The following is a 133904-nucleotide window of genomic DNA, read 5'->3' on the forward strand; positions in this document are numbered from 1 at the left end:
TTTTACTTTATCTGAGTCCCGCTTTGCTCTCAATTACTGTTCAACGTGATTGTGATGACAGTAGTAAATATTTATTTGCTCCCCTCATATTTTCTTTTCTTTTTTGTGACTGAGTGAAGAGCAGTTCACTTGACTGTAAGGCCAAAGTAACCATAGTCAATTCAAGGCCTGATTATGTGAGAGAGTCTTTCTACTACACCATAGAAGTAAAGAGACTGTACCTTTTACAAATAGTTGCCACAATGGAATGGACTAAAGGGAAAGTTAATAGATTTGGACATTTTCTCCATGTCACAATGGAGCATGCATACAAATAGGATTGGAAGCAAAACTACTTCAGTCCTTCGCATCGTCCTTGTTAAAGAGTTTGTTTGTTTTTTTAATTTTATGTCACATTGGAGTTCAGATTTTGAATTCACATGTAACCATGTGGCAGACATGTAACAAATAGCAAAGATTACTTTAATCCACTTTCTGTTTTTAAACAGATGCAGACACAATACGTATCGTAAGTGGATTGAGAACAGAAAACAATTTAGCCCTGCAAAGAATTAATTCCAAAAAGAAAAAACAAAATCCACAAACAGTACACAAACTGGAGAACGGACAACCAAACTGGAACATAGGAAAGCAAAACAAGTGAACACTGGAGATCATGGGGAGGAATAAAATAAAATACAAATTGACCAAGAACAACTCAAGCACATACTGTATGTGTTGAGGTATAGGCTATATGCTGGGTCATAACAAGACAATCAAATGCAGGAGGCAAGAGAATAGGGGACAATAGCTCCATTTACACAGCTTTTTCAAGGAGGGACTGGTATGCCTATATCCCATCATACTGTCCTTCATAAACACAATTTAGGTGTAATGGAGGACAACACTATACCATATCTGTGTCTCCTGTAAGTAGTAACACAAAATGAAACATCGGTGGAAATGAGAGTAAGAAAGGATGGTGTTGAGGTGTTTGATGATCTGTTAGCTAGCAGCGAACTCATGGGAGAAAATCAACCCTAATCGTCTGGAGGGGCAGGACAGGGTCTTGGAGCTCCTTGGTGTACGCTTAATGCCAGAAAGAAGAATATTTTTTGTAAAACCATTTCTTAAAAAGTACTAAGTGCTCATCATACTTAACCCAGACAATGCACTATTGTTTGTTAGGAAAGGATGACTTCAATCAACTTGCACCAGATTGGACCAAATGTAGAGACTAGGAATATAATAAATATAATATAGTGATTAAGGGGAACACATGAAGCAGTTTTATCATTTTCCATTTTGTGGTCTTTGAACTTGGAGATACAATCAGTCAGTCAAATTCAGTCATATTAAAAGCTTAAAGAGGAGGTACGATAGTGAAGAGGCAAGAATTTGTATGAAATTTGTGTTTCTCAACACGAGACTTAAGGTCCTTGGAACATTACTTGCTAGAAATCAGCTCCACTGTGCAAAAAGGAACATTTTACTGAACGGATAATGTGTTGGTGAGAATGAAAGGTTGGTTCTCCATTCACAGCTGGATCAGTTACGGAAAAAGACGCTACATTTGGAGAACATATGCAGTTCCATTGCATCCCTGATTGAAATAAATGAGGCAAATAATTGGAAGTGTGGTCACTTTACTAGCGTGAGGTCTATCTGGAGGCCTTTCACATCTCAAAACAAACGACTGTATTTATACAGTTTGAGTTCAAGAGACATTGCAATCAATGTAGCAGGCTGGACGCAACAAACTTAGTTCTAATGATTAATAATCAACATGTGAGAAGGCAGCATTGTATTGGAATCCATCCTGCCTGTGCGTGACGCTTTCATTTCACCAGTCAGTGTGACGTGCGCGACATCTTCAGGTGTAGAAGAGCACTGCAGTCAAATTAAGCTACGTCAGCACTGTGGACGACGTGGGAGCTGGGGCGGAGGGGGGACTTGACGAAAATGCCACGTTCACAGTATTATCCTTCAAAATAGAATACCAACTCACAGTAAACATCTCCAAACCCAATTTTGTGAAGAATTTAATTATGAGAAGTGTGTAATATAAGATTAAGCAAAAGAGTCTTTCTATTTAAGACCATGGACGAGCTTGGCAGTAGAAATAAAATCACAAAAGCTCTTATTTTGAAATGGCATTACCAATCCCGTCAATTTGGTGGATGCAGGGATTTTGCAGGCTACGTTATGTGAGAACGGGGAAATAACGCGAGCGTTGCGAGAAAATAATCATGGGTGTAGAATTGAATTATAATTAAAACATCGGTGCTTTCCTATTAGAAATATTGTACGTTACAACTCCACTGTCTGTGCAAAAAAAAAAGGCGTGTGTCTTCTCTGATCCTTCGGGCTACTGCAGTGGTGAGGAAGCTAAGCTAGCTGTCAATTAGTGGCTATCTAGCCAGCAACATCAGCACCGCTAATATTAGCATGTTTAGTATCAATGTGAACAACATATTAGTAGGTGTTGACGTGGATTAGAACATTCAGGGATTATTCTTAAATGTAACGTGGCGTAAATTTTTGCATCTCTGTTTTTGTTTTGTTTTTTTGTCTTGCAGTGATTTCACTATGGCAGAAAGTATCATGAGTAAAGCTGCTACCATGGAGATTCCCATTAACAGCAATGGAGACACGGGGACTCCAGAGGATGACAGCCTGGAGCAGGTCAGTCAGTCACCTTCTCTCACTTGTTATATTTTCCGTTTTAAAAGGTAGCAGCTTTTTTGTCTAATTTTTCACATGACAACAAAATCCATTATTTAGCCATTTTCAGGCCTGCAACTATGTATTTAGTAGATAAAAGGCACCACCAGCATCACTTGGAACTCCACCAGGGACTGTTGAGTTAAGACACGGAGAGGAGAAGTTTATTATTATTACTGTATTACTATTATCATTATTGATAGCAACATTATTTAATAGTCTTCTTCAAACCATGTGTTTTCTCAGTATTTTGTTGTGAATTCACTAGGATTTGCAGCAGGTGATGGTGTCTGGACCCAACCTGAATGAAACCAGCATTGTCTCTGGAGGTTATGGAGGACCTGCAGGGGGCATCATTCCTACCAGCACTATCAAAGGTACTGCCAGAAAACCAAAATAATCTCCAGCGAGGAAGGGATGTTTATACAACCATTAGTTTGCCTATAAAGTCACAGGATTACTCAAAAAGTTACAAACACTTTTCGATTATGTAAGCAGGGAATGACCTCAGAAATTTATTCAGTTTAGTCTTTAAATGTAATCATGTGGATGGGGTAGTTACAAGTGATGAAATTGGAGCAGAGACTATGCTTAATCAGTAATATGTCAAACTTGTCAAATTTTCAAATAATATGAGATAAATCCCAAAGAAAGAAGCAGAAGAAGAAAACTACTTCCCCATAGGGAAATTATTTCTGCCTTTATATCTGCCAAATTTCTGAAATTAAAACTGCCATTAGTGAAATATAATTGTAAATGTCAAACTAATTACTGATATGACTCCAAATCCTAGGGATAGGTTTTCATAGTCAAGGCATCATATTAAAATGGTCAAACCCATTGGGCCATTACATTTTTGTACAATGATATAATTGATAAAACTTCCTGGGTGTAGTTTTGCACTTTTTTGACTCACGTTCTACAAGCTTTCATTCATTTTTATTTCTTCATTTTCTCTGAATGGATATCCTCAAATTTATGGTTTTTTAAAAACCTTGCGTTAGCTTGTTAATATATAATAACTTTAACTTGTTGCAGGATAACTGATCAATTTAGTCCTTCAATGGCTTCTCACAGGCAAAGATCCTCTAATTGTAAATTGCCGGCTGCCATGCACTGTCCAAAGACTTGTCGATGTGCTGCAATCTTGAAGTCACTGAAAGAAATCAATACTTAATGTCCCTCAGTGAAACCATAGAGAGCACTTTTCCCTCCTTAAATTTTGATGTCTCACTGAGAGCTGCTGACCTCTAGGCTCCTGCTTCATATTACAAACATCCATATCCCATAGGGCCTGCAATTCGCTACAACCCTGCGTATCTGGACAGAAGACGAGCCCCTGCATCAGGACCAGGTGGCAGTGTATTCTGAGAACCTTTTTTATTTTCTCAGTCACCCTTTATATTTTGGTCTGCTTTGGCCCTTTACAAGAGGTTTTGGTGTTGCTTGAAGAAGTTGTATGCAACCTTGCTTGTGACTCTTCAACTCACAGCTTTAGCAACAAGAACTGTTTCAACAGCTTTCAAGATTAGGGATAGACTAACACTGATATCACAGGGCTGTCTTATGAAATGTTGAAAATATGCCTTTTGTATTTTAATATGCATTTTGGACAACTGTTTCATCATTGCTTCATTCCATGAAGTCATTTTCCAACTTTTTATAAGTGCTTTCATTCTGCATGGGAAACCTGCATGGTGGATTATTTCAAATCCCCTTAAACTCCAACTTTTTGTGCATCCTCCACTACAAACCCTAAATTTCCTGTTTCATTCTACATAATCTGTTTTTCAGCTGTATATATCACTCCAAAGCTTTACTGACATATTTCACTCCATGCCTTCTTCTCATCTTCATATTTTATCATCATCATGCTCATTTCAGACATTCGCATGAAATCCAGGGGTATTAACTTGCCTAACAGCCAATCTGCAACCACTCGACTTGCTCAACACACAAACCAGCATCCAGGTATCACCAGTTTCATGATGCTGTCACTGTACTCACCCATTGTCATGACCCATGCAATTTCAGTCTGTATTGTAAAAATTGATAGGATAATCTGCAGTAAAGTTTACATTATTCTATTTTGGTTGGTAGGATCTTCAAATCATAACTCTAGTAATTCAACTGAAGAAGTTTCTCGTGGTGTGGCTGTGGAGAAACTGGACAGTGTAAAGAAATGGAGCATAAATACATACAAGGTAATGTGTACTTTGTATACTTGTAGATACTTAACTTTCCAAATGCCGCTGAAATTTCCATGATTTTTTCCTCTGCTTGTTCTTATAAAGCAAAGTTCCTGAATACCACAATAGCTATTGATTCATTTTAGTGTTTCTTAAAGCCAGACAATTTCCATTTCAAATGACTTTAGTCTTGTGGCATGTCTATGATCTGCTTTGTTTTTTACAAAATCAAACAACTGAATTTATGAACATCTTTCATGAATGGTGATTCTATCATTTGTGCCAGGTATTGTATATTGTTTGTGCATTACATGAACTCAAGAAATTGTGTTTTGTATTTTAAAATTCATTCAACATATGAGAAAACATGGCGTAATTAATGTAGCCCACTTGTATTTTATGTGTGGTGTAACGTTGGCGCTGTTCTGTTCCACCATGCAGTGTACAAAGCAGATGTTCTCAGAGAGGTTTGGAAGAGGTTCACGAACTGTAGACCTGGAACTAGAAGCTCAGATTGAGCTTTTAAGAGACACCAAAAACAAGTATGAAAACGTCTTAATGCTAGCCACCGCACTCACCAATCATTTCCAGAGCATGGTGCAGACACAGCAAGCCCTAGGAGATACCTTTACTGACCTCAGCCAGAAGTCTCCAGAGTTACAGGTACAGGTTTGCTAAAATTCCCATTTTGATGTGACCTGAAAATGAGGTCAGCAAGTAAAATTCCTGTGTTTGTCTGCAGGATGAGTTTGGGTATAATGCAGAAACTCAAAAGCTGCTGTGTAAGAATGGAGAGTCTCTGCTTGGTGCCATTAACTTCTTTGTGTCCAGTGTCAACACTTTGGTCAACAAAACAATGGAGGACACGCTGATGACCATAAAACAGTATGAAAATGCAAGGTAATAAAAACTGACCTACAGTGTGTAGAATTCTTATTGGACGATCACCTGGAAAATGAACTTCTGTGACAGCCTCAACTGTTTATATGCACAGGCTTGAGTTTGATGCCTATCGTACTGATCTGGAAGAGCTGAGTTTGGGCCCAAGAGATGCAGCTGCCATGGTACGGATTGAGATGGCTCAGCATGAGTACCAGATCCACAGAGACAAATATGAACGGCTGCGTAGTGACGTCACTATCAAGCTCAAATTTCTGGAGGAAAACAAGGTTTGTAGTTTATTTCTTTGAGGTGTTTTTTTTTTTCTCGCCAATCTCACTTTGTTGCAGTGATGAATAGGGATACTCCTGTGACATCACTGAATAGGGTTACATGTCAAAATAGTGCATAAGTTTGACCACACACATTTAGGCAAACTGGGGATCAGAGGAAAATCACGCTTAAAGCCAAAATACAGCCAAGTGTTCAAAAGGACAAATTACTAAATGTGTAAGAAATTAAAACAAGTCCATCTACTATGTTTTTCAGAATCTACTAAGAACAACAAAGTCAGACTAAAGAAATCAGTAAATATTTACAAAACGAGAGAGTATCTTTTTGTGAAATTAAACACAGACCTCACTGACTCTGATATAGTTTGCCTGCTTTTTTTAAATAAATGAAAAATAACAAAGATCAAGGTCAGAATTAGTTCCAACATTGGCAGCTTGACTTTTGGGAAAATATCTGAGAGGAATGTAATTTACAAGTTAATTTTAAGTTTAGTGGTTATGAACAACTATTGTATTTACAGTGTTGTCATATAAGTAAACGTCAGTCGGCTGTGCTTTACCCTAAACATTGAAAACTGTGTTTGAAATAGGTGAAGGTTCTTTTCTCTCTTGGTCTTCTAGGTGAAGGTGATGCACAAGCAGCTGCTCCTCTTCCATAATGCTATCTCAGCCTACTTTGCTGGAAACCAGCAGCAGTTGGAACAAACTCTAATACAGTTCAACGTCAAGTTAAAGCCACCAGGGTCGGAAAAACCATCGTGGCTGGAGGAACAGTAGAGAGTGCTCAGGGTTCAACTGTTTGGCACGATGTGCTGGTCAGTGAGGAACTTGGCATTGTGGTTCGAAAAGAATTTAATACATAAAGGAATCCTTGTTAGGAGCAATGACTAAGAAAAAACATGAGAAATCAATTTTGTCATGTCTTTCCTTATAATGTGGTACATAGATGTTACTTTTTTGTTAAGACACAAAGTTGACTTTTAGATATTTTCTTAATCTTTTGGTAGCACAATCATTTACATGGTTATCACTTCTTATTTATGTAAAATTTAGTCTTCTATTGTGGAGAGACCCCTTTGCAGTTTTGCACATACATTTGTTAGTTATGTTTGTCTATGTTATCTTAAGTGTTTATTATTTTTTTAATAGCTCAGTGTCTGTCACAGTACCAGAATTCCACAAATCAGAATGGTAAAATTAGTGGGATAATGTCCAAAACATTCTAAAATACCCTTTTAAATTATATTTGTTCTTTGAGGATGCATTTCAAAAATAATTCTACAGAACTAAATTAAGACATTGGGATATAGCATTGTTACCAAAGGTAATCCTCTAAGTTTCTAATATTGCTTTGTGGAATATCTATTTGTGTGGTCAGTTTATTTTAGCAAAAAAACCCACACATACACAGTAGTACATTGCGAAATGAGCAGCTCAACACCTGAGTTATTTGAGATACAAGCGGTCACACTGTCCATATTGTTGTTCGACATACAAGCAAAATCCAAGATACAATCCTTGCTCGGGACACCACCGCTTGCTGGCAGATGGATACAACCTCAACTGAGATGCATCCTATTCTTTCTCTCGTGTTTGCGGATGGATATAACATCAGCTGAGACTGGATCTCGTTCTCTTTTGCGGAATGAAGACATAGCAGGCGTGTGCTCATGACTTTTGCGTTTCTTTTCATAAGTTATTATTGCTTACGTAACATATATATATAGTTAATTATGCACAGGCAAAATATGCATGTCTATTGGTTATCTTTTCAGAATTTAGGGGGTTGGGTGCCTTTTTAAAGAGGCTAGAATAGATTACATTGATTTTGGTTATTTTAAATGGGAAAATGTGTTTACCGGTAACTTACAAGTTAATTAATTTACAAGGAGCGGACTAAACTTGTACGTCAAGGTACTGTTGAGTATATGTATGTGTCTGTGTGTGTGTATCACGAGTAAACATCGTGATACTGTATTCTTTTCCAAGTACATAATCCATAGTTTAATGCCCTTTATCGTTTGGAATTCCTTCAGATATGTCCCTATGATTCCATCGCAGATACAGTAATGTGTCAAATTTAATTCAGACCTAAAATATAGAAAGAGGCTTCACAAACTAATGAGTCCATATAATATTGGCTGGATACTAATACAAATATCTTAATTATTGTAAAGAAGTCACAATCAGAATGATCAGTGGTGAACTGATCAAGTTTCAGATACACCTGTCTAAATAAAACTAAGACATTAGGATGCGCTGTTGGAAGATTAAATTCAGACATCTAATGGTAATAATGGAGTCATGTGATTCCATATGTATTGTAGGTTATTATACAAGTTTCAGTGTCTTCAGGGAGCTATGACTACATTTTTCCTATTTTGTGCTATTTATTTTCCAGTACATAACTTTGTATGTAATTTACTTTTATTTTTAGTTAGATGGTGTTTTTTCTTCTTCATTTCCAATTTCTTTATCTTTACATTGATACAGGGCTGTCAGTGTGACAAGGGATGTTCTCACAGTTTATGAGATTCACAATATATGTAATATGTATGGTACTGTAATTATGTACATGGTAATACAGTCTGATATATATATAAAATGATTCCATGACTTGCTATCTCTTCATTATCATTTAACTATACTTTTATTATTGCATGCTGTAGTTCTGGTTAGAATAGGTCCAATCAACATGGCAATACAACTTTAAAATCACAAGTGATGGGTCCCTTTTTTACATCCTTCCCAATGAACCTAATCCCATTTGGGTAGTTTCTGAATGCTTCCAGATCAAAAGGACTGACACACTTTTATTTTAATTTCCTTGAATACATCCCTAATCCCTCTTATAAATACAATACAACAGTTGGAACATTTAACATTCTGTTGTTCATTCAGATTAGTTTGATATATGTCTATAAATTGTCTGTGGCACAGCATTAGTGCGACATTGTTTGGCACTTTTGTTTTGGCAGATAATCCCATCTGGTCTCTGGAAGTGAAAAATTAGACTGGGTTAAATTTTCGTTTTCTATTAATTTAATTAGTTATTAAAGGTAGAATGGGCGGCACAGTGGCGTAGTGGATAGCACTGTCGCCGCACAGCAAGGAGGTTCCCGGTTTGCGTTCCACTCTGTGCGGAGTTTGCATGTTCTCCTTGTGTCTGCGTGGGTTCTCTCCAGGTTCTCCGGCTTCCTCCCACCTCCAAAAACATGCGCTTCAGGTTAATTGGCCATTCCAGATTGCCTATAGGTATGAGTGCTCCATGTTCCACTGGCATTGCGACCAGAGTTTCCCCCGCCTCACGCCTTCAGTCAGCTGGAATAGGCTCCGGCCCCTTGCGACCCGCCACAGCAGATGAAGTGACAGAAAATGAATGATTAAAGGTAGAAAAAGAAAATGAAACCAATTCCTGAATTTTCCTCCATTCTTGGCTATTTAAAGAAAAACATGCATCTCAATTTTTAAGGAAAATGCAAACAACCACTCTTTTTCTTTTTTGGCATCCATTTCTGAAACAAAAATTTTATTGGCCCAAAATACACAGACCCATCAGGATAATGTGCCATATCTCAAATCTAGTGGTTTCTTGAACTTGTCACCTTCTGCCATATCTTCGTACTATAGTGATTGTTTATTGTGGGCTGTAGCTGATTTCACAAGATATCTCATTTGAAGCTGACGTCATCAAGCAGAGTTTTGGCGTAGGGCCTGTGCTGTAGGCCCTTCCACAGATGAGCAGCAGAACTGCTCAGTTTTTCGATCCTGGAAAACCAACTGATTTGCGTATCCTTTAGGGACAAAGTTGAAGCTTTTGTTGCTGATCAACTGTCTTTCACACAGTGTGACCAGCTCCCACTCAGAAAAGTGTGTGAGTCAATCAATGTTTAACCAAAGTAAGACACAATTTGTTGTTTAGCTCATTATTCATTAATTTACTTGGCTGTTTATTTTATTTTTTTTCTAAAAAGAAAAGTACGGTGACCTAGTATATATATGAAATACAAAATATAGTGCAACCTATTTAAATCCTAGTATTTTTCCTTATTTAGTTTTGGGATAAAAGTCAAACTTTCAAAAATCAATAACTTTCTCTATCAGTAAGGACCTTAATCACTGGAGGAGTCTGTAAATGCAGAGTAATGCTAGGGATGGCTGGACAGAAGGCACAGGACTGTCACTGATTCCAGCCAAAATTCAAAATGAAAAACACTTCTGGTGCCATGGAGGCGTCGGCTGTCCGAGGCGTGCTTGTGCATGAATTTCCTGGGCGTGTCATTTAACGCAAAGCAGTTTCACCACTATCCAGTTTGCTGTCAGTACATCTGATAACGTTTTTACACGGCGACAGTGGATTAAGACAGAGAACAAGGATATCGGAGCAGCTTCTGAATAAAAAACAGATGTAAGTTGTTTTTTTTGTGTTTTCTGTTTTTCTGCTTGCTGAGTAATAACAGTAATGGACATTGTCAGAAGTGCTTGTTGTTTTTAAGCTCCAGGTTGATAAGATAAATGAATACAACATGAAGCTACAAATTACCATTAATTATTAAAATTAGTATGTGCTTATTACTATGAATTATTTTCCCAAACACCACTCAGTTCTGTGTTCCCAAACTGCACTTGTTTATTTAACATTTTCTGTGCCAGAGGTTTGTATTTTAATAGCTAGTGAATACATTATGATAAATTAAGGCTATGTCTTAAATTGTGATGTCAAAGTGTGGCCTATTGTGTTTTATTATACAGTAAAATTTGTAATAACTTTTGTCAACTTTTCACAGCTTTACATTGTATTTCAGGAAAAAGTGAACGCTTTATCCATTTATCCAATCTGGACAGCCTGTGATCATGGTGTGTCATAAGTTAGAGACCAAGTGATGTTGAGGAAGCTCAACATTAAGGAGAACTAGTTTATTAGAAGTTGAATCACATGAAGGTTATGGTTGCCTATAAATTACTGGTAATTATATCCTCTCCTGATCAAGCATCAGTCATGCTGGGTCCTTTCTTCTCACATGCAACATCGTACGTAGTTCTTTTTAAAATGGAACCAGCTTCATTAGTCTCTTTAGTTATAGCCGAGTACAACATATTACCTACCTCGGTTTCCTCAGAGACAGGCTGGCCTTATCAGAGTAAATACACAAAATTGCTGGGCAGTATCATATTACAGTCTGAATGAGAGAATCAACCTAATGGATAAGCATTTCCCCACGTAGTAACATTTTTATTAACTCCCCACCTGTTTCTTTTCTTTCAGTTTGAACATACCACCCTACGGGACAGTACTGTATTTTGAATCCCTTAATCCAGTGGTTACGTTTCAAACAACTGTTTATTCTTTACTGGCTTCAGTTCAATCTGTGTGCATGTGTGAGAGAGACCATGACAGCAACCCAAACCTGCTGACAGCTCCCCAAGAAATGATGCAGCCAGGATGTCCTTCTGTTCCACCCCCACCTACCCCACCACTCCCGCCACCTCCACCACCACCTGCACCCCCACCTCCACCACCACCTCCACCATTCGGACATGGCGTTGGTCTCACATCAAAAACAAGCAGGAGCTTCAAGATGCGCAATTTCAACTGGGAAACCCTTCCGAAAAAAAGTGTAATAGGAAAGCACAACATCTGGACTGTAGACAAGACTGATGAGGAATATGAGCTGGATACTCATCATATAGAGGAGCTGTTCAGTCACAAGCAGGACCAGCAAAAAGTCAAGACCCTGACCCGCCAGAGTCTGAGGGGCTTACCAGTCAGTGCCTCTGGGGAGGACATGGTGAGTACATACAGTCACAGCTTACAGGCGTAGCGGTGTATTGTATGAGTGTCACATGAGCAGGTTGAAAATGATAGTTTTTTCTTTCATCGTGTAATATGGCGATATCAAGATCTAGATATGGATATGATTTATTTTTGATACACAACTGATATAAACAGAAAATATCACTATCTACTCCTTCTAAATGTGCTACAGATCACAATATATGTCAAATGTGAGAACAGAAATTTACTGCTAATTTTGAAGCTATTTTTAAGAAAAATAATCCATCTATTTGTACTTTTCATACCCACAGTAGTAAAAACAAGTAGTATAATGGTGTAATGACTGTTTGTTCTGATACATAATCACTAGACACATGGGTGGAGACTAATTGTTCTTCAGTTGTTTGCTAAAGGAGGGTTTTAATAATTTCCTCATACAGTATTATTCAATAAAGTAACTGACGCCAACTCTACTAATTTGCCTCGGGATTAATAAAGTATTTGTCTATGCACAACCCTTCAAAAAATAAAGTTAATTTATTTGGATTAATTCAAAGAAACCTCTTTTTCTATTTAAAACAATGCTGGCATTATTTTACAGCTCAGTCACGGTCATTTTCCTTCAGAATTGGGTTAAAGTAAATTACGTTGTCCTCTGACCTACATCTCATTTTCCAAGAGAAGTAGAAACAAAGTGTAACACAACTGCAAAATGATATCTTTTCCCTGATGGTTCAATAAAATCAATTCAAAGAATCCCTAACCTTTGGAATCAACTATCTGTTTGGAAAACAAAGGTATCTGTGATGCAGTAGACAATGTTTAATCCAATAGTGATATTATCTAAATGACATACAAGCTAAATGTGTCCATATTTTCTAAACCCAGGTTTCCATCCTGAGTGCGAAGAGGAGTATGAATGTTGGAATTTTCCTGAAACAATTCAAACGGTGAGTCAGTCATAGTATTCTTAAGGTGTGATTGTTATTACACAACACTCTTCATATTTTTCTTGGGTAAAATACTGGATGATGTAGACGGATACGTCTGCCTCTTGGCCAACTCATGCTTACACACCTCTGAGTGCCAACAAGTCCTGACAGATCTGTGCTGTGCAGGTTATCTCACTGTAAAAACATGTGCATGGAAGACTGAAAACTCAGTCTGTAAGTTACTAGACATACATGAAGATCTAATAGAAAATAATTATACACCATACAGCTGCACTCACAGAATTTACGAACACACATTGTGTTTTTGCCTTATTGCCATATATTATTGATAATTTGTATGTGTAAAAATTAAAATTATTTGACAGAGTGGAGCATTGGGTATGGTTCCAGGTTTGAGGTTTTTGTTTGGAATTTGTTTGTTGTCTGCGTTTTCTCTGGCTTCATGCCTCCTCCAAAAAAATGATATTTATGTGAATTGTATTAACAATGCCCGTAGGTGAATGTGTGCGTGACTAGTTGTTTGTCTTTTGTGTGACTCCGCAATGCGCCTGTAGTCAGGTGGGATAGGCTCCAGTAACCTCCGTGACCCACAGAAAAGCAGCTCAGGATGAAACAATTACGATCATCAAGATGAAAATGAAGAAAGTTCAAGGAAGGAAAGAAAATCGATGGATGGATTTAAGACATGAGTTGCAGTCATTCTTGACTGATTTCTCTTAGTAGCCTGAAAGCAAAATATATTAGAGAAACAGTCATGATGACTCCTGACTAAGTAACTCGTAAACAATATATTGTGTGCAAAAAACACTCGCAAAGCAACATGATCATGCTGGAGAAGGTACAGTCTGTTGTATATGCATCCAGGGCCATGCTACAGTATGATGTAGTCATGGGAACACCTTACTCTGGTGTACCATGTGAAACAACCCAGAATCGTCATCAATATATCGAGCTGCTGCACCTCATGAACAGGCTCCGACCTGCCCCTGCAGCCATAAGGATAATTATTGATGTAATCAATGCCAAAGGGGGCAACCATAACTACTGATTAGTACGCACTACAGTTGCTTCACCTGAGAACATGTATGGTCCTCACATTTTTGGTGCTGTTCTTCTCCTGTAACTCTTTTTTGGTTAGTGATTAAGTAAGGATAATCAGGAACATAAGGGTGGTCTTTACTTTTATATGGTGCTAACTATCTAATAAATTTTGTGACTAAACTTGACTGTTGTGTTTCTGAATCCTTTGATCATCCAATACATCATTGTAAAATATGTGCATCCTAACAGTATATATGCTTAGGTATTTCTTTGCACAATGATTTTTCATTTTCAAATGTCATTTTGTTGCTTTTTTCTTCAACTAACATTTGAAATTGTTTCCCAAAGCTATTTGTGCAGGTTAAGGCTTGTTAGTACAAACACAAACTTTTCCAAGGAGACAAATGCACTGAATTATGAATTCTGTCTGTCTCCTCCATGTACAGGCCTGTGAAAGATGTGATTGAAGAAATTAAATCAGGAAATTGTCCAAGTTTTCCTTCTGGAAAACTTAAAGAACTGTGCAAGTTGCTGCCAGACAAAGAGGAGGTACTTGTTACGACTTCTTACGTTTCAGAATTGTCTGCTTGGTTTTTCTTTTTTTCCCCGATTCACTGATTTGGGATGCTGTTTAAAATATAATCCTACCATACTCAATTCAAGACAGAAAGTTGTGGAATGCTAAAAATATAAATTACGCAGGTTGAATGGTAACAGTTTATACAATCATGATTGGTTATACAAAAGTCATCATCCAGAAGCACTGCCGTGATCATGGGTTCATGTTCAACAATTTGCAAAACAAGTGTGTATACATGGTTACAATATGGGCTACGGGAATCCTCATAAAACCTCTGTTGGTAACCAGGAAATACAAATGATTGCAATTTGTTTTTATTTTATCTAAAGCAGGGACAACTGTTTTGTGAACCAGGTTGGTTATTTTATCCCTGAGTTTATTATGTGCTTATATGTTTATTACATGCTTTGTTCTTTTTCATTGAATGCAGGAGAAGCAGCTCGTCAGGTTTAAAGGCAGTCTGTCTGCTCTGCCTGAAGCAGATCTGTTTATCCTAATGCTGATCAGGACTCCCAGGTAACAACCGTAATGTAATTCTCTGTATTACAGATTAAACGTGATATTATACTAATCATGGCATCCTTGTGTTAGTTATAAAGAACGCCTCACCAGCATGATGTTAAAAGAAGAATTTTCCCCCCTCATGCGAGAAATGAAAGAATTCATCGGCACGTTAACAGCTGCTGGAAAGGGTATTGTTTTACATGGACTTTAAATGGATAACACTCAAGTCTTATTTTGAGCAAAATTATAGTTTGTACCAAATTTAGACTTAAAATGTTGTTCATCTTGTTGTAGAGCTGTTGGAGTCTGACAGCCTCCATTCTGTCATTCGTCTGGTACTGAAAACTGGAAATTACATGAATGCGGTGAGTGCATGATGTGTCATAGAAGGATGACTTCCTTTTTCGTTTATGGCTCTTGGAATCTGACACAAGGAATCTTCCCACAGGGGGGATATGCAGGTTGTGCAGTTGGGTTCAAAATGGCATCTTTGTTGAAGTTAGCGGAAACCAAAGCAAACAAACCTGGAATGAACCTCATGCATTATGTTGTGATGGCAAGTACCTTCTCTTATAGCAATCCATTTGCAAACTGATTGAAATCATCAAACATCATAAGGTGTGTTTGTTAACTTTTTATAATGCAAACTTTTATATTCACTTCAGCAATGTCAGAAAGTAGACACAGCCCTGCTTAACTTTCCAGAGCAGCTAAAACACATTGAAAGTGCAGCAAGGTAAACAATCCTCTTTTAAAGACATTCAGCTTACTTTAAGATTTTTTTTTTTTGCTGCAACATCAAAATTTATTTATTTATTTTTCCTTTTAGAATAAGTAAAGGTGAAATTGAGGCAGAGTTTAAAAGGCAAGTAAGGAAACTACAAGTTGCAAAAGCCAACTCCCAGCAGCAAGAAGACCTAAAGGCTCAGATGGAGGGCTTTTTCACGGTGACGACATCTACTGTTGGTGAATACAGGTAGTGTGAATTTCAGTAGTAGTTAACTTTCCTAATATTTTTAAATTGGCCTCTATTTAGGAGACACAGGTCTGTGTGGCAGAAATAGAGAGACACCTACAGAAACTGCAATCGGTCAGTGACTCTGTGGCGGAGTACTTCTGTGAAGACCCAGGCACATTCAAACTGGATGAGTGTTGCTCCATTTTCAACTGCTTCTGTGAGAAATTTAAGCGGGCTAAACAGGTATGTATGGATAACGCTTGTTCTCTGGTATACTTTAGGTTCTGACGTAACCCCCCCCCCCCATCATTCCTTAATCTTTAACTGTGATTGTCTTTAGGAAAACCTGGCTCGAGAGGTAGCAGAGGTGCAGCGAAGACATAGAGACAGATTGCAGTGTGCTGCCAAGCGCAGGTCCACGGCTACCTGCTCTAGTAGAGACAAGGAAATGGACGGCGTTGCATTGGAGTCCATACTACAGAACGTCCTGAGTAATCGTATCTCCCGGAGAAGATCTGGAAGATCTTATGGAAACTCTGTTAAACACAGCCCAAATAGTGGAAGTCTAACAGAAATTACTTCTCAGATAAACCTTTCCACTGAAAATCATAAGATAGGTGGCTCTCTTAAAGTTGAAGAGATTGGTAGAAAGCAATGGAATTCAGCAGCAGAACTCACAGTTAGAGAGAGCTCTCCACAACAGAACCACCAGTTGAAAAGAGAGGAAGGTGGGATTACTCTTGAAGAAGACATGAAGTTCTCTGAAAAGGAGAGCTCCAGTCATTTGCCACTTCCAGACAAAGGAACCACCAATATTAACTCTTCAGGCAGATCTTTCTCAGCCAACACTGGTGATGGTAAAGAAGATCTAAAGGATAATAATGAGGAAGAGGCCCAAAAGTTGCGTGAAGCGTCTAAAAAAGTTTTGCGCTTTCAGAGCAGCCGTGGCAGTGTCTCGGTGGACTATGCTTTAGAAAATCAAAAATCTCCTGGTTCAAGTAGTCGCCCTCCTCGTCCACGCACCTTCAATGAGGACACCGAGAGGTATCCTGATGACCCAACTAATGAGGATTTAATAAGACTACTTAATACTCCACCCCCAAAACGGATCCTTGGGCGCCGCCATACTTTACCAACCAAAGTCCTTAGAACTGAGGAAAAGAAAGATAATCCATCTGATAATCCACTCCAAACAAGAGACAAAGCGACCCTGTCAGCACAATGGGCTGAACAAAATCAGTCAAAGCAAGTGTTTGACTATACGAACGTACCTCCCAATCTTCTAAATTCTGCTGCTCAAGTTGACAATTCATCATCGGCAGAAAGGAAAAGTCAACCATTCTTATCTGAAATTCTTGTTCCAGAGAAACAGCTACAAGAGGAAAACCAAGATGGTAAATCAGCTCAGCACAGAGACAATCAATCACGGAGGATTAGTGACAACATTTCCCCCAAGAGTCCATGGAGTAAGACTGAAAGCTCTGGAATGTTCTTTAACTTTTTAAAACGTCTTGGAGATAAAACTAAACTGCCAAGCAGCAAGGAAACCACCCACAAGGGCGCTGGTTCTGATGTATGAGATTTGGAAGACAGAAAATCATATTTACTCTAAAAAGAAATACAGTGTTTATGATGATGATTGCCTGGTTCTGGTCAACTGTAAAAACATAGTGGTGCAGCTTGATCATCAGAGAGGGACTGAGTCCTTGTGTGGATACAAAACGTTCATTCTATTGTGGCACAGTGGTTGTTATTTTCAGGTGATATTTAGAATTTTATATGTTAAAGATGTTATACATACTCCTGCTGTGTAATCATGATATCTTCAAAGTCAGGGAAGCATGTATAACTTCAGTAAACAACCCATCATGGTGGTGAGGAAATGTGATTACTATTACATTCAGTTGACAGTTGAAAGAGGCTGTAAAGAGATGGAGAGAAGGTCCAAGAAAAGTGATTGGAAAATGTTTTCGATGAGGATATCCTATTTGTGTTTCAAACACTAGATGGCAGAATGTAGCAGGAACATGGTATACTGTACTGTTATCAGAAAATAAGGGTGTTGTTGACCTCTAGGTAATGTGCACTGAAATAAGAGCATGATGAACGATGAGTGTGCAATGTTTTTACTAGTTTATCTAATGTGAATTTCTTTAACTACACGGCATTGGCCTCACTGGATGATAACTGGGTTAAACGGTCATGGCTGCAGAATGTATTGAGGAAGGAAATGAATGTTGAGTGAATGTAAGAGGATAGATCAATGAAATATACAGCGTGGATTGTTATTTATGGTGCTCTGATGAATGACCACTTGCTTTACTCCAACTTGCACCCCCTCCTTCACGCACGCACGCACGCACGCACGCACACACACACACACACACACACACACACACACACAATTTATTGGTAATATTGTTATTGCAAATAGATTTTGTTTGTTGTCTTTGTTTTTCTACTCTAGTGTTTTTCTACATAAAAAAGCTGATGAGTATGCTATCAAGGTCAAACTCTTTTCATTCTTTGTTTTGACCATAAATGGGTCAGTGTTACAATGAAGGCCACAGACTGTCAAATGCAAAGTGACTGTGGTTGCAGGATCCTCACCATGGGCCCATTATAATGAACAGAGAAAGCACCCATGCTTTTACTGCTTTGTGCAACTCCAAACAATGCAAAGCATCAGCCTCAATAACCTCCTGGCTCAGTGACGCCATGGGTTGTCAAGGTGATAAAGATGTAAAGTCAACCACCAGTATGAATTAACACTGAATGAATTTCCTTCTGTTTAATATTATTCTACAATAAATTCCTGCTGGAGTTACCGTGATGCTTTTTTCTCTTTCTTTGTGATATAAGACAGGAACAGCAGTCTGCTGAATTTTTGGAAAACACCACTGACACTAATTCCTTTTGTTTTACTTATTTTCTTATGACTGTAACTTCTTTAAAATTTCTAGTGTTGTAATATGGAGTGTCAGTCTCAAGTAAAATTTAATATCATAAAAGCAAGATCCTTTTTCTCAATTATGTAGAATATGCTTTGACCTCGTCTGAAGATAACATTTCTTTGTAATAGTTCAGTTGAGATAAAACAGAGTACTACATGTATAACCAGACGTTACAAGTTGCATTTCATTATAAAGTGGTCATTATATAATAAACAGCTTTAGCAGCTTTGCATCTTTTTTGCTTATTTTCTTATGACTATAACCTCTTTAAAATTCTAATGCCATAATACAGAGTAAAATTTTATGTCATAAATAATAAGTAGGCCCATTGAATAATCAAAGGGTAATTTAATCATAGCAAATGTAACATTTGAATATATGTTATTTTTGTTATAATTTGCTGTGAGTGTGATGTGGTTGGAACTCAAAATGTTGACTATCAGCCTGCAGACAGACTTACAATGCAGTATGCTGTGTGACCTGCTGCTGCTGTTGTCAGCCTGCAGCAACCATCTTGACTGAACTACGGTGGAGGCAGTCACCATGGCAACTCCACGTTGCAGGATAAAACCCAGAGATGTTTGCCTCTCACACCAAGCCCCACCCCCAACAATCTCACACTGTGTATTCTACCACAGTACCTCATAGATTGCATAGAATACAGTACTATAATTTTTTCATTCGCGCTCCATCTCCTGAGACTTCACCTACAGTGTCCTCCTTCCCCAATCCATCCTCCCCTGATCAAAATCAAGCTTTTTCTGCTTGTTTTGGCAATTCTAAGTGCAACCTCTTCCTTCTACACACAATGTTTTATTACATGTAACAGTACACTTATTAAGTGTCCAGTGTCCACCTTACTCCACCCAAATAACAGTCTCATCTATACCAGAACAAGCTAGACTCTTTATCATAGTTCCATTTTACCAGTTTACTGTTTAAAAATGCAGAAAATGGATAGCAGCACCAGATTTAATATGATGTGAAACCATGAAGACATATACAACTTTACTTCCTTACTTTTTATTTTATTTTATAAGACTTTGTGGTCTTTGTTATTTATGTCCATAATTCTTTAAATCATTATGGAACCATGGCTTAAACGTAATGATCTGCATCCTTTGTCCTTTTATGGGAAATGGGCGGTACGTAAGGAAACCAAACCCTTTTGCACCAGACAGACTGTGCTGTAGCCCATAATCAGTTCCTGTGATTTTTGAGTTGTTTGCATATGCCCCGCCCACCCGTGTGTTATTGGACCATTAAGCTCCTCCCATCCAGCATGTGACCAATGCTGACACGTAGGCCCTCCCCTCATCTCCTCCTCTCCCTTCCCCTCCTCCTAACTGTCCCCTTCTTCACCAGACAGACCCTGCCCTTTCCTTTCTGTCGCCCGATCTGTGGATTTGTGGTGGGGGATTGGGACACTGACAATGGGAAGCTTTCTCTACCATCTGCAATGCTGTTGGAAATTCATGTGAGTACATTCTAGCCACTCTCTTTCTCTGGGATCAAATGCCTTCTTTCTCATCTTGTCTGTGCCGTTAGCTTGGAGTCCTCAGTGATACAATAACTGGGATGAGAGCAGAAGAATATTAGATTACAGTATTCCATCCCATCCAGCTCAGTGCATTGATGATTGTTTTTATTAGCTATGGTTGGATGTATTTTTTTTTTTATCCATTAGTTTTCAGTAAAATAAATCAAAATCTTTTTTCTTCCAGCTGTAAAAGAAGAGTAAGTGCTGTATTGAAACACTCTTCCTCTCTGATTTCTGTTGCTTCCTCAACCAGCCTACACACTTCTCCATTTTAGCTCCCTGGCTCCTCTGAAGCAGGTGGGCATCTCTGCTGCAGTCCGAGGGCTGGGCTTTCTAATTAAGCCTATACTGTACTGTACTCTTTTGTTTAGAGGATTAGTGCTGAGCTGCCGTTGGTTTTTCTAATCTGAATTTGCATGGGATTCAATGCTGGGAAGCTTTGTGTGTGTGTGGTGTGAATCAGCACGCTGTTTGCTGATGTCATTCTCAGTCCTTGTGTTGTACTAACGCCAGTGCAGCATTTTCTTTCCGCTATCCTAGACTGTTAGCAGATGGTGTCTTATTGATCGGTATTTCTTTTTTTTTTTTTGTGTGTGAAAAACTATCTCAAGCATCCTATATTTCTTATATGTGCAGTTGGTGGCTGGATTGTCTCTGCCTGCCGCCTGCATTGGGTCACAGTGAGGTTGCAGACAGCAGTGGATGCTGCACCTGAGGGCAGATACAGAGCAGGGGTTACATTCTGTTCTTAAGCCGTGTGTGTTTGGTGTCCCAGACCAGTTTTGTTATTCTTTTAGGCAGAAGGGGCAATATAAAAAAAAGAGTATTTTTTTTTGTATTAGTACGCTCAATTACATGGGAATTTAAGTAGGTAGTGTAGGCTGTAAGCAAGATGTAGCTCTATAACCTTATAAGAGAGAGGATGGATATGTTGAAAATTACACATATATTGATTAACGAGGATACATCTCAAGCTACATCACTTTCACGTGTGAAACAAATCTGTATGTAAAATTATGAAGTTTTAACTGTTCCATATGATTTAATCATACTGCGGTGTAACTTTGATATTTGTATGTGAGTTCTCCTGCTTGCCTCCCAGTGAGCTGGTGCAGACACACTCCTCTTTGCTATATAAATGTGAGAAGAAGTGAGGAATATTAGTCATTGCTCATTTCTAAATTGCGTTACTTTGTACTATAAAATGATGACATATTATTATATCCCGCTTCAAAGTGGTGAGGAATTGTAATTGTTCGTGTGTTAGTCCTTCATCCGTCCATTCGTCTGTCCGTTTGTTAGTCCACCAAATATCTTCGCAAACCGTTGCAGATAGAAAGATAAAACAAAAAGCACATTTATCGGGCGGCAAAGGGGATGAAAATGAGATGATGACCTTGACCTTGAGAAAACTAGGTCAAGGTCAAATTTTAACTTTTGCACACTCAGGAACCGGATAAGATAGAAAGACAAGGGAAAAGGCCAGTGTAAGACCGTAGTTCAAAGCAGCTGCTGTGATCTATGAAACTAGGTCAGAGCACTAGCTTTGATCTTTGACCTATGCAAGTAGGTTAGGGTAAAATTTTGATGTTGCAGTCTGTGACTGCCTTGGTTCTAGTTATAGTATTGTAGTCGTATTGTATTGGGAGTAGTTGTAGTATTTCTCTTGGCATTAGTGGTATTGTTGCTGTTGCTGTTGTAGTAATTGCTGTAGTGACATTGCTGTAGTGAATTCCACTTTTAGATGGTAACTCTGTCTTGTTCTTTTGCCAATAACACACCACATCCCATACCCTACAACATGAACACACTGGGTTCAAATCTACCTGGGACTATGCAATGTGGAGTTTGACTGTTCTCCCTCTATATGAGAGGGGTTCTCTCTGGTGTTGCCCCACCACCAAAAATATGCTATATACTGTATGTGATTCTGACTGAAGCACAGGCTGTAAGTTTTTCTCTTCTGGGATCAATAAAGTAATCTGATTGTGATTCTGATTATCATATGCCACTACAATAAACAGGTGACGTATCGAGAGCGTACCCCGCCTCCTGCCCAATACCCCCTGGGATTAATACTGCTACCCCATGACCCCAAGTAAGACAAACAGTTAACAAAATGAGTGAATGAATGAATGAATGAATGAATGACATGAAGGACAGCAGTGCATTTTGAGGCTGCAGAGGCACTACCCACATCCCTCATTGTCTTCTGCCATTTTGATAATGTGCTCACACGGGAAGACATAAATGTCTCCTGACTTTGATTTAAAAACTCCTGACTACTGGACTTGACTTCTGATGGGCACTTTAATGTTAGTTTCACTCATTATCTGTCAGATCCAATAAATCTAATGTTAGCTGTCAAACACAGGAGAAACAATTAAATATGGTCACTAATTACACTTTATAATTGCTGATTACCAATGTTATTGATGCACAGACCTGATACATTTTTGTCAGCCCTTTAGTAAACAAGAAAATGTGTTTTCTGTAGTCAAATTCATACAGGTTTTGTAGACATTAAACATGAAAACAAACACTGAGACCATTTAGCGATCAGCGGCTTCATTTTGTGAGAATCAACCACCAGTGGAATGACGGGTCTGACGGAGACTGATGCTCTGTGTTAGATTTCTTCATCTAATGCAGTGAGGTGTGAGAGGAGGCTATTCTCTTTTAGACTAGGGGTATTTGTGTTTTGTGAATTATAATTGATTAGGTATTGTAGAGCAATGTTGTGCTAAAAACAATGTTAACACTCTCAAACACAAATGTCTACTTTAAGTACTTTAAGAAAAGTTTTGTAAGTTTACTTCATCTCTTCTTCTTAACAGTACACATCCTCTTTTGGTTGTTACTGTTCATCTAGATGTGTGTTTGTTAGCATCTGTTTAAATTTTCAAACAAATAAAATGGTCTGTTACATTCCATTGGAGATAAAATATTCACATCAATGCAGGAAACATTTTAATTCACAATAACATGGAGACAAGTTGAGAAGTTTTTCTGTGCTTTGATTTATAGATGTGTTGGTTTTTCCACTCATGTCCTTTCTTAGTTTCTCTCTCAGAGAATTTCTTCAGATATTGCCTCATTGCTTGCTGAGCACATAAAAATGATGAGTAATGGTACCATCATTCAAAGTTAGGGTTTTCAGGTCGAATGTGTGGAGGATGAAAACATAAACTATAGTCATAAACAAACATTACATCAAGGGCCAACACTTTGTACTTCACGTCACTTAGACTTAGACTGCTCACTCCAAGCAGAGTAGACAGCTAAAATAATGTTCTAGAAAACTCTTAAATCTCATAGTCTGAGGTTTAACAATTACAAACATCCAACATTTGATGCATTTTTTTGACCACAGATTTAGTTTAATACTGAAACACAGATTGTTAAGAAGATGCTGGAAGAAAAGGAGCTTTTTTTATCAAACAGGGCAAGAAGAAGGGAAGGGAAATAATATTTTTGTCACCCTTGAAGTGTGAACATAGTGGAACCGTGATTAGTTACAGCCACGGAAAGATTCTAGCAATCAGAGGATCAAAGCTTAAAGGCTGTTCAATAATTAACATTTTATTTATCAACTGTCATTGGAACCATATCATACAGATCATGAGGACATGGGGATATTTAATTTAATGTTCATCACCACAGCTGTAAACAATTATAGCATTAAAACATGCTCAAAAGCTACATTCTTGTCAGGAAGTCTGCTCCAATTGATCAAGATAATCAATGACAAAACAGTTCTCTATGTGAATTATTTCTAACAAAAGTGTATTATTATGATATTTACTACCATTTTAAGTAACAATGAAACTGAATGTCAGATCACATGGATCTGACCTTCAGAACTGCAGGTGAGAGGCAGTATGATTCAAGAGAAACATTTCCTTATCCAAATTATAAAACATTGTCCCTTTTTAATCATGGAGAACAGAAAAGCTGCAGAGAGGCGATTTGCAGTAGAAGTATAGCTCATATCTACCACCACAGCACTTTTCATGCAGAGATGAAGAGCTGGACATGTCTGTATATTTTTTTTTATAATGCAGATGCATTCTAAATAGAATAAACTGAGATCATTATTTCCTCTGAATGTAAGCTTATGCTTCTGAAAACCAAGTAAACCCCTCAAATTAGACTTTTGAGCTCACAGGCAACTCACCACAAGCATGAAATCTCTGTCTATTGTCTGTTCTATGGACACAAGCTGGCTGTCACTGCTTCACCTGTATACTGTTGTACCATTTATGTCATCCCATGTTAATACACAACTGTGTTTGGGGTGTGCTGTAAATCCAATTTGAGTTGACAGGCCTGATGGTGTCAGTGAAGTCTGGAAAACACTCTAATCCAGCTAGCAGACAGGACCTAACCTGCAGGAGGAGGCTAAGCCACTTAGCTTGAAACTCAGGGTGAGAGTGGCAGGAGATGCTTGGCACTCTTATTTTACAAAGAACATACAGGTTTATCTGATGTTATGCAGGCATCATCTCTCAGTTCGACAGATACAGCACACAGAAGCAGCAGTTACATAACTGACCTCATCTCTACAAAATCTTGATCATACTTTTCCTCTGAAAAATCCTGGAGGGACAATCTAGTCACATGCTGCTTCAAATGTTACATTGCTCTGCAGATTTTTGAGTCCAGTCTATATTCTACTGTCTTAAAATTTCTGTCAGAACTATTTTTATTATTTCAACTCATCAAATGTGAATGTGAATCAAGTGATGCTAAGGTCTTGATAAATAGATTTATGAATTTCAGTGAGATGTAACTACGCATATATTCGGGAAAAAGTGAAGCTTTCAGAATTTTGTGATGCTTGCAAATGTTCATATTTAATCCATCTACAGTGAATTAGTTTGCTTGTTTATTTTTCAATGCAGTTTTGTTCATACAAGGTAGATTTTCTCTGCAAATGTAAGCATGGTCCTCTGGGCCATTTTTAAAGAAAGATCTTTTTTTTTATGAGGGGAGAGCAGAAGAGGAGGACCTGAGATGAGGAGGGTGGACTTGCTGGGTAGGAGGAAAGGGAAGGGATGGGATGGAATGGGAAGGGATGGGACAAGAAGGAAAGGGAAGGCGGGGGGAGACTGTTGCAAGTCTAAAGGCAGTGACTAGCAAGCTGAGAAGGGAGGAGCCTGAAGGCTTTGGCTCCCCAACTTCCTTATGATGCCACCGTTGAGCTGCTGAAATACAGGAGAAGGGGGAGCTGGCTCCGGGAGGGGAGGGCTTTGAGAGGAATATAGGGGTGGGAAAACAAGGAAGATTGGGGACGGCCTGATTTTGTGGACAGTAAAAGGGCTCTGCAGAGCTCCGATGACGGTAGGCCCAATGATCGTTTAGCGAGAAACAGCAATGAGGCCTGGATGCTTGAGAAATTCCCATCTGTAAGATGTTTTCGGATGAGATCAGGCTTACCGATGCTGAATAGGCAGATTTTTATGTGGTTTGTAAAAAAAGACACACACACACACACACACACACACACACATACACACACACACACACACACAGACAGACAGAGAGAGTTGGGCAGTGAGCTTTGAGCAGAGATGGAATGTCATTGTTAGACCTGGCTGCTCTGTGTTTTGTGAGGGACAGCTGCCTCTGAGGCCTGCCTGCTCGTGTGAGACAGACAGCCTTGATCACCGTGAATTTTCCCCCACATCTCCCCACAGAGCAACAAACAGGTGGAGCCTGAACCTTAGCCAGATGGGAGTCAAAGGAAGGAACTAGGAGGAATTTGGGGAGTGGTGTTTTAAAGCTTCCTTTTTTTCTCTGTCTTGACTCTCACAGAAAAGAACCCTACCCATGTTTTTCAAGGCACCGGTCAGAGCTGAAGGGAAACTGGGAAGTTTTAGCTTTTAGTGTCAGTTGGTGTGCAGGCCTGAGAGAGAATGCAGACACATCTAAGACCAGACTGAGGGAAACGCAACGTCAAAGAAGACATTACTCATTTGCATTTTGAGCAGTGGATGAAAGATGAGGCAAAACTGACCAACTGCACAGTCAGGGCTGTGACTCATGAAGAGGGACACCCTTCCCAGGGGATTATAACAGTTCTGTGATCATGCACATCATGTCTTTGTGATCTACATACAGCTATAAACGTGGAGGTACCAATGGTCGATAAACTCCAATGACATATGTACAAGTTGTCAAATCAGTAATATTTCACTCATTCAACTGGAAATTTCTGTTTTTGAGGAAACCAATAATTTATGACCATATTAAATAAGCACTTTCCACATCATAACAACAAAACAAAAAAAGTTGGTTGATTGTGTTACAAAGAAAATGGAAAAAATATCATTTTTGCTTTGTGGTGTCCCAGTTACACAGCACAACATTCAGCTGTCAATTTGCAAGGTTTTAATATTTACTAATTAGTATATTTGCTTAATTATTGTGTTAATGCGTTTTTTCATTTTACCAGAGGCACCAGCGACACACACGCATGGATCCTTGAATTAAATTAATTCAACATTCAGTCTGCGGTTCTGAGACTAATTAAATACTAATTAAATTAAAGAGGAGTCCATGGCATGAGAATAAGAGAACCACCAACTGAAAAGGTAGAGGATATCTCGGTGAAAAATTAGACACCAGAGTTTTAATTTCAACCTTTGCAACGCTCCACTTCTTCTTTTCCTTTCGGTTTTTCCCCTCAGGGTCGTCACAGCGAATCAGTTGCCTCCATCTAACCCTGTCTTCTGCATCCTCTTCTCTCACTTTGCAACACTCAACTGAATACAAATATATGGTAATGTAACAATTAAAAAAAAAAAACATCCACTAAAACAGTCTGTTGTAATATACATCAGTGTTGTGCTATATGCATGTGTTTTCACCAAAACACATGTACTGTATGTGTTTGGTAAAAACATGCCATGCCCCTTACATGTACATGTACAATAATGATCAATGTACAACATAGCATAGGCTGACTGAGGTAATCCATCTTTGACCTAGCAATACCATTTTTGGTAATAGTGACTCCCATCTGAGCAGAAAACCAGCAGATGCTAAACAATAAAAACCGTGAAGTGTGATCGAAGAATTTCAGTTAAAATGAAAGGAAAGGTGTACAAAACTGTGGTGAGACCAGCGATGTTTGGTCTAGAGACAGTGTCACCAAAAGTGTCACTGAGGAAAAGACAGGAGACAGAGCTGGAGGTAGCAGAGATGAAGATGCTGAGGTTCTCTTTGGGAGTGACCAGGAAGGATAGGATCAGGAATGAGTACATCAGAGGGACAGCACATGTTAGAGGTTTTGGAGATAAAGTCAGAGAGGCCAGACTGAGATGGTTTGGACATGTCCAGTGGAGAGATAGTGAATATATTGGTAGAAGGAAGCTGAGTTTTGAACTGCCAGGCAGGAGGCCTAGAGGAAGACCAAAGAGGAGGTTTATGGATGTAGTGAAAGAGGACATGAAGGTAGTTGGTGTGAGAGAAGAGGATGCAGAAGACAGGGTTAGATGGAGGCAACTGATTCGCTGTGGCAACCCCTGAAGGGAAAAGCCAAAAGGAGAAGAAGATTTTTAGTAAAACTTTACAGGATGCAATTAAACATTTTTTGCTCGCAGCATATTTATATACACAGATACTACTCTACCACTGCAAGCACAGTTGTGCTGGCTCCACACCTGACCGACGTAGACTGTCATGTTTGCACATCCTGTCCTGCAGCATTAAATTAATTTTCTTCCACTGTAATGATGGACCAAGTCTGAACAAAGTTCATTATTGAAAAAGTGAAACAACCTCTGGCCATGTGCTGCTGGCATAGTTTCGCAAAAAAAAGGAGACAGAAACTATAAAATGCCAGCAGACAGACAGAGGTTTTGCAATATTAACACTAAGATGACTCAGGTAACGACTACACACATGTCTGAATGATTCCTGAAAGCATTTATGACATTTGTCTGATGTCGCCCACCCTGTTTTTAGGTAAAGTTGCTTCTGCACTCTCCTTGAATGTCTGTTACCATGGCAAAGCGTGAGACCGGCAGCACCAGCCCTGTGGTCAGGCAGATAGACAAACAGTTCCTGGTCTGCAGCATTTGCTTGGATCATTATCACAACCCCAAAGTCCTTCCTTGTCTGCACACCTTCTGTGAAAAGTAAGTTGAATAACGTTCAAATGTTTGTGCACCACCTCTCATGAAATGTAATGTGAAATACTGTGTATTGCATGTGACAATGTGACCTGAAATGACACTACTTATGCTAACTGTTCTCTCATCACTGTGGCATCTTCCTGCTGTAAGGCAACAACTACTCTGAGACAGGCTGCATTTTTTGATTAATATTTGTGGGAGCACTGATTTCCACAGATCTGTTATACCCACATACAAAACAACAAACACACAATACTGGAAATAGTTTAGTACACAGTAAAAGTTGATTTTTTTTCTTCTGAAGTACTCTAAAATTAAAGTTTTGCATTTTCTTTCCATGGTGATCATGGTGTAGCTGCTAAATTGTCGCTTCAGCTCTTTAATGCATTTTTTTGCAACCTTTGTCTGTATAGATGTTTACAGAACTACATCCCCCCTCAGTCTTTGACACTGTCCTGCCCAGTGTGTAGACAGACATCTATCTTACCCGAAAAGGGTGTGGCAGCCTTACAGAACAACTTCTTCATCACAAACCTAATGGAGGTGTTACAGCGAGACCCAGAGTGCAGCAGACAAGAGGCCTGTAATGTTCTTGAATCAGCCAGTGCCGCAACAGCTTCTCAACCGCTCTCGTGCCCCAACCACGAGGGCAAAGTAAGTACGACAACAGACACTACAGTGGGATCTACAGCATAGTAGGTTAAGTCAGTAGGTCATCCAGAGATTCATGGCAACACTCTTACAAGAGTCCAAACTGAATATATCTCTGCATTCATAAACCAATTTACACAAAGTATTACATGTATTTGTCTAATGCTCCACTGCACCATCTGCAGGTGATGGAGTTTTACTGCGAATCATGTGAAACAGCCATGTGTTTGGAATGTACTGAAGGAGAGCACAGGGAACATGTGACAGTTCCTTTGAGGGATGTGCTGGAACAGCACAAGTCTGTACTTAAAAATCAGCTAGATGCTGTGCGCAACAGGTACGACTGTCTGCACTTAAATCCATTACAAGCAGAAATAATGCTTGAAAGTTTTATTCTTTGTTCATCTTTGTTTCTGTCCTCTGGCAGACTACCTCAACTGACAGCTGCCCTTGACCTTGTGAATGAGATCTCCAAACAGCTTACAGAACGCAAAAATGATGCTGTGACTGAAATCAGTAAAACTTTTGAGGATCTGGAGAAGGCCTTGCACCAACGTAAGACAGCCCTCATAACTGAAGTAGAGAACATCTGCAGCACCAAGCAGAAGGTCAGACATTATGATTTCTCTCCCTTTCTTTATGTAAGTCTGGAAATTTGTTCTCATGTATTGTGTTTTAGAGGGATCACCACTGACTGTCAGCCTCCATCTTTTTGGACACTCTTAGGTGCTTCAAGCCCAGCTGACCTCTCTGCTTCAGGGCAAAGAGAATATTCAAAGCAGCTGCAACTTCACAGAGCAGGCTTTGAGCCATGGCAGTGCCACTGAGGTCCTATTGGTCCAGAAACAAATGGGGGAGCGGGTCAGTGCCTTGGCACGACATAGCTTTCCTGAACATCCTCACGAAAATGGACATCTTGAGTGCCAGGTGGAGACAGATGGACTGAGGCGGTCCATCCAGAACCTGGGAGTCCTGATCACAACAGGTGCTGTAGGGCATACCAGTGTTGCAACAGGTGAAGGTCTGCGACACGCATTGGTTTGCCAGCACACCACTGTCACAGTCACAACTAAAGACAAGGATGGTGAACTGGTGAAAACTGGTAATGCTGCTCTGAGGGCAGAGATTGTGTCTGCAGAAGGAGTGTGCACTGAGGCTGAGGTAGTGGACAACAAGAACGGCACCTATGAGGTTGGATATACAATCCGCTCAGAGGGAGAATTCAGCTTCTCCTTGCTGCTATATGAGCAGCCAGTGAGGGGGAGTCCATTCCGTTTGCGGGCTGTCAAACCTTCAGACGTGCTGCAGTCACCAGATGATGTTAAGAGAAGAGTAAAATCCCCGAGTGGAGGAGGAGGTCATGTTCGACAGAAAGCTGTACGCAGGCCCTCCAGCATGTATAGCACCACCAAGAAAAAAGAAAACCCAATAGAAGATGAGCTGATCTACAGAGTGGGTGGGTGAATATAAGGCTAGTTCTATTTTTAACTATGGTAATCATGGTAAATCCAGAGTGCAGAAAGTCAGATTTCCAAAGACAAGCTGAGTACTTGATGATGACAAAAATTCATTTTGATTAATTTTTTTGAGGCCCAACTGTTAATAATTTGCACATACACAGTGCTGACGCAGCCTGATGTCTTGTTGACATGACAGGGACGAGAGGTCGAGATAAAGGAGAGTTCACTAACCTACAAGGCATTTCAACTTCCGGTAATGGACGGATTGTGGTGGCAGACAGCAACAACCAGTGCATACAGGTCAGCGTCTGTGCAAGACTTTGATTAATTATCCCAACATCAGGATGTGGAGAAATAGAATGTTTGCTTTTTCTAGGTCTTTTCAAATGATGGCCAATTTAAAATGAGGTTTGGGGTCAGAGGTCGTACTCCAGGACAACTACAGCGCCCCACGGGGGTCACAGTGGACATGAACGGTGACATAATTGTGGCTGACTATGACAACAGATGGATCAGCATCTTCTCCTCTGATGGCAAGTTCAAGGTGAATATTCTGAGCCAGGAAAATAAATGTTTTCACGTTGCAAATTAAATGTTCCAGTGAATGACAAAGCTGTCCCCCTGGATGTCACAGAACAAAATCGGTGCTGGAAGACTGATGGGACCCAAAGGTGTGGCTGTGGATAAGAACGGGCATATCATTACTGTTGACAATAAGGCCTGTTGTGTATTCATCTTCCAATCAAATGGGAAGCTGGTGACAAAGTTTGGAGCCAGAGGAACATCAGACAGACACTTTGCTGGTACTGTTTTTTACTGTATTTGTATCATTAATAGTGTCACTACAGAAAAACAAGATGCACACTGAACAATGCTTCATGTATCAGGGCAAGTGATTGGGCCAGATTTACAGATTTTAATTACATTTTATTTTCTATAGGAAGGATTTTTTAATTTTATTTATTTATTTATTTATTTATTTTTTTACAAATGTAATTTCTTTAGCAATACACATGTTTCTATACACTCTTTATGTTAGTTTAAGTAATGTAAGCATGCAGAGTTTGTTATTTGATTATGACTTCAATGCAGTTAGTGATCCTTTATTGTTGCATTGCAAACTTGGACATGATCCTCACAGCACAAGATTAAATTTTGAGAGGAAAACATTCATAATTAAATCATGCATGAAAAAAATATGATAATCTTCTTGTTGCCCCTGAATTTAATATAGATGTAAAAAAATAACAATTGAATTAGAATTTGCTTCCATTACTAGAATTATGTGGAAATAAGACTTAATGTAAGTTGTACTATTGCAATGCAGTATTTCAGTTTAAATTCATTTGATCTTTTAATTTATTTTCTCAACTTGGACCTTTTCTTTTTTTTGTAGAAAAGAGTGGTGCAAACATTGCACTGGAACAAAAGCTTAGTAAATCTGGCCCTGTTTTCAGTAAGTAATCAATCCCTTGTGAATGTAACCTGAGAAAACATACCATTATTTTTATGTGTTACTACATGTCATGTTGTTTTGTTTGTCCCACGTAAGCGATCAACAATCACAGAATCACTTTGTTACCATTGTGTCTTGTTTTGCCAAAGTCCCCAATTAGATTGGAACTTCCTCTTTATGTTGTTCAGCAGAAGATGAGTCATCTTTCCTCTGTTCCTTTTTGTCTCCTCTTTTGTTTCCAGGTCCTCACTTTGTGGCCGTAAATAACAAAAATGAAATAGTCGTAACTGACTTTCATAACCATTCAGTCAAGGTATGGTGAATGTGAACATTTGTTACTATAATGAAGCCATATTGGAAGTATTATGATGAATAATACTGGGAAAAGGTCCATTTTCAATCAGCAACAGCAAACATACCCAGTTTCTCTGCTCTGTGGTTCTTTCTCTGCTCTGTGTTTCTGGATGTTCTTGGAGGGCATTCTTTTTGAGTATTTTTCTATTTAAATGTAATGAGTCTCTCCTATGGGCTACTATGAAATATTAAAATAAACAGACCTGAACATCAGAAACAATAAAAAAGAAACTTAATTTAACAATAATTTAACAATGTAGTTTTAACAATATGATTCACATACTACTCCAATTAATTATATTTTTTATTTTTTGGGACTGTCATGTTTTCCTTCTGCTCTTTAATACAGGTGTACAATGCAGATGGAGAGTTCCTGTTTAAATTTGGCTCCCATGGAGAAGGGAATGGCCAATTCAATGCTCCAACAGGTGTGGCTGTGGATGCCAATGGGAATATTATTGTTGCTGACTGGGGCAACAGTCGGATCCAGGTTAGCTTGACAGAACTGCACCACATTAATTATTGACGACAAATTTGTAAATGTATTACTCATTCATCCAACATTTTTGTCTGCTGTATAATCATCCAGGTGTTTGATAGTGCTGGATCCTTCTTGTCCTACATCAACACATCAGCAGACCCTCTTTATGGACCTCAAGGCCTGGCTCTCACATCAGATGGACATGTGGCAGTGGCAGACTCTGGGAATCATTGCTTCAAGGTCTACCGTTACCTGCAGTAGAGACCCCAAACAGTCACTGTTCTGACAAAACATAACTGAGAATTTCACCGAGTGCAATGACCTTTCCAACGCAGCCTTTTGATGTGCACATGATCTGATCTCCTGAAAATAACTTATTTAAGCCTGAGTTTAATCCTCCTTATACTGTATGTGCTTAAGGTTGATCTTAACGCTGGCAAATGTAGCATCACTGAGACAAGTAATGGACAGAAGTGGACAGCTGTTAGAGGCTGTTAATTGTATTATTACACCACACATCTGTGAGACCTGATTTGGGAAATATTCAAGTATTTAATGAGCGATAACCTGTCCAAATGCATGAAGTTTCATGTTATCTTGACGCCTAGGCATCAGCACAGTGTATCCATCAGTTGCTTTTCTCTTCAAGTAGATAATGCTTGCAGTGAAATGAACAGCGCAATGCTTCTGTCACAATGAAATATAAATTTTAATAATTTACTGACATTTCATAAAAATGTCATCACCATCTGTGCATTGACTTGCTGTATGTACTGTATATACATGAATGTATATTGTGTATATTAATATCACTCTGTATGTATTTGCTATGATTTCAAAACCCATAGCCTTCTGGCTATTCAGACAGCAGCAGTCAATGATTTCAGGATAAAATGTGCGGCAGCTGTTAATAAGTGCTTTTTAAATATACCCAGCAAATGCTTCAAAGGACGCTATCATATTTATTGTTAATATAGGCACCACATACACCACATTTGTGTTGGTATCAGTTGTTTAAAATGGAGGAAAACAAAATTAAAAATAATAATTTATTTTATACACTAGCTCAGCTGTCAAATCTTATTTTTCTAAACTGATGTGCTTCACACTTGAGCCTATTCACTTTAAATGGAATCCAGTTCACCACTCATCTGGAAAATGTATCACTGTTTCCACAGTTACAAACTTGTTTCTGTCTTAATATTCAATTATAGGATAACAAGTTTATATGTTCAGAATTATTATCCTAAGATTGGAATTCACAAAAAATTGTATTGTACCTTTAGCTATTAAAAAGCTTTATTCATGATAAACCAGAAAGAATGCATATCTCAGGTAATTCATCCAAATTAAATTGCCACATGACTGTAAATAATTTTCTTTGTTTTTAAAGACTTTGAGAGCTTTGCATAAAAACCTGTTACACTTGTTAGATGCACTCTCGATCACAAAAGATATTGGGATAAAATAAGAACTCTTTTTGAATTTTGTCAATGATTTTACATGAGAAACATTGATCATTTATCAGATGCAATGTGATAGAATTCTAATCCAAGTTTCAAAACACACTGACTGATGGTACTGTTGCAAGATATTTAACAAAACACTGTGAGTTTGTGCCTGCATTACATCACGGCATGACTCCTAAGAAAACCTTAGAGGTGTCGCTGTTCTTCATTCATCAAGTATATTCATTTTGTGTAACATCACAAGAGCAGTGCTACATCACATGACCACGTGACATTGTTATAAAAACCCTTACAGCATTTAACCCCCCCCCCCCAGTGTAGAAATTATATGACTTGCACATGTAAAGCCATTTTTAATGCACCAGATCTGTTGTTTGACTTGTTTCCAAACAGGAGTCTAGATTTCAAGAGCAACTGGCTCATCTGACAAAAGTATGTAATGTCTGAAACATTGTTTGTGTCACACCACGTCAAAGTACAATTCTGTTATCTGTATGAATAAGCACTGGTAATAAAAGCACAAGGTTTACTGACTCATCTCTCTCTCTCTCTCTCTCTCTCTCTCTCTCTCTCTCTCTCTCTCTCTCTCTCTCTCTCTCTCTCTCTCTCTCTCTCTCTCTTTGTTAATATTACCACTTTTGACACAAAACTGACCAATGTTCAACTAAATCAACTAATGAACGCTCCCAATTTACCTGGAAAGAAGATTGAAGAGCGCTTTCCGCATAATTGCACTGCACATTCTACAGTAGCAGGCAAACTGTGTAACATTGCTCCATAACACTAAATTATGTAAATATGGGCAGTAAACCATTTCATTTCTAAATTGTTTCATGTACAATGTAAAAATGAAGTTCATGTTGAAAGTAACCAAACTACTGAATAAATTTAGTAAACGAATGCAGTCTCTGAATTTTAGTTGTGTTAAGGTAGAAGAACATGGAACTAGTGAAGTATATATGTTCACATTTGTAGTTTACTCTGCTATTAAACATGATTCACTTTCCGAACGTCGGAGATGTAACGGGATCCCAGTAAGTATGAACCCTGTCAATGACCTGTCAGCTTCAAGTTTAGCCAATAAGAATTCCCCATGTGACTTCACAGTAACCAATCAGATGCAGCAGCACCCTTCCACCTGGAAGAGTGTATTAAGTGCGCTGCCCAGTGAATTTGGGCAGTAGCTTTGAGAGCAGCTCACGTACCGGAGCAGCTGTGAGCAAACTAGTGACTTCTTTACTTTTTCAACGTTCAGCATATTCTTCATTCCTCAATAATGGTGAGTAAAGTTATGAAGGCATTTTTTCCCCCCCGGAAATTATTGGCTTGATTTAAGTTATCCGTATTTCCAAAACGCGCAATCGAGTAACGTTTTTTAAAGGTGATAATTATCAACTAAAGTAATTAGCTTGTGAGATTGCGGAAACGTGAAGATGGACAGTCAACCAAACTGCGTCAGCACTGCAGCGTTTACGGCGTTATTTGAACGACGGTCCTCTGGAGGGTGTAGCCCAAAATCAAGTTCGGTGAGGATTTTCAGTTTCTGTTAAACTTTGACCCAGTTAATCGGAATTTAAGTTCCCGTGTTCCCCCGCAAGTTCAACAGTAATATTAGATTATTTTTTTTTAAAATAGACAAAACGTTATTCACTTAAAGTGTCTTTTAGTTAATTTAAACTAGTTTTTTTTTTTAATTTATTTTTATGTACGTCATTCATAAATAGATTTAATAATAGTGGTCATGTTTTCTTTTGTAAGATCTACAGTCTGACTTCAAAATCTACAATGAAACATATATTCTCTACATTATTGCAGTTATAAACTATTTGTTTAATTGCTTTAATCATTAAATCTAGTTGTTGTTGTTTTTTTTAAGAAACGTACATTGTGTCTATGTGGGTTCACAATTCAAGGGAATTGGTCGTTTCTAAGTTGTCTGTAGGTGTGACTGTGTGCATGAATGGTTATTTGTTGGTCATGTGGCTCTGTGGTGATTTTTCTGTGTCCATCAATTTTATGCTCTACCAGGTCACACTAAGGCAATTTTGGGCCCAAAATGAAATACAGTTCCTGTAAGTGACACCACTAACAGGAAGTGACATCATTCAAGAGTTTGAAGTAAAGAAGTTCTTTCCGGATTCTTCCCATTTCCAAAAACATTATATTTTAACCAAAAAATTGGTCATTTTAATATAATTAACACATTTCCTATTAAGAGGAAAATATTTCCAACCATAAATGTGTGAGATTTGTTTGATATTTATATTTTACATTACATGGATGACAAAAAAACTCAGAGTGGATATGAGGAAATAACTAGTCTAAAAGAAAAAAATTAAAAATATGCCTATTGTATATTGTAATTGTTTTTTACTTCATACTAACACATAAAATTGCAATGGTAGCTTTATTACGTGTCCCATTCCTCTGTGAATGTTGGGGACCCAAAATTAACAGTTTTCCTGGAACAGGCAAAGACTTTCTCTTTGAAACACTTTTGCAGCAGCTGGGTTTGATTTTGTTCCCCTGCAGCACTTTGTTCCTCATGTGTTTTTTTCGTTTCTGGATGCACATCATGTTGGTGTGATTGTAGTTTTTTTTAACTTGTAGAGATTTTTTTTGTCTCAGTTTGAGGTTAAAGAAAAAATGATGATACAGCATGTGGTCAGGTGACATTGGTCAGTTTGTTCAGATTCTACACAAATGTTCTTCTACTGAACTTGTCATGGGTCATGTTCAACAATTTTTTTGTTTGTTTACCGGTTGATGTAGATATGCTAATGATTACATTACAATTGCCACTTTTTTCATTTTCCAGCGTGAGTGTATCTCTGTGCACATCGGTCAGGCCGGTGTTCAGATTGGTAATGCGTGCTGGGAGCTGTACTGCCTGGAACATGGAATTCAGCCAGATGGACAGATGCCCAGTGACAAAACCATGGGAGGAGGAGATGACTCATTCAACACCTTCTTCAGTGAGACTGGAGCTGGAAAGCATGTTCCCAGAGCTGTTTTTGTTGACCTGGAGCCCACTGTCATTGGTAAATTCATTAATTGCTAACTTTTATGAGAAAGTGATAGTTTCTTCTTGTATGAGGGTTTTATTTTTTCTGTTCAGTCAAGCCCTTGTATTTATTTATGGTAATTCCTTTTTAGATGAGGTGCGGACAGGGACCTACCGAAAGTTGTTCCACCCTGAACAGCTGATCACTGGCAAGGAAGATGCTGCAAATAACTATGCCCGTGGACACTACACAATTGGGAAAGAGCACATTGATGTTGTACTGGAAAAGATCCGCAAACTGGTGTGCAGGTTTAAATTTAAATTTTCAAATGATTACAATTTGACTCCAATGTTAGATGTAACCATGGTGCAACTGTGATCATTGCCTATCCTTTTGTCCTTAGGCTGACCAGTGCACTGGACTTCAGGGTTTTCTGATTTTCCACAGCTTTGGAGGAGGCACTGGTTCTGGTTTCACATCTCTTCTGATGGAGCGTCTATCTGTTGACTACGGAAAGAAGTCCAAGCTGGAGTTCTCCGTCTACCCAGCTCCTCAGGTGTCCACTGCTGTGGTGGAGCCCTACAACTCCATTCTAACCACCCACACCACACTGGAGCACTCTGACTGTGCATTCATGGTTGATAATGAGGCCATCTATGATATCTGTCGCAGAAACCTTGATATTGAGTGTCCCAGTTACACCAATCTAAATAGGCTGATCAGTCAAATCGTGTCCTCAATCACTGTTTCCCTTCGTTTTGATGGTGCCCTCAATGTCGATCTGACAGAATTTCAAACCAATTTGGTGCCATATCCCCGTATCCACTTCCCTTTGGCAACCTATGCCCCTGTCATCTCTTCTGAGAAGGCTTACCATGAGCAGTTAACGGTGGCTGAGATCACCAATGCCTGCTTCGAGCCAGCCAATCAGATGGTGAAGTGTGATCCTCGCCGTGGCAAGTACATGGCTTGCTGCCTTCTGTATCGTGGGGATGTCGTACCAAAAGATGTAAATGCTGCCATTGCCACCATCAAGACTAAGCGCACCATCCAGTTTGTGGACTGGTGCCCCACTGGTTTCAAGGTTGGCATCAACTACCAGCCACCCACTGTAGTTCCTGGAGGAGACGTTGCCAAGGTCCAGAGGGCTGTGTGCATGCTGAGCAACACCACTGCTATTGCAGAGGCTTGGGCTCGCCTTGATCACAAGTTTGATCTGATGTATGCCAAGCGTGCGTTTGTTCACTGGTATGTTGGTGAGGGTATGGAGGAGGGAGAGTTCTCGGAGGCCAGGGAGGATTTGGCAGCTCTAGAAAAAGATTATGAGGAGGTTGGAGCTGATAGTACTGAGGAGGAGGAGGATGAAGAGGAATATTAGTGCCTTGAACTCATATTCTGATCTGTTCCTGGTTAAAATGGGAGGCTGGAACATTTTATGTGTTCAATTTTTCCTCTTTTCAAATGTCAAATAAAAATTGTTCAATTGCACCAACCATTGTCTTATTAAATTCATTCTTCACAAGTGCTGTTGGAGACAGTTTGTAATTGTGGTTTGTGGGCAGTTTTTCAATGTACCATTTGAAAACCTCATGTTCATTTTCGGCTCTGATACACAACTGAATGTGGTGACCGGTTAACTAGTTCGTTGTATCGTGGGGAGTCATGCTATCAGACGGCTGGGTTTTTAAGTAAGGTGGCCATGAGTAGTCACGATTAAAATCATTAATGCTTTTTTTTTTTTTCTCTTGAGACTGTTGCAGCACCTTCCATTACCATTTCTGCCTTCTCTGTCCTTGACAAGTAGGTGCGGTAATGCTCATCGGTGTCAGCCATGATGTCACCCGAAGTTATACCAGATTGGCTCTGGAATCATTTCAGCCTGGCGGCAACAGTTCTCGGGTGTGTGGAAGCATTTCAAGAAAACAAAACAAAAAGTGTGCAATGCAATACCTACAAGACAGAACTTGCCTTCAATGGCAGCACAACTGCTATGCACAAGCACCTGAAAAGGAAACGCGTGGCTTGTGACAACGATGAAGAGGGTCTGTCTTTTTTGTAAGCTAGCTGGCTACTTAGCTGGTAGTATTAGTGTAAACGGAGAACAACTTACCACTTACCCATAGAGCTGTAAACATTAGTATTAATGATAAATGTTTGATTCATTAGCTGCTCTTAGCCCACATAATTCATGTTTTTTTGACGATACAGGTGCCTACCTCATTGTTGCTGTATTTGGTGCCAAACACAAATTAAGGGAAGAAAAAAACTTTAAAAAAATGAACCTGAAGTATTTATTTTTGTTTTGTGTAGGCAAGTGCCTTTCGTTATTTTACTCAGCTTTTTTCACTTCATGCAACAGTTAGACAGTTTTGTTGCTACAAGCATATTTCACTAAAGATTTAATGTACTATCATTGTATATGCCTTTTTTATTTGGCATATACCTTAAACACTTCAAGCTGAAAAATAAAGATGGTTATATCAGAGCAGCTTCCTGCTGGTGCGATAAGGCGTGTTTTACATTCAATTTATGTATGAACTGATTGATCAAATAATTGAAAAAAATCATCTTTGATTAGTCAACTATCAAAATAATCATTAATAGCAGCCTTAGTTTAAAGTAGTTCCTGCAGTTGCTAGACTGGATTTCCTCAGGGAACTGGGATATTTAATATAAAATGAAGAAGTTTCTATTGGGACTGCTTGAACACTTATCTGCATGAATATTATTCATTAAATTTACTCGTGAATTGATTAGCAGATGTCTCTTGTTGGTAACTAATTGGATGAATGACAGAATGCCAGAAATGCAAGTGTTTCTTTTTGGATTGAAAGTAATACAGAAAAAGAGATGGATGTGCAGGTTTAAAAATTTTAAGCCACAACAGTTTTAGATCCTGAAAACCATATGCTGTACTGATGGGCGAAGGAGCAAATGGGGAATGTATTGAATATGGGTACGTCTGGAGAGTGAGCCCAATGTAAGAGGTTGAGTTAAGAATCACCAAATATTTTTTCTTCAAGAAACTAATTCTGAGTTACATGGTCAGCAGAAGCCATAATACTTGATGTTTTCTTGAAAAATTATTTATTTGCAGACCATGATATGATCTTGGTCTATGTTACAAATACTTACAGAACATTTAGTATGCATGTTTTAACAATAACCAGTCCCAAAAGGTATAGGTATTACATATGTATATACATAAATACATGTGCATAAAAAAAGGTCTGAATGCAGTCCAAGCTGAGTCGAATAAAACAGTACAATGATGCAGTGTCAAACCAAGTAAAATTGTGCACTAAAAAAATCATACATGGGGTAAACGTTTCATGAATGTATCATGTTACAGGTTGCATAGAATTCCTTTCAATTTCAAAATAAAACGAAATGCACCTCACATTTATGAAGTAATGCTATGATGTTAGCATCTATCATATGATATAACTACTATGAGGTAATCAGATATTATGGCAATCTGGTGCCTGGATCTTTGATAAAAACATGGATGATTGGAATCTTCTAATGTGCAATCTTCTAATCTTCTGTGGAATCTTCTAATGCAAATATGACACACAACTTGTATATGTATATTGTATATTGAAATCACAATAACAAACAAATGATATGGTTTCAGAAAGATAGGTTTACAGCAAAATTGAAAAATGAGGGTATGATTGATATTGCAGCACCAAAAACAAGCATTGAAGAATAAATAAATACATTTAAAATCAATGGTTCAGAGACAGTATAGCAGTTCTGAATTCATATTGTTATTGGATTTAATGTTATTCCCTTTCAGTGAAAGCTGTTAAATGTTATATTTCAATGCAGTAAAAAAAAGAGAGAAAAAGAAAAGAAACACCACACGGTAACCACATAGCTCTGTTATGACAGTGATTGTGTCCAACCTATTTCTATTGAGCTACAGCAGTTAACACAGACATGTTTCATGCCAGTTGTAAAAGTAATGAAAAAAGGTCCTACTGGAAGTCGTGGATTTCCAGCTTCTATACAACACTTTATGTTCATTGCAGACCAGCTGTCTTGAATCACTGCTTCAGTAATATGGACAAAATGGACTATTCTCATTTAATTTAGTTTAATGTGTGCAACTTATAAGTTCTTTACATAATATTTTAACAAGTTGTCCTTAGGGGAAATTTAGCCACTATAACCAAATATTTGTCATGGGACACAGGGATGCAGGGTAGTGACAGAGCACATGCTTTGCATGTATGCTGCCCTGGGTTCAATCAGGCATCTGCAGCCCTATGGGGGCACAAGCCAGTGTCAACTGTAGGCCAGTCCCAAATCCAAATAAATGCAAAGGGTAAAGGACATCTGGCATAAAAAACTTTGTCAAATATGAGTGTTCAACTTAAGTGGAAAAAGGATGACACACTGTGGCAACCCCTAGAGGGACAAGCCAGACATTAAGTTTGGTTTATTTGAGACAGGATGCATTGTAAGATAAAAACTGGCAAAACAGTCAATCACACACATATTTGTCAAATTCCATTCAAAATTAGCATTTACACTTTTTTGCAATGTTAAACAGTCTTAAAATACTAAAAAAAATGCATGCAAAATGTGCACAATAAAACAAGGTGAAAGATTTTTTTTAGTGAATGTCTTTTCATAACACAGGACAAACATGACAATGTAATGATTGATGCAGCAAATCAAAACACACAACCCCAAAGTTAATAACTACAACAGTATCCAAAATATTCACCTCCTCTTGAGCCACTCAACACCTCATGTCATTCAAGTTAAAAATTATATTTTTTAAAGCACATTTGGAAAGATAACACCTTTTTTGGATCAAATGGCATCAAAAGCGAATCATTGAGTGAATGCTGACAGCTTGATAAGTGCCTTGAAACAAAGTCCATCTCCATGTTTCTGTCCAGAACACTGCCCTACTGCAGAAGTGATGCAGTATTTCAAGTAAATTTCTGAATAAAATCAAAGCTATTTTAGTTTGTGTTGCTTCACACACAATCTCAAATTTATATCTAAGATGCGAGGCACTTGCAAAAAAAAATTATTAATCAAAACTCTCGATCACTCTGTTTGTTAGACCTCTGAGCTATCACTGCTACTGAGCGTGTGGGTCATCATGGGCTCGGTGCTGCTGGAGCTCTTGGGTACGTCTTTCGTCTCTCGTTTGGACCGGACTAGTAACACCACTGTGATGATGATGAGAAGTGTGAGGAGTAGTCCGACGAAGATACCGATGATCAACACTAACCCGTCATCACCCTCGTCTGTCTGGTTGAGCTCATGAGGGATGACCCCTTTAGTTAAGAACTCACCCTCTGGGCTTGTTCTCCGCTGGCTGCTGCGGTCCAGCATGATGTGGAGGATGTTGGTGCCACGGTTGTTACTCACACCAATGTCTTCTATTATCTCTGGCACGTCATCGGTTGATCGTCTGTGGCGGTGTTTGCTCTTTGGAAGCAGATTTGTTGGCTGGCTCAACACATGGTATTCCAGGCTTCTCTTCCCTATGCCACGGTTAGCATTCTCCCGAGAACGGACTGTGTAGATGGTGTGAATGTACCACTCTCTGCCTGCAGACACCTGGAAAGTGCAACAGGTTTTACTAAAAAAAAAGCATGGTAGTCTAGTTCACTTTTATGGCATACAAGTGTTGTTGTTGATCCTAAAGAGTAATATAAAAACAAATTGATTGTGAAATCCTTCAAGGACCAACATAAATGCTCACTGTTGTATTTCTCTAAGCAAAAGATTAACATTATGATCATGTTCACTGTACAATAAAAAAGAGTTTTAAACCATAGAAAAAGAGCCTATCAGACATCCTTTGGACATGCTGATCCTACTTTTTCCCAACAAGTGAGACAGACTCACAGGGCAGAGGACAGAGGAATCTGTCTCAAAACCAGATTTTTGGGTATACATGTTATTCTGTCATCAGAGGCCAAGTAAAAGGCTTTGCGGCAACAAGATCGTTCATTAGCAATAAACTTTCCAAGAGCAGAGAATCATTTTTTCCATCAGCTTTGTAAGAAAAACGTAATACATGGGTAGAAAGGTATATTTTTAGGCCACTTTGAATTTTGAAGAAATTTTTTTGATCTTGCTCTCTCCACCGATACTTGTTCAGACCAGCTGCCAACTGTTGCGTGCAAAGCTGGAGAAAAGACTAAATATAAATGTAAATTCCAGCATGTTGCTCAAAAGCCTCACAAATGACAGAATCACATGGACTACACAAATGAATGTACTGAATGTGTGTCATATACTTGTAATTTCTACTGACCTGGAAGAGTGCTGAGGAATCCATTCTGAATCCATCTGACCCGGGTTGTCTCATCAGAGCTAAAGCACCAGGGTCATCCACTGCCAGGAAAGCATTAAAAGCTACACTGCCAAATGACCGGGCCTGTGTCTCTGGCTGGGCCTTGTCCTGGAGTGAGAAGATTAAATACATTCAATAGGTTTGACCAGATAAAAAATATGCTTGATGTAGTGTGAGATATATTGTTGTTGCTTACAATTATCTTGAATCTGTAGAGCAGAGACGGAGCATCAGCCAGGCAGCCAAACTCAAAGTTGCTGGGGTTGTATTTTGGGACATATCCATCAGTTCCAGTGCACAGGAACACTTTCTCTATGTTACAAATAAAGGAGTCTCCCAGGTTCTGCACTGGATCTACCATCACTCGCCCATAAATAATGTCCCCTGAGGGAAGAAAAATATTGTTTTCATCACTGCAAAACACATATAACACATTATAATATGCATCTTTAAAATTACCATCAAATGTTTTTATTTTGCTCAGATCAGAAGAAAAATAATCTTGGAAACAAGAGCTTTCTGTACTTATACAACAGCTTTGAAAAATTGGTTATTGAGAGATAAAAAGGCTACAAATGTCATCAAGAAAGTTTATGGAGAGCTAATTTTCCCTTTTTTATAGTGTTTGCTGACAAAAATAATGAAAAATGTGTACTAAACTTAACCAAGCTTAAATCTTCACCACATAGGGATTTCCTTTTCAGCTGCAGAATGAAGGCATTTCACTGATCAAAACAACAAGTTTTATTTTCTATCTTTGTGACCCTTGTGTTTATCTAGCCTATAAACATTCAGGAGAATCTGGCATTTTATGACTGCATATTATGGCTTTACCCCGTGAGAATGCAGTGTCACTCTCCTGTCCAAAACCCATAGAGCCATCTGAGAGCCAGAGCATCCGTTTGGAGAGTAAGATCATCTGTGTGTTCAGACTGAACTCAGCAGCCACGGGGTCGCTAACCTAAATATATGTGAAGAGCACACAAACACACAAAATGTAGACAGGAAAAGAAACACATTTTTTAGACTTAATGTTAAGCTTGCATATATTTTGAAGGGGATTTTCAAAATATTTTTTCTTTTACTGCAAACTTGTCAAGGTGGTCTTTTCATACATGCTGGTCACATGCTGGTATCAGCATCAAGATTTGACATATAACACTGACACCTGCAGCTAAATATTGGATATAAAGAGGTTTGTTATTTGGAGATGTCCTTCCTGTCAGACTAAGGGAGATGAGTTGCAGTTTCATGAATACTTAATTTGATGGAATGAAAAAAGGTGAGATTCCTATGGGATCTTTCATGGGATGAGAGGCAAGAAAATGAAAGACAAGCTGAGAGGCAAAAACTAATGTATTAAAAGGAATGGATGAATGAAAGAAAAATCGGCTCTTCTTATTTCACTTACAGACATATGCATTTGTAAACTTTTCAAAAGAGCAGGAGGAATCTGTACTGAAGGATGTGCATAAAATCAAATATGAGACCTAATCCACACAAAAACATCTTAATTTCCATCAGTGCAACTGTTTTTAATGAGATTGAAGAGTCACAAAGGTGATCTAAAATGTAGCTGTTAACTATCATTAAATACAGAAGAATGAAACATGAAAATCTTTAATATGTACTGAACTAGTATGCTTTTGAAAACTACTGCCAAAAACTATTTTAACTTGTATCTTCAGTAACAATACCTGATTCGAAATTTGTACTGAGCACATATTTTTTTATTTACAAAAGTATAAAATATAATATAGAAATGTATTGTGAAGAGCTTTATTGTTGTAGATTGGGAACAGAAGCACTGCCAAAAACCCTTTTACTGTAGTTAAGGCTCTGTTTTCAGAATTAGCATTTGGTGCATACTCTTTGCCAAAGCCCACTTTACACACAACAAGTATCACTGAAGTAGGAAGATACTGATGAATATCACCTTCTGCTTATGCTGGTGTTAACTTGACAGAATTGATTACTGTTTTCTACTTGCTGTGGCATTTATTCTTTTGACTTATCTTCAATCACTTCCAGAATCTTGGTTTTGCTGACTACATTTCCCTTTATTGATTATGTATCGACCATTAGGCAAAGTGAGGTCACCTGTTGAAAGCGGATGTCCATGTCAAAGGTAAGAGGCTCTCTGGGATTGCAGACAGGAGGGATTGTGTACTCCAAGCCGGGAGGGGATGTACAAGGGATCAGTTTCACTGTGTACGTGCCAGTATAGTCACGAACCTGAGGAGAAGTTGTGTTTATCAAGCTTTATTGAATATAATAAAAGAAAAAACAATCCATTCATTCATTCGTTCATTCATTCATTTTACAGTACAGTAAAAATTACAGTCAAGGAACTTGACGCGGTGTCGGTGCATTGAAAGGCGGAAGAGAATAGTAGTGAGTGAGGAATGGGAATAGGACACAAAAACTATTTACAATTCACATTACGGTGAGTTTAGATACTGTATAAGGATGGTGATTGCAGGCGAAGACGATAAGTCCAAACAGTATTTATTCAGTATTTATTCATTCATTCATTTATTCATTTTCCATACCGCTATTTCCATTCACATGGGTCATGGGACTGCTTGACCCAGAATCCCAGCGGATTTAAGTGCATAAGACGGGGAGATGTTCCTCACACTTTGCAAGCACATCACAGAACCACACGAAAGACTAAAAATCACAAACACATTGACACCCTGAAAAAAATTAACTTACAGCAAAATCAGAGGCAAATGTCCACTGCTGCATGGGCTGGTTGTACGTTGGCTCATTCCTTACAAGACTGAGGTTAAAGGTCAAACCAGGGTGATCCGGACACATGACCATAGAGGTGAGTAGTGAAGCTGATGGAAAAACAAATCGGCTAAATTACATAAATCATATCATGAATATGGTCACTAACAATTCAAATTCTTATGAACAAATGTAAATAAAATGCTTCATTTCTTGCTAATGAAATTTGTCTGCATAAAGTTTGTCATGGTACAAACTGAAATGAATCCTACAATATTTTGCAACAAAAGACATGCTTTCTTTAAACATTTAGACTTAATATTATGACATGCAGCATTTTATGTCACACAAACAGACACAAACAGTTGAACACTCCATCAGATCTATACAACATTCTGTACCCGGGTGTGCAAACACAAACAGGCCTCTGAATTGAGCCTCAGTGCGGAAGTTGACAACCAGCCTTCCCTGCCCATTGATACGCATGCTGGTTGGGTACAGAGCACCTACAAAGACAGTTACAAGAAAATGTATTGCAAGTAATTTGAATGGCCTGATTTAGACATGATTGCAAACTACTGTCATAGTCTCTAACCTTGTAGCTCAGCCTCCGGTGGACTACCGACACCATCCCTCCATAGGATGGCAGTGTCGTACACAAAAGTCAGCCTCAGCTCTGACTGTAAGTCAAAGTGCTGCCACCCTCCTGCTCCCACAGGGGAGTGAAAGACATAGGATACATGGAGTGGGACTCGAAGAGTCAGATAGGATTGGACCAGATTCAGCACCTGCAGTTAAAATCAACATGTTCTGTTCGGGATACAACATTGTTTAATATTTTAAAAATTAATTTATCACTGTCAGAGACTGATTGAGAAGATATATCCCCCGAAACAATGTGCATGTGCAATTACTCTAGAGATGAAGAAAAATACTTTTAATGCTACTAATAACAATTATAACATCATGCCATAAGCAAGCTCTGTTCTAATAGTGTTACATTTGGGATCATGAGCATTAGGCAACTTAGAACACATTTTCTTCAGAAAAGCCATCATTAAGTTGACACAATATTCTACAGCTATTCAATGACTCAGTGTATTCTTAGTGTTCTTAAACTGCAAATTAAGTATTACATTTTATCCTCTGAACATAAACATTCACTGGGGTTGGTGAATTGCTTGAAATGAAACATTTTTAAAAGAATTGTATCCTAAAACCAATGACAGATGAGAGTGGTAAAAGTCTTCAGAAATAGTGTTCTCTGGTAAGTACACTTTCCTCTGACCTGTGATGAGCTATATTTAGGTGCCTGTCTTCTTCAACTCTCTGTTCATGTGGAGACGTGTTCAGCCTATGGGCGGTAAGAACTCAGATTTGCAGTATGGCCTTCTAACACAACCTGCTGGGCCTTAATAGATTCCTGTGTTAGTGTTAAGCCAGGTACTAAGCTCTACACTGTGTCATGACTCTGGCCTCGGCCTGCACAGAGCTGTCTCTGCTCAGCCTGCCTTCACTCTTAAAGCAGCTGTTGTGTCACAAGGAACCCACAAATTAATTTGCTTTCTTTTGCCATTGACCCTGCCTTCTACATCCTGACTCTGAACTTGTGATACCTCACTCTGTATCTGCATACTGTGTTTTGCTCTGTTCAGTAGTAACCATAGCAACAAACTTTACATTCAGACCTGCACAGCAGCTGAACGTATAGCACTAACACCTATGCTGGAACGACAGCTGAGGTGAGAAAATAGTTTTTATTACTTGATATGTAAAGCCAAGATCATTCACTTCCATCATAACTTGTAATTTATTTAAAATGTTGAATTTCGTGAATAAAGAAAGGAGGAATTGAAGTAATAATACTTCTGCTTTCTGATCACTGTGTATAACTACTGGCCAAGGTAAAGTTTATATTACGGGTAGCAGCCAACTGACTTGTTGAGACATGTTTGTCACAGCCGTAGACACATTAAATCCTGTGGCTCCAGGCAACAAAGTTCTGCCTGTTTTTATTAAATAAACCCCAACCCCCAAATTCTCCAATTATAATTTTAAACTGCTATATGTTCTTATATACCTTCAGAGCCAAAACGAATTTGCTGCAGGATGGTAATTAATAATAGAGAGTGCAGGGGAGCCTTCCACCATGATGTGCCCTGTGTCCCTTCTTTATCAGCACCTTAATTAACTGCAAGTCAACTAACTCTAGGTTCCTAAGGTGAATGTAAATGTTGAGGGCTTCAAGGCATTCGGGGGGGTTCAAAATCCCTACATTCTAACTACACAAATATCATCTGCTTGGAGCATTGAATTAAACAAGTTGAACAGCAAACAAATACAGACATTTATGAGGCTGTTGGTTATTGGCTTGACACTTTCACAAGACAAATAGAGGGTCTTACTTGGAGATGAAGGGAGTGGAGTGCTGTTATTCATTACTATGGAGGTTAACATGTGACTCCTAACAATAATGGATGACTTCTTGACATACAAGCATTTACTTGAACATTTTGAAATAAACCTAGAAATCAACCAGAGTTTTAATATGAGTCTAAACGATTGATGAGGATCTAAAACCCAGCAATATTTTTAAAATGAAAATGGCCAAGTTCACATTCCAGTGCTGAAGGAAGTCTGCTACTTTATCAGTTCTGGAGATGACAGAGAGGGTCAGAGGTGAGGCACAGCTCAAAGGTGGGCCTCCTTACCTGTCCGTCAGTTCCAATGGTGCCTCCACAGTCGCTCAGCAGCTCAGACATGTCGTAGTAGGTGGTGAATTCCCACAAACAAGCCTCCAAGTTGAGGTTTCTGTAGAATCGCAGTGTATTTGATCCTCTGAGGGAATTGTTGTATTGGTACGGAGCGGTCTCGCCGATGACTTCTGGGTTTTTGGTGGCTTCAGTAAGGAAGCTGTAGCGAGTCTTGACCTCAGTGTAGTCCAACAAATTAGAGCAGCGATGATTGCCAACGCGGGTACCATCAGGGCTCAGTGTGAGCTCAAAATTGGACAAAGACCTCGTTGACACTACAGGCAACATACCTGCCAGAAGATGAACACAAAGCAAACGGATTGAGGGGGGGGGGTGGATTAGACAATAAGGAAATGCTAACTGAGGCAATTTCTTTTTAAATGAATTTCTTTGAGATATCAAACCAAAACCAGGATTTTTTTCCAACTTCACAGAGGTTTCAAACCAACACCCTGCATCTAGGTGATATTGTAACTGAGGAAAGTATTTGTAATTATTCTATCTGCTCTTCTCACCATCGATGTGAGGCATAGTGACAGTTAGTTTGATGAGGTTGGGGTAATCTGGGTCTTCTGTTCCAGTGTACCGCAGTTTGGCAGAGAAGGGCTCTGCCCCCACTGTGCCTGTGACACGGGGTTGGCACATTCCTACAAACATCGCACAAACAAACAAACAAACATCAAACATTTAATTTCCATAAAGTTCCTCCACTGAAAATTTATTTCAGAGAGTGCAGCAACGCCTGAACAAAACGCATCCAGCCGTTGCTTGCAGCTCTGAGCCATTTCCACAAGAGAAGAAACAAACTAAAGAGTTAGCTGCACTCACCCTCATCCAGGCTGATGGACACGATGGGGCTACTGAGCTCCAGACCTTCATCCCCATTGGAGTTCACACCCCTAGCAGCACACTGGACTCTTGAACCAGCCTGGAAGTATACTGAATCTAGGGTAATGAGCTTGGAGGAGGTGAAGAAGGTATCAAAGTCAACTTCCCTCATAGGGCTAGTAACGCCATTGGGGCTGGATGGGGCGCTGACGAGCCAACGGTAACGAGTTAGGGTGTTGTTGATGTTCTCACTTTTACAGATGGAGCCTGTTTTGTCATAGTCTGGGTACTTTGGGTTACAGGCCTGGGAAGAAGAAAAGTACATTATGTAAGTAAAAAAAGAAACAAACCTTCAGCTGCAAAAGTAGCATCTGTTAAGTTTTAATGAGCTCTCAAGCATTTGTTTGTGTATATCTCTTATACACTATTTACAGTAATTAAAAAGTATTTTCTTAAAAAGCAACAGAAAATCTTGTTAAATGAATCATTATCAGCAAAAATGACAAGCATAAAAATATGTCTCTACATAGTCCCTATATTATCTTTTGGAACTTACAGTGATGCATATGACAGGGTATCCGGCCACAGGGAGAGAGTCCCTGGACTTGTCGATGTCATCGTAATGCAACAGAGAGACCACTCTGGGCACCGAGGGGAAGGTGACATCTGCCATACTATTGGTCTCTTCAATGTAGACTATAGCTTTGGTCATCTGTTCATTGACAAACAAGGTCAATTAAGACAATATCAATGGGGGAGGGAAAAATGCTGCTTGCTTCTAAAGTAACAGCGAAGTAGTTACACATATTACAATGAAAATATATGATAATTCATCTTAATTTCCACCTTTGTCTCTGCCACCATGTTCTCATCAGGCTTCAGATGCAGAGTGAATGCCTCCCTCATTTCTCTGACGCCATCATACAAAATCTCCACCTCAACATAGTGCTCTGTGTCGCCAGCCTTGAACACTATTTCTGTAGAGAAACAGAGGGTTTTACAATAATTTTTTAGACAAATTTCAAAATGAATTTACTGATTTTGAAAAACTTACCCTCAGAAATAGGATGGTAGTCCTCGCCAGAGGTAGCAGATCCATCCTTGGTGTGAACTCGTACAACAGAGACCTTGGAGGAGTCTCCAACACGCAGCACGGGGACCTTCACCACCGACACTTTACCACTTTCTTTGGGCTCATTCACACTGAATTTGGACTCTCCAAATCTAATGATTGGCTCTGAAAGCATGGAATTCAGTTTTCATTGTGCCATAAAACTGCAATTATAAAATTAAACTATACATTGAACAGTATTTATTGATATTAATCTTTTACTGAAACAGCTAGTCTCATTGAGACCTTGATCTCTTTTGCAAGAGAGCTGTGCAAAAAGAAATCAACACATACAGTAAAGACATACTGAAGCTGATGATAATTTACAACCATAATTGAGTCAGTCGTCAATTCACATCTTTGTGAATTTACTGCCTAAATGCAAATATCATAAAAGCACTATGGCAGTAAGCAGGAAACTGAGATGAATGTGCTATCAGCACAAACAAAATATTTCCTCCTTTTCTACAAACAAAGCTTGATGTTATGATCACATACAAATTCAGCACATGGTGGCAATTAAAAAGAAATACAGTAGAGAACAGCTTGAAATAGCAAACCAATGGACTCTTACTGTCTGCATTGTCATTAATCTTGATGAGTGTTTCATTTTGCTTTCCGATAGATGCTCCAAATGGAGATTCACTCTTGGGACTTCCCAACACAAGACGGAGCTCTTCCTCTTCCTCATGTTCTGTGTCGTCAACCAGCAGCAGTACACATGGTTTTTCGATCTCTCCTGTGAAAAAAAAGAAAAAAGAAAAGTACTTAAGATTAATGATTAGCCTTATAACTCATTTGAACATGAACAAAACAACGACCACACAAAGTGGACATGTTCTTGTTTTTACTCCATCACCTGGTAAGAAGGTAATGATGGAGGCATCTGTGTTTGGCCTTTCATTGAAGTCCATCATGACCTGAGCTGTCGCCTGCCTGCTGTAGCAGCGTACTGTGGACTTGTAGCTGATATCACCACTACGATATACAGTAGCAGAGATCTGTCCTGAATTCTCATTGCCTATATACATGGCATCATGGAACTGCACCTGTGGCACTATAACAACATAATCAGACCCATTAATTGACACTTGAAAATGCAGCATACATATTGCAAATATTTATTTAAATGTCTGCATGAATTTTGCTTGCAAACTAGATTTTGTACTCACAGTCTGAAACAGAATCATTGATGAGAATAGTAGTCTTGCTTGGTTCTCCAAGTATGCCATTCATGGGCATCCGGAGCACCAGTTCAAACTTCTCTGGCCCCTCCAGCACCGGCTGACCCAGGTCATCGAGGATGGTTACACGAAATGTCTGCATGGTGACCCCTGGAGCAAAGTCCAGATTCTGGCTGATCCCCACATAATCCGTGCCAGCTGCTCCAAAACACAATATGGGTCAGGCGTGTTCATGAGTGCTCATGAGACACAGTGGATATAGCACAAATGGATGACAGCATTTGATCTTATTTTAACAGTGGTTCTCGTATTACTTCATGATCAAGGTGAAAATATATACTTCTCATGCAAAAGGGTTGCTTTCTATTCCATGGTTGAACAGAAATGAACAGTTGGAAATTTTTGTGTGATTAAAAGACAGCTGTAAGAAACTGCATACCTCTGAGCACAAACAGGAGCTGCTTGTCATTATTTACCCTTTACCCACATGCTTTTCTCCTGTACCGTATTTCCCGCACTATAAGGCGCACCTAAAAGCCTAAAATTTTCTCATAAACCCGTAGTGCACTTTATAATCTGGTGCGTTTTATATATGGATTAATATTCATATTAATATTGGTTAAATCATGATTGCTGAAAAAAAGCCGGCAGTCTGGCCGCCAGTCGTGCCGCACTCCGCCACCAGAGGAGCCCCCTCACAAGGCACTCGGGCCCACGCCCCCTAACAACGGTAGTCAAGGGGCGTCACCGAAGTCCCGGCTCTGACTGAACTGCTCTCAGACGGTAGAGCAGACTGTAGGAGCACCGGTGATTACGTAGCAAAACATAAGGAACTTTCAACAATTCTATTAATAAAGTTTGACTGACTGACTGATCTCAGTATTTCCTAACTATTTGGCGTCGGAAATAACCCACTTTAAACTTAATTGGTCTAAAAAATGCCATTGTGCTGGAATCTAGTGACGGTCCATTCTATTAGTCTGTGGAAACACACGGAGAAACTGGCATAAAGGTGAATGAAAGACCCTCAAAGCTGAACTTCCAGCCTTTTCTGAAATTTCAAGAGCAGAGTCACTGCTAGACAAAGGTGCCATCAGTTGTGCTGCAATTGATTTACAAATGTAGTTGATAGCTCTGGGCGGGCGGCGGAGGGGCGCATTCAGGCTTGTGTATTCTGTCTGCAGCGACGTGCTGTGAGATTCACGGCGGTGAGACACCGACGTTAAAGTCAGGTCTAGGAGTAAAACAGCGTCATATTTGCCAGTAAATTAACAGCCTGACATTAAAAACTAGTTAAAAAATTGTTTAAGACACACAGCAGCAAATAGCTGCACCTCACCTCCGACTGGACTACCGATCGATCGAAACAATATTTAATTAATAAATGAAGACGAACGTCAGAGCTTAAATATCTGCTTCGAACTTCAGATCAGGAAATAATCTGCTCTGTTCTCACTGACTGCACTCGTAATGAATTTAACCAGTTTTTAATGTCAGGTCTTTTAAAATGCAGGTTGACTTCTTTCTAAGATGGCAAAGTGATCAAGTGATCAGGTTTCCTTGATGAGAATCAGAATGGCTTATTGACATAACAATAGGGGCCATTCAAAGGTAGTCAGGAAGTCATGAATGCAATCATGACTGTCTGAGCAGCGCGGCTCTACCTAGTGGACGGATTGCACAACTATAGTCGCTGCAGTTTATCAAATACATTTTATTCATTTTTTATTGTGTGCGCCTTATAATCCGGTGCGCCTTATATATGAAATAAATTATAAAACAAATTATTGAGGGTGCGCCTTATAGTCCAGTGCGCCTTATAGTGCGGAAAATACTGTACTTACAATGCTTTTTTCTGCATAAGTGTGGCCTGTAATTCTACTCATTTGCATTTGATTAAAATGTAGGCAAAAGCAAAGATGTATAATCAGTAATAATGAGTGTATAACGGCAATCGGACATCTGGGTGTTAAAGATAATCGAGGCTTAAGTGAAGGGTAGAAAAGATAGCAAACAGTCTTTACAGTACAGAGTGCTTACCAACATGCAGCACAATCAGAATGCATTCCAAAAGCCGTATCTTCACTCAAAACACCATTATCCTTACCACGGAAGGTATATCTAATGCCTCCGAGATAAAGGCCCACTGGGCTCCCCCCCTTAAACAATGTTTACATTCCATATGACACCCACCCACATATTCAGTATTAACATCTCCTTGGGTTCCTTAGACTCAGGAAAACAAAGAGGATGACTGAAGTCTGTTGTGTTCACTAGTTTACATTTCTCTAAGCATTAGGTAGTTGTCTCACTGGTACACATACCCTCAGCAGAGACAGGATCTGTCTTCCTGGAGCGCACCGTGACAGTTCCTCCTTTGGAAAGATCAGTCCCCGTCCTCCATACCTGCACCTCCATGAAGCCATCACTCTCATCCACGTGATAGTCTGTGTTGCCAAAGTAGAAGACGGGAGCTGGGAAAAACAAAAGAGTAAGGAGTTAAAGGGATGAGGAAAAGCACACCGCTGGATGTAATCTATAATCATCTTTTGGTTGTTACACAACAGGATACTTGAATGCCAGTTGTAATTGTGGAGTTCAATCTGTAAAAGCTAGCATGCACTCTGATATTGCATCTGATTACAGAAGAAATTGTGAGAATGTTTCCATTAAAACACCAGCAGGTAGTCAATACAGTAATTGTAGCCCTAAACAATGCTGTCTAATTTTGTTTTGGGGCTATTTCTACATCTCCAACAGATGCTTAAAGACAAAGAGCAACCTGAAGGGACAGCTGAATTTGCTGGTTTTGTTTTGGATGAGCTCAGTGGTAAACCTGACTTGATGGAGAAGGGCCTGAGAGGAAGACAGGAGGCCTGACAGGAGGTCTGGGAGATGAAGAGCTCGAAATGCCAGTCCAGGCCTGCATGACTGCAATTAGTGTTTCTATGAGCTGAGATTCCATTGTGGCCGAACTCACCCACTTTTATCCTACTTAACCATTTCCAATGCTGGTTTCTCTCCTCAGTATATGTGTCCTGCTGCTTGTAATGACTCAGAGTCAGGGACCTCTGTTCATGTTCCCTTTAGGTGCTATAGGCAGCATATTGAAAGCACTGTCATTACAAGAAGACAAATGTCAAAAAACTGCGGGGAGTCATTGTTATTGAGAGGAATACAGAAGCAACTAGAGCAGCCAAAAGACAAGCCAATACAAAACAAGCAGGTAAGTACAAACAGTATGAAAAACATATACTGTATATTCATACATTTGTACTACATAGTCATTTATCAGTGATATAATGACTAAAGGGAACAGGCCACTGCTTAGCACTGAAAACTGCCTTTTAGAGGAACTGTGACCAAATGAATAAATTAAGTGAATGCCAACGGCCATGGGCACAGTTGTAGTTTCCATGACAATGGAGGTCCACACCTATCAAACAGAGCTATATTGTTTCTCATCACATCGGATGAGGAAAAAAAGAGACTAGGGATGCACCACTGAATGATGAATTCATTAAACAACAACAAATTCACACTGCTGCTACTGCATGGTGATTATGTTATCTAATGAAACCAAAATACAAGAGCTGGACAAGAAAGAAGCTGTCAAACGGTCTGTTGTCAGGCGCAATAACTGATCAGGAAAAAAGAGCTTATCATTTTGCACTGTATCATTATTTTTCAAAGTAATCTGAGGCTCAGAAGAAATCGCATATTTTGTTGGCGCCTGCTTTGGCAGCAACAACTCTATAGTGACAAGATAAGACAAGTTCTAAAAGCGAAATAATCGTTTTAGGCAAAGCCTTGGGATTTGTGGTTCTCAAAGGAGCCATCACTGTGGCTGAAATAATATTTCTCCTAAGAGCATGCAAAGGACAGAAAACTTTTATGCTTTAATCTGCTCTGAGAGCGCAACCAGGACAATGAGTGCTGCATCAAGAGCCTTGCAGCTGCCAAAATTTCTCCCCACAGAGAACCCAAACAAAGATGGTTTTGGATGCCTTAGTCCCTAACAGGAGAGGTAATCAGATCTACAAGGTTGGCAGCCAGGAAGTTGGGCCCTGTTGTGCCAGTCCAGTAATCAGATAAGGTTTGTGAAGCAGACAAACTGTGCTCCAAAGATCTATGGCCCATTAACTGAAAGGTAAACCTGTGCTCCTGCACTCCATCAGCTCAACCAGCATACATCCCACAACACATCTAATGTCATCACAGAGAGTCCATACGTACATATATCTAATTAATTTGTAAAATGATTTACTTACCATAAAAACCATTTGATTTATTTCTATATAGTTATGACATTGATTCAGTGAATCTTAAATGATGGGATGAAAAGCTAGGAGGGGCACATGCAACCCTTGGGAATATGCTCTGTGAAACTACCATTTGCTTCTCCATTTTCTCATTCATTGCACATCTGATACAGAAGGTTGTAGTGACAATTTCATGTATACATGTAGTGTACCATTAACTTTAATTGTTAGAGTGTGTGTAAAAAGTATCGGCTTCTCTACTGTGGTGTGGGTTTTTTCCTTTTATTTTTATTTTGCACAGAGCAACTGCCTGAACACACACACACACACACACACACACACACACACACGCACACGCACACACACACACGCACACCAAAGAGTTTGCGTGGCAGGGTGGGGGTGTGTGAAATAAGGGGGCTTAGCAAAAAAAATAATAATTGAGAAGCATTGTTTTAATTAGTGTTCCCTTCCATATTAGATCCATACATATTTTAAATTAGAAATAAATGCACTTTATGAATCACAATTATAGTCCTCATCTTATTGTGCATAAATATCAAAGCCAAACAAAGGAAATATCTTTACTGCAGCTTATGTGAACATAAAATAGAATAAGAGTCACAAAAGGAGGCATCACACACGAACTCAGGCATCCCGAAGGGGACTGATCCACTCCCACTGACTGCTTGATTTTGCTTGAACTTCGCATGATATTCCCACAGCACCAAGTGGCTTGTCTAATGGTGAGGTTCAATTGAACCCTGGCAATTGGTCCTCTGGCCACAGTCTTCTTCGCAAATCTCTCAACAGGAGAAACAGCATACAAAAGCAGTTCCACATTCGATACAGAATAATCTAAAACTTAAACCACTGGTGAACGTGAGAAATGCTTCCATTTTCACATAAGGGTCGGGTTTGAGTGTCTTGAGGATGCCAATTAAAATCAGCACTTCTCAGCTTAAATATTTTGGACATCTGTTTATATTTGAATGAATGGGAATCCAGGTGAAGCATAATGAAAGGGTCTAAGGGTTCCCTCTTGATTCACCCCATCCAGGATATATTGCAAAAGCATGGGCTCCACCCATTTAAAACAGCTCATAATCATACCTTCAGAACCAGAGTGAAATTTACAGGCAACGAACACAAGACTATAAATACACGAGTCAAGTCCTGCTGTACAGGAATCCTCATGTTTTACAGCCCAAAACCACCACACATTTTCCCGGATGCACAGTCAATATCAAACAACAATTACCTCTGCAAGAAAAGACACGTTTCTGACAGCCAAAAGACAGAGTGGAAATTGTACGGATGTGGCTGTTCATGTGCAGATGGTCTGCCGCTGGGAAAATAGCAAGCAGTTTGAGGATAGCAGATGTCTATGTATGCTACTGCAGAATGCATGGTCACCTTGTAAAGTTTACAGTCTTGCATGCCGACCTGCCAGAAGATTTACATTTATACCGACAAAATGAAAACATAAAACATGTTCCTTGTGTGAAAAAGTAGTTGTTTGACAATAAGCTTCAGCAGCAGCTCCATTTCTATTTCAGCACTATTTGGAGGTGTCAGTTGCAGTTGTAGATGTGTCAAGAAGACAGAAAAAAAAGTGTAAAAAGCTTTTTTGCTTAATGTTAAGGTCTCACTTGCTATCAAAGTAAGACAGCATCCAGCTTTAAACTGCAGATGTTAGTGTATGCGTTTCTTGTTTATACCACAAGTACTTTTTTTTTTTTTTCTTTGAATTTATCAATTTGATGTCCCTCATGTTTACTGACTATGGTTGTACCTTGAGATACGGGTCTAATTCGTTGCGTGATTGAGCTCATAAGTCAAACAACTTTAAGGTCTAACAAGTTTTTCCCATTTGAAATAACTAAAATCATTTCAACACCTTCCTGCCTTGTAAAAAAAAAACCCCACAAATTTTTTTCAACCAATAGACATGCATACTTTGCCTGTGCATACTTAATCAGATATAAGTTATTTAAACAATGATAAAGTATGAAAATAAATTCATGAGCTACATCTATCTGCATCAATTGGCAAACTCGCAGTGTCCTGAAGGCTCATATCTCAGGTTTTTGCTCGTGTGTCGAACAAAAATATGGATAGACCAAACGCTGATGCCTCAAAGAAGTTGGATGTTGAGCAGTATTTCAAAGCTTTCCTGTCATTTATTTTGTATTTGTTGATCCAGTTATTGTCTTATCCTTAGTGTCTAAAAATTAGGAGACTAATATTTAGTTTTTGTCTCTTCTGTTAAATTTTTCAGTTGATTCCCCATTTCTGAATTCTAACATATAATATTTATTGTTTTTCTCTACCTTTGTGTCTGCTTAATTTGAAATGTTATCCATATCCACATTGGTGTACCTCCTCTGAAGTCTAGGTATTGACTGCCCCTTTCCTCCCTTGTATACAGAATTTGTGTCCTGGAAAGCATACTCATCAGATCAGATGATAATTTTTAATACTACTTTTAAACGTCAAATGTATTTAAAATTATAATTACTTATAAAAAAAAGACTATATGACATTTTCAAGGTTTTCAGACCTTTGTCTTGTTTAACAGACAAGTAACAAACCAATTCTTTGGAACAGAGCTGTGTTCAGAAGATCAGTCCCTGATGAAAAACCAACATAAACAAACAGAAGAGATCGAATGTGCATCACGCTGTCAATGGTCCCTCAGTACCTTAGCACTGCTGCAGACAGACAGTTGCTTCTGTTGAAGGGTTTGCTCAGGCTAGAAACATAGTTTCTGGAGACTGACATGCAGTAAGTGATACATGAATTTATGTGACTGTCGATGAATATTTTTCATTAACCTTATGCTCAGAGAAAAGAAACTGTTAACATTTCTTAACTGCATTCACAGTAGCAATGTTGTATCTTGTCAGACAACCTCACAGTATGTTCTGTGTGAGGAGAGAACTGTGTTATCTGTTAAAATGTCAAATTTACCATGTGTACTAATTATTAATACAACGACTCAGTGTGCATAATTTACTGGGATAGACACGTGTGGTGTGAGTCTTATCTTACTTGTCTTTTCTGGGTTTCAGTAGAAATATAGTGTCAGAAAATCGATCTGCTTCCTTCTGTGGATATAAAACGTTCTTTTGCTTATGAACAAAACATGGCAAGTGTCAGGTTTATTAGATTGTATCTGGAAAAGTTATACATAAATACGCAAAACTTTGTTGGAAACACTGAAATTTTGTATTTTACATAAGTATAATATTATCAGTATTGGTAATAGCCAAATCATTAATTAAATGATTGATTCTTCTTAATAAATAAATGTCAACAATATTATTCAATCATGAATCAATTTATGAAGTCTGTCCTTATTGCTATTTATCAATATTTTCTGAATTAATTTCCTCCAAGACCCCAATGGTTAAAAGTAAAAACACAGAGACCACCCAGTGGGAATTTCTTGAGTTTTGTTTGCACTTTCTATCTCAGATCAGATGCCAGCATAGTTCTGAGCCAGAAATACAGTTTCAATTAATTTGCCATGTGAGATTCTGGCGGTTTGCATTCTAAACAAAACAGATTTGAAATTAATTCCTGTCTGAGGTTGAAGGTGTGCTAATTAGTGAATGTGTTGCTTGGAAAGTAAACATCTTTGCTTTTTCGTGGCACAACACTGGTCTACAAAATCGGTCATTAGTGCAATAAACAACTTCACATGGGTGTAAAAAGTATTCTCAATTTAAATTCACATAAACAGTCAGCTTAACATCAGAACCATGGCCCAGAGCATGAGTGAGCTACAGCACTGAGGCAGTCTCCAGTTTGTAGCTGCAAAGATGGCCAAGAATGCTTTTGCCGAGTGTGTATGTACTGAAGGTGCCTTATTTCATTACACTATGTTACTCCAGTTGGATGCCTTGAAACGAAGACATATTGCATATATTGTGTGTTTCTGAGAACCCCTCGAGCCCACAGCTCATTGTAACTTCTGAAAGCCCCCCCACGAAGGTCCAGCAGGGGCTCTCCAGGCTCAGACAGGTGCTCAGCCAGGCACCAATGCTTTCCCCCCATGAACAACGGCTGCAATAACAGGAACGACAAAGAAGGATGTGGTGCCCCGACTGCCTCCCCTCCATATATAATGGAGCAGAGTTGGTTGCAGCAAAGGAACCTGGATTATGTACTTAGATGCAAAGCCAAGAAAGGATAGCTGAGCTTTAAGTGGGTGAGAATCTCCTACTGGCGCTTCCCTCCTCTGGACAGGAGATCAGTCTTACTCTGCCTGCCTCAAAGCTTTACTTTACTTGACTTCACTATCAACACTCGCGCCATTTAATTATCACCTCCCTCAAGGAAATATGAAGGCTTGGCACCACGTTATGTCAATCATGTTCTATTTATTCAGTGCAGGCTGACACCCTAAAAAACACAAGCACTTAATCAAAATTATACTTTGGAGGGTTGTTGCATCAGTTTGACAAATCTTTTGTACACGTGTGTACACATGTTTGCCTGTACGTATACAGTATGTGTTCAAGCTGTCAAGTGATTATGGACACATCTTAACAAGGAGCAAGGAGCCTACAATTAAAACTATAGCGTCTGGCCCCATTTATCTTCACATCTCACTAAGTCTGGACAGCTGTAAATATTATAATTAGAGCATCATATTAAAAAAATAAAACAAAGGATGTTCGTGCCAAAGGAGGGTGCAACCTAGCCATTACAATCATGTTGCATGTTGTTGTTGCATGCTTGATGAAATCTGACAACATATGTGCAGAGGGAAATTTTTATCGTCTCTGAGCAAATCTGACAAATGCTAGAGGCAAAAGAAAACACAATTCAAAATAAAGCAGGAATAAATCTGATTACAGACACACTGGTTGTCCGTCTGAGTCGAAGTAATCCTGTAATGCATTTAGCTTTTCTCCAGTATCTGTGTGAAAATAATAAAGGTCTAATAAAGGTAAAGGGATGCCAAGTTGTGTCATATCTGTCGAGTCAAAATATCTTTTGGTGTATTTTATAATGAATTGATATTTCAAGCTGCAGAACCTGGATTACTGAAGCATGTCACTGTTTATAAAAATAATCTAAGAAGTTAAAACCACTGACTCTCTATAAACCAAAGCAAACATAAAACAGAGTATACCTTCTGGATTCCAGAACTAGAATGCAGATATCTATGAAAGTCACCATGCTGTTCACAGGCAGGGAACTGTGGAAAGCATTAACGATTTGTGTTTCTTCTTCTAAGAGCACTGTCAAACCCATCATTTGTATTACTTCCTGACATTTATGTGTTTTATTTGTCAGTCTGTGTCTCCTATCCTTATCGTAAATGTAAATGACAAATATATTTATGCTCAGAGGTAAATCAACAATCTATCCAATCGGTTAGCTCTCAAGGTGTTGTATAGATGCATGACATGAACATGTAGTCTGACCCACTCATTCAGAATGTTACAGCTGTTTGGAAATGTTATGACTGGAGCAGTAAAACACGCTTCTTTGTGAAGCAGGCTTCACAAAGAAGCGTGCTTTGTATGTTCTGTTAAAAACGTGTTGTCTTGGTAGTCTGGAGTCAAAACCAGGAGCAACAGACGTCAAAGGACCAACACTCTCTATGGTTACCCTGGTGTAGTAAGAAAACCCCCTCCTTCCTCTAGCAGTACAAACAAATCCACTTTTCCCTTAAGACAGACACACTTTCACAAGTGTATCGGTTTTCAGTTAAAGTGTACAGCATTTTGGCACATATAAACTGAAGAGATTTGGTTGATTCAAACCACGGGACAAGACTTTATGTCAATAAAGTTGAGTCCACTTTAGCAGGACACAAAATAAACCCCAAAACACAAATTTCTCAAGTATCCTGAGTTTCTGAGTATCTTAACCAGCCAAAGTAGATCAAACATTGCACTAAATATAGCATCATCAATGCAATTATCTAGCTTCCAAAAGATTTTGATTATAGGAAAAAACATTCTTCCCTAATCACGCTGGTTTTTTCAGCTAAAGTATTGCCTGCTTGCAATTAGAGAGCCTTGATTTCACAGCAGTGCTTCCAGAGATCATGAGAGTGATAGGAAACTGAGGAATGGCCGTCAGGTGTTGTAGAACAAAGAGGTGCCAAGATATGGGAGACAGCCCTCCAGTATGAGCCTGCAGATACAAGATAAAGGCTTAATCTCCAGGAAGGAGGTTTGCACACTCAAATGATTTTTTTTTTTTTTTTTTACAAAGCATAACAGAAAATAATTAAAACACACCATTCGAAACCACTTCAATAAATCTGTTGTCTGTCTTCAGCTTTGCTTTTCTGTTTGAAAATCTTTTTGGCTCATTTTCTACAGCAGTCACAAAACTTTTTAAACACTGATCTTCTGTTCCTCTCAAAAGTGCGTATTCATTACAAATATGAGGTACAAGTTATGCAGTAAAACCTCAAAATCGAACAAATGAGTCCGTCTAGACAAGGAACAGGCATGCTGCCTTTTTTAGGCTTTTAATCAAATTAAAAAAGCCTTCAAATTTGAAAGATAAAAGGCAAACACACAAAAAAACTTATCTCTAAACGCCACAAAGAGATTCAATTATCAAAGCCTTTCTATTTCTTTTATACCTACGCAAACTACCAGACACTGCATTGCATTCAATTTCACACTTCAAATCTGTGAAATGTCATTTTACCATCGTCCATATCAGGAATGATTGCAATTCTGGCTGTAGGGAACTCTGAGCCCAGACGGCCCCCCATGGGCATGCTGAGGGTGACATTGAAGCTTTCCTCGTCTTCATATAGAGAGTCATCAATGATCACAACCCGGCAGGATTTCTCCACCTCTTCCTTGTCAAAGCGCAGGATGCTGTGATGGTCCTCGGGCCTGGAGATGTAATCAGAGTAGGAGAGCACGGTAGTGGGGATGGTCCCTGTGGCTGAAACTGAGTGGGAAAAGAATTATAGTAGGCATAAGTTAATGTTTAATATTGGCAACAATTTTTTAGACACAAAAAACTATATATATTACTTCCCTAAAATTGTTCTCTGTTGAATGACAATGATGACTTACGTCAGAGAATAATACAGTATCTTATCAAAACGTGACAAGACAAGGTTCCTTCACCCAATTTATTTATACACACGCACGCACGCACGCACGCACGCACACACACACACACACACACACACACACACACACACACTTACTTACGAGTATATAGCTATGCAGGAAAGACGAGCATTCAATTCCAACTACATTTTAACATTTACATAAATATTTTGAAACAAGGCACATCTTTATGAAGTCATTTTTTCCCGTTTCTGACATTTTAAAGGTTTTATAATAAAATACTGTAGCAGCTATTGAGAAAAAGACGAAAGATGATGAGGTACTGGGTTTCTTCAGTCGTTGGTACACTAATTAATTGCCGCTGTGCTGCAACATTTTCTGAGTAAGAATGAATTCAGCATACGTCAAAATACAAACCTAATGCCAAGACATTTGTGCTCAACAGTCGCTATAAACAGGGCAAATTTCACCATCTGCTACTTCCGCAAATGTTTTCCTTGACAGATGCCTCCTATCTCAGTTCATCCAAACTGCAGATTCCATTTCAAGGAAGAAATGTGATCAAGACGAGCAACATGTCTTGCTTGCGGGTAATTATGACTTACAAATAATCATATACCTCTCAAATATATTTTTTGAATATAAAAGAAATTTATAGCTTTATCAGTGTTACCTTGTTGAGTGAAGCAGATGACCATCAGCTCCTGACTGACATCTCCACTTCTGTGTACTTGGATAAACAGCTCACCAATGTCCTCCTCTATATTGTATACAGCTGAGGGTATGAAGACTGTTGACTCTATGTGAGAAAAATCAGAGTTCACTACATTAGCTGATTTGCATGTTAGTTAAGTGTTCACAGTTAAATACCTTTGTGTTAGTTCTGTTTATAAATGTGGTTGATTGAAGAGGTTTACTCCAATCTGATTAAAAATGAAGGAAAGGGAGAAGCTTCAGAGCAAATCAAATCATTTTGTCAGTATTTGCATCAAAGTGTTTTAATGCACAGGCTTGCAGATTACACACTGAGACAAATGACAGCTCTGATTACAGCTCCCCTGATGGTGCCTCTATCATGTTTAATCAGAATCTGGCATCTACTGTTTATTTATCAGCAACAAATATTGCAGCGCAGTCGACTCATAAAAACACACGTGACACCACAAAAAGAAGGGCGTAGTTACTGGCCTGGTGAGAGATAAAGATGGTGATGTGGGTGAGCAATTCACACAGTTACGGTACATTTAAAAAGTCTTACCCACAGAAATTGGCAATCAAAAAGGTGTTTCGATGTTTGAGAGTAGAGACACCAAAGAAATCTTATACTCATCTTATTGTCTCCCCCCTTTCTCATAGCTACATCTCATGATCAGGAAGGTGGTTTCTAACATTAATAAGGTATTGGGAAGTCATCAGAGCTTGAACTTTCCTCTCCCATCCTCTGAATTAACCAAACGGCACAGGATGATGTGGTTTCTCCTCAGTTCTTGCTTATAATACTTTTTCCAGTCTGAGCTACGATTATGTTAAATGCATTTCCACCGTTTACAGATAGCAGCTTCTGGGTTATTTAATTCATCCACTTTCAGTGATATGCTACAAAACTTTAAAAATCTGTTTTTATGTCTTTAAAATGTATTTGACCTTGAGAGGCCAAAATACAAAGATTTTTAGTGTATAAACAGTATATTATCACAATAGACTTTGATCTGTAAGAGGACAACATAAAACAAGTTTTACTTTTTGCAAAGAGATAACTAACACATTTGTTGATTGCCATCTAGAAGCCATGTGGGATGAGGACACTCATTTTTTTTATATTCATGTTATTCAGTACTCTATCTCAGCTCTTTCAGAGTTTAGTTGTTTTCAGTAAAAATGCTCATCTGTAGCTTTCATTTAGCATGCAAGGGAGGTCAGCATGATTCCATCTCAATATCCATATGACCTTGTCTCATGGAAAGGAAGAATACTGCAACTAAACACAATTTGTTTTTACTAATTATGTTGCTGTCTTCCACCCAGATTTATTTAAGTTCACGTTGCTCTTAATTCCTCTATGGTTTCAGTCTTCATGTCATTGTATTTGAAATATTAAGTTCTCTCATGTATCCAGTCAGATGGAAGCGGTTCTTCAAAACTTGAAGAGAGCTAAGGCAAGGGCTGATGAGTGATTGCAATTTAATAGAGATTTCATGCTAAAAAAAAAAAAATCTTATAGAGACTTGTAAATCCCAATAATGTGTGAGATATGCAGTAATTTATATCGGTTCATAATCCTTGTTCACCTACTTTCCCTACAAATATTTTGCCTCCTTCCACTTTATTGATTGTTTTGTGCACTTTCCTGAAAGAAAAACACATGCAATGTGTTATGTGCTGCTGGTAGTTTGGGGTACCAGCCATTGGGGCTCAAACACTTACTGACAAAACTGACTTTCATCTTTGTCTGGTTTTTAAAGGATGACTCTGATTGTTTAAAATCCTGGAAATAAAATATTCACTGACCGTCCTCAGGGTCCAGAATCTTCACATCAGCAACCTCTGGAAACTCAAGAGCTGCCATCACTGGCTCAGACAGAACAATCTGGAAGGTCTCTGATACTTCATACTCGCTATCTGTCAGGATCCGGACCTTCCAGGTGGCTGAGGTTTGGCCTGGGTTGAACTGCACCTGTTTCTGAGATTTTCCTCTAAAATCTTTGTCCTTCTCTGCAGTACCATCCTTTGTGCCAATGCCTTAAAAAAATAGACAAACCAAGTAATAATCAAGACACATTAGATATAAACATCACACATCTGAAACATATTTTAAATATTCACCCTTTAACAAATACAGTGATACCTCTACTTACGAAATTTTCTACTTACGAAATGTTCTACTTACGAAATTTCTCAGCAGGAAAATATTGCCTCTAGTTACGAAAGAAATTTGGACTTACGAAAGGTAAAAATACAGTATGGGCTGCTACTCGCAGCTCCCACAGGTTCCTGAACGTAACATTCTCATAGCTGCTCTGCAATTGGATATTACCTAGTATCTTCCTGGCATCCCATTGGCTAAGAGGGACCTCTGTGTGGAGTTAGATCGGTGTTTATGTAGGGTCCTAATCATTCGGCCCTCGACCCGTGAGGTGTTCTGATAGTTTTGTGCAAATATTTTACGTTTTTGAGTATTCGCTATGGACCCCAAGAAAGTGATGGAGAAAAGAAGAAAAAAAAGTCGAAGAAAAGAATTTTCTGTCCATACAAACAAAGCAAGAGATCATAGAAAAGCATGGAAAAGGGATGCGTTTGGTTGATCTCGCCAAAGAATATTGCTGTCATGCATCTACAATCGCCACGTTATTAAAACAAAATGAAGTTTAAGGAGTTTAAGGCACCGCGTGGATGGTTGGAGAAGTTCAAAAGGAGAACTGGAATTCACTCTGTTTGGCATTGTGAGGCAAGAGCGCATGAACCAAAGAGGGCAAAAAACAATGAAGACAGCAGTTAAAAGGTAAATGACCATCGTTTTCATTCTTTACTCTATTCTTTGTTATTTACGTGAAGCACAACTCTCACTTATTGTGTAATAATCTAAACGTAACATGTATTTGTTACATGTTTTAATGCATTTTTATGCTTTATAAAACATTTATGTTGGAATTTTTGGGGGCTTGGAAAGGATTAGGGCATTTGCATGGAAAACGCATCTCTACTTACGAAACTTTCTACTTACGTAATTTCTTCCGGAACCAAATGATTTCGTAAGTAGAGGTACCACTGTACGTTTCTTGGGTGCGTTAGTTTGCTGTTAGCGAGTGAATTTGTATAAATGTGATGACAGATAACCAAATGACATAACAGTTAGTTTAAAGATGCTACTCTGGGCGCACATAGTTTTCTTCTTTTTGTTCTTGTTTTTCTTGTTCTTGTTTTTTTTGTTCTTGTTCTTCTTGGTCTTCCAGTTCTTGTTTTTCCTCTTGTTTTTCCTGTTCTGGTTCTTCTTCTTCTTTCCTTTAGCTGATGATCACCTCACTTTTGCAAACTTCCTGATATAATGCACTAATTTTTAAATTGTATTTCCTTTTGTTTATTGGTGTTTAGTGTTTTTGAAGTTTCATCTAATAGAAAATTGTAAAATGTTCTGACTGTGTTTTTTTGCACAAAATATTCTTCTTCTTCTGAAGCACTTTAGTGCTTTCATCTAATGTAAACTTGTAAAATGTTTGAATGTGATTAAAGTGTTTTTGGAAAATCAAAATCAAAATCTTCTCCTCCTTCTTCTACATCTTCTTCTTCTTCCCCAAGTGTTAAAATGACCATGGTGAGAATACAGCCAATAAGACATGATGCCCTCCTGGTTACAGCAGTTGTTTAAGACTAATTTTGATTGTCTTACCTTCAGTGTGAAAAACACTTGATAGCACCTACGGTCAGTATACCTGTGAGGCTTGTTGGATTCACATTGAGTAGGAGTTTACAGCCTCTGCATATCTTTGCTAACTACACACACAGTACACAGCTGGGGACTGTTGGTAAAAAAACAAAAAATGTCTACACAACCCAAGGCAATCCACAGTCCTCTAGGCCACCACAGATGTAATAAACAAGAAATTACTGGATAAATGGGACACTGCAGTATCCGGATTTTTCTTTAATCTTGTTTGTTTACAACTGAGAGGCGGAAGAAAGAAAAGACAAAAACTGAAATATCGCATCAAGACTACACACAACAATTTCAAAAGACCACATATTAAGAAATGCATGAGTTTGGCTTTAAAAATATTACCATTCTGTTCTTTGATACAAATAAAAAGTGTCCTTTGATATGCAAGTGCACACAGAAGGAAAAGGTCCCTGCGCATATGTCCTGAGATAAAATGGTCAAGCTCAATCTACCTTGACAAATCAGCAGCCTTCAAAGAGAAACTACTGTAGGAGAGGAGAGAGCATTTGCTCCTAACTCTATTTCCTACACAATGCCTGCATTGGATATCCTGGATCAAAGCAGTCACTTTGAGACTTTGTGGCAGGTGGGCTCTCTGTAGCCTCTGAACTGGTCCCACTTGCTCTATGCACAGTGGGCAAAGAAGAAGTAGCCTACCAAAGGGCTCCTCTGATCTGTGTTCACTCAAGCAGGGTTTGGAAAGGAGAGATGGGCCTTGTCTTTGTGAGAAGGCACTGGCCTGGGATCAGTTAAAATCTCATTGCAACACTGAGGATGGGAGGCTGAAACTGTCAGGTGGTTTGTTTATGCTGGCTAAACTACACGGTCTGCTACTTTAAATCTTTAGTCATCAGCAGGGTAAGCAACTAAACTCAAAGGATGATTGCTGTGGAAGTTTTTTCCCCCTTTGAAGCAGAACATGTTACTATCATCAGTTTCTATTTAATCTTTTAGTTTGGTCTGGAAATACTTTTTCTGCCGACATATTGACACATAAATGTTTCCAAGGATATTATACAAGGCTGAAAAAAATGTTCCATGATCAAAGAATCAACGCCTAGGGATGCAAACTTGCACTCACTTTCCCTGTAATGAAAATTTAACAACATATAAGGTTACATATGCATTTAGAGAGAAAAAAAAGTAATTGCTATAACAATTTTAAGGGTCTTGTAAAACAGAATGCTTCTGACATGGATAAAAAATGAATTACAGCTTCTTTTGTGTGTTTTCCATCACCAGCAGGGAAAGGTACGTCTTCACTCAACTATTATCATTCCATTTTGCATGATCATTAGAAAAGTGCATTCAGAATAACTGTTATTTGATGTTATTACAGCACATTAGTTATTCTGGACATTTTTGAAAATGCAAAACATAATTTTCTTTCCTGGTGAAATCAGAGTGTTTCCAAAGTTCAAAATTGCACGGCTTTAATTTATAATGCCACCATTAATAAAACAGTAGCAAAGCTGCAGAAAAACAAAACAAGGGAATTGTTATACGTGATGCACAAACACCCCCCCCACACACACACACATATATATATAAAATGTTGATTTAGTGAGTACCGTGGGGTCTTCTCTTGCACTGAATTAACATGAATAAAGTAATGTACAGTATATTTTAACAGTAACTTACTTTTCTGTGGATATCTACCTATGTGTCTTTATAGTACAGTACAGCATAATGATCTGCCTGTCTTTCTTCCCTGAAGTTCAGTACACTGTATACTGTGCAGTTTGAGGAATTATAAAAGGTCAGAAATGTGTGTACTTCAGAGACGTTTTATTTTTAGTATGACACCCTGTGGTATTCAAGGATGCAGAGAGAAGTACATAAAATGATCCTTGGAGATTTAACTTTTATCATCTACTCATATTATTCTATTTTAATATTTTTAAATAATAAATTGTGGTATTAAAAATGGAATAGTGCCAGGACTAAGAATTTCTGCCTTTTATAAATCAATGAATCCAGTCATTACAGCTCATTTAGTTACAGCTGTTAAAGTGCTTCAAATAATATCTGAAGTTTTGCCTTTTTCATGACCAACACCCCAGAGAGACATTACTTATGAATGCACACCATCACTCCGTGACCAGCCTAAGCTGTGGTGTTAGTGGAACGTTAATAAATGCTGGCCAGAAGAGACAGGTGAAAGGTAAAGACCCCTGTGACCTCAAAAAGTGGCTAGATCAGCCGTAGAAGAGTCCTAAAAATAAGTAAAACAGTGTGTGTGTGTGTGTGTGTGTGTGTGTGTGTGTGTGTGTGTGTGTGTGTGTGTGTGTGTGTGTGTGTGTGTGTGTGTGTGTGTGTGTGTGTGTGTGTGTGTGTGTGTGTGTGTGTGTGTGTGTGTGTGTGTGTATGTGTTGTGTATGTCTAGTGTGACAGCCTGTCTATAAATACTTGCCTTTGGAACTTTGCCCTAAATAGAATATATTAGAAAAAATAATTCCATAAAAGGCTCTGCTGAGAAGGTTTTGACTTTTTACATCATTTTTGTTTGTCTCTTTCAGTATTAGCTTTCAGGATGCCAAAAGAATCAGCTCCAGTGGTTTAGGGGCGTTTGTGTCAGAGCAGAGCATGTCAGGAGTGAACCATGGAATACATCAAGTCAGTCACCAGAACACAACAATTATTTACAGACCACTCTTAAATTTGAGCTTTAGATTAATGTGTTTTGATTTCATCTTGAGCAGGAGAAGTATTGATAAAAAATATTTAATTATCTTGAAACACCAGTTTTCAAGTTATGAAATTTTTGTTCATAACGGGAGTAATGACATTGACATATTTTGCTTGAATGATACTCCTACTATTTTCATATAAAAATACATCAATACATCAAATGTATTAGTGTGTAGCATTTTGTAGTGTGAAAAAGTGCAGTGGAGGATCTGGAACATAATCATGATCAAGTCAACATTTTTATTGAAATTTTTTAGAAATGCTGAAACAAATTAAAAAACTACCAACTGTCAATGCTTGCCAGCAACTAAGGATGAATTATGAGTATTTTTTTTCTCACCTCGAGTGGAATTATTAGTACAATTAACAATGAAAACAAAGGAGAGTAAGCTTACTAACGAAGGAGGTCTCCCCAAGGTATCCCCGACGTTTTAGCACCACCTCAAGGAATTTGACCTCTTCTTGGACCACGTAGTGCTCCTTCTCCAAAGAGATCCAAGCCCAGTTTAGACGGAACTGCTGGTTCTCCAGCTTGTTGCCTCCTGCAAACAAATATAGTTGATAGTTAAAGTTAGAGAAACAATTAAAATGGCCCTTGAAGAACTCCTAACCCAGCAGGGGAAAGCACAAATGCTAAACAGACTAACAGACTAATGGTAACTAATTAATGAAAGTTTCAGTGCTCCTTGTTAGAATGATTTCTTGGATAGCTTTGGGAGAGGACTGTGAGACTCCGAGCCAGCATTCAGTGGGTGGTATTAGGGGTGCACAGCTCCTTTATGCTAAAATAATAGGCTTTGTGTTGTCTAATTGTTTCAGTTCTAATGAAGATGAAAGTGTCTATTTCCTATCTGAACCATTTTAGCCTTGCCCTTTGAAGTAGGATTCAAAAGACAAGGCAACAGTTCTGGAGGGCATGGCTGCTGCCATTTGATAATAAAGAGAGCCAGATGCAGAGGCTTCAAACACACACAGGTGTGAAAACCTTACAAAATATGTGTGAAGAAATTCACACACAGCTTTACACAGAAAGCTTACAACACTTTATTGGTGTAATTTCTAGAGCAGCAACTATCGACTGTCTAAATAATAATCCACTGATTCTGATAAATCAGCATGCATTCCCCAGACTGTAGTGAGAGCTGATGCCTGCTGTTCTAACCGAGCCACTAAACATCTGGCAGTTGTGAAAGTGGGGAAATAAAAGTGTAACTACCAGGAGAATTCAGGGACATTGTTACAAGGTTTCAGAGAATTACTGCAGTTTATGTTGGGCGTGACTCAAAAAGCTTCTCTCTCACTACTCTGCCCCACCCCGGTTGAATGGTCGGTAAATCTGTTACGTTCAGCTGACCGCTCCACTGTGTCCAATTCCCTCCTTACTGGGCACGGCGAGTACTTTACACATTCACCCTTGGTGTTTTATTATGTGTGAGGGTGCATGCATTTATGAGAGTGTGTGCACATGTGAAATGTTCCCTGCACCTGCTCAGAGCTTTTCCCTTGAGTCTTATTGTGTACATATTTCTCACACAAAGGACAGGGTCTTAATGCCCCTGACATAGATTCCTTGTGACAATATTGAGCTGTAAATTGGACGAAAGGACAAAATGTGACACATAAGAACAACAGGGAGCTCAAACTTTTCTTTTTCCCATGTCTCAAACAAATCCAAAAACTCACTGAAATCATTGAGTTGGACAAATTTCTTTAATCAATAATGAACCCATGGAGGTTCTTTGATGTTTCTTCAACATCTCACCTGCAGTGAGATGTTAAAGAAACATGACATTCCCAAGTTTTACTTTTCATTCACAGTTGCCCACATGTAATGCAGAAGACAGTTGTCCATACTCTTATCCAGTTCACAGCAAACTTCAGACAGACTAGATATCAACTCAGAGCTGTAATTAGGACAAAAGGCTACAAGAACTGTGAAGTTCAAGCAGAAATGAGCAACAAAAAAAAGTTTCACTTTCACCATTCTGGAAAAGTAACTAAATATTTGAAATAAGTTGATTGAGTACAAATCTTTTTTTATTGCTTTCAAAATATGCATCAATCATATTTCCATGCTAACACAGGTGTGTAAAACAATCTCAGATTTATATGTTAGTTGAAACTATGAGAAGAGTTTCCTCAATTTTTAAGGTGCAACAGTCTATAAACAGTATATATACACACAGTATATATAGACTGTACTGTATATACACACACACACACACTCCGGGTGACTGGGTGGGAGTGGGAATCGAACCGCCAACATTGCAAACATTGGACGACCCGTTCTACTGCTGAGCCACTGCTGCCCCACTGATGTTGAACAAGTTCAGTGATCACCAGTGTTTCCTTGCTCATCTGCTTAGCCAACAGCTTACTCATTAATGACAGACAGAGAGCAATTACTACAATTTCAGCCAGCTAATAAAGTTTGTGTTTTGATCAATTTTGCGTCATTGCATTAAATCATAATTGACACAAAGTGAACAAACTGTAGCAAAAAACGTTTGGTAAGTCAACAAGGCATTAAGTTGTAAAATAACTGCAAACACGATCTGTGTACAGTTCTTGGAAGGCTAGGAACAAAACAAACAATTCAGAAGAGACACATAAAGTTCTATTCTTTAAAAATTTCCAAACATTATAGGCCACAGAATATAAAATGATAGATGCCAGTATGTGTTAAAGACGAGCTATGATTATGTTACATAAAATTAGTAATACAAACATTTTACCTGTGTCACAAAAATGTCTCCACACATCCCACACATTGTTGAGGTCTCCCACAGGGGTGGGTTTTGCTCCGTGTGTGTTCTACATCTTTACGCTGAGACAGGTGACCTGTGTTTGACAGGATCTCCCTATTCCATCTGGATAAAAGCCAGCAGGCATGGCACGCACACCACTAGTAAACACAGCTATAAGCTTGTGGACCAGGTAATGGAAGGTAATGTAAATAAAGAGGTTCTTCACCTGTTATGTGACTTTACACAATGGCAGACTTTGTTATATTTATAATAACAAATAGTAACAATTATACCGTCTGTAATATCCTTCTGCCAAACATTTTTCTTGAAAATGGAACTTAACATGCCTCGATATAATCAGAAACTCAGGTAAGTACTATTTATCTGTATCTCAACTGCCTCATACATTTCAATGGCAACAATAAGTGTTTATTTTTTGCACAACTATTTACATGGCATTTAAGAAACGGCCTCAATACCAATACCATACCAGCTTTCTCTTTCTAGATGAATCATGTGAAACACTTGTTAGCCTTCGACACTTCACACAGGCAAAATTATAATATAAAGCAAGGTCTGAGGAAGATGAGTCAAAAAGCAGCTCAGCCGATTCCTCAAGGAAGAATTTATGTTCATAGTCCACATTGCAAACAATTCAAGAAAGACAAAAAAAATACTGAAGACTGGTTAAGTCCCATTAACTGCAGAGTGACCTTCAGGAAGCAGAGGAGTGGAGATAGTTTTTTCCAAAGGACCACTTCACTCCTTCAAATTTCTCTCCAATTCAGATAAGCAGAGTCTGAAATAAGTCCACTTCAAAGGGGCCCCAAGAAAAACACCAGAGTTAATCGTTAACCTGCAGCACAGCACTGACATACAATTTATTGAATATCGCCCGTGTCTCAGGTCTTTGCATTGCTGTGCAGTTTAAAGCAGATGCATACATCTCATGCATGGAAACAACAAAAGCTGCTCATATATAGCCAGGGCAAGAAATCCGTATTAAAATTAATTCCTGCACAACATCCACAGTCCAATTACATCTATTTTAGTGGCAGGAAGCCTATGCCTTCCACTTGCAAGGCATTTAATCAATTTACTGAATTAATTACTTCCCTGCTCTTCATTGTGTTGATATAAAGCATGTTTTTTTGTAACACTCATGGTGTAAGTCTGTTATTATAAATTGTCATCAAACTGTTGAGCTCTCTATTTTAAACTCCTCATTAAAATAAGTCTGATGAATGAACCTTTTCAAAAAGACTGCTACAATTCATGTTGTTGCACTTCTATACACAAGGTCTGCTCGCTTCATGGATGTGTGATGATGGACAGAAGCCTTTTGAGAGAGGCCAAAGAATGTCAGAGCAGTCTGTGCCAACTTAGTTCCCCCGTCTCCTCTCTTCATACATGTATCAGACAGTCCATATTTGGTCACCATGAAGAATCGTGGGGCTATGCTGTCTCATGGAAGCTCATCTGTTCATTCATCCAGGCAGACAGACAGGCAGCCCTATGCCCAAAGAGCCATCACCACAGCGATTAGGAGGGATAAATTTGGACTAGCCAGTGAATCCTGATGAAAAGACAAGGTGGTACATCTAAAAATACTGAATGATCCTATGTTGTACATTAACATCAATAATCTACAAGATCAGTAATAACTAATCAAGCAGAATCTAGAAACTTATGTTAGCACTGAAACATCAAGCAGCATACAAAATTCATACTAAGCTAAATACACACTTTAAAAATGGCTGAACAAATACACACAAGCCAAATATTTTAGAGGAAATCTTTTCAAAGGCTACTTAAAGGGATCACAATGAAGTACAACATCAAGGGAGCTTCTCATTTTAGTTTTTAATTTCAAACTAAAGGCATTGAATCTAAATGCTGGCAAAGTGCTATTAACCCATCACTTGGTTCCCTTTAACAGATTACACATAAAGGACACTGAAAGCCAAGTAGCTTACACAACAGTGTCCTTTGCCACCAAAAGTGGCTAAGGGACAATGTCCTTTCTTCAAGAAATGAAAATGATTGCCTACCAATAATCTAAAAACTTGCAGAGGCTTGAGAGGATGTGCAGAGAAGAATGTCAGAAAATCCCCAAAATCCAGGTGTGCAAAGCTTTTCTGGTCATATCCAAGAAGATCCAAGGATATAATCCCTGACAAAGATGCTTCAACTAAACACTGAGTAAAGGGGATAAATGCTTATGTCGGGTTCTTATTTACTCTGTCAGCCAGCTCAAGTTTCAAATACACTTTTGCTTTAGTTTGGTATGTTAATTTTAATGTAAGACATTTTTAAAAGTAAAATATGGCTTTAAAGTAACGTTTTGACATACATTTTGAAACAGTGCTGTTTTCATTATGTTGGCCAGTGCAAAACACATTTTGCATCACAAATTAGGACTAATCTAAGGGGACAGCAGTGGCTCAGTGGTATACCAATGTCTTATGACCAGACATCGCCTGAGCATCGGTGGCTCGATTCCCGCTTTGCCACACATCCAACATCCTCAGAGAGTGAACTGACTGTGAGAGGTGTCACCTCCTGGCCACTGCCGAGGCGCCTTTGAGCAAGGTGCCGTCCCCATTACAAGCTGCTCAATTGGTGTGCCAGCCAAAGACACTGCCCGTCACTTCCTCCCCATGTACTGTTGTGTTTACTAATTGCATGCTCACAGGCCCCTTGTGTGCTGTGGTTGTGTTTCAGGAGCCTGCACAAAAATTCTGTATCCAACACAAGACATACTGTATATAGAGTGTAGAAAATAATTTCCCCATTAGGGGATTAATAAAGTGGATTTTCTTCTTCTAATCTCCTTCACAAACACAAATGTTACTGCCTTGATCGTTTGCATTTTCTGAGCACTATTGTTTAATTATTGACTTATCTAAATTATTAATTTACATGAATACAAAATAATGCAACAAACAATGCCCTGCACATATTCAAAATAGAAACCTTTACCAAATATAAATGGGAACTTAATTTTCTCCAATTAAATTTGTTCACATGCATGTAAGTATTAGATCTTGTAAAAAAAAACAATATGTTAAATAGTTTTGAGCAGTAAAGACCTACTGTCATGAAAACATTCTATCTGACTTAAGAACGGCAGTGTGAGATGAACACTGCCTTCTCTAGAGGCTGTTCATAGGAAGTTACACTTTTAATCTTGTTTATTATAAATTCTGCTGCCTTATCCCATTTGAAGTTTCCAGCACCATGCTGCTACCAGGACAAAAAGGCCAGCTCAGTTTATATTTAAGATGGAGAACAATCAATATTAAATTCTGTTCCAAAATTAACTCTAGAAGATGGGTTGTGTTTGGGTCCTGTAATGAAACAGCCTACACCAGCATACTTTTCATCTCTCCAATTACGGAAAAAAGTGATACGATAATCCTGTTGAAAGAAAGAAAGCATATGGCAGAGGAGAGAGAGCACGATATGGTCTAATCACCCTAAGCCTTGTATCAGGAATAATGAGTTGGCCACGGCTTGAAAGATTTAGAATTGTTATGATTTCACAGGACTTAAACCCTTTTCTAGCAGCACATACTTTCAGGGAACTGGTCAGCCATAAATTTGAATGCACCGAAGGGTCCATTCAGGTTGCTGTCACCTCTGTGTCCACCCTGACATAGTGGTCACTCCAAGGCGGCATTTAAGGGACACGAAAGAAAGGCAAAAGCCACTTCTGAATAAAAGTGCTGGGTCAGAAAGCTGAAGGCAAGCAAGGCTTTGCCGTCCATTGGGAAAGTTCTTTGAGCTTAACATTATAATACATGATTGCTCAGACTTTCTGTTCTATGGTATTCCAGACCTTATTCCACCTTTTTCAGGCAAAATCTAACCTTACAAATTAAAACCTTGAAGTTCAACCTTTTAGTCAATACAGGGAGAAGTACATGGTTAAGAATAAAATGAAAATAATAGGGGCGGCAGTGGCTCAGCGCTAGAGCGGGCGCCCTATGATTGGAGATTGACTGTTCGACCCCCCCCCCCCCCAGCCATCCTCGGAGAGTGAACTGACAGTGGGAGGTGTCAGCTCACCTCCCATCCACCGCCAAGGCACCTTCTGCCTCCCCCTATATACTGTATACTGTGTGCTATTGCATGCCTCCAGGCCCCTAGTGTGTTGTGTTTAGGGGTCTGTACATAACAATGTATGTATGAATGCATGGTGTAACACATGTATATGCATGTAACTCTATAAGTGTGAAGTGTAAAGACAATTTCCCTGTAGGGTATTATTAAAGTGGACTTTCTTCTTCCCTTGCTTTCTTCAAATAGAAAATCCCGCAACACTGACCAACAATTTAAATTAAGAAAAGCGATGAATATTCCAGTTTGATACGTGCCTTTAACTATTTTGTCCTACACAGTAAGAAACATTTTAAGTGAAGCAACAACCTTCATCACATTCCCAGACTAGCATTGGGTTGTTATGGTAACTCCTCCATGACGTTCTTCCTAGATCACAAAGTACGGACACCTTTGCCTGAGTGGAAAGGTAGTGAAGAATTCCCAGAGCTCTTATTTCAAATGGGCCCCCTTTATTTGTGAACCGCGGAGACAAAGGTGTCAGAGGCAATACTGTACACTGAGATTGTAGCGGAAGGACACTCTCCTTCATGCTCCAATGTCTACACACAATGCCACAGATGACCTAACCTTTTTTCGGTATAGAAAATATTTCCAAGCAATATTGAGGCCATTTAAAAGAAATTTCAAAGTAAGACGGAAACATATCAGATTGTCCTATTAGATATATGTCAGGTCATATCTGTGTCTAGAAATGACTGGATCACATACCTGACAATATCCTAGGTTTTAAACTGTAATCCTTTTAGCTTCGGCTGGGAAAAATTAGTAGAAACAAAATTTTCCCAAACACCCTGAGGATTAGTAAGTGGCTAAGTGTGGATGTACAAATATGTGATGATTGCACATTACTGATTTCCAACCAGGGGCACAGCTTGCACTGCCAAGCATCTGAGTTCAAAATTTATCTCTGCTCATGCATGACTAGTCCTCCTTGGGTGGACATGAGCTATTCCAAAGTATTTCCATTTTTGGTTAGGCTAAACTCAAATTTGAGCAAAATATCAATTCAAAATTTAAAATATGCAGTGTGTCTGAATAACTTTCGGGATGATTACACTGATACTTTGACCATTAAACATCCATCATTTGGTGACTTTGTACAGCATAAAGAGGACTGTTACAAGTGAATATGATGAGCAGTTGAATTCTCTGGCTCACCGTGAAAGAAAGTAAATAAATAAATTAACCAACCTTGAGTTTCTGAACCAATTCAAAGGGGTTATTTAAGCCATTGCAAAGACTATTAATCAGTCATACAGTGTAGGGAGAAAGAGATTGAACTCTGAATAGCAGTTACAACATTTGACTGCTGGGCATCCCTCTGTACTGGCTCTGCAGAGGTAGTCATACATTGAATATCAGTTCCTAGTTTTCTCTGCCAGTCAGTTACATAGAATATTTGAATGACTTGAGAAGCACAAGGTTCAAGTTACCGAAGCAGCTTTGGCAAATATGTGAGCATGAAAAAGGTAATTTTTGAGCATCATGGGTAATCACAAAATAAACTGAACGCATTAGAACACCATTCTGATTAGCTTCCATCCATCCATCCATCCATCCATCCATATATCCATCCATCCATCCATCCATCCATCCATCCATCCATTCATCCATCCATCCATCCATCTATCCATCCATCCATTTTCTTTAAGATGAAGCCACTGTAATAGTTTGTTGCATGAAAAAAAACATGCTGCATTTTTTTGGTTTGACTTGGAAACAATGATAATGAATCACATTTCTTGACTGATGAGATGAGCTCATGGAAACGAAAACCTGCTTGAAAGGCTTGCATTCCATTCTCTAATGCTGCTGGTAAATGCACAGAGAGCAGGGCTAGCAAAATAACAAGGAGATACAAGCAGAAGTGTGAAAATGAGAGAGAGAACAAAGTAGCATAAGGGTGCAGGATGAAGAGACATGACAAAAAGAGGGGGTATGCTTTTTCTTTATCCTTGAATGCAGTGTTTGCTCTCTTGTCAGACCGAATAATGGTAGACTGTTTGCTGAAAGCAGCAGTGTGAGGCCATAGAATATAAAACCCCATCCCGGTCCAACAGATTCATGAGTTCCATACTAATAGAGTTGTGTGTTTATCAAGGTTGTTCACAGGACTGGCCTCCATTGGTTTCATTTATACCGACATGTTTCGGCTGAATTTCACAGCTGTTACTTGCAAATCCTCACATGTTAGAGGTTTTTGACCCAAGAGGAAAAGCCTTCACGAAAAGCTGGGATGGTAAATCCTGAAGAAGTATTAAATGGCTCTTGCTTTCTTGTTTATGACTGTTGGAAAGGAGCCTTAAAGTAGAACTACACAAATCCATATTTAAAGATAATATGCTGGTCTTCCCTCCTGAAAATGGGGTAGAAAATCTGAAAAAGTGATGTTCTTATTGTTTAGTTACTGCAATACTGGCAATACTGGACGGATTTCTGAAGCGAAACAAACCGAAAGCTCACAAACGAGTATCGTTATGTTAAAAGTCAATATACTAAGGATGAATATAAAAATATGTACCACTGTCTAAACATTCGGATATCTGTTGGATAATTTGAAATTTACATGAAAAAATATGATCATTTTTGTCACTTTTTGTTTGCCAGGAAGTTCTTTTTTTAATTACTCCGTTGGGAAGGCAGCGGCTATCCAACAATATTCAAAAACTGTAGTGATTGCTACACAATGTACCTGTGAATATGGAAATACAAATGTTTCACTTTATGCTTTACATCAAGATAATTATGCACTAAATACATTACTAACCTTTAAGTGCTAATTCTTATTCTTCAATTATGTTTCATTTACAAGCATGATTTGAGTGTAATTTACTGGAGAAGAATGACTGAGTAATGTGCAATGAAACAAATCATCTTTATGCTACCTGTACAATTATCTCATGTAAATTCTAAAAACATGTCCATACAGAAATAGCATGATGACGTGGGCACTCACTGTCACTACATTCAGATGTAGTATATTTGGCATGTATATAACTTCTAACCTAACATATAATATAGCCAATTCAGTTTACCATATAAGTCTAGGTAGATAAGGTAATAACAGTAATTTCCCACAAAGACAATTCCCCACAAGGAAGCCAAAGCCAGTATTTTGACACTGATCACAGAACTGTAAAAATGTGTCAGAAACTCTCAACAACAAAAAGCAGCTCTCTATGCAAGGCAGCAATTCAAAACCTGTCTGAGTTCAAAGCTAGCACAGAGATACATGGCCTGGTGTAAAGAACGCAACCCTGGGACCCAGAGGAATGGAACAAAGTAGTAAGATGTGATGAGCTCTATTTCACAGACTCTGAAAAGTAATACATCTGAACAACAAAAGCTAAGTGTCAAAAGGGAGGGACATATGAGGCTTGCAGAAGTTGTATTGTTGTCTTCAGCTCTATCTGTGACACTTGAACAAAAGTACACCAAGTGCTTAAAAATAATAAACTCTCCTTAGAAGCTGAGTTAAGTAGAAATGGCATCTGAACAGACTATCCCAAAGGTCCCAATAGCAAATTAATGTTCCCCGTCGATGATGAAACACAACGTGCAGAAAGCTTTTTGCGTATAACTGATTGATTCTGTTAATCTTTAATATGTCGCAGAACAATTCTCTGATGATTTTAATAAAAGAAACACATTTTAGTAGATTTCAGGTGGTTACTTCCATATCAGGTTTCCCAGCTGTGTATACCTGTAACCTGTGGCCTATTGTTATTTCCCTCTTCACAATTACTTACTAATATGTAACTGTTCACTCTAAGCCCACGTCCCTGAAGCCAGAGATAAACCCAGGTATAGTCTGGTTAATTTCAGACAGCAAGAAATTCCTCTGCGTCCTTCATGGGGGAGAGTTGGTCTGAATTTTAGTCTGAATTCAAGACATATTTTAACAAGTTACTTCTATTCATTTATAAATTAAACTACACACTTGGAGAGGTCGCCAGCTACATAACAGCCTTCACAACCTGTCAACGCATGCATTGTTTAGAGAATGAACTGCACATCAGCGCATCTATCGCTACAGGCAACAGCCTTTCCACCACTGATACTGGAACCAACATAGCACCTGTATCTTTCATCTCCTCTGACTGCTCTCCCCTTCCATTCCTCAGCTTGATGACTTCTCATATCCTGCCTGTCTAGTTCATATGAGGAAAGGATGTGGTGGAGGTGTGGGAGAGTGGGAGCTTCATCCACAAACAAAGTCCCCAAAGAGTTGAATCCACGCCGTTAATGAGATGAGAGCTCTGTTGTGCTCATAACTCTCACCCACCATGTTCACAGGAATTCCATAAAACAAAAATCTTCTGACGATAGAAATTTTTTGGAAACATGCAAAATTTTGTCTCCTATGTATTTTTTCTTGGGGCACTAAAATGATGATGATGATGATGATGATGATGATGATGATGATGATGATGATGATGATGATGATGATATCAATAAAATACCAAAGGGGCTGGTGTCTTTCCTTGAATACAACATAGCATTCTAATCAAACGACACAACAGCTTGAAATCAAAGACGAAGCAGTTATCAATTAAAGTGTAGCTGATGCCCAGAATTCTAATGCACCATCTTAGCAGAGCCAGCTTCATCTCTGATTATAGGATCAGGCAGCTGGCCTTGAGTTGGAATGGAGTTTGGTGCTTTGTGCATATGTGTTTGTGCGTGTGCGTATGTGTGTGTCTGTGTGAGTGTGTGTGTGTGTGTGTGTGTGTGTGTGTGTGTGTGTGTGTGTGTGTGCATGTTTGTGGATAAATACTGTGTGCAAACGAGGTGTACCATGCATTGGGCTCCAATCTTGAATCCTCAGCTGGAGAGAGTTGGACCACTACAGACCTAGCCCAGCTGTCAGAGGCTTGTCATGCAGCAGAGCTGAGAGAAGCATCTCCGGCCCACTGCTGGGATTCAGGGGCCAAAAACGCATTATCCAGAGTGATTTTGTGAAATTGAACAAAAGCTCTGCAAGTATGAAAAGAGGGTCACAACAGCGACATGACTGAGTCTTAGAGTTCCTGCTGTTTTCACATTTGTCAAAACACACTTATTTGATATGCAACGGGCAAAAAAAAATCAACCACAAACCATGTGAAAAGATTCCAAGCTTTCTTTTCCATCTCACAAATTTTTTAAAAAGAAATCTTTTCCTGTTAGTGTGAGAAACTCATGCATGAAATTGGTGTATTCCTTTGGGTTTTTGGAGACAGTAAGACTCTTGATGTTCAAAAATCAAACCTGATGACAAAAACTTTGCCTTTCAATTTTTTTTTTTCCAAAACAGAAGGATTTCTGCCTGCTCTTTGCTTGAACAACCACAGTTCTGCTACGCTGATATCCTAAGGCATGTATGACAACACATATCATCATCCAGGGAACAAGCCTGGGCTTGGGATGTCTACTTTTGAGAATTTGTCCCTGCTTTCTTAACCTTGGCTCAACAGACTCACTTTGGCAGCATATGAAAACAGAGGAAGGGACTCATCAGCCAGGCTTTCCCTTCTGTCTTTTTTTTTTTTTCAAAGGGAAAATGAAGTCACATCAACTTGAAAAGGGGTTTAAAAACTTTGGGGTTTAAAAATAATTTGTCTCACTCAAATTTCATGTGATATGCAATCATTAACAGAATGAAGAATATATAAGTTGTTGTCATCATCATTAAATCTTTAACCAGTTTCTTGAACAGAGATCTAGGTTTTACCCTATTAACACACACATGTGTTTGTTTTGTTTTCATTCACAACAAGACATGAGCAAAATAAGCACTCGAAGCCCTGGCTGAGTATTTTTGTCTTAAGGCAAAGACAGTCTCAGACAGACTGGTTCAGATGCATTGGCTATTTTATGTGACTTATTTGTGTTAATAAAGACGACTACAGTAATAAGAATGGATCCAATAGGTTGGAATAATTAAATAAGAATTTATGATTCACAAAACAGTATCTTCAAATTATCTGGGGTCTAGCCTTACTTATCTTTTTATACAACAACTAGACAGCAAATATTGTTAAATTGTCAATCTGGCTCTGTGCATTCCCTAAAGCTGAAAGTCTTGCTTGGTTTATAATGTAGTTGCATGCGCTATCCTGCTAGTGAATTCAGCCAATCCTAATAACTATTATTTTAATAACCCTATGGTGCAGAACACTCTGAGAATTTGGTTCCAATGTATATGTCATTTCAGTTCCAACAAGTTTAATTCCAATACCTTGCTTGATTCACATAATATTAAGCCATTAAATTAAAAGTTATTCCCTAATGCTAAGAAAGACAAAAGGATGCCTGAGAACAAGCCTTGAGACCACCAGCCATGATCACTTTAGGATGTTACCATCAATTACATTTATCCTTTATCTATATGGCCATTGCATGCTTTGTCTGCCATCCATATAACATCACCAATGACAGTGACAGTGGGTCATATGTTTAAAGCTTGCAGTTCATTCAACATACAGTATATGATCCTCTATATATGAGATACATACACATATCTACACAAGAAAAGTTCATGGCAGTAATGTTGCATTACAAAAATTAAATGCTTTTGCATTTTCATTAATGCCAGCAAATTGCTTGATTCTAAAGAAATGGAAGTCTGCCTGCCTCTCCTCTTTCGTACATTACATCAAAGAATTAATCATGTTTTTAAAGTGAAAATTTGAGAGCTCCACTACTCCACCTCCACTACAATGAATTAGTCAGGCCACTGATACAGGGCAGGCTCTATTTCATATTCAATCTTATAAATGTATTTTTTTCTGCTCTTGATATCTGGAATATAAAGATGATTTCATGTTTGATGTTAGTTCATTTCACTTTTTTTGGTTACTTCTTACTAGAGTCAGTGTGGTCCTGTTGTCATATAAAAAATTAATAATTAATTACAAAAGTTTCACACTGCTCTAAGGGCGCTCTTTTTCTACATACAACCCAACAGTATGTTTTCGACTAATCGTGTGCTTTTAAAGCAATCTCCAAGAATCATGACAAAAGAAAATGTAAAAAAGCAACAAAAAATCTACATAAAATAGTCAAGTCAAGCAAATTGTAACAGAAAATTCTTCATTGGTTAAATTAGTAGTTGATTTATAATATTACAACAAGATTTCTCTACCTATATTTCAGACTACTTACCTGATAAAATAAAACTTATCAGATATAAATGCTCTTGATTGTTTTCTAGGCATACCTTGCTGACGTTTAGTCATCTCTGCTCCACATTTAAACATAAAGTGTCAAAGAAAACATCATTTACAGATTATTTTGTGATGTCTTGGTCAGAAATACTGGTGCTGCTTAATTAAGATTGAAAATACAACGCCTTGCCAACAAGTGACAAATTTATGTCTCTATATTAGTGACTAATGGCAAAAGGGACCAGCGAACCAAGTAAATCACTTTCCATTGAAAACAATTACACTAAATTATCTTTTTAATTCAATTTTTTATCCTCAAAGTGAAGCAGCTGTTACTCAGGAACAGCTTCTCTAATCAACTCCCAGATGTTTTCTCACATAACATTTTTTCATAAGAATAAAATGACAGCCAAATATTTTATTAGCTGCAGCACAGATGGATGGGGAGGAAAACATAACACCCTGAAATCTCTTTTAAATCTCAACCACTGGCTCAGCTATGTAATTTGCTGATGCTTTAACCATACTTGATGCATACAATTCATATTCCATGCTGTGGGTGATACAGTGGTGTCCGCCGCCAAATTAAAGTGTCGAGGAGACGGTTCCATTAATAACAGGGTAGAAACACCCAGCCTAAATGCAGAGGCAAGCTGACAACATACTGTGATGGGGATATTATAGCATGCAAAGCTCGCATTAACCTCGCAACTGCATGTGAGAGCATGTTACCTTTCACTTTGGTTGTGTTGTAGCATGCTCTAGGGGGAATGATAATCCCTCCTAACCTGGGATTAGACAGGAAGGGGAAAAGGTAGATGTATTCAAGTATGCACTCGATGACACAAGCAATTACATTCTGATAACATGGAAGATGTAGAAGACCTACAGTACACGGCAAACACTATTGTAAACTGAAATGGTTCAGAGGATTTATTAAACTGAGGTACTCACAGTGACCTGAACTTATCTTGTTACACGAAGCAGAAATAACAAACAGAGCATGCTTGAGCTGCAGATTAGGATTGGAAAATGGAAGGAAGAAACATTCTTCTCTTTTACAATGGCTGCGAGATGAAAATACTGTTCAAAAGATTTTGGTCTGTGTTGTTGAGACCCATTCCACTATAAATCTAAATTATTGATTTTGATGTCTGATGCACTGTACATATTAAAGATGTCTCAAATGGAAAGCACCGGGAGCTTGTTGTGTTGGCTGACCTTCAACATTAGCACTTCATTGTTATCACTTGAACCTCAGTGAAAGAAAAAAAGTTAATTGATGGCAAGTACCTGGAAAGGAAAAAAAAAACAAGGCCACCAGTGTATCCATCAGGAACATCCCCGATGACAGACTGGCTGTCTGGGTAGGGGTAGACAAGGACTCAGCTCCTCAAACAACTGCTTGGAAATGCCGAGGCTTGTGTGTGCTCAGGTAAGCTCACCTGAAAGCACCTGAATTATCAGGAGACAAGGGGAGGGCTGAAGACAAGCGAAACACAGCAATTAACTTAAAACCTAGAATGACAAGAGCTGCCCCCTCCTCATCACATCACACACACACGCACGCACACACACACACACACACACACACAGACCTGCAAACACCCAGCTACTAATCTTGTTCTAAACAAGACACTTTCTAAGGAAGTGAAGACATTTCTGGCCCACACCTGTGTCTGTGACTTTGCTGGCCAGGTGTGATATTTCTCCAAAACAGTAAACAGATACCCACAAACTAATATGTGTAATTTTAGTCCTCTGTGATTATTCATTCAGCCTCTGACAAGCTTGACAAATAGTGAGGCACAGAAGTGGCTCTAAGAAAATAAGCTGTTATCTCATTTCCACAAAATCACCTTACATGCAGTTGTAAAAAAAATAATAATTGTGGCCCATTTAAGAATAAAAGGAAACAGAAATAAAATCACACATCATTTTTTTATTCTATTTTATACACTGTTATAAAAGTAAGCATTTTGGAATGTAGTCTATTCATCATTTTGTTATTTGCAATAGAAAGAGGATCCTTTCTGTAGCCAAGCTAACTGCATGAAATAGCAACTTTTCTTCAGTGCCATAGTTATAAGAACAATTTATCCAGCTGAACAAAAATATTCGCTATGGCTGTGACATCCATTTCAGTAGTTGTTTTAAAATCACGAATATTTGCCCACTAAAAGCAAAGCCATTAGTGCAGCGTAAGCTGGTCAGGTTCAAAAAAGATTAAAAAAATAGGCACTGAACACTCCATTTAATTTTAAATGGCACATCAACCTGCCAAGAAGTACTCCGCCTCTGGCAACTCAATTTAAGAGAGCTGAGACTATGTTCTGTACCAGAGTAATCCATCTGTTAGAGGAGTTATGATCTCAGCTTCAACAGCTAAAATAACCTTGTGGTCAGATGTCAGATGGCCATAAGTATTTGAATTATGTGTAATGAATGGCTTGGCACTTTCCATGCATACTCCAATTGCAGACAAAAGCCTGACAGGAGTAAAAGAGTGTCATGCCTTGTAATAAGTCCAGGTTGTAAGTCATTTTATTTTTGGCTGCTAATAGTGCCTGCAGAAAACCCCAAATCCCCTGCATGGGCGGCTAACAACAGAGGAGTAAATCTATCATGGGGAAGAGCCAGAGATACAACAGGTGTTGTCGTTTACAATGAATCCTCCAATGACCTGAGGATTAACCAAACTAAAATAAAACTACAATCAGAGACATTTATGAACTGTTGAGTAAAATATCAGGCAAGACCTTGTAAAGTTTCAAACCTTTGAAATACCTTTCTACCTTGCTGCCTTTCTAACTAACAAGAAAGGGATTGAGGTTCGCTGTGCTTTTACATTTCATTAAATCTACAATCTGAAGGTCTCACTTTGAGCTCAACTGTAATGCAAAATTTTCATTACTACTGTGTATTTCACAGATTTAATGATGGATCTGTCTTGAAAGCAAAAAACTGAATAATAATAAGCTTCGGCCCTGGCTGTAATTCTGCTCTGATATTGTAAACAGTATCCATCCATCCATTTTTTTGACAACAAGACGACCACAATTATCTCTTGTGCAGCTGCTTTTCCGCTTTGTGGGTCACAGGTGTTGCTGGAGCCTATCTCAGCTGATTATGGTTGAGAGGCGGGGTACGGTGACAGGAAGCCAGAGAACACAGAGAGAACCCACACAGAAAGATTCAAACCCAGAACTTTCTTGTTGTGAGGTGAAAGCGTTACCCACTGCAACACCAGCGGATAGCGCTGTAAATGTAATGTCATTTACATTACATTTACTAAATACAGTAAATGCATTGTAAATTAAGGGGTGGCACTAGCTCATTCCACTTGCTCTTGGGTAACCGGCTCAAGACCCATGTGGACCAAAATGGGAGGTGCCAGTTCACCTCCAGAGCACTGCGGAAGTGCCCTCGAGCAAGGCACCCTCCCCTGCGCCCCACCTGAGAGCTGCCCACCGCTCGATCTCCCATCATCTGCTGCCATTTGTGTGTGTGTGTATGTGTGTGTGTGTGTGTGTGTGTGCTTGTGTGTGTGTGTGTGTGTGTGTGTTTGTGTGTGTGTATGCATGTGTGTGTGTGTGTGTGTGTGTGTGTGTGTGTGTGTGTGTGTGTGTGTGTGTGTGTGTGTGTGTGTGTGCGGGCCTCTACGATATATGTACGTGTGTGGTTAGAGTGGGAAAAAGTAATTTTTCTGAGGAGATATTAAAGGATTGATCATTTATTTTTATTTTTATTATTATTATTATTATTATTATTAATAATAATAATAATAATAATAATAATAATAATAATAATAATAATAATAATAATAATAATAATAATAATAATAATAATAATAATAATAATAATAATAATAATAATAATAATAAAAATAATAATAATAATAATAATATAACACACTTCAAAATATAAATATACACACAAATTAATTTGCACATGTCAGTTACTAGTCATACTAATGCTTGATGCTTCCTTGGTTCATCATAACTATTAGCAAAAAAGTGTTCACCCCCCAAAAAATGCAAAATTAAGTTGGCAAATTTCCAAATGAACTTGAAGCATGGAGGAGAAAGTTTTCCATTTCTGAACAAGACAGAGTGCAGCTGTGTGCCAGTATACTCTATTAAGTGCCTCCACAACACAACTGTTCAAAGAGCTGGAGGCTCTGTCTAGGGAATTAGGGCAGCCACCAGCACAGCTTAAATCTTATTAAAAATGTTCACTGAATGCCTGGAGAGTGTCAGAGCAGTATGTAACAAATCCTTAAGGATGGAGTATGCAACAAGGCAATTTTTCAATTTTCAATGCATTTAAAACACAACTTCTATTTCATATTTGACATTGTAGACAAATAGTATGTGTCTGATGACAGGAATATTTGGACATAAGAAGATAAGTGCTGTTTTGAATCCTATCAAATGTAAAAGTAATGTTAAAGAGGATGCCAAAAAACAAACAAAAAGTAGTTCCCAGTACCAACACTGCTGGTGTTAGATCCAAGAATATCAACAAGGAAAGTCAGAGAAGGAGATAAATTAAGAGAGAAACATAATCGTAGGCTGATCCATGACTTGTAAGTCAAAGTAGAAAGCAATAAATGGACCTCTTCACATGAAAGAATGCTGTGAGGCCTCAGTAGTGCCAGCAGCTCAGGTAAAGTCCTTCCATCATCTCTAGATAAAAACCTGTCCCCTGGATTTTAGTCATGATTCATTAGCACCCCATCCACACTTTGGCATTGATGTTAAGATGTGTATTATTCAGCTGAGGCCACAGATTAGTCCTGAGTCAAGAAATGAGAAAATGTGCACAGGGGGCCACTGAGGTGATTGTGGGAAAATAAGGCCCCTGTAAGAGAGTTCCTTTGTGCTCACTCATCACAGCTGAATAGTAGCAAAAAAGACACACTGTCAGGCACACTGCTTCTGCTAATCACCGGAATGATTGCCTCAAACCATTCACCAAGCCTGTGCCTGATTACATATCTACAATGGAAGGAAGGTCTCTGCAAATTGTTCTACTAATTACTTACTCACTGAATCCATCATTACTTTCTCAGTCAGGAGGCCCTTGCCATGAAAAAGTGAAAGGTGATCAAGACTGAGGTGCTATGACACTGACACATAAATCAGTGATACAATAAATATGCAGAAAGACAACCATGATGTCTAGGGAGAGAAAAAAAAGTGAGCTATGACATTCACCATTTTTTGCAGACGGGTTGAAATCAGCAAAGCATTACACAACTTAAAGCTTATTGCTAAGAAATTCAGCTAAATTAGGTACATAATGAACCACATGCAATCATTACCCTTCCTTTTACTTGACACTAAAAACTTCAACATTTTATCCACTGAAGTCCGAATTTCAAGGACTCCAATTAACTACAATGTTGCACCTATCACATGGTTTAATTGTAAGAGACCATGCTTGAATAAAGTAGCTTACCGCTGTCCTCGATTGAGAAATGGAAGATGTCATTTGTAGATTTGTCGTTATCCCTCAGAACATAGCATATGCTCATGTCATCAATTTCAGCTGAAAAACAGAAACTTGCATAAACATCCAGTCTTCTCGTATGAAAAGTTGTTACTTTACTTAATGAAAAGAGGGAAAATACAACTAATTTGATTCTCACAGACTATTTGTCTGGAATAACTCCTAAGCCCTACACAAGATGCAGTCTGAGGCTCTGTGATCAAATGTGCACACTGCATAGTGACAGGGGAATTTGAAAAGAGAGACCACCTGGTAACAAGAGACTCCCGAATAACACATAACATAGAATAACCTGATTAGCGACTACATCTTGGTGATTTGTTTGTCATGCTGTTATTGTGCTGCCAGGGGTTCTTTATAGGCCTGGATCTGTAAGATTTAACTTTACAACCCTTGCCGTCTTGAATATTTGATGTCAAAACATTTCCCTTCAAAGGGATCACATAAAAATGCATAACCAAAATTTACAAATGCCCAGGAAATTTCTTTGTTTAACGTCTGTTCAATTTTTGTGAGAACTGTTGAAATATTGAACAGTCTCTTGGGGGAAGCATCTCAGTGTGACTGAGCAAACAAAAGCAGGGTATACATTGATATTGACTGAACACTGTTCCTGCTCGCCCCCTCATCCAATAAAAACAAACACTGACAAATTAGCAATCATCTTGTCATAAACCACTTGTTTTGTGTTAAAAATTACAACTCTTGTAATGTCAAAGTAACCTGCACTTCTCTTGAAATGTGTGATTCATTGGACTCTATTTGTGTATCTCCTCTAATGAGATCTGGTCAGACTGAGGTATTCATATACATGAACAACAGTGTGTGTACGAAAACCTTCATATTTGAACTCAGTATTTTTCAGGCTTCAGAGGTGACTAAATTGATACAAATATGAAATTAATTTGAGTGTGGGCTCCAGGGAATTAAAACTGTCCTAAATGTGAGTCAGTGCAGCACATTAGAAATCTGAAAGAATGTCACAGGACTGTACAGGCATTTGAATGCAGCTCTTACCCTGTGTGAAGGTATTGATGGTAGCATTTCCTTTGCCGAGGTTGATCAGGTATCCGTGATCAGGGGCAACCGTAATCCTAAAGGTCACAGAATCATGAATGCTGTCTCTGTCTTCTGCTTTAAGGGTTTTACTGGTGATAACAAATCCCAAGTGGCCAGTCTCAAGAACCCGCAATGTAGGGGCACCCTTATTCACCACAATCTGCGGTACTCCATTATCAACAGGGAGGATGGTAATTCTCATCACTTGAGGCTTTCGTGTCTCAAATACTGTGTCAGGGAACACGTAGAAGTCTGTGTGGGTGCCATCAGTGACAGTGAAGGAAAAGCTGTCCTCTGCACTCTCTGTGCCATCATGCTTGTAGCTAATCATGTTTTCATTCAGGTCCTGCTTTGTGAAGGAGGCGACAGGCTGGGTGTTGTTGAAGAGCAGGAGACCATGAACTGGAATTTGAGTGACCGTGAACTTTAAGAGGCGATCAACAGTGTCTCTGTCTTCCAACGTTAGCTCAAAAGGCGTAATGAGTTTATTCTCCCCCTCAGTCACCACCAGGTTGTGTATCGTGACCACAGGCTTTCTGTTGTCTACATCACTGATGGAAATGCGGAATGTCCGAAACACAGGGTTGTAGCCATCAGTCACTTCAAATTCAAAACTATCCATTTTCACTTCATCGTCTGCAGTGTGAATATAGTAGATTTTGTTGCCAGCCAGTTGGAGCTGTGTGAAGGATGAAATGGGCATTCCAGGTGTGTCTGTGCACTCAAGATGTCCTCTCATTGGAGCTCTGGTGATAGTGAAAGCCAAGTGTTCATCTGGGCTGTTGAGGTCACTGGTGCTGAGCAAGTCTGTTGTCAGAGTAACCCTGCCACCTTCTTTTAGGGATACACCTTTATTGATGACGTCTGGGAAAACCATGTCAATCCCGCCCACTGTGACGTAGAAGTATCTGTCAATCAACGGGTTGATTCCATCTGTTACATCGAATTTGATGAGGTCACGGATCCCCTCTTGCCCATTATGGATGTATACAATAAAGTCTTGATCAACTTCATTCTGAGTAAAGTTCATGCCCACTGTGATATTTTGTAGCGTTCCTGAAGGCATTGTCCTCTGTAAAAAACCCTGACCAGGCCCGTAGCGAATAATATAAGTCAGTGTACTGTCGTCAGAGTCTAGGTCAGTGGCTTTTAAAACGTTACTGTTTATTATTTTTATGTCACCAATCTCAATTTCGAGACCGTCATTGATCGCCATCCTTGGGGTCTCGTCATCCACAGGTATAATCATAATTACCACTGTTTTCTCCACACTGAACTTGCCATCAGTGAGAACAATATCAAAGGTGTCCTCTGTGGTCTCTGAGTCATCATGCTCATACACAATGCTGGAGGCCTCCCTAATTTCATCCAAGGTGAAGTTAGAGACGGGGACAGTGCCAGTAGTGAGCTGATTGAGAATAAACCCGTGCTTAGGGGGTTTGCTAATCACGAATGTGAGCTGATCTGTGGGGAGATCGGCATCAGCGCCATTCAGAATGGGAGTGTCAATGACTATGTTCATGCCTTCCATGACAACAAATTCTCTCATGAAAATTTCAGGCATTTCATCATTAGAAGGGATAATTGAGATTGGGAAAAAGTGCTTTTCAGAGAAATTGATGCCATCAGAGCACCTGAATGTAAATCTATCCTCCACTGGCTCTACTCCTTTGTGAATGCTTTGAACATAGTAAATATGATTCAGTCTAATGTCCTTGATAGTGAAAGCACTAATGGCTGTCCCAGACCTGGATTTTTCTGAGCCCGGGGCAGGGGAAACATTTTCCACATACCCTGAAGTTGGCTGTACAATAATTGTACAAAGCAGGTCATCAATGGGGGTGTCAACATCATCACTGCTTATATGAAGAATCTTAATGACATTCTTCTCTCCCTCAGTAACAGTAAACTGTGGCCCCACAAAGACCTGTGGAGCCTGGCTATCCAGGGGAAGTATAGTTGCATGCACTCTGACACCTGTGATCTTATTTCCTCCAATAGTCCACTCATCAGACATGTCTGTCAAAGTGAGATTGAAAAAGTCCTCCTTTGTGGTCAAACCTATTTCTCCACTCGTATGAGCATAAATCACAAAGCCATTAATGATGTCAGCCTGGGTGAATGTGACTGATGGAACACCTTTCACCAGAATTTCACCGAATGATGGTGGATTCTCCACAATGAAGGTCAAACGAAGGTCATCTGTGTCCTCATCTCTTCCCTGAATAACATTGCTTGTGATTTCTGTTGCTCCATTTTCCAGTACATCGATGTAGGAGCCAATCGTCCCAGCTGGGAGACTAATGATTGGTGTTTCATCATCAACTGGCTTCACACTAATCTTTATAATGATTGGGACAACATGGACCCCATCGCTGACGTCTATTTGTATGGAATCTACTGTGGATTCATCCCCATTATGGATGTATGAAATTCTGCCATTTTCAATATCCTCAAGGCTGAAAGTGACTCCTTTCGTCATATCAATGAATGAAAACTGAATCCGACCATGCAGTGGAAGCTGAGTAATAGTGAAGGATATCTGCTTACGGTCTGTGTCTGTGTCTGAGGTGTCAAGCTCAGCACTTGTAATGATATGTGTACCACGTTCAAGCACAGTAAATCCAGAGTTGGTTATTTGAGGTGGCTTGTTGTCCACAGGCTTTAAAAGTATAGTAAAAATTCCATCTACAACATTTGCAGAAATATCCTCCACAGTGTACTTAAACTGCAAAATACGAGTGGTAATTCCAAGCTCAAGGTCTGGCGGTTTGTAAGCGATTTTATGATGGTTAATTTGTGCCTGAGTGAAAGTTGTGATTTCAATGTTTGGTTTTTCAGTTAATACCAGAGCTCCGAATACAACAGGATTGTTCTCATCTGTATCTGTAGGTGGCTGGATGATGGTGTATTTCAGATCCCGATCCTCTGAGTCCAGGTCAGTGTAACGGAGGAATTTCTTTCTGAGGTAAGTAAGCTGATACTCATGTACAATCATTTGCAGAGTCGTTCCAGGGTACAGTTCAGGGGGGAGGTCATCAACAGGGAGAATTTTGATAATGAAAGAGCTCTCACCTGATTGGTTTGGTGGGTCATTGTCATCTTGAACTTTAAACAAAAATTGATCCATGACTGTGCTGGTGCTGTGGGCACCAATGTGTTTGTAAAACAGCTTACCATCAGTAATGTCCTGCTGCAACCATTCAGTCACTACTTTCTCATATAACTCATCCTGTGTATTAAACTTCCAAGTTGATGGATCCTCTGGGGCTTCAGACTGACGCAGCAACACCTGCCCAATTTTGGAAAAGGGAGGCAATATTGTGAATGTTATTGAAGAATCCTCTGAGTCGATGTCTGCTGCACTGAGCATCAGGGAGGAAATTGGCATCATTTGGTTTTTGAATAAAACCAAGCCTGTGTTGGCATTGATTATCGGGGGTTCATCATCGGTTGGCACAACAGTGATTGGAAACAGAAACTCCACATCATTTGTGCCATCTGTCATTCTGAAAATTATATTATCGCTGTATGTGTCGCTTCCATCGTGTTGATAAATGACTATTCCAGCATCGAGGTCACCTGGTGTAAAGAATTTCCGCCTTGAGCCCAGAACAGTTAAGTCTCCATGCTTTAGCCCATCAATAACAGTGATTTTGACTTTGTCTAAATTGTCCTCATCACTGATTTCCAAATTCTGTGAACTGGACAAAGGCCTGGACTGGCCCTCATACAGTAACTGGCCTGTATTTCTAGTAACCACAGGGGCCAGAGTGTTCATCGGCTTAATAACAATCATGAAAGCAAAAGGGTCTGAGACAGCTCCCTCTGTATCCACAACCTCACACTCAATCTGGAAAATCCGCTCAGTGTCTGAATCCACAGCAGGGGGTTTGTATGCGATTTTCAAGTCTTTCAAGTCTCCTTGGTAAAATGACGTTATTGGTAAATTCCTGTCATCTGTGCTGACAATGTAGCCCTCCTCAAACGACAGGGTGGAAGTGATGTTGAAAATTAATTCATCTGGATTAGACTCAACATCCTCTGCAGCCAGCATGTCCGTGGTGATCGCTGTCATCACAAACTGATCTACTTCCATCATCATCATCGCAACAAAGCTGGGTTTGGGAGGTGTGTTGTCTTCTCCTTCTTTTATTCTCACCAAAATTTGGAAAAATTCCTGCTTGAGCAAATTGCCTTCCTTATCATGCAACTCTACCAGCATAGGAATGTAATCTCTGCTTGGTGACTTCAAAGCAAAAGTGTGCTGATAACGGAGGTTCATTCTAATAAATTCATCACAGTCCACCATTGATCCGAGCCTGTTTTCATCCACAAGTTGTCCATACCTCGGCAGCACGCTGCCACCGGACAGAGGGATTATTTTGCATTGTTGTGCACTCCTGTCATAGGTGAATTCTAAAATTCTCCTATCAATGGGGTTGCTGGTACCGAGCAGTTTCTCAACAATGAGCGGCATATTTTTGGTAACTACTTCCAGTTGTGTGAAAATGACTTCCACTTCAATCATAAATGGTATTATAATGGTATCCGTTCGGGTGTCATACCTGAGTTGCAATCTTACTCTGTCCCTCGGAGGACTCCGAGAGCCAAAATGAGAATACTTCACGTCGTTAGGGCCGAATTCACATGGAAACTTTTTCGGAAACAAGTGTCCAGGCCTTTGAGACAGAGGATCGTTTTCCAGAACTGTTATGCTGCATCTATCACCGGGCTGAACTTGGATGACTAAATCGTTGATGGGATCAATGAACACTGATCTCCCGAAGGGTACTCGGATCCCATTATTGGCAACCAATATCGTGTCCTCTGACGGCTCGGACCTCAAGGCATATGATAATCCATAGTTGTTAAAAACCTGCGCGACTGCATCACCTGTCAGAATCACTGCAAGCAAAGCCAAAGCAGCACCGGTCCCACGCAGATGCGGGGATTTAATCCAAGCCATTTGGAGTGTGAAACGGAGAAGAAACGCTGAACTTTGCACATATACTATTGTAAACTAAATGAAGCCGGTTAAAGTTGCAAGGAAATCAAATCGGAGTTGGATAACATTACGCATCTGTGGACATCACGGTGCACCATCCTCCCACAGCAGCAGCAGCAGCCTACTGATAACCTAAACTTCATACTCCTGCTTCAGCGGAGTAAAGCGAGTTACGCCCACCTCTCCGCTGATTGGTCAGTGTCTCCACTGGAATGCGTTTGGCATGTTTTAAATGGACACGACTTGTGTCATTCTGGACACACGAAGCACCGTTGTCTGTGGTGGAAAGTATGGATAAAGATGAAATAAATAATTGAAAAGCTCTGTGGGGAAAACAAAGATGTATAAACTGCAGTATGACAAGGAGGATCGGTTTGTAAGCCTAAAGGGGATCAAAGATCTCTCACATTAGTGATTGTGTCAGAATCATCCGTATATATATTTTTATCCAAAGTAGTCATTCACTCCAGACTACTCTTATACACAAAAGGAAAACTCAGCTGAGTTTCACTGTCTAGAGAGGAGCTTTGTCTCCCTCTCCTGGTGTGCATCAGGCTAGCCACACACATTTTAACACCATTAGACCTCACTTGGTTCTTATGCACATTTTCCTCCTTTTATCTCCAGAAAAAGGGGTCATGAAAGTCAGGATCTGCTTTGTATGTACAGCACCTCTACAGTATAGCTGCTGGGCGGGGTTCTGCAGTAACATAAGTATGTCCTGGAACATATAACTGCATCTAAATGTGAGGTGGGCTGGTATTTCTGCAATCACACAAAGCAGACAGGGGGTAGAAGAAACACTGCAGGAACTGAAAAGATATACTCCAAAACTATGAGTCAAAAGTTCTATTTGTTGGACTCCCCTAGTGACACTGGCCTATTTACTGATACACTGCTGTCATCACACAGGTCCTCCACATGTCAGACATTCCCCTCAGCAGAGCCTTCTCCTCTGGCTTCTGACAAGCCCAGTCATGATCCAGCCTCTGTCTACTGCCACTCATCTGGAGGATTGGTGTTGATGAAGAGGACACACATGCAGACGTTGTGGAGCACAGCAGGACAAAAAGTATTAGTTACAAGATACAAAAAGAAAAAAAAGAAAAAAGAAAGACAAAAAACAATGTTTGTTCCTGTGTGAATGTTGCATCTTTTAAGGTGAATTATGTCAATAGATTTTTACATATACTTTATTCAAAATATATTTCAAAATATACTGTTATAATCAATTATAATCAATAAACAATTATAATCAATAAACAGGTTTTAGAAAAAATGTGTACCTCAGTGTTTACAGACTTTCCAGTGTGAACATGACCAGATGTCTTCTACCGCATTGTTCTAAAGATAAGGGTTGTTTTATTTTCGTCTTTTTGACTGCAAACTTAACAACATGGTGCAGACAATATCCATAGTCCATAATGAATGTTGGTAAGACATATACCTGGATTTAGATTTATTTGCGCAAGGCTTGGCATAAAAATCAAGTTCATTCCACGAGCCAGTGTAGTTTGATTGGCAGTGTCCAAGACAATTTTTGTATTATCTCATTACAATGCTCCTATAGGTATTTCTCCTGTTTGCACATTCTGTCAATATACCGGTAAATTGGAACAAATCAGACACAAACTTGTTTTTCATTGTCTCCTAAAGACACAATGGTCTGTTTGATTTGGCAGACTGTACATCAAATACAAAATCTGAAGCCTATGAATTCTCCCCTGTCAGTGTGTAGTGTCCCTAAAGCTTTATATCACATGGAAAAATTTGACCTCAATTGTGCTCTGTCTCCTCTGATCCCTTTTTAGATAATTTTCATTCCATCGACAAAGTTGTTCATGTTTTGTTTGCACCTGCCTATGGTTGTGCATTTATAACATTCAAACCAGCTCACAGCTGGTATGTGTTGAAATCAGTACACAGTAGCTGCCATAACAAATTGTGTAGCTGAGTTGCACCGGACATCGTTGACAGGGCCCAATTATAAATATAGCCCAGCAAACTGCAAGGCAAAGCCCCCAGGCCTTGACAGCTCCTAGTTACAAGTGAAAATGAAAAAGAAGATGAATAGAGCATTCTGACAGCAGTGATGGCAGGGAGGGAATTGGATCATACCCAAACCTTCAGGCTTATTTTTGAGGCCAGGGGAAGTTTGATGATATTCTGTCGTATCAGATTTAAATCAAATGTATTTTAAATGACCGCTCCTTCTGAAAAGAATTTCAGTTCATAAAGGGAAGTTTCAAACTGCACTCCAAAGTGCAGGTGATTTATTGTACATGGTGAGTGACACACTTCAGTTCACCTTTGGGTTTAGCATTTATACACCATGTTTTACATCTTTTGTTTGTTTAAATTGTTCACTGGCAATAAATAGAGGAAGCTCTCTTTACAGGAGCTCATCCAGTTTTTTTTTCTGGTTGTTATCTTGTTTTGTTTTATAATGACTGTGACCATTTAAATAACCTAAAGCATAGAGTAAAACAGAAAATAATTATCAGCTGTGTTCATTTTTAAAAATTCTATTTTCCTGTTTTTATACGTGGCTAACATATATGACTATTGCCTTCTTAGCTCAATGCCCTGCCTAATAATCACCACACACACACACACACACACACACACACACACACACACACACACACACACACACACACACACACACACACACACACACACACACACACACACACACACACACACACACACACACACACACACTCACACACACTGACTACTGGGTAGTTTTTGTTCCCTGACAGCATCATTACTGTAGCACAGACATATACTGTACATCATCTTATCGACAGTGATTCATCAACCACACTGAAAATATCGCAGAATGGACCAAATCTGCAGCAAATCAAGCTCCTCCTCAGAATGCGATCCCACCTTATTAACAATAGCAACTATTTATTTTATATTTATCAAATTGAATGCAGTATGTTGCACTCTGCTATCGGCTCTGTTTTAGAAAGCACTCCATGTGAGCACAGAGGACATGACTGAGGGAAGATATGTTTTCCATGTGTAAGTTTATAAAAATTTTATTATATGCATAATGCAAGTACTTGAGCCCTTTACGTGACCTGTTCACAAAGATGGTTCTGATGCGGGGATGGCACTATTACAGTTTATTTGTTGACAGATGTACTGCTCATCTTTAATTCCCCTTGATGTGCATCAGGCTGCAGTAAATGCTTCTGCTTAAGAACTCCTTGCTACAACTCACTGGACTTCCATCACATACAGATGTAAACATTCAAAATCATTTCCTCCATATTACAAAGCTAGAAAATGAGCTGTCCTTAAAAAAATTGCTGTGGTCGCAATGCTTCACATTGAATCCCCGTTGCTAATGATTTGATAACTATCAATGAAAAGATCCAGATTATAATACAACCCTGACCTCCCACTTGTGTCATTATGACTTTTTTAGTTCAGTAATTGAAGTGGTCGCTATTCTATAGTCCACATGTGTCAAACTCAAGGCCCGGGGGCCAAATGTGGCCCGGCACAGCATTTTATGTGGCCCGTGAGAGCATAAAAAGGTCAGAGTGTCTAAAAATAAATGGGCTAAAAGTGTGCGTTGACCAAAGCTACATTTCAGACAATGCAGTAATCAAGCCAATTTAAACACTGACAAAAAAAAGTTTTGAACAAAGTTCATGTCCTAGCTTGTGTTTGATGCTGTTTTTCTTTATTCAGCTGGATAGTTTGATCCTTGATTTATGGAGTAATGTGGGTTTCATAGCCTGACAAGGATTTATTTTTAACAGAGAAACATACATATTTTTTCTGTGCAAATGTAATGTTTTTACATTACATTGAGTTACATTTAGTTACATTTATAACATCTTATGTTATAACATGAGATGGTATGTTGTTACATCTGGCCCTTTGGCCCTCACTGAAAATGAGTTTGACACCCCTGCTCTAGTTCATCCATTAAAAAGCAACACACAGCCAACTGGCAGCCAAAGCCATCTTCTCCAGTTTATTTTACTCCTGGGATACCAGAGAAACAGAAAGGCTGCAGAAACAGTCAAGTTTAATCATATTTTTTATTTGTGTTCATAAATTCCCCAGATGTGTGTGGACCTGTGCATTAAGACAATAACATATGGTCAATTATAGTGCTTACAAAAAAAAGTCAAGTTAGGTTAATTTAAAGCATGCTTTTAATATTTTTTTTTTCAATATAGTGCGTCACAGAAAACAAGAAAGACATAAATAAAAATCCAAGGACATAGGAGATCAAGCAAGAAAAAATAATGTTTAGGATGGGGCTACAAACCTGTGTGTGTGTTTGTTGCTCTATCTCGGAATGCGTTAATCGCGTGTGGTTCCTGGAACGCATTAACCGCAAGGAGTTGAGGGCGCACTGTATATATATACATACATACATATATATGTGTGTGTGTGTGTGTGTGTGTGTGTGTGTGTCCGTGTGTGCGTGCATGCATGTGTGCGTACGTGTGTGCGTGCTTGCGTGTGTGTTTGTGTATATGTCTGTGCTACATGTGTGTATGTGCTGAAGGCAAGAGGTCAAAAATTTCTGCTTAGTTTCATGGCTAAAACTCATTTCAGTCAGGAAGCTTAACAAGCTCTTTGTTATAACACTCAATTCTAATAGATGACTAACCTTGGAGCTAAAAGACATTTAAATTCAATTACAGTTTGACAGAGGACTTAGAAATAGTTGAAACATTCTCCAGAACGTTGGAACACCCACGTAAAGCTGTCAATCACAGGCAATTCATTATGACAGTAATTTTAACAAAATGTATTTAGTTCTGTTCAAGTAAAAAGAAATCGAGAAATAACATTGATAATATTGAGATACAACACAGTTTGAGAGAAAAAGCATTACTTCCTTACTTTTGCAGGTGTGTGTAGCTTCTCCACAAGCATCTAATGAATGCACCCTGTTTCATCTTAATGATATCGTTGCTGACTAAGTCTCTAACTTTAGATCAAGCAGAGCAGAGCCAGAATACATCGTGCTCAACAGACACTAGAAACTCAAAAGGAGTATGGCTTTGGCAAAGTAATTTCCCGTTTGTCTTTCTTTTTGTCTGATAAAAATGATTTCAGCTGGCAGAGTGGTCATATGTGACCAAATATCCACATAGGGCAAAATATTTTTAGTTTTTAAATAGATTTTAAAGAAATACTAAATCAAAAACAAAGTTTGTAGTTATGGATTGATTAATGATTGCATGGCTGCTGGCTGGCCTTTACATGTGTCCTTTACTGCCACTACATCAGTCAAGTAATTTAGGAAATAATAATGCCAGTTTTGACATTGCCCTGATACCCCTATTGCTTTTGCTCTTGAGCACAGCACTACATGTCATACTTCATTATAATCTCTATAATACAGTGTTCTTACAACAGTCCAACAGCATCACCCAATCAGCGCACAAAAACAGAAACCTTGATTTAATACCACTTAGAGTCAGTCCTTGAATGAACATTTTTGGAAACCCACCGTTGGTTCTAGATGCCATACATAATTAGCATCATCAGAAATAACTTAGTGTCTAATAAAATCTTTTAGTTTTATTTTATGTCAGGACATTTTCAAAATAAGCAGGGTAAAATCACTTTTTTTTCTTTTCAGGTACAAACATTTATCAATGCAACTTATCTTCACAATGCAGGATAAAACCACAGGATGAGCCTCTATAATAATAATCACTTGTCTAATTTGGAAACCTGAAATGTATTTTTGCAAGGAAACATTCCGTAAATTTTCATTGCTATATGGATGTCAAACAAATTACACTCATCAATGAAAACATATGGAACTCATCTATTGTACAATTTCAATAATTAGGATAATGAGATGAGATTATCTCATGACATTAACAGAATTATGAGATTGTGAGGATTTTCAGAAGGAGTACCTTCTTTATTATTTAAAAACATGTTAGAACATTTTGCTTCTACAATGCATTTTTTTCTGTGCATTACCTACAGGCTGGAGTATATGAGATCTCATATCTCTCAAACTGGCTTCCCTGCACTGACATTCTGTAAAATCCATTTTAATAATATACAATTTAAATTTATCCTCATGCACAAAACCCTCAATTGGCAAGCCCTAATAGCGTTCATAATACCCTATTACCTGACTGGAGCTTTACCCTTCAAGGATTTACAGTAGTGATACGTGTGGTCAATGGAGATTCCAAAAATAGGAGCCATAGCCTTCAGTTATCAGGCTTCTTTCCTGTGAAACAGTCTGAATCTGTAAATGTCTTTAAATCTAGACTCAAAACATATCTGTTCGACCTAACATATAAGTAATATCGGGGATGGCGGTCTCAATGTTTAGGTTTAGCCTAGTCCTGCCAACGAGTCATAGGATTTCTTAGTTAGGCCCCTGCCTCCCATTAATCCTCTGCTATTCTGGTCCCTCTAGCACCACTCTCCCCCTGCTATCTCTGCTATCTCTGTCTCTCTCCCTTCTTCTGCTGTTCTCTCTCACAGGCCTCTGTGTGGTGGATCATCGGCAATCGGCTACCTCTGTCTGCTTCCATGGCTGGCGATAGCACAAGCTGTACAGTGGTCCTGTTTCACCATCCACTAGGGGAGTGCTGGTTCTGCCTCATTTGGTTCTGCTGTGGTTTTGGGGTTTTGCCAGAGTAACCTTGACTTTAACTTTTTTGAGCTGAATGACTTAGGCACTGTCTGGTCTGTCCTCAGAGTGGTGGATCCTCGGCAATCGGTGACCTCTGTGTGCTTCATCGGCTGGTGGTGACTCCCTCTACTGGATGGATCGGCATGCCTTTGTTATACATTTATTGTTACTGTTATTGTTACTGTTATTATTATTGTGTTGTTAATCTGTACATGCGGTATCTATTGCTTCGTCTGTCCACTCCTGGAAGAGGGGTCCCTCCTCTGTAGTCTTCCTGAGGTTTCTCCCATCCATTTTTCCCCCTGTTAAAAGGGTTTTGGGGGGAGTTGTTCCTTATCCGATGCGAGGGTCGCACTGCTTGCAGTGCACAAAGGTCAGAGGGATATCGTCCATGTGCAGATTGTAAAGCCCTTTGAGACATTGTTTGTGAATCTGGGCTATATAAAAATAAATAAACTTGAAACTTGAAACTTTCTATCTCATTCTCACTTGATCAGAAAACTACACCAAAAATTGGCATAGTTTAGAGCTCAGAGCTGCAGTTTAGCAGGCAGTAATTGCAGATCGGTTCCCACCTGGATTTGAAGTTCAGGTTTGTTCCTGATTAGTTTGCCCCCCCCCCCCTTTTTTTAAAAAAAAAAATACAGTCACCATTTGCTTACCCAGGTACAAATGTTTGTACCTGAAAAGAAAAAAAAGTGATTTTGCCCTGCTTATTTTGAAAATGTCCTGACATAAAATAAAACTAAAAGATTTTATTAGACACTAAGTTATTTCTGATGATGCTAATTATGTATGGCATCTAGAACCAACGGTGGGTTTCCAAAAATGTTCATTCAAGGACTGACTCTAAGTGGTATTAAATCAAGGTTTCTGTTTTTGTGCGCTGATTGGGTGATGCTGTTGGACTGTTGTAAGAACACTGTATTATAGAGATTATAATGAAGTATGACATGTAGTGCTGTGCTCAAGAGCAAAAGCAATAGGGGTATCAGGGCAATGTCAAAACTGGCATTATTATTTCCTAAATTACTTGACTGATGTAGTGGCAGTAAAGGACACATGTAAAGGCCAGCCAGCAACCATGCAATCATTAATCAATCCATAACTACAAACTTTGTTTTTGATTTAGTATTTCTTTAAAATCTATTTAAAAACTAAAAATATTTTGCCCTATATGGATATTTGGTGACATATGACCACTCTGCCAGCTGAAATCATTTTTATCAGGCAAAAAGAAAGACAAACGGGAAATTACTTCGCCAAAGCCATACTCCTTTTGAGTTTCTAGTGTCTGTTGAGCACGATGTATTCTGGCTCTGCTCTGCTTGATCTAAAGTTAGAGACTTAGTCAGCAACGATATCATTAAGATGAAACAGGGTGCATTCATTAGATGCTTGTGGAGAAGCTACACACACCTGCAAAAGTAAGGAAGTAATGCTTTTTCTCTCAAACTGTGTTGTATCTCAATATTATCAATGTTATTTCTCGATTTCTTTTTACTTGAACAGAACTAAATACATTTTGTTAAAATTACTGTCATAATGAATTGCCTGTGATTGACAGCTTTACGTGGGTGTTCCAACGTTCTGGAGAATGTTTCAACTATTTCTAAGTCCTCTGTCAAACTGTAATTGAATTTAAATGTCTTTTAGCTCCAAGGTTAGTCATCTATTAGAATTGAGTGTTATAACAAAGAGCTTGTTAAGCTTCCTGACTGAAATGAGTTTTAGCCATGAAACTAAGCAGAAATTTTTGACCTCTTGCCTTCAGCACATACACACATGTAGCACAGACATATACACAAACACACACGCAAGCACGCACACACGTACGCACGCATGCATGCACGCACACACGGACACACACACACACACACACACACGCATGCACGCACGCACGCACGCACACACACACACACACACACACACACACACACACACACACACACATGTCCCCTGCTGACATCTCTAATAAGCACAGGCACACAAACTGACGAACTCCTGCTAGTTTTTGTCAGCTGCTGAGGTGCTGCTGATCTCATTAACTTTGGTAAACAGCCCTGCAGACAGACAAAAACAGAAACTATAACCTCCACACATCATCACCTACAGATCCTTCTCCAGATTCCAGCTGGGTATTTGGACACATTAATAAGTACTCAATTTTAAAAATTTAAAAATGTTGTCAAAATGTTTTGTATCACAGAAAACATCCTACAGAATAATTTTTTAAATTGTACTTGAATAAATTCTGACAATTGTATATGTCATGTGTCATTTACTTTACTATCACACACCAATGTATAATTCATCGTCAATTTAATTTAATTTAATGTGTTTCATGCAAAGAACAACAAACAATTAAAACAAGAATAACAAAGCTTGAAAAAAAATAGGGAAGTATATAAATTCCTACAGCTTTTTCACTGCGTCTCCATTAAATCAAAATACAATTTAAAAATAAAATATCTAAAATTTATTTACAACTCAATCTTTCAGCCAATGCCGAAAAATAAATAATATCAACTCATTGAATGCACATGGTCAATCAAATAAAGTCTGACTTTATTGTTGTTAATACATTATAAAATGTTCAGTGGAATTAACAACAGCTAACAGTCAGATGTGATACATGGAAAACAAACCTTCATCGTGATCCCCTATCTTTAGATAACCCGGCATAGCATGTCAGTCGAGTTATATAGTGTTGCTGTGTTGCCTCAGAGCTGAAAGACTGTCAGCCTAATTAGTTCAAAAACTCATCTAACGACTCAGAATTTCTCCTGGTAGCTTGACTATTGCATCAGTGTTCATTTTTAGAAGCAGGGTCATTGCCTAGCCGATACATAGTGTACCTCATTGACAGAGAGCTGGACTGCAATACCAAATGGGCTCCACATATGCAGTTAGCAAAGAACGATTACCTCTTGTGAAGTCAAAGCAGATGTGTGTTATGTATTATGCAAGGGATTTTTTTTCATAAAATATGTGTTTTAGATCTTTCTCTGAAAATATGCAAGCAATTTGTTATATAATATCTTACATCAAAAGATATTCAGGTAGGAGATGACTCCATGTAGACTAGACAAGACTATTCTTTGGTTTATTAATAAACAGAAATTATATCTTATATGGTAGAATTATCATTAGTCATGCTGTCTGTCCTCCTTAGTGATCCAAGTGGTGTTTGACATACCATTGCCATGCTGTTGGAACCATGCACATCTGAATACTGGAAAAAAAATCAACAATAAGAAGTTTTAACTTTTAGCACTCAATTCAGATTTCATCACCAGGTGCTGGCACAATGGCAATAACACCATCAAAATCATTAGGTATTAAAAGTGAGTGGAGCACTCAGCATCCCAGAGACAAACATTTGGCCCAGATTTGTAGTCCACACAGTGTGTATGAAAGTTTAAATACCCATTAAATAGTTTATCTGTAATTCACTCAAGAGAACATCTCAAGAAATGTTTCTACTAAAATGGATAACAGACCTATGATTTTCATGGGTCTCAAAAGCTGTAACCAAAGAGAAAAAGAGAGAGACGGAGACAATAAAGCATGAAGTGTCTTGAGACCTTAAAAAAGACAATGCAGCAGATCAGGCTCATCGAGTGACATAAACCATTTCCCCCTCTACTTAATTCAATAAATCATCAAGTCATATTGTTATTATTTTACAGAAATCAGTGGTGTAAATTTCAGAAACAACAGCTTGGTTTTAGTGGTGGAGAACTAATATACATAAAATAGAGTAAAATAGAGGAGCTGTCATGCATCTTTGTGTTTCTGAAGTTTGGAAAGTTTCCATTATTAAGGGATTGAAGTGAAGGGTCAGCACACTAAGACACTGACTTGTGCCCTCTTGTGGGCACATTATATATATATATATATATATATATATTTTTATTTATTTTATTTTTTTTAATGCGTTAATTAGATTAATTAATTATGCTGCAAATTAACGCGCTATAAAAATTAACGCAATTAATCGTGGCAAGTCAATGAGCAAGCATTTGAAATTTGGCCCATTGAGGAACCCGTAGGCTGCAGTGATGTCACTTCGTACCTGCACCACTGGTCAAAAGCAGAGTGACTGACAACAGAGATGGACGCGACACAGGAGAGCGAGGCAAGCCCACTCAGACCTTTGGGCGGAAAGTTTATTTATAAAACGTACAAAGACGGGACTATCAACAAAAACGCAGTGATTTGTACATTTTGTAAAAGAGAATTTTCATATCGCTGAAGCAGCTCCAGCCTAACGTATCATTTAAATGCAAAACATGTCAAGGACAGAGTTATCTGTTGTCAGTTCCTGTAACGTTAGCTTAGCCTTTTAAAGGAAAAGCCTGTTGGCATCTTGCTATTGATGTTGCATTATTTAGAGACATGTTATACCATTCATTTTGAATTGCTGTATTGAGTCAGCTTTAGTATTCATTTTGATTGAGCGTCTGCTTATGGGCCTATTTGAGAGTCAGCCTTATTTTATTTCTGAATTTTATTTATTTTATTTAACTGTATTTGTATTACATTTTTGAGAAATGCACCTGGCCCAATTGGTTTGCTGATGTGCTTGGCCTTTTTTCTTTTGAATTTCATTTATAAAGCACACTTAACCAATAAAAATGTGGATTTCAAATCTTCTCTTCTTGGTGTATTCTATTGATCATTCATGCACTACAATTTTGTAATGTTCTAGAGTTTAAATTCTTTATTTGGGGGCCTCTAGCAGGTATGAGATTAAAATGTGATTAATTAGATTAATTAATTACAAATCCTGTAATTAATTAATTTTCTTAATCGCCTGACATCACTAATATATACTGTGTATACAGTATATATACAGTATATATACATACTATATATGTATGTATGTATGTATGTATGTATGTATGTATGTATGTATGTATCTATCTATCTATCTATCTATCTATCTATATATACTGTATGTATGTATATATATATACACACACACACACACATGCACACACACACACACACACACACACACACATGCACACACACACACACACACACACACACACACACACACACACACACACACACACACACACACACACACACACACACACACACACACATATATATGTTTGTTTTTTCTTCTTTTCTTTTCGGCTTTCCCCTTCAGGTGCCGCCACATCTTCTTTCCAGCAAACACCTCCACACTGTCCAGCCCAATACCAACCACAGAGCCAAGTTATAAATCATATATATTATATAATATAGATTTTCCATAGTGTTCTTTGCATTATTTACAATACAGTATTTATAATATTTATAAGAGCTAACAATTTCTTCCTCGAATAAAATCTCGCATTAAGAGCCTTACATGTTTTGACTTATGTCAATCTTATAACTTTATGACAGGCCATGCACATTTATTAATGTATACAGTATAGATATTTAAAATGAACATATGACAGAAAAAAAGTCAGCTCAAATATTTCTTCTGTTAAGAACATAACTTATTGTACTGCTGGTTAGGATAATGCTGTATAACAAACTACACCAACCAGATGGCTGTGAAGATGAATGCAATGAATGTAATCAGATAATAGCTTCAGTGAGAATAATAACCACAAGTCCTGTAAATGGGAGATTCTGTTGATTCAAATGGAGGAAAATGTTTTTTGCAATCATGCACATTGTCTTCTCACAAACACAGGGTGTGCCACAGTCACACTGAAGCAGACACAATTCTGTCTGGCACATCCGTATAACAACATCAATGAAGAAAAGGGAACATTTAATGAGAACCCATAACTCAAGCAGGATAGATAACTAGAAGGGTGTAGTGCTCCCCAAGGTTTTTCTCAGGTTCATAATGATGAAAGATGCTGACATGTAAATATGTTATCACTGAAATTTCAACCGTAAATCAATTTAATATGTCTGAAAAAATAATACATTTTAAATGTGTGTCACTAGATTTGATCTAGTAACCATTTCTCTACATGGATTTGAGTATCCCATGTCATTAAAATACTGTAGTTTATTTTGTTCTTGCTTATGGATGCAGATAAAAAATTTGAACATGCAAATATGCACACTCAAAGTGTTCAATTTAAAACTGATGTTAAATTGTTTAAGTCGTTAATTGTTTAAGTTGCACCACAGTAATTACCCTTATATTGGGGATTTCACATCATTCAAACTGTGAAGCAATCACTTGCTTTTTAAACTGTGGTATTTTCAGAAACTATTTTTGATAATCATGAAGTGTTTTTCAGCCCAAAATAAACACCAAAAAAGGGTTGTGTTTTTCATGTGCATGTTTTAGTCTCATGAAGGGCCAGTAATTGGCCACAGCCTCAGTGTGTTTCATTCAGATCTGCTACAAAACTGATAGTGACTTTGTCCTAATTAAAATTTTCAAAAAACAACATGTCAAGTCTTCAGCATACTACGCTTTCCCTTGTGGAATAGTGATCTGAAGGTCACTAGAGCAGAAACAGATTATCACATGCTTTCCTTACTTTCTATTATCTCATTTTATAGTGTTTCATCAAATCTGTCTCTAATAGAGAGTTGAATTTGATTCCATTTCATGACAGAGCTCTGCTTTGTATTGTATCATGTATTGCAGTTGTATCTCACGATAGCTGTATGTACATGTACAATTGTTCTTTACTGACATGCACTCTAAGCACACTGGCCTATACAACAGAGCTGCATTAAAGTACTTTAATTCATTGATTGTCTCAACACATGGGCCTCAGGTTAATTAAAATGATACACAGGACCACTGCAATGGGACTGCAGCAATACAGACCGAACATGAGACCTGTAGCAACTATCCTGACCAAACAACTAGGTTAGCCACTCAGCAGGGTGTGGGAACAGGCCTTGTTTTTGATGCTCTGTAACAAATAAGGTCCAAGCAGTCATCACTGTTAGTTGAGGTTCCCATTTAACATAAACTTCAGCTTAAAAATAAAGTAACTTTTATACTGTACTTCAATCTTGTGATGCGAGAAGGTAGTTGCCCTGAGTCAATCCAACATGCAAACATGCCAAAGTGTAAAAACCGTGAGACTTCAACGTAAACTGTGTACGATTGGATGATCTGTTATGCCTGTGCTTGTATGGATTTACTCAGCATGTTAAATAAACTGATGCACAGTGACAAACTTCATGTAGTGTACTGTAAATTCAGCAAATGAAAAAACACAAACTTGATTAATGGCTCCTACAACACCACTGCGTCGCCTAACCTTAACACATGATTTATTCAACAAACATTAGTCAGGAAACATGCAGACACTGGTGGTGGTAGCTTATGAGACTGCTGAGACAGTTAGAAATGAATTGATGACTCTACAAGGAATGGTCGATGGGATTGAGGTAAGATACACGTAAAGGAGTGTGAATCAACTAACTGTACAGATGAAATAGTACCTTGAAAGATGGGGTGAAGATATTAGGCTTGATTGTGTGTCTTGTGCTGTTGGACAGTTGTGACAGCTGATGAGAATTGGCATCCAAAATGACAGCCTCAAACAATGACAGCAGGAAAAGATTGAGCACACGTTCAAGAATGAGAATGACAGAATGGTACAAAAAATAAACTATGAACTAATTTTGCAAAGAAATAGACTTCCAGATAGAGGAACAGTTGCACATGCTTCATTTAAAGAGTCACTTTTCCAGATTTATGTTCTTTTATACTTAACAATGAAGAAAGAAGAATTCATCACCAGACAGACGGAGCTAAATTCAGGCTGCTTGCGAGGGTACAGGCAGTTAATTCTGGTAAGTACCGTACTGTAGCTGAAGCAGGACAGTTTTAGGATCATACAAACGTAATTTATCTTACAATGGCATCTGTCTAGTTCTTCAGCAAAGGTGAGACAGATGATCAGCAGGCGATTGCCATAAAGTATGATCAAAAAAATTGCTGGATGTTGTTTATGGTTGCCCTTACATTGCTATAAATCCCCGTTGCTCTTGCAACATGATCACAGTAGCGTTACACATCAGGAGCTGTGTTTTAGATATTTACTCCTGGAGATGTTGATATTTAGAGTCACAGCGGGCGCTGATCTGAAACGAATCGATGTTTTGGACTCCTGCACAAATTTCTGTTTTGCAGTTGATACAGGAAGTGTTTGCTTTTCTGATTCTAGGAGTTGGTAGGCTTAGGAACGACCACTATGTATATGTAGAGACCTGAAAAAATTTGTTTTCATAATAAATACATTTTACTGACTGACATTATGGACCATTTATCTTTTGGGGGCAATACATTTCAAATATACTGGAGTTGGATATCTGGCAGTTGTGTAAAATTTATTAAAAAGAGTATAATGTAGGATCCAATTAAATGAAAATAAAAACATGTTAAATAGTTATCTCCTGATCTTGTTTTGACTCAATCAATGTGCTCGAACAAATCATAATTTACAAAACATATTCTAACCTTAATCTCATTCCTCTATGCAAAGCTACAGAGCCATTGGAAGAGAGAAATGTATGTACACTACATTTTATTGAATATGACGTCCATGGATGTTGGACATACAGTATAAGTACTGTATTTACCTCTCTGTGTAAAAAAAAAAAAATTCTCAACTGAACCAGTAGGTTCAGTTTGTTTGTTTTTTAAACTCACTCAAAATTAATGTTGTGTATATTATTGGTAAAGATTTGAGAAAGCGAGTATTGATAGCGCAATTTTTGAAACGTTAAATTTACGCACACATGTGCGGGTCAGTCACAGCATCGTACGCGGGAGCTGAAGGGGTGGGCAGAGGATGACACGGACACTTTGGTAATAAGAAACGCAAGTTTCCTTCCGGACAGTCAGAGTCTTGTTTGCAGTCGAGTCAGCACAAGTCGAAATAAGGTAAAGTTTCAGTGTCTTTCTCTTTTTCGGATGCAGTTTTTCTTTTATATTATCAGGCGTAAAAGTGAACTCTTGTATGCATTTACTTGTATGCATCTCTCTAATGGAAATGAAATGTGGTATTTTAGTGTCGCAGACTAACTGTTTCAGATTTATCTTTATGTTTAAATAAAGAAATATATTCTGGATATTCCCAAGACAAACAAGTACTTTCACTATCTTTAAGCATAATTGCAATGTTGAATTTTGAAATTGTTATACCGCGTGTTCCAAATGGATATTCCTGACGTTTAAAAATTCAGTTTTTATGGTTGTAAAAACTGAATTCTGTCTGATGCATTAACAAAGATTGAAAGTAGAGCTCATATTTCTCCCACTTATTGTTTCTCAGAGACTGTGATGCTTCTGCAGCAATGTCACAGCTGTACTACGGGAAAGCTGACAACTCCACGTACAGAGACCGCATCCCGTTGCGGATTGTGCGGGCCGAATCGGAGCTCTCCGCCATGGAGCGGGCCTACCTGGGGGCCGTGGAGAAGGGGGACTATGCCAGCGTGAAAGAAGCCCTGGAGGACGCTGAGATCTACTTCAGGATCAACATCGACTGCATCGACCCCCTGGGACGCACAGCCCTTCTTATTGCCATTGAAAATGAGAACCTGGAAATCATAGACCTGCTGCTGAGCTATGATGTGCATGTGGGTGACGCTCTGCTGCACGCCATCCGCAAAGAAGTGGTAGGGGCTGTGGAGCTGCTGCTGAACCACAAGAAGCCACGTGGGGAGAAACAGGTAGGTCACCTGTAGATCCATCATAGTATTCAGTTTTTATAGCCAGACTCTCATTTCATTTTTATATTTCTTTCATATCTTTGAGCTCAATTTGGCATCCCTAAACTTCTTTTAGTGAACGCCAACCTGCCCGTGAAATCATTCTCAGTATACCCTTATTTGTATGATATATTCCCATAAGATGAGATGACATGATAAGAAAGATGATAAGACAATATATCTTTTTTGATCCCCTTGATGGAAATTCACGCTCACACATAGTACAGTTGAAGGGAAGAGCCAAGAAAGAAATTGTAAGATAAAAGTGTGAAATACTTTTACAATAAAACAATAGACGAATACAAAAAGTGAGACAGGAACACAAATAATGTAAAATAGAAGTAGAGTATAATTTGCTATCTGAAAGGTCATGCATTATCTATCTAAGTTTGGGAGTACAGTAATGCTAAAGACAAACTGATTTTGAAAACAAGACTATTAATATCCATTTCCAGATTTAAGGGTATAAATCGTGGCTAGAACAGAACAAATAGCATTGTGGTAATGATATTTGGCTGCGTATTAAAGGTACGTTCTAATGACGTCGTCTGTGTGAAACACACCTATGACCTTACCACAAGCTTGTGATGTCTTTAATCTTCCTTTATGACAAATGTAGACAAATGTGTAAAAAGATAAACATTTTGTTTAACCTCATGCTCTGTGTAACAGTTAATATGAGATTATTTCCATGATTGTTCTAATAATTAAACAGTCTAGAAGTCTTTCACATAGGATCAAAACATCACAGCGGTGTTGTCCCCTGTCGCTTCATTTTTTACCATGGTTGTTTATTAAAGGAATCTATCATTTATTTTCTTCTGAAAAGCTGCATCACTGATACTCTTTGATGTACCACTGTGGATTTTTTAGCTGCAGACAAATACTTTTTCAATAAAATGTTTGTCTGTCTTCTGCAGATGAAATAGTTTTAAGCTTCCGGTTACTTTCAGATATATTCTTGACAGTTATGTAGTATGAGCTGATGTTTCTGTCTTTATATAATGAATGTGGTGTTTATGAAGAGAAGAAAACAAATGCTGTACTTGCTTCCATCCAGGAAGGTATTTTGGGGTGAGCTAAACCTCAAGCCATTTGCTGTGTTCACTCTCATATCTTATGGGTAAAAACTCAAGACCAATGGAATGAGATTGTTTCAAAGTAGTTTTTTCTGTTCTGGAGGAATTTAGAAAGCAGTCCTATGTTGGAAACTATCTGATAAAGTAATATTGTTGCCGTTTTTCGTGTCTTTTCCCTCTCTTGGATTCTTGAAAAGGTCCCACCAATTCTGCTGGACAAACAGTTTTCAGACTTCACGCCAGACATCACTCCAATCATCCTTGCAGCCCATACCAACAACTACGAGATTATCAAACTGCTTCTGCAACGAGGTGTCTCCATACCACAGCCACATGCTGTGCTCTGCAATTGTGTGGAATGCGTGTCCAGTTTAGATGTGGATGGTCTTCGTCATTCACGCTCTCGACTGAACATCTACAAGGCCCTTTCCAGCCCATCCCTGATTGCTCTCTCCAGTGAGGATCCCTTCCTCACAGCTTTTCATCTGAGCTGGGAGCTGAAGGACCTGAGCAGAGTGGAGAACGAGTTCAAGTCAGAGTATGAGGAGCTGTCCCAAATGTGTAAACAGTTTGCAAAGGACCTCTTGGACCAGACCAGAAGCTCAAAGGAATTAGAAATAGTCCTCAACTATCGTGATGACGTCAACCTTCTACTGGATGAGAATACTAGCGATCTAGCTCGACTGAAGCTGGCTATCAAATACTGCCAGAAAGAGGTAATCTCTTTAATGATTTTCATAACCTTTTTGTCAGATGAATGCTGTGATCCCTCAGGGCTGCACTTGTCTGGATAGAAAAGAAAGATGGTTGCAAAAGTAAAAGGAAGAAGGATTTGGTTTTACATTGCATAAAAGTAAAGTCCAGTGAGGGATAAAAATTAAATTGATTGGACAACACGGACTAAATTACAAGAACATTGCCAAGATGGGCTGTAAATGGCTTGAGATGGGTGGAGATGTCCTTGGGGACTAAGAACAACACGTAATTGTCAGACTGGCTTTTAGCAATGCATTAAATAGCTCTTTCAGACAGTCCCGTGACAGTTGGATAATTGGGGATAATGACGGAATAAATGATGGCCATTTCCCTGAAATACATACTCATAATATTTTAATTAGAGAGTGAACCTTTTCCTGTCTTTTATCATCTTCTTTTAGAGTACTTATCCACTGGATAAATACCACCTGCCATTCGTGCTGAAATATTGTACTTTAAAATTTACACATCACAAGTACAGCAACTTAATTAACATTTATGTATAATTTATTGAAATTCGTTGCACTGATATTTGTTGAACACAGGAAAAATCTTGATTTTCATTCTCGCATTGAGTGGAAAAATCTCACTCAATGTGAAAAGGAAAAATCAGTGTGAACATTGCAAAGTCTATGTGGTACAATTAGTCTCCATGGAAAACGCTTTTACAACCTGAAAGCAACAGATTGCTGGCACAAAAGCAATATAAGTTAAGAGAGAGGTTGCATAATGAATAAAAAAAATCTAAATGTTATAAATAACAAAAGAATATATATCAATCACTGGTGTCTTATCTGTATTGAATCTTGATATATGAATTTGATGTGACAAATATAAAGTTTTGGAAGGAGAACTCTGGTAATTTCTGAACCGTTTATATTCTCAGGCATGCCTTGTGTAGCTCTGCAAAATTCTGTTTGATCAACTGTACCAACATTTCTATTGTTAAACCCATTGAAAGACAGAATTAAATGTGAACAGTAAAAGCAATTTTCTCACCAAAGTTTTGTTAGGGCATATTTCAGATGTAAATTGGATTTATCTCAAAATACTTGTGATTTGACTTCTTAGAGAGACCAGCGTGTGTAGGTCATTTAGCACGCCAGTAAAATATCTGAGAGACAAGCAAAGATTTAATATGAAGGACTGGCACTGAGGGAGGTGACCACTACTTGGATGAAATTAGAGGATGGGCCACTACGAGGTTTGGTGCACCAGATGCCCTCAAACTGACACCCCATAAGTCAACATCAAGAAATAAAATTAATGTGGGTGTTTCATTGCTTGTACTGCTTTTCTGTAACAGTACAGCTGAGTTGGCCAGTGAAAGGCTGACTCCATTATCCTACATTGTGTATAAGGTACTTAGAATCCCATTGGAAATCATCTATTTGTGTTGAAAACAAAAAAAGAACTTTAGTTGAGCGGTGCAGCTCTACTGGTTTACCAGTTTTAGTGCACCAAATTATTCCACAAGCTGAATGGACTATTTAAACCAACAGCTCTGGATATCCACATAAGCGGCAACATCTTTGTTTAATGTCTACGGTATAGATGGTTTCCCGTTTGTCAGTGGCCTTTTGGATTCAGGGATACTTTTTAAATGTATTTAAAAAAAAAAATCATACAACTACAAGCAATGACTCTACTAACATTATTTGTTTAGTAAAACATGAACTGATCTGAACGTATCTGTTAACATTTCAGGATAGGTGTGAATTATCTTCTAAACAAATGATAAAGGTCTTGGTCACATGAAATGATTTGATGTTCTTAATTAGCTCACTGATTGGCAGCACACAATAAAAAATCAATATGAGTGTGCCTGAGGACACAAATTAAAATGTGTTTTTGAAGAGAAGAGTGTGACATGTAGATTGGGGGATTTTCACCTTCCAGAAAGGTCTGGATCATCCAGATGCCATTTTTTGCCCCCAGTCATGTTATGACCCCGTTAACATCTCAGAACGACAAACAGGAAGGATTTAAAAGGTCAGATTCAGCAATGATATATTACCTCATCACACTGAATTTAATGCTCCATAGCACCATAATGGAGTCCATTTAGTTCTAATTTGGTTAAATTGAAATTAACTTCCATCAGATTCACCAGATGTCCAACAAATGCTAAGATCAAATCTCACAGGCCATAAATGCTGTGTATGAGCAGCACATATGAAACCACATAGAGACCACTTCTTAAATATTTGCCCTATGCATGTTTTGCATGATTGTAAGATAAAAATGGTTATTGTCAGTAATGTTACTATTATTGTTTTTGTGTCTCAGGGTTTTACAAATTCTGTGATGTTAGATAAATTATTTTCTGTTCAGCGGTATTAATAATGATGAATAATTTTCCAGTCCCAGCCGTGGTTAAGCAGCAGGGGGTTTAGCAGTTTTTCTAATCATACCTGGGGGAGTGTGAGATTGCAGGGAAAATAATGTTATGTGTGAAGAAGAGTGTTTTGTCCAGATTCCCAGGTAAAATTGGGATGGATTGCTGTTTCATCAGCTGAGAATACTTGTTCATATGCTTATTAAACATCCTCACTTACAGCTACTCAGGTGTCACGTAGGAATAAAAAGGAGGTTTTTCATGTTCCTCTGGTTGGCCTGTAACGAGTAAACATTGCATTTATGTTTAAAAATTTTTTTTAAATTTTAATAACTGGTTTAGTAGCAATTTAAACTGGCATGGGGCTCAGGGTGTGAAAATTAACAGTTTCATATATTTTCACAAACATTAATTGGATTAGAGCCTAACTAAACTACATGTCACAGAACAATAATAAATAATAAATAAACATTGTGGTTGTAGAGGTGGGAAAAATCTTATTTCCAAATCTTATTTGGTGACTGTTTTCTGTCTGGATTTCAAGATAAACAGAATTTAAGATTAGATTACAACGCTCTCTTTCTTTCAGTTTGTTGCTCAGCCAAACTGTCAGCAGCTGCTGGCCTCCCGGTGGTATGATGAGTTCCCCGGTTGGAGGAGGCATCATTGGGCTGTAAAATTCCTCACGTGCATCTTCATCGGCCTCCTCTTCCCACTGTTATCCATCTTCTACGTGATCTCTCCAAAGAGCCGCTATGGCTTGTTCATCCGTAAACCTTTCATCAAGTTCATCTGTCACACTTCTTCCTACCTGACCTTCCTCTTTCTACTCTTCTTGGCCTCACAGCATGTAGTTTCTCCACAGCCCAACTTTCAGGGCCCACCACCCACCACTGTGGAATGGATGATCCTGCCCTGGGTGCTTGGTAACAACGAACATACACATATACACACATTGATATAACACATTATGCTGTCATATTCTGTTGTTCAGTGTGGTCACACTCATTAGAGGGAAGTCAAAACTAAAGTGATGACTGAGGTCATGGTTTTATGTACACTAACAGGCTGCCTGCTATTCCCCAAGGAGCATAAGTGAGGATGTAACAGTGATAAATGATTTCTGTTATTTGTTCATCTCTCCAAGGCTTTATATGGACTGAGATCAAACAGATGTGGGCAAGCGGTTTCCAAGATTACTTGGATGACTGGTGGAACCTAATGGACTTCATAATGAATTCCTTGTATCTTGCAACCATTTCGCTGAAGATTGTTGCCTATACAAAGGTATTGTATATCTTGTAAAACAATGCACTGGACAGCCACAGATTCAATCAACTATGTTCTTATCAACACAATACATCCAATGTTGTAGCAGTTTCTCTTACATTAAAAAAAAGGTTCAAGGGGAAAAAATTACTGTATTGTTACCGTAGTGACTCCTGTACTGCATTGTAATGCTCTCTGTATTATTATCAATTTTATTTTTTATTTTTTACAGTACAGCGGCCAAAAACCCAGAGGAAGCTGGGAAATGTGGCACCCAACATTGGTGGCAGAGGCCCTGTTTGCAATAGCCAACATCTTCAGCTCCTTGCGTCTCATCTGCCTTTTCACTGCCAACTCTCATCTGGGTCCCCTACAGATTTCACTGGGCCGTATGCTCCTCGACATCCTTAAGTTTCTCTTCATCTACTGTCTAGTGTTAATAGCCTTTGCCAATGGCCTCAACCAGCTGTACTTTTATTATGAAACGGAAGAAATCAATAATTGCAAGGGGATTCGCTGTAATAAACAAAACAACGCCTTCTCAACGCAAGTTATAGTTCTTAAATAAATTGTTCCCGACAAACTTGCAATTACCATAATTAATAGGTTTGTTTTTAACCAGTGTATTGTTTTATTTATATTTTTTGCTTTTCAGGCTGTTTGAGACACTGCAGTCATTATTTTGGTCTATATTTGGCCTAATTTCTCTCTATGTAACCAACGTGGAGCCAGACCATGAATTCACTGAGTTTGTGGGCAGCACCATGTTTGGTACATACAACATCATCTCTCTGGTAGTGCTTCTGAACATGCTAATTGCAATGATGAACAACTCCTACCAGCACATTGCTGTGAGTGGTGCTCACAGTGGTTACCTATTTTATGGTTCTAGTACCACACAAATTTATCTTGCAGCACTCTCTATAAGGATTTGAATAATTGTTGGTTGTTTTGCATTTCAGGACCATGCTGATATAGAGTGGAAATTTGCAAGAACAAAATTATGGATGAGCTATTTTGAGGAAGGAGGGACTTTGCCGTCTCCATTCAATATTATACCCAGCCCAAAGTCAGTTTATTATTTAATTGGATGGATAAAGATGCATTTCTTTAAGAGATCATGCACAAAAAAACTGGAAACTTTTGAAAGTTTGGGGGTAAGGACTTGTAAAACATTTGTTCTGATTTTGGTTGCAGCATTCGATGTAAATATTTTTAATACATTCCATGTTTTCTTGTCTGATATGTTGATTATAAAACATCTTTTTGAGAAAGGAAAGGAAATCATTTGTTGCTTTGCTTTTTTTATATTATAGATACGAGCAGCTGAAAATGTAAGATCAAACCATGAGTATCAGGTAGAAATATATTTTCACACTATATTGTAATGTTTCAAATTTGTGTCTTAGTTATTTGTTCATTCTGAAGTGTTATCTAGTTTTGTCTTTGAAAAGGGTGTATCTGTTTCAGGAGGTTTTGAGGAACCTTGTCAAGCGGTATGTGGCGGCAATGATCAGAGACGCCAAGACAGAGGAAGGCTTGACAGAGGAAAATTTCAAAGTAATTACTTTTATTCAGTATTATAATTTCACTTACATTTTTGTTTTTCATTGTAAGTGTTTTTAATCTTTACTTTTCAATTATGAACAGGAACTTAAGCAGGATATCTCCAGCTTTCGCTATGAAGTCCTGGGAATGATGAAGGGTAAAACTCAAAACTCGAAAGGCAGAGTTGCAAGTTGCACCTTGGCTTACCCTGGAAATTCATTCAAATATTCTCCAAAATTTCTAACTGATGAACCTCAAGAGATGCTGAACATATTTAATTTAGACACCTCCTTCCAGACCAAGGCAAAAAACAATACCAGTTCTTTTTTCTCTGACAGGCGAGCCAGCTGTTCTGTTGTTCTGTCCAGTGAAGGACAGCTTCACAACACGCTATCCAATGATTTTGCAAATGCTGAGCCCCCCCAGAGAGGGAGCAGACTCCCTTCGCATAAATGTGAAGAAATGTATTCACTCTCAGAGAAAGATAAGGTCGGATCTGGTGGACAAAACCAAGAAAAACTTCAAACTGAGAAAGTGATCGTTAAAGTTTTACAGAAACAAGAGGACGACCTTCAGGAAATCGATCAATACCATAGGGAACATGCCAAGCATGTGAAACCCCCAACCAAAACAATATAGACATGAATGTGTGTCTGCAAATTAAAAAAATCAGTTTTTATACATTGTGGAACTTAATGTTCTTTCATCAACCTGCCCTTTTTAGAAAAGTTAATTGAGTTTAATTACTTTTCTCATTATCAACAATACTTAAGTCATTTTCTGTTTAAATGAATGTCCTACAATTTATATAATGGCATAATAATTACATTGTATGATGATATTACATATTTCTTTGCTCTCTTTTTGGTAATGAAGGACAAAACAATGCTTGGTAAGGCCTGACCTTGGTGAGTGATGAGATGTGTAGGTAGTTTGTCTTTCATATTATACCATGAGTATTTAATTCCTAAGAGCCACAGAGCCCTGCTGCCTTATATCCAAATTCACCTTGAACTTACCCTTTACTGATATACTGTATATTATCTATCTCATGTCTAGATATACAATAAATAAAATACTATTTCTCATTTGCTGTTTGCATGGTATGGTAGCTCACCATTTTTACAAAAAATGCATGTATGCAAATAAAGCTCCAGAAAACAAACAGCAGATAAAGATTTTCTTTTTCTCTATGTAATATTTGAATAGATTATGCATTGAGTTTGAACAAATGTTCGAGTTGATGTAGTACCACGCTAATCCAGAGATCTGGGTCGCCCCCTCTTTTCTTCCTCTATATATATGTATATTTGCCTGTGGTGAAAAAAAAACCCCCTAACTCCCCTGTTGGAAAAGGTATTTAGTGCAAATCAACTTGAAATTTGTCAGAAAAAAAAAAATTCTCATTCAAAAGACGTGTTTCCAATTTTTTTGAACACACACCTTACATACCATTCAGTGGGGAAAAGTTGAGTCCATGGAATCTGATGTAATATCAAGAAAGAGCATTCAGCACAACAATAAAAAAAAAACTACAAGAAATGAAAATTTTGATTTAGCTTCCTGTTAAATTTTTATCTCTCACCTTGTTTACCAGAGGAAAGACCTCACTGTACGGGATGAGTCTGCTAATTTATGGTAGTGGACTATATGCAGTAGTTACGTGGACTTCCTCTACCGACGGCTTTTTCTTTGGTACTGTGTGTAAAGTAATGAGATGCTTCAATCAAGGATGTGCTGTTTTCTTATTTTCATAATAAAAATAAATTTAGTGCAGTGTTCATTTTACCACATAGCTCAGTTGTCTCTGTCATTATTATTGATAAAATAATTTTTTTATCTATTCCAGCTAGCTGGAGTATTTCACACAACCTTCCACAGACCATTAACCATATTTTCTGTACCTCACAACATAATTTAAATTTCCTCCCACCATCAGGTAAGAATGACAGAATGTTAAAACAGTAGGTCAATGGATTTAAGATGCACGAGACAGTGAGTCACAATGTGGCATAATGATCATGAATATGTCTATTTCGTGCCAATTTGTACTTTTTAACCTACAATACATTGACAACAGTTTTTGAAATATGATGCATTATTCTAAATCTAACTGCCCAGAACCATATAATTATATTAAATGTAGCTCTACACTGGCAACGTACAACTATAAAATCCCACTTGTGTGTTAATGCATCACTCATAATTATCCATTAGTACAGTAATATGAGTCTGGATAGGGCCATTATACTCTAATGTACAGTATATTTTTTCTGCTAACCCACCATGAATGTAGTCAGATTTTATGGCATGGATAGTTATACAGGACACCATGAATGGGAACAGGACTCAAATGAAGGCACAGGAGGCAGCACAATGACATCAGAAACTAATTGATTAGATAGATAGAAATAGCTTCTAGGCAGGTACAGGAAAATGAGGACAGTTAAGCAGGTGGGCATGGAAGGTCAAGTACCTGAGGGGCCAACGAGAGGAGAAGGAAAACGAAATGGGGCCAAGAAAGGGTAATTTCAAAATTAAGTTGCACGATTAAATGTAGAAGTTTTGTAATTGAACATTATACTGATCATGTTCCATTATTTATAGCTCTTTCTAATTGGTTATTCTGTGGTTAGAAGAAAAATTAATTTTATTGTCAGACCTTCTTTCTTCATAACAATAAGCAACAATAAAGTGACGTGCAGTTGATGTTCAAGGATTTGTGGTCTATAACACTGGATTGCACAATAAAACAGTTCGTTATTCCTTTTTCATTATTGGAAACATCATCTCCGTTGCATAAGAACCTCACAGAGATAGAGCTTGTAATGGTGCATACGTTTTAAATGGAAACACCTAAATGTCACACTGTTCTGGCATCATTGAGGATTTGACTTGCAACCTTTAGCAATGACTGAAGTAATTATGTGGTGTAGTATTAATTGTTTTACTGGTATGAGTTATATTGGTGTTACACTGAGAGTGTTTAGTTGGCAAGTATGTAAACACCTTCATAGGCTGAAGACACAAGCAGCATGAGACCTCAGATGAAGTCTTTTGAAGTCTTTTGAAGTCCATAAACTCCTTTGGTCTGTGTAATAATGGTAGAGCACTCACTCAGTTCACATTTCTGTTGTGCCTCTTTCCCTTTATTTTCGACTTAAAACAAGTTTATAGCGAGATACTAAGAAAAGAAACCACACATGAGACAAAAACCTAATTTATCAGCTCTTTGTGATGCTTGCATCCACGGGTCAGTGTGTGTGTGTGTGTGTGTGTGTGTGTGTGTGTGTGTGTGTGTGTGCGTGCGTGCGTGCGTGCGTGTGTGAAAAAGACTTTAGTGAGCACCATTATCAGATCAGGAAAGAGATTTTATTATTAAAATTGGCTATTCATCAGAATGGTTGGATTGTAAACATTCCAGACTTTGGGACTCAAGGAAAGATAAAAGCTTTGGATGGGATTTTATGAGTTATTTTTTCCCCAAAGGCCATGAATGATCAAATTCATTTAGGCCTCACTGACTTAATGTGTCACTCTTTTATTGAACATGTGTCTTGATGAATGGTTAATGGTAGGCTATTCTAACTTTCCTACTGCTTAATGGTTCAAAGGAAATATAGTAAACAAGCAAGCCCAGTGTTTTTCAGTCCTTCATCTCTGCTGTAGAATTGGATCTGGCCATTTTTTCCTTCTTAGCAATCCACTTAAACAGTTTCATTTTACCTTTGCTTTCCTGCTCACAATTTGAATGTCTGTGTAGGGAACAGCTAATACCTGTATGATTGAGCAATATATGATGTTGTACATACAACTTTATGATGTATATTGTCAATTATATTAACATGTCATTTTGATTGACACTGACATTACTTGTGCTGTAAAGGTGATTCAAAAGGATTTCTGTACAGACCTCTGTTTTTCCTGCCCTGTGAGCCTGTAACCGAACACATGTGAACATGAAATGAAGCCTGGTGTGTTTTCGTTCTTCTTCTGTTTCAAAACCTGTAGTTCTGCTTTTGTTTTGCTTTTCTTTAAGAGCCCAATGACAATATATCTAACGATATGCTGTGAGTATTTGACAAATATATCTAGTCAGATGTAGGAAGGACACATTTGTAAAATGTAGGATTTGAAATAGTAATAAAATAAAGATCTGGATTATTGTTCTGATTGAGCCATCTATTTCTTGACATGTTATGAAGCCTTTCATTATTCAAACGATTATTGTTGTCAGGATCAATTCCCTCTCAAATTGAAAATTTGTGAAACTATCCATGTGGAACAGTGATGTATGAGACACATTGCTTTCTCTCACTCCCAACACTAGATGGAGCAAACTTTACATCCTAAAAAATGCATTCAATAACTTCTGCTTGCAATTGTTCTGGGTGGAGATTCAATATTTTTTTACTTAGTGTGTTCTCTGATCTATCTTGACTTTAATTGCACTCAGCTTCAGAAACTAATAAATAAGTCTACTGAGCGATTTTTTTGGTGTTGCGCTGACAAGTTGCAATTAGGTTTAAAAGTAATATTGATTATTGAAATCTTTAATTATTGAACAGAACATGGTCAAGCTAATTTTATTCTTTTTCAGGACAATCAATTAAGTATTGTATGATTTTTATCTGTACTAGAATTTAATTATGATTTCATAGAACATTCTTAAAAGAACTGAAAAATATTACTTGTATGTATTACTTTTATCACAAATATGTAGATCTGAAAACATTAGACCAAAGAAATGACTAATATAAAAAATGCAAGTCTAGTAGTAGTTGCTAGAATGGCTACTTATAACTTATATACAACTCATAAAAATTCATCATTCCTGAAATCATAATGTATTGTTTATTGTGCATTATTGTTGGGAGGTTTGAGGTGGCCCATGAATGCATGAAATGTTAATATCCCCCTTGCCTGGAGGAAGAGGCTCGTGGTAGCCTATATAAACACCCACTTTGAGTCTTATCCCATTACTCTGCTTTTGGACCAGCTGGCTAAGGTATCAAACATGAAGCTCCTGTTTATAGTTTTCTTTGCTCTCTTTGCATTCTCAGCATTTGACAAAGCTGATTCTTCAGCTTATGACAAAATAGTTGCCCACAGCCGTATCAGGGCAAGAAAAGAAGGGTAAGTCTATCAATACTTTGCATTCTGATTTTCTTTCAGGGTTTTTTGACAGCCCTGTAGGGTCATGTCATTCAATATTACATGCAAGTCTTTAACCTAAAGGGAGAAATGCTTGATTAGGTCTGCATATGTTTTCTTTGCTTTTTTTAAAAATTTTTTTAGTATCTACAAAATCTACTATCTAACACCATATTTTTGGAATTGATTAGGAAATACCGCATGTTCATTTGTTGCATATATCAGAATTTCTACTGACAAACAGTTGTCAAATCTTAAATTGAACAAACTTAATATTTTTAGGCATTATTATCTATGATCAACTATACATGTTGACTGTTTCAGAAGCAAAGCTTGTGGCCAAGAGCTGTTGTTGTAAATATTGATTTTAATATGAATAGTTTCAGATTTTATAGAGTTTTACTCATGTGTTTTATGAGGTGATTAATCTTTCATCTCTTTGTCTCTCATCTCTCATCAGACCCAATGTTTGTGCACTCCAACAAGTCATGGGGACCAAGAAAAAGTACTTTAGCACTTGTCGTAACTGGTACCGGGGGTCAATCTGTGGAAAGAAAGCGTAAGTGTTGTTTTTTATTTCCAGCAAGGCAAGTTCTTCTGTCCTTTTAAAAAAAGTCAAAACACCGAATAAAATGAAGCATCATACATAAGTAATTGTAGCAATTCTGTTTAGTGTCTGCTTCATCTTCTATTGTTTCATCTGTGTAATAAAAAACCCCCAAAGTGACTACATAGACAGATGAACCTGTTATCTCATTTTGAACTAAATTTGCTTAGAGCGAAAAAAAAGTATTTATATGCATAGTTATAAATATTTTGTATTAAATAATAACACATTCAGACCTATTACCAGAAATTTAGGGGTTCCATAACCTAAGGAGAATGGCCATCATTGGGAGCCACAGTGGTGAACCACTGATTCCAGTGGAAAATTGTTTCACTCAATCATTCTGGACAACTTGCGTTTTTTCACTGTCCCAGTCCTCTCAGGACTTTCATGTTTAAACACGACTCAAAGCCATGCTTATTTTAAACACTACATCACTTACTTCCCATTCAGAGGGTGACTCAGGTTAATCACTATAAAAAACACAATAAACTGAGCCAATGACAGTTCTGAGAATAGCCAAAGAATTTATCCATTGCAATTGGACTCTGACAATTGGATCGGTCAAAACATAGCTTGGCCAAAGTGAAGTCATACAATGAACTGATTTGCACTTCCTGCAATATCCTTGTGCAAGATTTCCGGAAAGCAGTACTTTTGAGTAGAGTTGCTAAATGTTAATTAAGTCAATTAAAAGTTTTTGAAGATCGCTCTTGCTGGGCCAACATTTTGTAAGACAGTTTAAATCAAACAAATGAGATCTGGTACAATTTATTCTGCCACCTGCAGAATATCATTTGCACAATACTTATTGTGACACGGACCATGCTACCACCCCCAACCAAACCTATAGTTCTCCTATTATTTTTACTAGTATGTTGTTTACAAACTCCCCAGGTATTTCAATAGATGTATAAGAGTTTCTTAGCTTAATATTCAATAGTAACCCTGTGATGGATGTAACAATACACATATGCAAACTGTCTCTGACATCAGCATCTCTCTTCCACACTGATTCACACTGAAAAGGACTACAGAAATATTTTATATGAACCTTATTTAACTTTAATTCTCAGCAAAGATAATTAGTGCATAAAATTCAACATAATCTCTCTCCCCATGTGGCAGACGCAATGGGGAAGCACTACCTCATCATTAACACTGCTTTACAAGATGTGTTAATGACTTAAAGTTCAGATTTTGCAATAGTTTTTGGTATTTGTTCATCAGTGTAATCTAACCCATTGAGGTGTGAGAGCCTGTATGCTTCGAGAGCAGCTCTATCTCCAATGACATGTCATACACTCTCTCTGTTACCGACTAGTGATGGGTTCAATTGGAAAAAAACCACATACAAATCATTGTATGCCTGAAAAATTTATCACAAATCTTAGGGGAAAAGCTCTTTAATAAAAATGCTGACAAAAGTTTCCAGCCAAACACAAACCCTCTGTGTGGTAGGGCAACTATCCTGAGAGTTTGCTGACTCTGCCCCAATGGGGTTACTGTGATCTCATCTCATTCCCTCAAACTCCATTCAACTCCATTCAGCCTCAGTCTGTTTTCTGTCTGGGACATCAATAGCGGTCAACAACGATGAGTAACCCTGCAATAAGTGGAAAACGTCTCCACAAGGATTATTTTCTTTTAACCCAAATTCTCAGTGTTGACTCATTATTTTCCTATGATTGCTAGCTAAGAACATTTTTGTACAGAATTTGTTAATGAAAGAGAAAACCTCATGATTCCTTTAGTCAGGATATTTTTTGTAATGGTGAGTTGAAAATGGGGGAGGGGAAGCAGCTTCCCTATTTGTTTTACAGACTCCTCAGCAAGCTCTGGGCATATTTCATATTTTTTCATTTTTTATTCCTGATACAACAAATACAGCTGTTCATGTCTTTAGGAAGTGTTTATTGTTGAGGCCTGTATGTCATGTGGTGGTAAAAATGGACATATTTAAATGTCTGGTCTTCCAGAAACTGCAATAAAGCAACAATTGCAACATGTTTGAACTTGCTGATGCAAGGGATACAATACATGTGGGGCCATTTTACTGTGCTCCTAAGACAATGGTATCCTGTACTATTTGGGAAAAATGGAGAAAAATCACTGCCTCTTACATTAGTGCCCAGCTGCATCGTCTATAAAATTTGATAATTTACCACTAATTTATCCAAATAGATATCATAATGATCTGTGTGACTCTGAAACTGGTGAGTGATGGATAATGCTGTCACTCAGATTAGCTCAAGAGTGTTCATAAAGGAAACCCCAAACACTTTAAATTTACCTTCAGCCAGAAAACATTTCTTTAACTTGGGTTCTAATCACACTGAAGGTTTTCGGGGTCAAAATCTTTCTCTACAAAATGTCAAGAAAAGTCTAAACTGCTGCTGTAGCATTAGGTTAATCCAAACACACCGTTATGTTTATCTTAGTGTATGCTGTTGGATCAAAATGATCTGTGAGGGCAATTCTGATATAATGACACATCAGAAGCCACAATACAGGCAAGACCAAAAATAGATGATTCAGCCAAAAAAATTCAAATTCTATTTCCAATAACTTTTAAATGGCTGATGTATGTAGTACACTGCTGATGTATGTTTTTCAGGATGGTGCTTTATGAATGCTGCCCAGGTTACATGAAGATGGAAGGCATGCGTGGTTGCCCTGCAGGTACAGATTGTTTGGATAAATTTAGTCTATGTATAAAGGTTACATGAGGCCACACAAATGTATAGCCTCTTCAGAACAAACACACTAGAACTGGATGATGTAGCATACTATCAATACATTTAGAGTTTCTCTTTACTGCCATAACTATTTCCAACATTTCCAACATTCATACTTAAGAATAACCAGCTGACAGCTGATAATACTTACTGTAATGTCTTTTAGTGGCCCCCATTGACACTGTGTATGGAACCTTGGGTTTGGTTAAGGCCACTTCAACCCAAAATTATGCTGACCTTTCTGAACTGAGGCCTGAGATTGAGGGGTCTGGATCCTTCACCCTGTTTGCCCCCAGTAACGACGCCTGGGAGCTTTTGGATGAAGTGAGTCAAGAACAAAAGAAATATTGATGGATCTGTTCAGTTTGTTAAGTTTTATATCCTATACTTCTCCCCTAACAGCCAATGAAGAGAACACTCACTAGCAATGTGAACAAGGAATTGTACAATGCTCTGCATTATCACATGGTCAACAAACGCCTTTTAACTAAAGATTTAAAGAATGGAAAGACATTCCCCTCTATGGACAATGACCTCGGCCTCCTAATTAACCACTATTCAACTGGGGCAAGTATTATCTTTTAGAACTCAGACCACGGCTATAACTTTGTTGTTTAAATAAAAATATTTTTGATGGCATCATATTTACACTTATTAAATATGCAGGTGGTTACTGTGAACTGCGCCAGGATTATCCATGGCAATCAAGTCGCCACCAATGGAGTTGTGCATGTCATCGACCGTGTTATCAGCTCTGTTGGAACTTCAATCAAGGATGTTCTTGAAGCAGATGATGATCTGACAACTCTGAGTGTAGGTATTCATTCCCAGGGAAAGATCAAATATCATCCCAAGTACAAGGATTCTGAAACTCTGCTGTAAAAGTTAATCATGCAGGGCTGAATAGAAGATAGATAGATAGATAGATAGATAGATAGATAGATAGATAGATAGATAGATAGATAGATAGATAGATAGATAGATAGATAGATAGATAGATAGATAGATAGATAGATAGATAGATAGATAGATACATAGATAGATAGATAGATAGATAGATAGATAGATAGATAGATAGATAGATAGATAGATAGATAGATAGATAGATAGATAGATAGATAGATAGATAGATAGATAGATAGATAGATAGATAGATAGATAGATAGATAGATAGATAGAAAGAAAGATAAAGTATTTTCAACAAATTCTGCTGATTAACTCTAGGATGTGGCACAAAGTGCCGGTCTGTTGGAGAAGCTGGGTCAGCCGGGACAGTACACTCTTTTTGCCCCCACCAACGAAGCTTTTGAGAGACTGGGAAGTGAAGTGATGGAGAGACTTTACAGTGACAAGGAGGTCCTTAAAGGTAAAGAATATAATTCTTAGAGGTCTATTATTGTTGCTTAGTGCCTGAAAGATTGCTTAAGGTTATTGAAAAGACTGCATTGGAAACTGGGGGTTTTAATTAATGGTGGGAAACAAGGACCATATTTATATTTCATGATGAAAGTAGAGAGAAAGTAATGCTTTGACCAAGACAGCCATTAAGTGTTTGTCAGTATCTTCCAATCTGAAACAGATGAAGCCACAAATGATTGGCCCATAAATGCTTTTGGCAAGCGGCATATAACAACGGTGTGTAAAAGAATAATAACATAAGTAACGTTGACTTTTGCTGAGAGGAAGGAAACATCTGCTTCACTGAGCCAGCTGGTTAAATCTAGAAAAACACTGAAGTTGTTATCAGCATATAACATGCCCAGTGCTATGAGGTCAGCCCAATTCATTCAAAATTAAACAAAACTCTGAAGAAATCCTCTCATTCAAGGATCTAAAGGATCAAATGGGTCTTCAAGTACTTTAATGTGCAAACACTTCACAATTTTGCTGATGATGAAAAAAACTCTCATGCAAGAAATAGCTGATACTGAACAATAGCTGTAAAATATCTACCTATTAATCAAAACTATAATTATTTGAAAATTTTCTTCATCTTTCAGCACTTCTCAATTTCCACCTCCTGGACTCAGTCCAGTGCGCTGAGGCCATCATGGCCGGGAGTTCTTATGAGACTCTGGAGGGCAACAACATTGAGATTGGCTGTGATGGTGAAAGTTTAACAGTTAATGGAATCAAGATGGTGAAGAAGAAGGACATTGTCACCACCAATGGGGTTATTCACCTTATTGACCAAGTGCTCATGCCAGACTCAGGTTAGACCACATAGACCCCAGATTCCCCTTTGCACCTGTTTTTCTCTCCTTTTTTGTAATCTCCAAGGTGTTCTTTTTTTCTGCCATTCGAATTTTAATGGTTTTAAATTTTCTGGAACTTTTAAGCTAAGCAGGTGATGGAGCTGTTAGGGGGTTCCCAGTCAAACTTTGGTGACATGGTGGCCCTGTTGGGACTTAAGTCTGCCATGAGACCAGAGGCTGAGTACACTTTGCTAGCTCCGCAAAATACTGTCTTCACTGGTGAGTAAATGATACTCAGTAGTATCAATTAAATCTTCTACTTTTAATATTAATAATCATCATTATCTTCACCACCATCATCACCATCATCATAGTCATCAATTTGCTATTTCTGTTGCTAAGACAAATAGATTGATGTCCTTTGTGGTAATTTTGAGAGGAATGTGAAAAACCATTATTTTTTTTGTAGATGAAGTCTTGACCATGGATCAGAGATTGCTCAGGTTTATCCTTGAAAGCCACATCCTGAAAAACAGATATATCCTGGAAGAGTTGTATAATGGCCAGAAGTTGGAGACAATAGGAGGAAGATTTCTGAGGGTCTTCATTTATCGCACAGTGCGTCCACTTGAAAGTTTTTCCACCCAATAATGGGCCTCTAAACATGCACTAAATGCATAAACTCACTCTCGTTATCAGTCACTATCATTGATATTCAATACTTCTGTCGTGGGCTCTGATTTTGAATTCTTTCTGCAGGCTGTGTGTATTGAGAATTCCTGTCTGATCAGAGGCAGTAAGGAAGGAAGCAACGGGGCCCTTCATCTTATGAGGTCTCTATTGAAACCAGCAGAAAAAACCATGTATGAGATTCTGACAGAAAATGGAGGGTACAAGTAAGTGCACTGCAATGATAGTGAGATTTTGCTTTGGCATTTATATGCAGCGTATAATTTGCAAACCACATCTTTCTATCTTTCAAGTGAATTCACATGATTGTGGAAGTGCTGTTGTTGCAATTTGTCCTTAGTGGTTTCTATGAGAGCCAGATATTGAGTTTTTTTTCTAATGCACTGCAGGATCTTTCTGTCTCTGATGGAGGTTGCTGGCTTGACTGACCTGCTGAAGCAGGAGGGAGACTTCACTCTGTTTGCTCCCAGTGATAAGGCTTTTGCTAGTATGAACAAAAAGGATTTGGCCCTGTTGATGGGTATGTCTCCAATACTTCTTAACTTTTATATGCATCAATTATGCAGCAACAATCCCACAGTATCAATGAATGATTTACAGGATAGCCACTCTTCATTTCAGGTGATATAAATGCTCTCAGAGCCATCCTCTTGTACCACATTAATAATGGTATCTTCATCGGTGGTGGTTTGGAGACCGGGGTGACTAACCTGCTCAAGTCTCTACAGGGCAGCAACATCAGAGTGATGTCTGTACGTAGAATATCAGCATTAATTACTGAACACTTTTTAAATTAAGTGACTTTATACCTGAAGCAATACAGACTTTACGTGTTTAAATGTATTTAAATGTAACGTGACTTACTCAGTAAAATAACAGATGAATTGTTTTTTTCTGAACTCAATGATGTCAGCAGGGTTTTAATATTATACTCAAATTTAAACACACATTTTTCAAGCCCCAAATCCCTGGTTTTCTTGTCTATACCTGCTGTTGCTGTCCCTTTCAGGCAAACAACACAATGCTTGTGAATTCTGTCCAAGCCCTGGAATCTGATATCATGGCCACAAATGGAGTCATTCACTTTATTGAACATGTCTTGTATCCTCAAGGTACAATTTTAAGCAAGTCAGTTAATTCACACCTATTTGAAAAGCCCAACTGTAGTGACCACCCTGAGTTTTATTACAAAGTTGTTTTTTCTTCTTCCTGTTTCCCAGATATCCCTGTTGGAAGCCAGGAGCTCTACATGCTGTTAAGGAGGCTCATCACTTACATGCAATTCAAGGTGTTCTAACAAAATCTTCTCACTATTATTAGGGTATAATTTACCATAAATTTCATTCTGTGGATGCTAAATATAACTTATATGCAAGTTTATGAAGTTAAAGCAAAAAAATAAAAACAATTTATGCAAAGTAAAATTAAATCAGGCTATTTTTTCCTTGACTTTTAACACCAGATCACTTGATATTAGCTTTTACCATGCAGCATACATACACAGCTTTGTCATACTATCATTTTGTTAATATATATCTATTAACATATTTTTACCATTATTATAGTACATCCCAGGATTCAGATATCAGGAAATTCCTCTCACGTTCTTGAGTAAGTCATGATATACTTATTTTGATTTTAATTGTTTGAAATTTTTCATAAAATATAGAATTTTAATTACATAAAGGTTTTCTTCACTGTCATTAACGCCATTATATCTCTAATTGTTGTCAGAGAGGATCATCACTCATGTTGTCCAAGAAGGTACAGTAATGATGACTACAGAATGCCACTGTACACATATCGTACATAGGATTTGATAACTGAATATTCACCAATCAAAAGAAGAAAAAAATCTCTTATTGGCTACTCTCTAGTTTCATATAAGACACAATAAAATCTGAATATGTAATTTTCACATAAATAACAAACATAACTGTAGAGTAAATACATTATAACTAAATGACTAAACTAAATGAACATTTAAAACTACATCACTAATTCATAATAAATATTTTTATTATGAATCAAAATTGCCAGAAAAACTATTTGAATCCAGTGAGAGTTGCATTTGTTGTGTTAGCTGCATGTACAAGAAAAAACTTCCTGTTCCAAGAATTAAGACTGAGCTACCTGTAAATGGAGTGAATTCACGCCTTCTTTCATTCTGTAGTTCCTGAAACAAAGGTGACAAAAGTTATCCAGGAAGAGCCCACTATCTCCAAAGTCACCAGGATTGTTCAAGGTGATCCCTCCATCTCCAAAGTCACCAGGATTGTTCAAGGTGATCCCTCCATCTCAAAAGTCACCAGGATTGTTCAAGGTGATCCCTCTATCTCCAAAGTCACCAGGATTGTTCAAGGTGATCCCTCCTTCTCTGAATTCACAAAGGTCATTGAGGGTGATCCAACCTTAACCGAGTTCACCAAAGTAATTGAAGGTGAGCCTTCTATCACCAAGGTGACCAGGATTGTCCAAGGAGATCCTTCTATCTCCAAAGTCACCAGGATTGTTCAAGGTGATCCCTCCTTCTCTGAATTCACTAAGCTCATTGAGGGTGATCCAACCTTAACCGAGTTCACCAAAGTAATTGAAGGTGAGCCTTCTATCACCAAGGTGACCAGGATTGTCCAAGGAGATCCTTCTATCTCCAAAGTCACCAGGATTATCCAAGGTGATCCCTCCCTCACTGAATTCACTAAGGTCATTGAGGGTGATCCATCCTTAACTGAGTTCACCAAAGTTATTGAAGGTGAGCCCTCTTTCACCAAGGTGACCAGGATT

The 133904-nt window shown here is 38.4% G+C and overlaps 7 protein-coding genes across 15 annotated transcripts in view; 6 read left to right on the plus strand and 1 right to left on the minus strand.

The window, feature by feature from the left end:
• Positions 1–2170: 2170 nt before the first annotated feature.
• LOC137596516 (arfaptin-2-like) lies at positions 2171–8672 on the plus strand. Of its 4 annotated transcripts, XM_068317127.1 has the most exons (10): positions 2171–2358; positions 2559–2664; positions 2972–3080; positions 3995–4057; positions 4588–4674; positions 4804–4907; positions 5334–5555; positions 5635–5792; positions 5887–6061; positions 6686–8672. In XM_068317127.1, the coding sequence occupies exons 2-10, from the start codon at positions 2569–2571 to the stop codon at positions 6839–6841; spliced, it is 1170 nt and encodes a 389-aa protein (XP_068173228.1). In that variant the 5' UTR covers positions 2171–2358; positions 2559–2568; the 3' UTR covers positions 6842–8672. The 4 variants fall into 4 exon arrangements, with proteins under 4 accessions (XP_068173228.1, XP_068173230.1, XP_068173229.1 ...); XM_068317129.1 differs by lacking the exon at positions 4588–4674; XM_068317128.1 differs by lacking the exon at positions 3995–4057.
• Positions 8673–10365: 1693 nt separating this feature from the next.
• Positions 10366–19037, plus strand: LOC137597266 (FH2 domain-containing protein 1-like). The gene is made up of 12 exons (XM_068318323.1): positions 10366–10472; positions 11331–11853; positions 12729–12790; positions 14281–14383; positions 14845–14930; positions 15006–15106; positions 15213–15283; positions 15367–15474; positions 15584–15654; positions 15748–15865; positions 15955–16119; positions 16217–19037. The coding sequence occupies exons 2-12, from the start codon at positions 11440–11442 to the stop codon at positions 17453–17455; spliced, it is 2538 nt and encodes an 845-aa protein (XP_068174424.1). The 5' UTR covers positions 10366–10472; positions 11331–11439; the 3' UTR covers positions 17456–19037.
• Positions 19038–20172: 1135 nt separating this feature from the next.
• Positions 20173–35282, plus strand: LOC137596984 (tripartite motif-containing protein 3-like). 3 transcript variants are annotated; one of them, XM_068317838.1, is made up of 13 exons: positions 20173–20307; positions 28342–28514; positions 28925–29165; positions 29348–29499; positions 29590–29770; positions 29889–30618; positions 30819–30922; positions 30999–31166; positions 31257–31425; positions 32019–32078; positions 32321–32391; positions 32782–32922; positions 33022–35282. In XM_068317838.1, exons 2-13 carry the CDS (start codon positions 28369–28371, stop codon positions 33172–33174), a joined length of 2316 nt encoding a protein of 771 aa, XP_068173939.1. In that variant the 5' UTR covers positions 20173–20307; positions 28342–28368; the 3' UTR covers positions 33175–35282. The 3 variants fall into 3 exon arrangements, with proteins under 3 accessions (XP_068173939.1, XP_068173941.1, XP_068173940.1); XM_068317839.1 differs by lacking the exon at positions 20173–20307 and adding an exon at positions 26383–26507; XM_068317840.1 differs by lacking the exon at positions 32019–32078.
• Positions 35283–35702: 420 nt separating this feature from the next.
• Positions 35703–40140, plus strand: LOC137596333 (tubulin alpha-1C chain-like). Its single transcript, XM_068316736.1, has 4 exons — positions 35703–35908; positions 37201–37423; positions 37539–37687; positions 37791–40140. The coding sequence occupies exons 1-4, from the start codon at positions 35816–35818 to the stop codon at positions 38763–38765; spliced, it is 1440 nt and encodes a 479-aa protein (XP_068172837.1). The 5' UTR covers positions 35703–35815; the 3' UTR covers positions 38766–40140.
• Positions 40141–40365: 225 nt separating this feature from the next.
• Positions 40366–96344, minus strand: frem2b (FRAS1 related extracellular matrix 2b). Its single transcript, XM_068316735.1, has 24 exons — positions 91334–96344; positions 90266–90355; positions 71178–71324; positions 66168–66398; positions 64333–64458; positions 63280–63531; positions 54655–54804; positions 52319–52528; positions 52006–52203; positions 51721–51885; positions 51090–51272; positions 50882–51012; positions 50592–50747; positions 50036–50339; positions 49723–49854; positions 49166–49497; positions 47050–47242; positions 46856–46960; positions 46437–46564; positions 45819–45953; positions 44553–44679; positions 43915–44102; positions 43680–43826; positions 40366–42976 (listed from the first exon to the last, which is right to left on the minus strand). Exons 1-24 carry the CDS (start codon positions 96342–96344, stop codon positions 42470–42472), a joined length of 9348 nt encoding a protein of 3115 aa, XP_068172836.1. The 3' UTR covers positions 40366–42469.
• Positions 96345–111853: 15509 nt separating this feature from the next.
• On the plus strand, positions 111854–121520 carry trpc4b (transient receptor potential cation channel, subfamily C, member 4b). Of its 3 annotated transcripts, none has more exons than XM_068318110.1 (12): positions 111854–111916; positions 112308–112707; positions 114023–114541; positions 117509–117845; positions 118067–118206; positions 118421–118734; positions 118844–119039; positions 119151–119345; positions 119505–119546; positions 119659–119748; positions 119839–119893; positions 120075–121520. In XM_068318110.1, the coding sequence occupies exons 2-12, from the start codon at positions 112330–112332 to the stop codon at positions 120272–120274; spliced, it is 2466 nt and encodes an 821-aa protein (XP_068174211.1). In that variant the 5' UTR covers positions 111854–111916; positions 112308–112329; the 3' UTR covers positions 120275–121520. The 3 variants fall into 3 exon arrangements, with proteins under 3 accessions (XP_068174211.1, XP_068174210.1, XP_068174209.1); XM_068318109.1 differs by having other exon boundaries at positions 117509–117592; positions 117767–117845; positions 119839–121520; XM_068318108.1 differs by having other exon boundaries at positions 119839–121520.
• A 3218-nt stretch (positions 121521–124738) lies between these two features.
• The window catches only part of postnb (periostin, osteoblast specific factor b), a 12747-nt gene continuing 3581 nt past the window's right edge, over positions 124739–133904 (plus strand). For both annotated transcript variants that reach the window (XM_068317199.1, XM_068317200.1), the window contains exons 1-18: positions 124739–124872; positions 125351–125449; positions 128115–128179; positions 128402–128559; positions 128638–128802; positions 128902–129048; positions 129460–129601; positions 130236–130448; positions 130575–130709; positions 130900–131048; positions 131190–131326; positions 131510–131640; positions 131742–131872; positions 132130–132232; positions 132341–132408; positions 132686–132731; positions 132855–132884; positions 133294–133904. The exon at positions 133294–133904 is cut by the window's right edge and continues 391 nt beyond it. In XM_068317199.1, coding sequence (XP_068173300.1) covers positions 124754–124872; positions 125351–125449; positions 128115–128179; positions 128402–128559; positions 128638–128802; positions 128902–129048; positions 129460–129601; positions 130236–130448; positions 130575–130709; positions 130900–131048; positions 131190–131326; positions 131510–131640; positions 131742–131872; positions 132130–132232; positions 132341–132408; positions 132686–132731; positions 132855–132884; positions 133294–133904 — 2649 coding nt within the window. In that variant the 5' untranslated portion in view covers positions 124739–124753. The remainder of the gene's footprint in view (positions 124873–125350; positions 125450–128114; positions 128180–128401; positions 128560–128637; positions 128803–128901; positions 129049–129459; positions 129602–130235; positions 130449–130574; positions 130710–130899; positions 131049–131189; positions 131327–131509; positions 131641–131741; positions 131873–132129; positions 132233–132340; positions 132409–132685; positions 132732–132854; positions 132885–133293) is intronic.

Source organism: Antennarius striatus, chromosome 6, assembly GCF_040054535.1.
Source record: "Antennarius striatus isolate MH-2024 chromosome 6, ASM4005453v1, whole genome shotgun sequence".
Lineage (NCBI taxonomy): Eukaryota > Metazoa > Chordata > Actinopteri > Lophiiformes > Antennariidae > Antennarius > Antennarius striatus.

Coding starts and splice junctions, on each gene's coding strand:
- LOC137596516 (XM_068317127.1), top strand. CDS start 2,569: ATGGCAGAAAGTATCATGAGTAAAGCTGCTACCATGGAGATTCCCATT. Junction 2,665..2,971: donor AGGATGACAGCCTGGAGCAG/GTCAGTCAGTCA, acceptor TGAATTCACTAG/GATTTGCAGCAGGTGATGGT. Junction 4,058..4,587: donor AGCCCCTGCATCAGGACCAG/GTGGCAGTGTAT, acceptor TGCTCATTTCAG/ACATTCGCATGAAATCCAGG.
- LOC137597266 (XM_068318323.1), top strand. CDS start 11,440: ATGTGTGAGAGAGACCATGACAGCAACCCAAACCTGCTGACAGCTCCC. Junction 15,107..15,212: donor GTTAACAGCTGCTGGAAAGG/GTATTGTTTTAC, acceptor ATCTTGTTGTAG/AGCTGTTGGAGTCTGACAGC. Junction 15,475..15,583: donor TCATGCATTATGTTGTGATG/GCAAGTACCTTC, acceptor TATTCACTTCAG/CAATGTCAGAAAGTAGACAC.
- LOC137596984 (XM_068317838.1), top strand. CDS start 28,369: ATGTCTGTTACCATGGCAAAGCGTGAGACCGGCAGCACCAGCCCTGTG. Junction 28,515..28,924: donor CTGCACACCTTCTGTGAAAA/GTAAGTTGAATA, acceptor TTGTCTGTATAG/ATGTTTACAGAACTACATCC. Junction 29,166..29,347: donor GCCCCAACCACGAGGGCAAA/GTAAGTACGACA, acceptor CACCATCTGCAG/GTGATGGAGTTTTACTGCGA.
- LOC137596333 (XM_068316736.1), top strand. CDS start 35,816: ATGGACAGTCAACCAAACTGCGTCAGCACTGCAGCGTTTACGGCGTTA. Junction 35,909..37,200: donor GTAGCCCAAAATCAAGTTCG/GTGAGGATTTTC, acceptor TTCATTTTCCAG/CGTGAGTGTATCTCTGTGCA. Junction 37,688..37,790: donor TGGAAAAGATCCGCAAACTG/GTGTGCAGGTTT, acceptor TTTTGTCCTTAG/GCTGACCAGTGCACTGGACT.
- frem2b (XM_068316735.1), bottom strand. CDS start 96,344: ATGGCTTGGATTAAATCCCCGCATCTGCGTGGGACCGGTGCTGCTTTG. Junction 51,013..51,089: donor CTACCATCCTATTTCTGAGG/GTAAGTTTTTCA, acceptor GTTTCTCTACAG/AAATAGTGTTCAAGGCTGGC. Junction 49,498..49,722: donor CACTATGCCTCACATCGATG/GTGAGAAGAGCA, acceptor ATCTTCTGGCAG/GTATGTTGCCTGTAGTGTCA.
- trpc4b (XM_068318108.1), top strand. CDS start 112,330: ATGTCACAGCTGTACTACGGGAAAGCTGACAACTCCACGTACAGAGAC. Junction 119,040..119,150: donor ACTCCTACCAGCACATTGCT/GTGAGTGGTGCT, acceptor TTTGCATTTCAG/GACCATGCTGATATAGAGTG. Junction 119,346..119,504: donor AAACTTTTGAAAGTTTGGGG/GTAAGGACTTGT, acceptor TTTATATTATAG/ATACGAGCAGCTGAAAATGT.